Source organism: Apodemus sylvaticus, chromosome 14, assembly GCF_947179515.1.
Source record: "Apodemus sylvaticus chromosome 14, mApoSyl1.1, whole genome shotgun sequence".
Lineage (NCBI taxonomy): Eukaryota > Metazoa > Chordata > Mammalia > Rodentia > Muridae > Apodemus > Apodemus sylvaticus.
The window spans coordinates 55,495,958-55,640,136 of record NC_067485.1 but is presented as its reverse complement, the minus strand read 5'-3'; the positions used below and the strand labels follow the sequence as shown (position 1 = coordinate 55,640,136).

Genomic DNA, 144,179 nt, shown 5'->3' with positions numbered 1-144,179 from the left:
CAGCCAATGGGATGATTCCACTCACTTTTAGAACTGGTCTTCTTACCTCAACCTTACCTTAATCTAATCTAACATAATCCCTACAGCTATGCCCAGAGATTTGTTCTCATAGTGGTTACCTCTTATCAAGCTGACAATATCAACCAACACAAGCCTGCAGCTTATCATACTGACAGACACATCACCTTTAAGCCATAGCTTCCAACCCTTGTCTCCATAGGCTCTTGACAATCCCATAATTCTAAATGTATTCAACCCAATTTCCCCAGAGCCTTCACAATTCCAACATTGTTTAAAAAGTTGAGAGTACTCTATAAGGCAAAGGACACTGTCAATAGGACAAAATGGCAACCAACAGATTGGGAAAAGATCTTTACCAATCCTGTATCTGATAGAGGGCTAATATCCAATCTATACAAAGAACTCAATAAGTTAGACTCCAGAGAACTAAATAACCCTATTAAAAAAGGGGTACAGAGCTAAACAGAGAATTGACAATAGAAGAATCACAAATGGCCAAAAAGCACTTAAAGAAATGTCTAAAGTCCTTAGTCATCAGGGAAAAGCAAATCAAAACAACCCTGAGATTCCACCTCACACCAGTCAGAATGGTTAAGAACAAAAACTCAGGGGACAGCAGATGCTGGAGAAGATGTGGAGAAAGAGGAACACTCCTCTATTGCTGGTGTAATTGCAAGCTGGTAAAACCACTTTGGAAATCAGTTTGGTGGTCCATTGGACATAGTACTACCTGCTGTACCACTCCTAGGCACATACTCAGAAGATGCTCCAACATGTAATAAGGACACATACTCTATTATGTTCATTGCTGCCTTATTTATAATAGCCAGAAGCTAGAAAGAACCCAGATGTCCCTCAACAGAGGAATGGATACAGAAAATGTGGTACATCTACACAATGGAGTACTACTCAGCTATTAAAAACAATGAATTCATGAAATTCTTAGGCAAATGAATGGAACTAGAAAATATCATTCTGAGTGAGGTAACCCAATCACCAAAGAACACACACGGCATGCACTTGTTGATAAGTGGATATTAGCCCAAAAGCTTGGAATACCCAAGATACAACGCACAGACAACATGAAACTCAAGAAGAAGGAAAACCAAAGTGTAGATACTTTGATCCTTCTTAGAAGGTGGATAAAAATACCCATGGCTTACAGCCAACCAATAGAGCATAAGGTCCCCAATGGAGGAGCTAGAAAGAAGACCCAAGGAGCTGAAGAGGTTTGCAGCCCCATAGGAGGAACAATAATATGAACCAACAAGTACTCCCAGAGCTCCCAGGGACTAAACCACTAACCAAAGAGTGTGCATGGAGGGACCCATGGCTCCAGCTTTATATGTAGCAGAGGATGGCCTTTTCAGACATCAATGAGAGGAGAGGCCATTGGTCCTGAGGCTTGACGTCCCAGGATAGGGGAATGCCAGGACAGGAAAGTGGAAGGGGGTGGAGGTAAGCAGAGGGAGGGAAAGTGTCTTCTGATAAAAAAGTTAAAACAAAACAACAAAAACAAATTGAATAGTTTAAATATTCAATAGTACAAGGTAAACATTTCCACTCTAAAAGCCATATAGATCCAGTATGCAATGCTACATAATGAATAATCCCACTCCTAAGGGAGAAGTAGAACCTAGCAATGAAATAGAACAAAGCAAAATCTACAACTTCAGGTTTGGCATCTGCCCCGCTTTGACAGCTCTCCTGCCTGAATCACGGGCCATCTCCCTCCTGAACAAGCTCAGCTCCATGCCTGTAGCCTTCCTTGGCATATGCTCTGCAGTTCTGGCGTTCTGTATCTCCAACGTTGTTCAGTCTTCACTAAAATTTAGGCTTAATCTTTAGAGCTTCAAACACAGCCTCACAGGGCCTTCTTGCAGGGACCCTGTGATGGTTGATCTGTTGTCAACTTGAGAACTTTTAACAGAATGAGCTGGGAGACAAGACTCTAGGCACGACTTTATCCTAGATGGGTTAAATGATATGAGAAAAACTCACCCACCATGGGTAGCACCATTTAGTGGACTGAGATCTTGGCCTTGAAGAAAAGGAGACACTGAGCTGAGCACAATGCTCTCCTCTGCTTGCCGACTGTACATGCAGTGTGACTAGCTGCCCAAGTTGCAGCCACCATGATCTCCTCATTGCAATGGACTATCTCCTCAAAATTATGATAGTGCACCCTTTAATTCCAGCATTCAGGAGGCATAGGCAGGAGGCTCTGAGTACAAGACCAGTTTGGTCTACAGAGCAAGTTCTGGGAGAACCAAGACTACACAGAGAAATCATGTCTTTAAAAAAACAAACAAAAGCCCCCAAAAGACACCCCCCAAAAAAACAAGCAAACATAAGAGCCAAAGTGAACTCTTTCACCTTTTAGTTTCTTTTGTCAGGATATTTTTGCCATAGAAACAGGAAACATAATCAAGATAGCAACTGTGGTGGTTTGAGAGAATGGCGTTGATAGGCTCACATATTTGAATGCCTAGCCACCAGTTAGTGGAACTGTTTGAGAAGGATTAGGAGGTTTGGACTTATAGGAAGGGATGTGTCACTGAGGGTGGGCTTTGGGGTTTCAAAAGCCCAGGCTAGGCATAATCTATCTTTGTCTCTGTCTCTCTGTCTCTCTGCTTCTCTGTCTGTCTGTCTGTCTGTCTGTCTCTCTCTCTCTCTCTCTCTCTCTCTCTCTCTCTTTCTCTCTCTCTCTGTATGTGTGTGTGTGTGTATCCTGATGTAAAGTTTTCAGCTATTGCTCCAGTACCATGCATATCTGTTTCCTGTCACGATGATCATGGACTAACCCTCTAAAACAGTAAGCAAGTCCCTAATTAAAATTCCTCTCTCATAGGAGTTGCATTGGTAGTGATGTCTCTTCACAGCAATAGAGCAGCAAGGAAGATGGCAGCCTTACCAGAATGCCTGGCTTCAACAGCTCTCTGGATCTGAGATGCAAGACTCCATGACATCCTCAGTTTTACAGCTTTTATACTTGACAAACAGTAACCATGGATGACAAGTTCCATCCATCTTGGGGTGTAGTCCCCTTGGACCACAGTTGCAGCAGCCTCTGTGTGCTGAACACAGGGAAACACCTTCCTAGGCAGCTGCTCTCCGGGAGCAGGGAACTTCTTCGGTGTTCTCTCTCTAGATTTTCTCTTTTCACATAAACTTGGATTTTATAAGAGCCTTCAATGAATGGGGTCTCGCCTTTAAAGCCCCTTTCTTATATTGTCCCCACACAGAGCAGGTGGATTCTCTACTTAGAGCTTCTCGTAGTGTATGTCTCTGCTGCAACTTTAAACTTGCTTGAGCTCCTTTCCTAAGGAAACTGTACAGATTTTATATTTTGATGTTTTATTTATTTATCCATCTGGTTGTTTATTAGTTTGTTAGTTCATTTAATGTCTGAATGTTCTGCTGCATGTATACCCACATGCCAGAAGAGGGCAACAGGTACCCTTTTAGATGGTCATGAGATAACATGTTGGTTGCTGGGAATTGAACTCAGGACCTCTGGAGAAGCAGTCAGCGCTCTTAACAATAAGCCATCTCACCAGTCTCCAAATTTTATATTAATATGCCTATGGTAGTTTATATGACAAATGTTTTCCTTAACTTGTGTATTTGAACACTTGGCCCCTGGTAGGTGCACCGTTTGGGAAAGTTGTAGAACCTTTAGGAAGTGAAGCCTTGCAAAGGAAATATGTCTCTGAAGGAGAGCTTTAAGAATAAAAAAAAAAAAAAAAAGAGCCGGGCAGTGGTAGCACACACCTTTAATCCCAGTACTCTGGGAAGCAGAGGCAGGCAGATTTCTGAGTTTGAGGCCAGCCTGGTCTACAGAGTGAGTTCCAGGACAGCCAGGGCTATACAGAGAGACCCTGTCTCGAAAAACCAAAACAAACAAACAAACAAAAAAACCACCACCAACAACAACAAAAATCACTCTCTGTTTTATGTCAGAAGTTGAAGACATGGTTTCTTGGCTTCCTGTTCCAAGTACCTTTCTACCATTCTGAACCACTCCTCTGGAATAAACTCTTTCTTCTATAAGTGTCTTTTGGTCATGGCATTTTATCCTAACAACAGAAAAGCAACTAGTACAGGTCCTTCTCCTCCTTTTTTCACTGTAGACCTGGCTAAGAGTGGCAGTCAACAACCATGCCACAGAATGAATGCTGTCCTGACCTGATATTTTTTCTGCTGAATATATTAGTCTATTACCTAAAAACGTAGCTTTTATTTAGTATCATGTGGAGAGTGGATCAGGATACAGATGTAGGTGCTCATGTGTCACAGTGTGCAGATCAGGTGACAGCTTGAGGTACTCTTCTTCCACCATGTGAGCCCCAGAGATGGAACTCAGGCCATCAGGACTGGGGCCAGCGTTTTCACCCACGGAGCCATCTTGAAGGGCCAGCCCATCATTCTTTTAAATTCAGCCTCACTCACCTTCTCAGGACACAGGCAGAATGTAGCCAGATTTTTTGCCAGAACACCATATGAATTGTCTCTAACCTACTTCCTGACAAAGTCTGAGTTCCCCTCTGAAACTTCATGAATCTATCCTCCATATTTATCTGAGAATTTTTGTCCTCCAAACTCCCCTGGAATGTGCCAAGTCCTACATGACCATGCAAGGGAGGGTGTGACATGGTTCCTGTCCCTAGAATAGAGCTGGCAGGGTGTGGGCCTCCAGGAGAGTTGAGAGCTGCTATGGGTGGGCATAAGGCTTGTTTGTATGATAACGTATATGTTTTCATGTTCCTCCTTTGAGAAATATTCTCCCTGCCAAGATAATTAGAAGCATCATAACCAGGTGGTGGTGGCGCACGTCTGTAATCCCAGCACTCTGGGAGGCAGAGGCAGGCGGATTTCTGAGTTCGAGGCCACCCTGGTCTTCAGAGTGAGTTCCAGGACAGCCAGGGCTATACAGAGAAACCCTGTCTCGAAAAACCAAATCCAAAAAGCCAAAAAAAAAAAAAAAAAAAAAAAAAAAAAAAAAGAAGAAGAAGCATCATGAGTCTGGGAGACAAGGGTATGTCTAATGTATCAACAAAGTGGTAAATGCTAAGACCTTCAGGACAGCCCTTAAGGGCTTTTTCTTAAGTCTAAAAAACAACAACAACAACAAAAAAAACCCAAAAACCAAAAACAACAAAAAAAACCTCTGAAAACATAAGTTCAAGAATATATAACTTATAAATTATGCAAAATGTAAGGATGCAATATAAATTATATGAGGGGCTTCATGGACCTAACAGAGGCAGCTGTACTATGAGCCAGCTTGTCAGAAAGATATTAAGGAAGGAGATAAAGAGATTTGGGGCGTGGTGATTTCAGGATAGGATCCCACCCAGCTAAGTTTATTGTTTGTGCCTTTAAAGGCAGGCAGATTCATTAGTCCAAGGTCATCCTGGGACAGAGGGAGTTTAGGTCCAGGTCCAGGCATGGCAGGAATGGCAATCTCAGGATGGGATCCCACCCAGCTAAACTTGTTGTTTGTGCTTACAAAGGCAAGCAGATCTCTGAATTCATTTGCAATGTTAAGAAAAAAAGAAAAAGAAAAAAAGAATGTCCTTGTTGTCCTTTTCTAAAAGTCAAGGGGCTGGGGTCAGGGGACGCTGATTCAAGGGAAAATCAAAAAGTCAGTAGTAAAGACTGTAATGGTATGTAAATAAATCTTTACAAGCTTTTGGTCTGTAGGAAATGAGCTATCCAGAGAGTTTTTAGATTATTTTTTTTCTATCAAGACAGAGCTGTCCCCGGGTGGTGGTGGCACACGCCTGTAATCCCAGCCCTCTGGGAGGCAGAGGCAGGCAGATTTCTGAGTTCGAGGCCAGCTTGGTCTACAGAGTGAGTTCCAGGACAGCCTGGGCTATATAGAGAAACCCTGTCTCAAAAAAAACCAAATCCAAAAAACAAAAACAAAAACAAAAATAAAAAAGACAGAGCTATCTCCAGCAGAGAGCAGTCTGGAAAGCTGTCTTGAGCAGATCATAGGCCATCAGCTTGTACCCCACAATTGACATCGAGTCATTTTTTTCACCACACTTAAACACCCCTTCTCTCAGGAACCCCTCTGCAAACCAAGGCTAGTCTTTGGCAGGAATCCACTAAGCTCTGCTTACAATCTTCAAGGGCTTTTCTAGCCCAAAGTACCAAAGTCTTCCACACTCCTTCTGCTTACTAATTCCAAAAGCCTAAGGAGCACATGGCAAGGTTGGTCAAGACATCAGACAGCCCTCTTAGCATCAGTCTGGGCAGTGACACTATCTGCTAGGCTGTCATCTCAGGGATGTTTACAACGTGAACAGCTTGAGAGGATAGAGCAACATTTCTCTCTGCTGCACAGGACAGACTTCTTTTCTGTGAGGTACTGCAGAAGGGCTATCTCACTTCCCATTGTAGATTAGAACCTTCTTTTTTAAATTAGATATATTCTTTATTTACATTTCAAATGATTTCCCCTTTCTGGGTTCTCCCCTCCCTGAAAGTCCCATAAGCCCTCTTTCCTCCCCCTGTTCCCCAATCAACCCCCTCCTACTTCTCTGGCCTGGTATTCCCCTACACTCCTGCATCGAGCCTTTCCAGGACCAGGGGCCTCTCCTTCTATCTTCTTGGGCATCATTTGGACTGTGAATTGTGTCTTGGGTATTCCGAGCTTCTGGGCTAATATCCACTTATCAGTGAGTGTGTACCATGTGTGTTCTTTTGTGATTAGGTTACCTCACTTAGGATGATACCTTCTAACCTCAAAGTTGCTCTGCTGTAATGCAACCTACTGCCCTAGACAGCTGCTACCTGCTCCACCTGACATCACCCTGTGGACTCTGAAGCCCAAGGTGTATGTTGATATAATATTAATGCCCTAAGTCCTAACACTGATGTGCACATATGAAGTCTTTTGTTTCCCACCTGAGCCCTGTGTTGTGTATTAGCATCCATGACACTGTGCGTGGCTAACTCCTAGCTTGCAAGGAGGATACATTTTATACCCTTTCATCTTAACCTTGCAGCAGTGATGGGATTCAGCTCACTGGGAGGGTGCTTGCCTGGTACACACAATGCTCTGGGTTCAGTCTCCAATATTAAACATAAAAACATTACAAAAGAAACATAACACACAGCTGGGCAGTGGTGGCACACGCCTGTAATCCCAGCACTCTTAGAGGCAGAGGCAGGCAGATTTCTGAGTTCAAGGCCAGCCTGGTCTACAGAGTAAGTTCCAGGACAGCCAGGGATATACAGAGAAACCCTGTCTTGAAAAAACCAAATCTAAAAAACAAAAAACAAAAAACAAAACAAAACAAAAAACCCATAACACACATTTTCCCATATTCTTTGTTTTATGATTTTTTTTGGTTCTCATGTACTCTCTATAGCTGAGGCTGCCTTGAACTCTTAACCTTCCTGCCTGTCTATCTCAAGTGCTGGAATTCTAGGAGTATACCACCATGTCTGCCTCTCCCATAACTTAACCACTTATTTATTTTTTTTCTATGTACTTTAGAATACAACCTTTTTTTTTGTTAGAACAACTCAGCAAAATAAAATTCCTGCTTATTGTTGGACATTGTTTCACACATACATCAAACAGGCCAAAATAATAGATAGATAGATAGATAGATAGATAGATAGATAGATAGATAGATAGATAGCAACTTCATAGACCAGAGAGAGAGAGAGAGAGAGAGAGAGAGAGAGAGAGAGAGAGAGAGAGAAACCCTTTTTATCATTGGTCTTTTTAACAATCTCATACAAACCAACCACTTAAAGTACAGCTAAGTACATACACAAAAGTTACTGGAATGGTCAGAATAAGATTGTTTAGTTGTTGTTGTTTTTGGCTTTTATACAAGTTTTTGTTCTCCTTTGAGATTATAATGAATATGGTCACACCACAAGTTAAGTCTGACGTTAGGACAGAAAATGCTCTGAAGGCTGGTTTGGTCACCTGCTATCATTAAAAATGGCTGACCCCTAAACATATGTTCAAAAATATAAAATGTGAAAAATACAAACCATTTTCCTTTTAAAGTATTTTTAAGAAAAAGAAGCAGGGCCTGGGAAGTTCTGGTTCTTTTTCCCTCCGGTGTTGCCAGTTCATGTTGCAGTTTTGGTGTGGTGGAGAGCACATGTCATCTGTGGGTGGCACTGCCCTCAGTGGGCAGGGCCTGCTTCTCTACTCGAAGGTGACCATGTTTAAATTCTGAGATGAGCGAGGGTAGAGGTCACTCTGCCTAAGGTTAGCTTTTCCTTTTGCTGTCTAGTCATCCTCGGCAGTCTTTTTCTTTTTCTTTTTTTTTTTTTTTAAGTATAGAAATGAGTTTATTCAGGGCATGGGGAGGGGAGTTAGGAGGGCAATAGAGGCAGAGAAACGCAGAGAGGAGGAGAGAGTAGAGAAGCAGAGGCCGGCCATGACCATGTGGAGAGAGTGATCCTCAGTCTTCTGCTTCTTGGTGTCAGCATCCTCATCCTCATCATCCTCTGCTACCTGCTTGCCCATCGGAGGAGCTTCAGCTTCCTCAGCTTCCTCTCCATCCTCTTCCTCACTGTTACCTTCCTCCTCCTCTTCTTCACCACCTTCTTCCTCTTCTTCGTCTACCTCATTGTCAGCCTCCTGCTCCCCATTTCCCTCATTTTGAGCGTTCCCATGGGCAGGTGTCTCTCTTCCATTCTCTGCCTCCTCCACAACTTCCTTCTTCTCCTTCGAGTCCTTGGTGGTGACCGTGGAGCCGGTGGCCACTGCCGCGTCTGACATGGTGGGGCACGCCGGTGGTCCGATGCAGCGAGTGAGAAATGAGTGGAGTTCGAGGACTCTGGTGAGAAAGCTTCCAGAGCCTGCGTTGGAGGAGGCTGTGGGCAGTGAAGGCGGCTGCAGTAAGCGCGGAGCACGACCCGGGAACAATGCAAAGATGGCTTCTCGGAGCAGCCAGTGGGCAGAATACAATTTCTTAAACTGTGGATTGTGACCCCACATGGGGTCTCACAACTGAATGTGGAGTTGCTGTTGTGAAGAGGAAGCCTGTAGTGGCTGGAGAGGTAAGTCTGTGGAGAAAGCTTCTGCTGTGTAAGAGTGGAGACAGATGCTCAGTCTCCCAAAACCCATGTAAAAAGCTGGATGTCTGGGCTGGCAGCCTGAATTCACGGCACCTGGGACGCAGACACGGGGTGTGGAGCAGGCTAGTGAGCTCTGGTTTCTGAGAGATACCCTGCCTCAGTACATAGAGAATGACCGAGGAAGACACAAGGATCAACCTCTGGCTTGCACGTGCACATACACACATGCACACACAGACCCATGCACACATACAAAGGTGAGCACGCATGCGCACCACACACTCACAGAAATAGTTTCTGAACATTACAAGGTCTTTGCCCTCTTAAGTTCCTAGCAGCAGTTGCTGCTGGGCATGGTGGCCATCTTTAATACCAGCACTCAGGAGGCAGAGGCAGAGGCAGAGGCAGAGGCAGAGGCAGAGGCAGAGGCAGAGGCAGAGGCAGAGGCAGGCAGGCAAATCTCTTGGTTCGAGGCCAGACAGGTATATAAGGCAAGTTCCAGGTCTGCCAAGGCTGGAAACTCTCAGAAAAAAAACAGAGAAACTCAAGAGAAAGAAACTCTCTCAAAAAACCAAAAACAGAAAACAAAAACAAAGACAAAAACCAAAACAAAATAACAACACACACAAAACTTTCAGCAGCTGTAATTAACATTAATCACGAACTGTTATTTATAATTCATAATATTTATAATACACTATTCAGTAACTGTGACTAATATAACATTGGGCCCATTAACATTCCATTATGGAGTGTGTGTGTGTGTGTGTGTGTGGTGTGGGAGTGGAGAGTGTTATGAGGCCCTACCTCACTTTAGGGATATATGAACAATCAGTTGTTAATGGAAGAAAGGACATTTTCTTCACTGGTGTACCATTCATAAATGATCCTGTGAATAACTCTTCACCTGTACCCCTGTAAGTGAACCCAGTTCAATTCATTGGTTCACCAAACTAAATTTGGGGTGAATCCTTTGTTTTGGCCTGTCACTGCTGCTCTATCTGGGGTGAATAGACATTTGTTCCTCTCCCCAGGATAAACTGACCCAAAGGTTAAAAACAAATGTGGCAGCTAGAGTGGGGCACTGAGCCTCTTCAATCCTAGCACCCAGGAGGCAGAGGTGCTTAGGTGGATCTCTGTGAGTTTGAGGCCAGCCTGGTCTACAGAGTGAGCTCTGGGACAGCCTGGGCTACACAGAGAAACCCTGCCTTGAAAATTAAAAAACTGCGTGAGAGAGATGGCTCAGCAGGGAGAGATGGCTCAGCAGGGAGAGATGGCTCAGCAGTTAGGAGCACTGACTGTTCTTCCAGAGGTGCTGAGTTCAATTCCCAACAGTCACACGGTGGCTCACAGCCATCTGTAATGGGATCTGATGCCCTCTTCTGGCGTGTCTGAAGACAGCTACAGTGTACTTATATACATAAAAATAAGTTTTTTTTTTAAAGAACTTAAAAAAGAAAAATAAAAAACCAAAATAATGTAGCAACATAAATCTTTTCTGAACATGCAGTTACCAAAAAGCAATTTAAAACCAAGCATGTAACAGCTCTGAGGTGTTTCCTGAAGTGTCTCCCGTGTTGCCCCACAGGGCGACTGTGTTTCAGCCTTGGTTTTGGATTCTCAGAGAATAACCCTGAATTATGCTCATTACTCTGGTCTTTATAAAGGGTAAACTCACAATGTTTGAACTTCCTGCCTTCATTCAGTTGGAGCAAGCAAACATCCTGATGTCCTTCCTGCCTCTGCACCTCCCATCTACAAATGGTCAAGCACATACTGGGCCAAGCTTGCTTACAGAAGTGAAAATACAAGGCTTGTTATCTTACGTGAACAACTGCAGCAGCATTCCAGGAAGTTACCTGTCCTCGAGCAAGTGAGGCTTACAAGTTAGAGGCATTTTTATTTTAAAAGCACAGCAATTGAAACTTAAAATGCAACTTTAGCCCTCACAGACCTTGGTTCCCTTCTTTTAAAAGAAAATTTAGACTATTGTTTTATGTAAATGAGGTGTGGGCATTGCCTTGACAGTCACACGGCCATCAGAGGACAGCTTTTGGGAGTCTGTTCTCTCCAGGAACTGAAGGATATCATTCCTACCATCCAAGGACCACCCCCAGGTCCCAGGCCAGTTCCCTCAGCTCCTTTCCTTTCCTCCCATTCTGGTTTTTATATTTATTTGTTTGTTTCATTTTTTAGTCCCAGCTATCCTGGAATTCACTTTGTAGACCAGGATGGTCTCAAATTGCATTTGCCTCTAGAGTTCTGGGATCAAAGGTGTGTGCCACCTCTGCCCGGTTCCATCCTGGATTTTAGGACCACTGATTTCAAGGACTAAATACTTCCCTTTAAAATGTAGCATCTTGGTAAATACCCATTTAAAGCAGCTGCGTTCCATTTCTGTTTTGGTTAAACAAGACAAAACTTCATTTTGCAAGCATTTAGACAGCTGTTGTGCAGCGGGCGGGAAGTATAGGCAGCTGTGGGTGCTGCTGGACAGCTCTGAAAATCTACCCTGCCCTCCTTCTCCCCCACGCTGTACACTTCTGCAGACACCATGAATCTGGTATCTATAACAGGAAAATGTGGAGGACCAGGGTAGAAAGATTAAAGGTACAAAGGAAGGACTGGGGTCTTGCAAATTAAACAAATAAAAACCCACTAGTCTATGGTTAACCAAAAGGTGGAGCAACCCAGGACTTATTAAATTACAGGGTCTCAGGGGAGTCCTAGAGCCTGCTTTGTTTGCATTGTATGTTTATTTATTCATCTGTTAATTTTGAGATGGAGTCATGGGCAGCCCATGCTGGCCAAGAATGACCTTGAACTTCTGATCCTCCTACCTCCCCAGTGCTGTGCCAAACGATGCTGTTTTATGGGTTGATGGAAGCGCATCACCACACTATATGCAGCTCTTCCAAAAGAGCGACAGCCAGGCCCAGGCGAGCTGGCAGGGTTTAGTAAGTGCTCTCAATCGGTTGGTCCAAGGACCACAGCCATGGTGCTGGATTGCATATGGCTAGGGTTAGGTTGCCCTCTAGTGATAACCACATAGAAACAAACCCAAGGTGTTTGTGAGTTAAGACCTTCTCAAACTTTAAAATTGTTAAGACAATTAATGAGGAATTTACAGAGGGGCTGGAGCTATGGCTCTGTGGTCAAGAGTTTTTCTGGAGGACCTGGGGTTTGTTTCTCAGCACCAACCCGGAGGCTCACAGCAGTTTCTAACTCCAGTCTCAGGGCATCTAACACCATCTTCTGGCCTCAAAGACAAGTACATATGTGCAGGCAAAACATCCATACCCATAAAATAAAATCAAAAACATTTACAGAAAAAGAATAAATAGTAATTTTGTTGTTATTTGTATCACTTCCAAGTCTTTCATTATGTAAATTTTTATTTATTTATTTTCAGCACTGGGCTGCAACCAGAGGTCTTACCTGTGGTAAGAGCACCATCTTCACTAGGCGGTGTCCTCAGACCTTTCACATCTGAACTCTGTCAGACTCCGAAACAAGCAAAATCAAAGTCATCTTTTTCTCCCCTCCCCAAAGTGTTGTCCAAACAACCCCAGCTTTCCTGCAGTAACAGCACTGGTGGCTGAACCCAGCCTGCTGGCGCTCAGTGCTCTACGGCTCAGCTGGATCCCCACCCTCTTCTTACTTTTTGATTTGAGATCGAGTCTCGGTAAGTTTCCCAGGACAGTCTTGGACTCACTCTATGGCCTCGGAGACCCTGAAGCTGCGATCTATCGTTGTTGCCCCCGTCAACCTCTGGAATAGTTGAAGGATTATCAGCCTCGGCTACCTGACCTGGATAGTTTCTATTTTAATTCTTGAGGAGTGTTTTGGGGCTCTTCTTTGCTAGAGTGTGGAGTTCTACAGCCTGGCATCCAAGAACTTCCACAGCACAGCTCTAACCCTTCCTGTTGGAACTACGGCATTACACATGTGTGATAATTCTACTGTGTGGAAAGGAAAGTGAATTGGTTCCGCTGTGTACTGGGCACCAAGTCGGCCATGTCCTGGGGTGGGTGGGAGGCTGAAGTGTTTTCGTGTTGAGACAGGGGCTTGCTATATAGCCCTCTCTATCTTAGAACTTCCTATGTATACATAGGCTGTTCTTCAGCTTACAGAGATCCACCTGCCTCTGCATCCCAAGTGCTGGGCCACAATGCCTGGTTCATGCTCTTTAAAAATCAACCAAGCAACCAAAAAACCCACATAATATTAGCTTACAGAAACATTTCAGGTTAGCTGTGGTAGCATACTCCTGTAATCTCTGCTGGTTGGAAATCTGAGGAGAGGGCATTGAGGCAAATAGGTCCAATTTAGAGACATGCTGCTAAAACAAGACAAAACAAAACAAAACAAAACAAAAAAAAAAAAAACAAATGAAAAAAAAAAAACCCAGTCTGGTGGGAAATAGCTGGAGCTATAGCTTGACAGTGGTGCTTTTGCCAGCATGTGTGAGCTCCTGGGCTCAATTTTCAGTACTATGGAATGTTGGGTTTCAGACTGGGGACAAGTGTCTAATATAACAAAGTGGGCCTGGCCTCCAGGTTCTCCCAGCATCCCTCAATCCCTCCCTGTTACAGAGTGTCTTACTCAGGGTTTCTATTTCTGCACAAAGCATCATGACCAAGAAGCAAGTTGGGGAGGAAAGGGTTTATTCAGCTTACACTTCCACATTGCTGTTCATCACCAAAGGCACTCAGGACAGGAACTCACACAGGGTAGGAACTTGGATGCAGAAGCTATGGAGGAATGCTGCTTCCTGGTTTGCTTCCCCTGGCTTGCTCAGCTTCTAAGTACCCAAGTCTACCAGCCCAGAGATGGCACTGCCCACAATGCCCCTTCCACCCTTGATCACTAATTGAGAAAATGCCTTACAGCTGGATCTTATAGAGACATTTCCTCAAGAGAGTCTCCTTTCTCTGTGATAACTCCAGCTTATGTCAAGTTTACACACTGTAAAGAACAAGATACAGAAATGTAAGGAAAGATACTATGAATCATTGAGACCAAGCCTAGAGTGTGTGCACGCACAGGTATGATTAAGATGAAGTAAGCTAAATGTTTGAACGCCTTAACTATGATTGGCTAAAATGTAACCATGGAAACTAACCTAGAGCGTTATGCCTGAATGTGACAACCGAATGCCTGGAGAAGTAATGTGTGAATGCCTAATTATGATTGGCTGAATGTAGCTGCCGCAGCGCCACCGAACCAGATGAGCCCTCTCCCATAGACCCAGATCCACCAGAGAGCCAGGCTAGGACATGGGGCCAGGCCATTGAGTGTGTGTGTGTGTGTGTGTGTGTGTGTGTGTGTGTGTGTGTGTGTGAACGAATGCAATCCCATTTCTCCATTTAGTGGTTTACTGTGAATAAACGAGCTGTTTTAACCTGACCTCCGAGTCTGGGGTTCCCTTCTCGCCTCAATCCCCAATCACGACAGTTCTCAAAGTTCTTGGCAGTTCATGACAGTTCACAACAGATTCTCAACAGTTGGCATAGTCAGCTAGCTGGACCCTGCTGAGAAGCAGCTGCTTAGCAGCCCCGTTTAGCAGCTGCTTAGGGTCCGCACTTTACATTATGAACCATTTACTAGGCGGTACAATTCAGATATACTCCTAGTCTGAGCCTAAGCACCCTTCAACCAGCATTGGCCTCCCTTGAAGTCAAATGTCTATGACCCCTCGAAGCCAACTCTGAGCCGACCAGGCGAGGAGGAAGAGCGGGGAAATGTAGCACAGACAATTAGACCAAAGCAGCCAGGGAAAATCAAACATCTAAGATGCCTCGGAGCCAACTCTGGGCCAAAGTCCCTAAGGGGACCAGGCTAGGAGGAAGAGTGGGTTATAGGTGCAGACAAGTAGATAGCCAAACCCGATGAGAGAGTGGTTGGCAAAAAGACTAGTGGGACAGGCGGATAAATTATTTAATGAATTATTAAAAAATCCACCAGGAAGTAATATCGCCTGGTATTTTAAAAAGAAAACAATAAAGACACTGTGTCACATAGCCTATAAATTAACACCATGAGCAGACTAAAAAGGCTCATCAAGGGTGTGAAAAAGATACAATTAGAGGATGAAGAGACCTCTGACTGTAGAAAGAGCTTGGCAGGATAGTTAAGAATAAAGCTAAGTGCAAGGAAGTTAAAATTGATGTCCCATTGACCACAGTAGGTGGAACCTATAATAGAGAGCATCACAGAAAGAAGTTACCTAGTATACTCATGAAAACTAGAGTCGATTTGGATAAGGATAGACTAATGGGCAAAAGGCTAGCTGTGAATATCATGAAATGATGGAAGGACTCCAATCCTTTCAAAAATGCCCTGGAGTCAGGAGTGGTCAGTCACTACCAGGGACCCCCCTCCCAGCTTCAGACACTGGTAAGTGGTTCCAGTCATGCCAGCCCCTCGGGGGTGATAATGGAAACCAAGAGAGTATACCCCACAGGAACTTAACTGAACTTAGAAAGGGTTATGCTCAAAATGTCATGAAGGATGCATCCTACATAGTAAAACTATGGGAGAAGGGAGCCGATGCAATAATGTTGTCAGACCAGAGATGTGCAAAATTGGAAACGTGGTGGAAAATCCCACCGTGTTCGATGCTCTAGAGCACGTCTTAGACAGCTCCCGAGGAGACACGCACTCACTGCTTGACTGGAAAACTGCAGCTTGGAGACATGCATTCCCCTTCTTAGATTGAACTCAGTTTGAGGCCTCAGCAAATTGGAATGATCTACAAGAAGCAGTTCAGTTAGCAAGAAAATTAGGAGTCCTCTACTTCATCTACAACCAGGTACCCACCCCACAGGCAGCACCAATCTGGCCCAGTTTAGGAAAATCCTGTTAAACAGAGCTCAAAAGCAGATGTGTTGTCTTATAGTGATGCTATGTAGACCAATAGATGACTTAAATTTTAATGATGATCCTATAAGAATTCCTAAAATTATATCTGTGATTATTAAGCTCTTTTATAGTAGAACTGCTGTTAGGTCCTTTTCTGAAAGCCAAAACCGCAAGGAAAACTCCGCCAGTCTCCCAAGTGTCACCAGTTAATTGCTCTTAGCTGGTAACCAGGCTTTCTCCTACTCAGAGCACATTCCAAGAGGTTGTAAAACAATTAACCAAAGGCCATAAAAAGGGAACTAACAAATTACAGGTGCTAGGACAGAAGATAAAATATTGACTGGGTTTATGCACACAAAACTTCACTTATAAGCTAGTTATGGTTTTAAACCTTCGGTGAACCTATGGAGCTGAGACAGGTGATGGATGTTTAGCCAGATAATTACTCCTAATGGATATGCATGTAAACATTCTCTGTTGTAAACTTTTATTTCAATTTACGATTTGATTTTTTTGTGTGTGAGCTTGTGATGAACTTTGTAACATGTGATCATGTATTCTGAAAGATGTTTAAGGGCTGAGGACAAAGAGAAGAGTCAGAACTGAGGTGAGAGGAACTGAGGTGAGAGAGGAACTGAACTGAGGAGAAGTTTTTAGTCAGAACACCTTTTAGACAGAACTGAACTCAAAAAGAACTTAGAAGTATAGGCAGAGCTTTCAGAGAAAAGGCATTGAGAGTAAGAGCATCATTGTGTCATCAGAGCAGGAGGAGAGAACAAGATTGGAAGGAGAATGCAGAGTGGAATAACTTAGAAACAATAGGTAACCCAAAACTGAGAGAGAAATGTACAGAATGCAGAGGGAAAGAGGAAAAAAGAAGACCCTGCAGAGAGCAGAGGAGCAGGCCGACTTCTCCTCACCACGGGAAGGAACGGGTCCCATAGCAAGAACAATGCAGGCTTAGTTTTATTAAAAGGAACAAAGCTTTTTTCTTACAAACATGGTTTTAATTCATTTAGCATTAAAAGGGTGGAAGCCTTTTCTTTCTCTATGCAATAAAGATTGGAGCTCATTTTCCATCCAGAATGAGTGAGTTCTTTCTGCACCTGTGCTTGGTCTTTTGCTCTATATGCATATGTAAGTATGGATGTGTGCGTAAGTATATAATTGTGAGAATGCATGCAAGCTGGGCCCATCTGAATTTATATTACCGCAGCTAATTTTCCAGAAAGGAACGTATCCACAAAGTCTGGGGCAGCACCCAAGTCAGGCACTCTATGGATGCACAGCATAACAACCTTAGTTTTAACTGCACAGGATTTACCAACATTAGATACATTAACAGCAACAGATATACCAGTAGGTGACTGCTATTATAACCTTAGCAACCTAACACCCAAATACCACATCAAGGCACCAGAAAGGACTATACAATCATGGAAAACCTAGGAAATCAAACAAAGCAATGCAAGAACCATATATCATTCAGGCTTACCATATTATTTTAGCTACATATTACCACACCCCCAATATCAAGACTGGCAAATGTCAGATTGGACAGCACATAAGCCAAAAGCAAGCCCTATGCTGACAGGTGCAGATGACTGGGACAAGATTTTATACTTACCCATGTCACTAAAGACTGCCACAAATCAGACTACTCACACAATAATCCTTGCTTGGTAGACAGAGGAGGATTCAACATTACAACAGGTTATGCAGGTATTAATACAACCAGCATAAGATTTATGACAGCACATTACCCACCAGGATGGTTAAATCCACCACCTGGACCACCTTCAGTCAAAGAAGCCCCATTTGTAGTACCGGATATAACCTTACCATTAGAAATAATATTGGCCGCTAGAATCAGGAAGACCCAGATTTCCATCTCATCACAAGCCTTTAAACATCCTAAACTATATTGTGGAGAAATAGACAGCATATCATATCAATACAGCAGCCCAGATAAGTTCTGCAGAAGACCCTAGAGGTACTGGCTGTAGGAGCCTTCATGGCCAGAGCATTATTAGGAGGCTTGATGGCAGGAGGAGGGGCAGAAGCAGTAGTCGCACCCATCAAGGCAGAAAATCTATAATATTTAGAAAACTAACTAGAAAACAGCCCAGGCACTCCATGCACTCTCAAGAAGCATAGATTCACTCCGCATTATGGTAAACACCATGAATACAGAAGTGCAAGTATTTAGGGAACAGTATAAATAGGAATATAATAGAACAAGGAATCATATAACTCAGAACCATAACTTAATTATGTGTCAAATGTATAAAAGTAATCTAGCAGAAGTAGGGAGAGGATTAGATACCTTTTTACCACAGGACTAGGAAGAAGGACCCCAGACTTCCAATCATTGTTAGAAAACAAAAAAGGATCACATTGCACAGAAGGCATATGCGAGATACACCTAATACAGGTATTTCTAGGCAACTCATACCCAGGATATCACACTAAAGCTGTACCACAGAAACTAGGCAATGAATTTATAATACTGGTCGATCACTTCCTGTAGTCATCAGTTGACACCACAAATAGCTCTCTGTATATACCACTCAAAGACACCGTTAAATTAGGAGCAAGCACATGTGTCTACCCACACCTACCAGACACAAAGATGCAACACACATCATTCTCGATGTCGAGATTAACAACCGTAATACAAGACATGTGAAACTATAACTTTATATTATACACACCTACACCAAAATGCAGATGGCCAAATGAATCATTCATGAACACTTCCGAAGCATATTCTAATTTAACAGATGGATGTTACCTAATGATGAACCGCTCACAGGCCACAATGGATGACACAACAATCGTGAGTATGTTGACCCTGGAGGAAAAACATTACTTTGACTCCGATGGTCTATTCGATTTTGAACTAGAACAAGATCACTTTGTTCAAAAAATGGATGAGATCTTAGAAATCATGACATACAATGAAAAACAATTAGCATCTTTAGATGCCAAAATTAGGAAAGAGAGCATAATACTGGGTAATACTCAGAGTGAAATACACAACTTGGTTGGCCTATTAGAAGCCAACACCATAGTCAATAAAAATTGGAACAAGCAGATAACAAAATGTGTCCTTTGGATACCATCAGCATACTGGCATGCCTAGTCTTTGGTTAAAGAAGCACTCTGGTTCCTCATATTTCTCATCATCTTCTTTATGCTATTAAAAGTGTCTTTGATATGTCTTAGAAGCAACTATAGAAAATATGCCAAAAAGAAGGTCCTCGCTTGGGAGGTCAAGAGGCAACTCCTGATAGAGATATGACCTCAGCAGCATGGTGAGAGCTAATAGAGTTTTCAGAAAAATATTCTTTGATAATGCATCATCATTTAGAATTTTGTTTGGTGGATTAACTAGAAATAAGCTATTTGAACCAGAAAATTGCATGTTTTGTTTAAGACCCTATGCTATATGCTATTTGTGGCCCAATATGGATGATAAATTACTACCTATGTTTTGCTATTGTTGTTATCATAACCCTGCATCCTAGAACATGCACTCAGAACTCAGACCCCATAAGGGCCATCCAAAGTTTTTTGAGCAGCCTCATGGCCTGCTGTATTAGCAAAGGAAGCCACTTCTGGTACCACACATGTTACAACATGTTGGAACATGCACTCGACTCCACATACAAAGTGTTGGAAGGAGATTGGTATGGGAATGAACCCACACAATCACCCAACCTGGAACTCCTACAGGCTTACTGCCTAAGAACAGTACTGAAACCGATATTAAAAGAGTGCATCTTCCAAGGGAATGCATACCATACATGGAAACGTTACCATAAAAATAGAGTACACACTGTATATGAACCCTGCTTTGCAAGCCTTGTGGAGCCTTTGGGAATACCCAGACCTGTAGTTCTGGTTTCCCTGAGGCTCCAAGGGATGGAATGTAAGGAACAAGATATAAAAATGTAAGGGAAGATACCATGAATGTAACCATGGAGACCAAGCCTAGAGCATGTGTGTGTGCAGGTATGATAAGGTAAGCTAAACACCTGAATGCCTTTACTATGATTGGCTAAAATGTAACCATGGAAACCAGGCCTAGAGTGTGTGCCTGAATATGATAAACTGAATGCCTTGTGAAGTGATGTGTGAATGCCTAATTATGATTGGCTGAAAGTAACTTAAAAACTCCAGTCTGGCCACCGCACTCACTCTCTCCCAGAGTCCTACAGAGATGGCTTCCTTCTGAGAGTCTGACCTGGCCTCCCGCGCCACCGAACCAGATGAGCCTGCCTGATGCGGACCCAGATCCAGCAGGGACCGGAGAAGCAGAAGGACACACTGTGGACCTTACCTGACGCATCCACCATAGAGCCAGGCTATGACATCGGGCCAGACCTGAGGTTAGTGAGTGTGTGTGTGTGTGTGTGTGTGTGAACGAATGTGATCCCATTTCTCCTTGTAGTGGTTTACTCTGAATAAACGAGCTGTTTTAACCTGACCTCCGAGTCTGAGGTTCCCTTCTCGCCTCAATCCCCAATTGTGACAGTTCGTGACAGTAAACAGTGATTCAAGACACACACAAACCAGCCAGTACACTGGGCATGGCTGGCACACCCGGCCGGCACTCTACCCTGAACTTTTCCAGGGGCAGACTTACTCCCTGCCAGAGGCTCTTCCCTGCATAATGCAGCGTTTTGGTTCTCTCCCTTCTCTCCCCACCCCCTGTCTCTCTCTGCATTCATTCATTCTTTCTCTTCCCCCTCCCCTCTGTCTCCTTCTTCACTGACCCTCTTCTGTGTGGCCAATGAACTCGCCTGAGATCTGCGCCCAAGGAACCTGCCTTTGTACTTTACTTTGGCTTGAATTGGTTCATCTCATCAGCGAAGATAACTTATCATGGAAAAATCAAAGTAATGGAGAGGGGAAGTAAGAGATGGAGAGAAGGACGGAGGGAAGGAGGAGGGAAGAGAGACAGAAACAGAAAGACACAGAGACTGCATGACAGAAAGAGAAAAAGTAGGGTTCCCTGTTTGTGAGTTCATTAATAAAAGAATTCAGAAACAGACTTGGCAATAAGTCTGAGAACAGTCTTACTTTTCTAGTAACAATAATGTCTTTGTCTGTTCATTTGTTTGTAGAGACAGGGTTTCTCTGTATAGCCCTGGCTGTCCTGGACCCTGAGCTGTAGACCAGGCTGGCCTTGAACGTAGAGATCCACTCTACTCTGCCTGCCTCCAAATGCCAGGATTAGAGGTGTGTGCCACCACCACCCAGCTTTTCTCTTTTTCCTTTATTTTTCTTGTTTTTATGTATGAAGTGTTCTGTCTTCAGGCACACCAGAAGAAGGAATCAGATTCCATTACAGAAGGTTGTGAGCCACCATACTAGGAACTGAACTCACGACCTCTGGAAGAACAGACAAGTGCTCTTTAGTTCTCCAGTCTCCAACAATAGTATTTTAATCTGGGGTAGGTTTTTTTGTTTTTGTTTTTTTATTTTTGTTTTTTGATATAAAGAGACAGTATGATGAAGATAACTCTTATAAGAGAAAGTATTTAAGTGGCTTGCTTTCAGCTTCAGAGGATCGGTCTGTGATCATTATGCTGGGAGCCTGGAAACACTGGTGATGCTGGAGCAGCAGCTGGGCGGGAATCTCTGTCTCCAGCCAGAGACACTGGGCCCAGCACGGGCCTTTGACCGCTCAAAGCCCTCCCCCAGGGACACGGTTCCTTCAGTACACCTCCTGATCCTTTTCAAGCAGTGCCACTCCGTGATAATATCCAAACCTCGGAGCCTACTGAGACTGTTCTTACTCAAACCACCACACAGTAGTTGCTCAACAAATGATATTATTTTAAAATACCCATGAGAGTGAAGAAATGGAGACCGACGGCAGAGGACGGATCAGTTGTGTATCTTTAGGGAACTGAGGATGTTTATGGCCTTCAGGAAATCAGGGAAACCGGTAAGAATTGTAACTGGGGAGCTGGAAATTAACATATGAAAGAGGCCGGTTGTCTGATAGACAAAAACCCCTTCCCACCTGGGCTTCACACAACCTGTCCTCGAGCATGCTCTAGAAACAAATGGCCTTTCATAACAAACTGGGCATTGTCAGAACCAAAGGAAACGCCAGACCCACTTTGACTTCCAGGTTCCCTCAGTATCCCAAGTACCTGTGCCTCGATCAGTTCTTCTCACCACACCCCTGCCCTAAACTTCTCCAACTCACCGGGCCCCTTCGCAGCTTCTTATTCCCTGCTAACCCCGGAGATTTTGGTGATTTGTACCTCTAGGTTATTTTCCTCAGTCCCCGCCCCCCCCCCCCACCCCCCCCCCCCCGCCCCTTCCTCTCCCTGCGCTCCTCACAACCAAGTTCGGTCCTTTTGGTTTGGACTCTGGGACAAAGGACTGAGGTGCATATTTACCAGGTCAAAGCAGACTTGGTCTCCAGGTTCTCCCAGCATCCCTCAGTCCCTGCCTGGCGTACGCCAAGCCCAGCCCCCGAACCTTTGCAGCCCAGGGGCTGGGGCTGCCTTCCCCAGAGGCTCTTCCCTATAGAATGCAGACATTTTGGTCTCCCCCTCTCTCTTCTCTCCTTCTCCTTCTCTCCTCCCTCCCTCTCCCCCCTCTGTCTCTTCCTTTTCTCTCTGCACATGCCCTTTCTTTTCTTTCTTTCTTTCTTCTTTCTTTCTTTCTTTCTTTCTTTCTTTCTTTCTTTCTTTCTTTCTTTCTTTCTTTCTTTCTTTCTCTTTCTTCTTCTTTCTTTCTTTCTTTCTTTCTTTCTCTCTCTCTGTCTTTCTTTCTTTCTTCCTCCTTCCTTCCTTCCTTTCTTCCCTCCCTTCCTCCCCTTCCTTCCTTTCTTCCTTTCTTTCTTTCTTTCTTTCTTTCTTTCTTTCTTTCTTTCTTTCTTTCTTTCTTTCTTTCTTTCTTTCTTTTCTTTCTTTCTTTCTTTCTTTCTTTCCTCTCTCTCCCCCACCCTCCACCCCCCCCCACCCCACCCCGACTCCCTATGGTGACTTCTCTGGCCTTGGTTCTTGGGCCAGTGAACTCACTGGAGAAAGCAGCTTCCTAATAAACCAGCATTTAATATAATCTAACTTGAATTGGCTCATTTCACCTGTGGTGAGATAACTTATCACAGCCTACTTCTTTCTCTCTCCGTTTTGAACTCTTCCAGATGGCCTCTAGCTGGAGCAACAATCGCCCTCGTACAACAATCTTCCCTTCAACCATACCTTGGTCATGTTGTCAGTCTATACAGGTGTGTGCTGTGCCAATATCCACGGCTTCCCTTTTCTAATAAGTAGTCTCAGTTCCTGACCCCTGTCACTGGTCTAATTCTTTGCCCTGGGACACAAGAGCCTAGGATCTTCAGTGAGGGCCCTGGACTCAGACCCATGCCGATTATACTTGATCTTGAGCTGATAACGTCGTGGTCCTTTGTGTGGTTTTTGTGAGAAGTGCAGACAAGGCTGATCCATGGTTAGGGAAGAATAACCAGAGCCACCTGGGGAGTCTGCCTTGGAGACAGAGAGACAAGGCGGAGGATGGAGCAGACTGGTAATTGCCAGGGATATGGAGGGCAGACAAGACCGCCAAAATGGCGGCTGAGTCCTGCTAGGTATAGGGGCTGTGCTGAGGTGCAGGAGATAGGTGGGTTAGCTGGATCAGCCTGGGAACGAGGGTGGGGCTCTGATCTGTTGGAGGCTTTTTAAGTTAATAGAGAACTAGATTTTCTCTCTGGAGGTTGTGGACTGCGGAAGCAGATAAGGAAGAAATGGCTGTTCCTGGCAAACAGAAACCCACTTTATAGGGTTTCTGAGGAATGCTGAGTGTTTACTAGGGCAGAGTCCTGCCTGAGCTGATCCCAAACTGCCACCTTGGGGTGGGGGGTGGGGTGGGGTTGAAACCTAAGGTCCTATTGTTATGTGTATAGTTAGAGAGTTTTGCTTCACAGTGCACACTTAGGAAAACTTTATTTTAATCTGAATTATCTTGTCCAAGAAAGAGAGGAAATGTATCTGGCCACTTGTCCCAAGATTAAGCTGTTTTTATTCTTCGTGAGCAGAGAGAGCCGCTGCGTGTGTCTTTCATTACTCACACCAGGGTTCTTCGTGAACGATACCTCACTTACGGCAGTTCTCATAATTCCATGTCTCTTTAGCTATAGGAGGAAGAGCTACAGCCCATGATTCAAACAGTTTCAGTCAGTGAGGAGGCAGGTGCAGGGTGGGAGAAAATAGGAGTGGGAAACTCTAACCTCTCCCCAGAGCATCCTAACTGCTTTGCAGAGTGCGCTCTCTCTGCATCTGCTCCAGTCTCCTCATTAGCAGGCATTTGCAGTGTTGTGAATGGAATACTGATTTCCAAACCGGGCCAATCAACAGTTGCTTGATTTGGAAACCAAATGGTTCCTGTCAATTTGCATGACAGTGTAACACTGTAGCTGCCGAGAATGATGTTCTGGATGAAGTTGAGGAGGCTAGCTTCCAAGACAAGCTTCAAGTTGACAGCTTAGGAAACTAGGCCTAAGAAATGGGCAAGCCCAGGCTAGCCCAAGTCCAGGCAAGTCACTTACTAGAAAAAAAAATCCCAGGCTCCAGCCCCCTTCCCCTGCTCCCGAACCCCCTCACCCTCACCCCATAATGGTTCTGGAATGCCTAGAGATAGTGTAAGATAAAGCTTGCCTAACTTAGAATTCCTCTAACTTGCTTTAAATCAGGCCTGTGAGCTCACTTTGGGGTCTCTCTGTCTTGGTAATGGGTGACCCCACCGTGCTGGACTTCTGCAGAATTAAACACTGCATTTACATACCATTTGAGTCTGTGGTACCATTCTTCTGCGAATCACGGACCCTTACAAAGTGACAGGAAGTGGAATCCTGGGGAAGCCTCTAGAAGTCTGGGAGTAGGGATGGTGAGGACCTTTCCCCCTCCTCGTCCCATCATGCACTGCTCTGCCCTGCAGCCTGCTGCACAGCTGTTACTTTTCTCTGTCTAAGCTCTCTATCAACTCTGCCCCAGCTGCCACACAACTGGCTGTGTCACAGCCGCTTGCTGTTCTGTCTTTGGCTTCAGTCACTCCAATGCTCCCAGGACAAGGCTTCCATCTGCAAGACTGCAGTGATGTGCTGGTGTCTTACTTACTTTAGGAGGATTCCCAGTGGCAGGGGTCAGCTCTCCCCTTGCATCATGTACAAACTTAAGTCATCAGTGTGGACAGTGAAAGCCTTTCCTGGACCTAATGACTCCTGAGCCTGAGTCTCCTACAGACTCCCAGGACAGCCATTTTTTTTCTTCCTGTTGCCTGGGCCAAGCTCTGTCCTCCAGAGTATGAGCCTCTGGGAGGTTTCCTTGCTCACCGTCTATCTCTACACATCCTCTCCGGTGGCAAACCTCACTCTCTGTTAACGTGGCAATCTTTTAAAGATATAGCCTACTTGGCCATCCTGATTTTGAATTCTTAGAGACTGGCCTTCAGAGGAGGCTGTTGGGTGAATTAAAACCTTTAAATTAAAAATTTCACAATAATTTAACTTAAAAAAAGCACAACACACATAAAAAGTGTTATCTTTCATATTGTTTTTACTGTTTGTCAGACCCCTGCATTTTATGTTTCCTAAATTTCAATGTATTTTCTGCAACTTTATACATTTTACTTTTATAAAAAGATTTTAGAGCTCAGCCGTTAAGAACATTGGCTGATCTTTCTGAGGATCAGGGTTTGATTCCCAGCCCTTACATGGTAGCTCACAACCATCTGTAACTCCAGTTCTAGAGGATCTGATGCCCTCTTCTGGCTTTTGAGGGCACTGCACTGATGTGTTACACAGACAATAGATGCAGGTAAAACACCCACACATAATATTAAAAGAATAAGTAAAACCCGGTATTTTAAAGTAAAATATATCTCACTGCTACTTGTGGGATGCCAATAGCACCTGCTTTAAATAGAAATAAAATAAATTGTGCATAAATAAGTGATCAAGTATTTCATAAATTTACCAGACTTCTCCAACAAAAAGGAAAACTGATAGTCAGGAGATAAAGCTTTCAGTGTAATCTCTCAGAGTCAAAAAAGGCTGCAAGTGTGTGCCTGAAGGAGGAGGGGCTGTTCTCTGTAAACTTACCAATAGTTCTGATCATTCACTTCAGTGACAACTACAGATAATTTATTCTTGACATTTGTCTAAGTTAGGGTTTTACTGATGTGGACAGACACCATGACCAAGGCAAGCCTTACAAGGACAACATTTAATTGGGGCTGGCTTACAGGTTCAGGGGTTCAGTCCATTATCATCCATGCAGGAACATGGCGGCATCCAGGTAGGCATGGTGCAGGAGGAGCTGAGAGTTCAACATAAACTAGCAGAATATTCTCTTCCAGGAAGCTAGGGCGAAGGTCTTAAAGCCCACACCCACAATGACACACCTACTCCAACAGCATCACACCTTCTAATAGTGCCACTCCCTAAACCGAGCATATACAAACCATCACAGCATTTATTAACAAAAGTGACTGCAAAGACTTTTGTTCAATAAATTCCAGTTAAGAAAGATGTCTGAATTGATTACTAGAACCTGGGCTTCTGTCAAACTAATAATAGCAAGATGATGAAAAATACGCCAGGGGGTGGGGGGTAGGGTGGGGTGGGGTGGGGTGGGGGGTGGGGGGGCACACACCTGTAATCCCAGCACTCTGGGAAGCAGAGGCAGGCAGATTTCTGAGTTCGAGACCAGTCTGGTCTAAAGAGTAAGTTCCAGGACAGCCAGGGCTACACAGAGAAACCCTGTCTCGACAAATCAAAAAAAAAAAAAAAAAAAAAAAAGACCAAAACAAAAAACAAAAACAAACAAACAAAAAAGAATAAAGATGATGAAAAATTTTCCTAACTTATTACCAAGTCTTCCAACAGGGTTGGAAACATGGATTTCTTCCTTCCTTTCTTTCTTTCTTTCTTTCTTTCTTTCTTTCTTTCTTTCTTTCTTTCTTTCTTTCCTTCCTTCTTTCTTTCTTTCTTTTGTTCTTTCTTTCTTTCTTTCTTTCTTTCTTTCTTTCTTTCTTTCTTTCTTTCTTTCAACAGTGATCAAACCAGCTCAGTCAGTCAACAGGATCTCCAGCACAGCAGTGAGGATTCAAAAGAAAAATACAATTAGTTAACATTGCAGCATGACCCCAGTCAATTTTGAGGCTGAGGGCAGGTTTATTTTTTCCAGTCCACTTTTATACCATTTTAATTACATGCAGGTATTAAGGGCGAGTAGTACAATGAGGGATTAAGACAATAAACACTAATAGTGAAGGAATAGGTAACACAATGAACACAAAGTCCCATGATCACTCTTTCTAAGGATGATCAAGTTATCTGAGCCTACTTCTTTGTTCTACCCTAAAATCAGATTCTTACTTCCTAGTCTTTGGCCAATGTCAGGTTCCTGCCTGAACTACTTCTTTGTCATGGCTTAATGTCAGATTCCTGCCAAGTGGCCCATTTCCTTGTCCTTAGCCAATGTCATATTCCTGCCAAGTGGCACCCCAAAAGGCTCTCCACAAGACAGGGTCTCTCTATGTAGCTCTGACCTATGTAACTCTGAACTTACTGTGTAAATGAGGCTGACCTCAAACTGACAGAGGCCCCCTTTCTTGAATGCTAGGGTTTAAGGTGTGGGCCATCAGATACATATATACAATGCATTTTAAAAATTAAGCTTGCCGGGCGGTGGTGGCACACCCCTGTAATCCCAGCACTCTGGGAGGCAGAGGCAGGTGGATTTCTGAGTTTGAGGCCAGCCTGGTCTACAGAGGTAGTTCCAGGACAGCCAGGGCTACACAGAGAAACCCTGTCTCCAAAAAACCAAATCCAAAAAACCAAATCCAAAAAAACCAAAAAAAAAAAAAAAAAAAAAAAAAAAAAAAAAAAAAAAAAAGCTCTTTGAGTTAGTTTTCTTTTAACTTAAAATTTTCTCAGTAAGGCTTTTGGCCGAGATTTCCAAATCAAGTTGTTCATCTTTCAAAAGAACTGAGCACAGTGCAGATAAGAAGTGTGTGTCTCTTTGTCTGTGTTAGAATTGGTGTTCCCTCTGCCTCAGCTGGGAAATGCTGCTTTGTGGGAGTGCAATCCAAAGGTTAACACGTGTGTGTGAGGGTATTCTAATTTATGTACTCACCCAGGTGTGAGAAAATGGTGGCTCTGGGGGAAGGGCTTTCTCCTGATTTGGGTGAGTACTGGGAAACCAACTGTGCCAGGAGTTAAGACATAAGAGTTCTATTTAAACCATCAGATTTGGTCATTTACTCCATTTTACTAAATACACACCTGTGCCTTCAGGTATGTGAGGTCTCTCTGTTCCTAACCATGTGTACAGACTGCACCTGGGATAAAATTTGGACAGACAAACCCTTGTGGCCCAGGCCTCTGACCTATCAGATCAATTCACTGGTTTCCTGGAGTCACTGTGTCACACTCTCCTGCTGGTAACGAACTGCAGGATAGACTTGGTTAAGGAGGGTTTACAGTGTAGGGATGGAGGTGGAGGGGACAGAATCATTGTGCTAGGAGATGGAAAAGTAACTTCTTGGGAAGATCCCATCTTCTCTGTGAAAGAAGGCAGTGTTAGGACAGATGCAAAACTAATTATAGGAGATACTGGTTATTTTTCTCAGGGCTGTGTCAAACTGTGAAAGAAACAGCCTAAGAAGGGAAAGGCTTGTTTGGGTAACAGGTTTGGTCTGTTGTGTGTAAGTTTATATTTTTTCAAAACCTACTTTTAACAAAGTTTTTAGATGCTTTAACCTTCCTTGTATCCCATCACCCACCAGAGGTAGTAGAAAAGAGGTCAGTAGGGCAAAGGAGGAGGTGGGCCTGTTTAGGAAGAGTTCTTTGGAGCAAATCCAGTCTGCGTTGTCAGGATCTTAGCAGGTCAATTCACACAAATCAACAGCAGCAGCTCAATCCACTCACAAACGCCATTTATGTATCAGCAATGGAAGTTCAATGCAGAAGAAACCCTGAGGCTCTGACTGAGTCTGCGGAAGTGGTAAGAAGCCTTCGGGACACCACTACACGTTCTTTGGTACATTTCTCTCTATGAAGTCATGACAAACAATGACCAGCAAAGAACGGCAAGGTGAACCAATACCACACAACACTCTCCACTGTCTGTTGGGTTATATTTATACCTTTTCCAAACATCACATGCTCTCTTTAGCATCTGTTCTCGCAAAATATCACATGCCCCTTTTCCAGCTGTTTCCAGAAAAAGACACCATGTGTCTGTTCTCAGCAAAACATCTTCCCATGAATCTGCTTCAGCAAAAACATCCTCTTATAAGACAGTTTACAGAAAAAACATCACATGACACAATTGAGTCTCCAAAGAAACCAGAAATTTCCACTTCAGTTCATGGTGAAGCAGTCTGTGGGTCCACTGCTGCAAGAATGTGGGGTAGCGCCTGCCCAGATGGTGCAGCCCAGGAGACAAAACACAAGGCAGGACCTAGAGGCAGATAGAACATTGGGAATCCAGCCCTCACTGACCTACCTCCACCATCCCGGTCCCACCTAATAAAGGTGAAATATTGTGAATATTTTAACACAACTTAAAAATTGACATAAAGCCCACTGGAGATGACCTTTCACCTGGCACCTCATGGAAGACACCCGGTGGCCCTGGGTTCCACTAAGATGAGCTGGTAAGTGATGGAGAGGTGGAGCTGGAGACCAAGAGATCATGAGGAATGGCCCGATGTGAGGGCCATAGTAAGTCCCAGCCTGTGCTGCCACAGTGGGCCATGTCTGCCCTTGTCAGCCATGGGGTGGGAGGAAAGATTGCCCCCTCCCTGTCCTTCCTTGCCTGCAGCAGGAGACCTGGCCCCATCCCTCACGGGCTTCAGCCCTGGGGAAGAGTGCCTGGCTCTTCCCAAAGCTGTCAGGTTGACCAACATGGCTAGCTATCTTGTAAGCCCAGAGTTTGAGTTTGTCCACCCCAGCACCTATCTACCTCAACTATGAATTGATCGAGCTAGTAAAGGGGCAGGTCCTGCAAATCCAAAGCTGAAAGAGCCCCATGATACAGAATATGTGAGAGGAACCCCAGTGAGGATCCAGGATTGATGGAGTAGCAGAAGGCAGAGCTCCATCCAGACTTACTGCAATCGGCATTTGCAAGAAAAGCTGCATGGGCAAAAGGCATATTGTGTCGCATACTATGACATACTACAGCATCCGTGGCAAGTTTGTTGTTTGTTTTCTTTTGGGGGAGGTTGCAAGGGCAGAGGGCAGATATGGAGGAATGGGGAGATGAAAGGGATTACGGTGCCTCACGTGAAATGCACAAAGAATGTGCCCTTCCCCCAGCCTTGAGCGATCTGAATAGACCTTAAGTGTTTGCCACAGTTGGTCTTCCTCAGACCTAGCTGACCCAGGGTGCAGTCTTCCACCTTGTTGCACCTGCAATTTCCCACAGGAGCAGGCTGCCTGCTAACCTTGCTTTGCAACATAACCCAGCTGAAACAAAGCAACATAATCCGGCTGAAACAGGGAATGGGTCTGTGGGCTCTCTCTCTATACATACGGTGCTAAATTATTAAACTTCGAGCCTTGATCAGAAACCTTTGTCTTGGCCTCATCCTTCTCTCAACCCCCACCACACCCCTGCCCATCCTTGTTCATTTCCAGCCTCCCCCCTTTCAGGTATTCCCAGTTCTCCATGGCTGCTGGACAGCTACGAAAGAATCAATAAGAAGTTAAAAAAAAAAAAGACTCTCCCCAGGTGATTCTAAGCACAAACTAAGCAAAAGGTTATTTTCAAATATAAAAAAAAGTATTAAAATAAAACCCAAAAGAACATGCAAAGGTCTTTCTAACAACCCTGGACCCGTGTGACCATCAGACCAAGACACCACTCTGCCCATCTCCTGGTCACAGCCATGATGGTGATGTCCCTCTGGCCCTGGTTTATCTGCACACAGTTTAGCAGATAAAAATTTGAAGGCATTTTAGTTTATATTAAATGAAGTCTTCATTTCTGCTGTCTTTGAGCTTAAATCTCTTTCCCAAGAAGGGGGAAAAAAAAGATAAGGAAAAAAAAAAAGTGCTCACAGCTGGAGTCTGAATCTGCAGTTTTGTCTTACGAGACCGGAAAACACCTGGTCCCAGCAGATTTCTATTGAATTTTATGTGGCTTTCAAAAATAGACAAATTCTTGGCTGACTGCAAGGTTGGGATATGTGTGTTGGTCCCTCCCCCAGCATATCCAGGCACAACCAGTCACAGGAGATTTTATTCTTGTTTTTATCAGTAGTGGGGAGGAATACACAGAATTTGCCTCCATCTTCGCTAGAGAAAGTCGTCATTTTGCCATCTTACGTGGCAGCCCTGGGCTCCGAGAGTTCACATTCTCAGCAGGCACCCGCCTGGAACCCGCAATACATAAGTGGAGGTGAGAGGACTGGGAGTTCACCAACAGCTTCCATTATAAAGTCAGGCTGAGGCCGGGACTCCATGAAATGTTGTTTCCTAACAAAATCAACACCTACAACCTTTATCTGACCAGAAGCCGAATTTTCACACGCCCCTGTTGGTCCTTATGCTGAGAGGTGAATGGATCCTGAGAATGGGAACTTCCTCAATGGACTCATTCTCTGAGGAGTTCCTGATGAATTGGCCATTGAGAGGTGACCTTAGTTGGAGGAAGCAGGCACAGGAGACATGCCTGGGAAAGTGGATCTTGTCACCATCTGTCCCCTCCTGTCCTGTTCTGTTTCGTGGCCATCATGAACTAAGCATTGTCTGTTCCACACTCCCACAGTGTCCTACCTTATATTAGACCCAAAGCAAAGGGTCCAGCCTGCTTCAGTGCTGGACAGCTAATGCACCAGGAGCACTCAGTGAAGGTTGAGAAGAGTTCCAGAAACTGTTTAGATGAGATTCTCATCTGATTATTTAAACTGCTTACTTTTTGGATCTTGCCCAGATCTGTAAAACTCACCCTGTATGGTTGGTTTATTTTGCTCTGAAGTTGCTGAGGAGTTGAACCCAGGCAAGGGTTCTGCTACTGAGCTAACCTCAGCACTTCTCTGACACGGCTCTGGGATGCTAACCTGAATCCAGACTCTTTGAGACAGTAAGATGTCTACGGTGGTTTTGACTCATTTTGTTTCCCGGGGAGACCTTGAACTTGGGATCCTACTATCTCAACCTCACAAACAGCTGGAATTCTAGCCATGTGCCACCAGTCTCGGCTCCCCACTATGATTTTAATATGCGAGCTTTGCCACACACTGCGAGATAGAGGGCTAAGAGCAGCCAAGCTCTGCTCTAGCGAGGATCGAGGCCCATGGCTCCCCACGTCAGGCAGAATGGATCTTCAAGGATGTGTCTGGGGCTGGAGAGATGGACCAGGGCTTAAGAGCACTGACTGCTCTTCCCGAGGCCCTGAGTTCAATTCCCAGCAACCACATAGTGACTCATAACCATCTGGAACGGGAACTGGTGCCCTCTTCTGGTGTGTCTGAAAAGAGCAACAGTGTACTCACTTAGATAAAATAAATCTTTTTTTTTTTTTAAAGGATGTGTCTGTCATTCTCTGTCTCTCAATCTCAACCTCCCGCTCCTGCCCCCATGCAGATACAGTGGAGCTTGAGATACAAAAGAACTCAGGAGAAGACAGTCTGTTCCCAATCAATCTTCTAAGAATCAACTCCAGGGTTACCCAAAGCTCAGCCAGGGGCTTTTCTTGAAGGGCAGGTGTGTAGGGTACCAGGGTCCAGAAGTCCTCAGCCATGAAGCCCCCCCCCCCCCAACAAACACACACTTTTTAAGCAATAGTGTGAATGAACTGTCAGCTCCATCTTCCCAGAGTTGGTTTCAAATATCAGCAAGCATGGAAGCCCGTGATCTCAGAGGAGGACGCAGAGGCTTCCGAACAGTCCCGCACAGGATTATAGTCCTGGGACACAGGGAGGGACGGACAAGGGAAAGGAGATTCCTAAAACACATTTCCTTCCTCAGGGCCCAAGACAGATTCCAGTAAACTGAGGAAAATAAAGGCACACAATGGACACTCCGCGTCTCCACTCCAGACAGTCAACTACCTGGCCGAGGTGACCGGAAGTAAACCGGATGCAGGTGCTGTGCACTCACTCTCTCCCGTCCTGCCTCAACCGGCTGTACTGTCATGTGCAAGCTCGGGAGGCCGTGCAAATGCCCTAGGAAAGCTCTGGAGGGAGGCTGGCATCTCACAAGACTTTCCTGGCTCTGTAGCCCCTCCCCCATCAGGAGTGTTTTTCTCCTTCTTAATTAGCTTCCTCTGTTTCTGTTCCTAACTGCTAATCCAATCTGCAGGGCGGTATGACTGGAACTCTACCCCCTCAATAGACTCACGCAGTTGAACTGTACCAGGCTGAGCACGGCCAAGGACAGCCACCTGTCAAAGGAGGTTGGCCTTGGGACTACAGCTTTACTCATCCATTTATGACATATTGATTTTTGCTGCTAATGTGCTTTTTCTGGACTTTGAACTATCCAAATCATTGCACACAGTATTTAGTAGTCTTGTGTCCTTGTCTCCTGTGAGGTGAGAGATTTTATATAATGCATTCAGTAGAGGCAGCTGTGGCCAGGGCAACCCCTGGAATTGGCTTGCACTTTTTTTGAGTTCCAGTGGTTCTTGGTGCTCACAAGATTCACCAGAGGGTCTCTTTTAGCATCTACTCCCCCAACTTATTCGGTATGGTGTGGCCATGTTAGAGAGCATGCACTTGACCCATGATGGGTGATTTGATATATCACATTAGGGAACATCTGTAACAAAACCAAGAACACCTTGTGCAGAGACAGACTGCCTCGGATTTGTCTCCTTTTCTTTTTACAAAGCAGGTCTTGTCATGTGTCCCGGGCTGACCACACACTTGCTCTGTAGTCTAAGTTGGCATTCTGCTCTTGACCCTCCTGCCTGAGCTTCCCAAGAGTTGGGGTTCCAGGTATGTGCAGCTATTTCAGCTTCTAGTCCTTAAAAACACGTTTTAAAGCATCGTGTTCACAAGATAATGTTCCTAGAGATGGAGTGAAGCCTCCACACAGGCTCCGCCCACTTCATAACACCTGGCAGCTGGCGCCTGATTGTCCGATGCAACCCTTTCTCTGCAACCGTGTGGTTTTGATTTATCCCCATGATTGCCGCCAGGGGGCACCCATGGCTACCCGCCACTGACAGCTGGTTGAATAGGCTGAATTGGCCAGCAGTTGGCTGGTGGCTTACAGCTAGCTATAGGGCAGAGTATCATATCAACCAGCCTCCGCTGAGTGGTTTCGGAGATCTGAATCTTGTTGCCTCTGATTGGAATGGATTCCAGAAATTCTGGCTTTGGGTTATCTTTGTACTGCTAATAATTAAAGAGGCATGTTTGCTTCTGATGTGGGCGTGTGCAAGGACAGGACCAGACGTTTGCCTGAGGGCTTACACAGAGGTGATCAGGCAGAAAGCATTAATTTTAAGAGATTTATCTTACTTTATTTTAATTTACAAGATTTGTTTATTTTACTTTGTGTGTATGAATGTTTTGTCTGAGCTCATATATATACACCACGTGATTACCTGTTGGATCCCTGGATCTAGAGTCGTGATGGTTATAAGTCACCATGTGGATTGTTAGGAACTGAACCTGAGTTTTCTGTAAGATAAATACGTACTTTAATGGCTGAACTGTCTCTCCAGCCTTATTTTATTTTTGGAGATTTATTTTTGCTTATTTTAAATTGTGTGTGCGTGTGTGCGTGTCCGTGTGCGCGTGTGCATGTGTGTGTGTGTGTGTGTGTGTGTGTGTGTGTGATTATGGGATATAACACATGCAGAATTTTAATTGTGAGCTGTGAGCCACAGGACACATATGACAAAGTTTACCAACTTAAATATTTTTAATTGCTTAATTTAGTAACATTAAGTTTATTGCACGTTGGCCAGAACTCACAAAACTGAAATCTCTTTGTCTGTAATGGCTCTTGCTTCCCCGCCATCACCCTGTGGTGATGCCCACTTTACATTCTGTGAGACGACTACTCAGATAATCTTCTGTTTCACCCAGTGTAACATCTTCAAGGTTGCTCCAGGCTACAGTCGCAGGATCACCTTTAGTTTCATGGCTGAGTCATAGTCCTGGCTGTGTACGTAACTGCTACCTTTGCTTGTGGCTGAACACCTACCTGTTTATACCTTTTGGCCGTAATGAATGGTGCTGCTATAAACACGTGTGAACAAGTATCGTTTTGAAATTCTGCCTCCGGTTCTTTTAGACAGATATCCATTTAGAATGGATGATATTTATTACAAGATTATTGATTGCTGTTCTATTGCATTGGCTGCAGAGTATGGGCTTCTATGTTTCTAGCCTGAATGGCAGTCCTGAGGGGTTATTCTCCATCCTCACAGAACTGTACTGCTTGGTCTATACCCACTCAGGAACAGCCCTGAGGGCTCTGATGTCTCCCTTATGGGGGCAAGTTCAGGAGAAAGACCAACTGCGTCAATATAATAAAACTGGCCAAATCCATTTCATTGTCATGAAAACAAGACTTTTTAGTCTTGTGGCCTAGCTGTGTGCTATGGGTTCTCAACATTTACATAGCTTAGGTATTTCCTATAGTTTTATGGTTCCCACAGGGCTGGATGGATTTCTCTCTGTCTCTGCGGTGCATGCACATGAGCGTGTGGGTGCATGGGTGTGTGTGTGGGTGCATGGGCGTGTGGGTGCATGGGTGTGTGTGGGTGCATGGGTGTGTGTGGGTGCATGGGTGTGTGTGTGGGTGCATGGGTGTGTGTTTGTGCTTGGGCCAGCACTTGCTGAGGCCAGAGAAGAGCAAGGCTGTGTGTGTGATCTTTTGTTACTCTCCAGCTTATTGTTTTGAAACAAGGTCTCTCACTGAACTGGAAGCTGTCCATTTCAACTAAGCTGGCAAGCCAACAAACTCTTGAAATCCGTCTACCTTTCCCCTCCAATTCTGGGGTTACAAGAAGCCATGCTCAGCCTTTTGCATGGTATGGGAATTCGAACTCAGTTCTTCATGCTTAAGAGCAAGAGTTCTTACCAAGTCACTTCCCAGCCATGAGGTTTTCCTAATAAAAGAAAGAAATGACGTTACTCCAAGAGAGTCTGACCAGTGGCTAGGTGAGACCCTCAGCCTGAGTGAGCTGTACTCCTGGTGCTGGAAGAGACTGTACAATGTCCTCACTCTGAGAGGAGTAAAAAGTAGTAACTATGGAAACAGAACATTGTAATGTAAGTTAGTAGCATGCCACTGAGGAGGTTGTTTAATATGTAGCTGTTCCAAATCAGGAAAGTGAACCTATTTCTTCTCTAAATATTGCCATGCTGGGATGTTTACAGCCAGACTTCCTGCTTCAAGAAGGTGCCCACCAGTCTGGGAGCTCCTGGGCCACCAAAGAAAGGTCCCCTAGATCATCAGATCCTCCTAACTCCTCCCAAGAACGTTGGACAGACAATTTCTGTTTCCGACTTTTTGGATAAAGTTCTTGCCTCTCATCTCCACATTCGGACTGGCTTATTTTGGAGCAAGCAGTCAGACCGGGATTCTGATAACACTCTATGTTTGTATTTTAATTAGCATAGGGCAAGATAAAACAGATGCTAGATAATATAGGGATTTTTTGTTTTTTTGGTTTTTTTTTTTTTTTTTTTTTTTTTTTTTTTTTTTTTTGGTTTGGTTTGGTTTTGGTGTTTTTGTTGGTTTTGTTGTTGTTGTTTGTATTTTAAGCCAGCACTAAAGGGCAATGAGTTGAGAAAATTCTAGGATGCTAGGAGCTTGGTACCACTGAGGGTGGGGGGTGCTCATTCCAGAAGTAATGGATTGACACTGACACTGAAACCCTGGTGAGCAATTCACATTTCATCCTCCGCAGGGGGTGCAGAGGCCAGAAGACACCCACACACACCCCGCGCGCACGCGCGTGTGCGTGCACACACACACACACACACAAAGCTGGAACTGTAGGCCTCAGCTTACTAGTGTGTGGTTCATCCGGTCTGAAAGGATGGAGCGATGCAGTCTGCCACCAGACGTGACACAACGGTCACAATGGTCACAACAAGGCCGTTTGTGCAGCCAGGAGCTTAGGTCAGCTGGAACACTGCAGTGTGGCAACTTGCCTGCACGCAATAGCTGTATAGATGGCGTTCACGTAGTTTTTACCGACAACTTTTACATTCACCTGATCTACAGCAGCCCGTGTAGGGCTTTTTACAGAGGTTCTGCTGAGTACATAAGAACAATTAAGTCATTGGCCCTTGGTGACTAACGCCAGTCTCCCTCACCAATCCCCTCTGTAAGGTCTCGAGCTGAAGAATCTGCTCTGATTCCAGCTTGGGCTGGAAATTCCAACTGCTTAACCACATGGTTAGTAACTAGCCTCCTTTGTGTATGCTGTTACATGAATTTGTTAAAACTTCTCATGTTGAATGTGTGTATGTGTGTGTGCGTACACAAAAGCTGATATTTATGGACACACTGTTCTGTCATTCTTTTCCTCTTCATTTTTGTTTGCTTGTTTGTTTGAGACAGCGTCTCTGTACTGTGTAGCCCTGGCTATCCTGGAGCTTACTAACTAGATCAGGCTGGCTTCTATCACACAGAGATCCATTTCCCTCTGCCTCCTGAGTGTTGATTAAAGGCATGAGTCCCACATCCAGTGGTTTCTTTTCTTTGTTGTAATCATAGTTTTGTTTAGTACCACTTCTTGCTATATTGTCCAGATTGGCTTTGAACTCTGCATCCTTTTGCCTCCTGCACCCAAGCACTGGGCTTCTGAGCATATATAACAAGGCCTGGCTGATCCTTCCTTCTTTCCTGCCTTCCTTTTATCCTTCACACTCTGTGTGTGTGTGTCAGGATACATGGGTGTTGTGGTGGCTATTCCTGGTTGTCAACTTGACTATATCTGGAATGAACTACAGTCTAGAATTGGAAGGCTCACCTAGGATCCTAATTTGGAGGCTCAGAGATATAAGTTTTTGACCTGGATCTTGGCATGGAGACCTTGAAGCATAGTGGCTAAGACAAGGAGATCTCCGAGTTCAAGATCATTTGGGATTAAAGGCGTGGATGCACACGCCAATAATCTGGGCCACACCCTCTGCTGGAGATATATAAAGACATTGGAAGAAGGAAGACGTTCTCACCCTACCTTGCCTGCTTGCTTCGTGGGACTGAGAAACTGCTAGATCCTTGGACTTCCATCCACAGCTGCTGCTGATCATTGTTGGGGAGTTGGACTATAGACTGTAAGTCATTGACAAATTCCCTAACTATATAAAGACTATCCATACACTGTGACTCTAGAGAACCCAAACTAATACAGGTGTCTTATCCTCTCCTTCCGCCTTGTCTGAGGCAGGGGCTTGTCTGCCACTGCACAGGCCAAGTTACATGCTCCAGAAGCTTGCTGGGATTCTTCTGTCTCCAGAGAGCTCTGGAGTGTGGGACCATGGAAAACAAGCCAGTGAGAGCACCCTCCTTGGCCTCTGCACCAGTCCTGCTCCAGGGCCCTGCTCTGCCTGAGTTCCTGTCCTGACTTCCTTCAATGATGGACAGGGATATGGAAGTATAAACTAAATAAACCCTTTCCTCCCTAATTATTTTTTTGGTCCTGGCGTTTTACCACAGGAATAGAACCCCTAAGTAAGACAAATTGGTACTAGGATAGTGAGGTATTGCTGTGACAGACCTGAACATGTTGTTTTGGGGGGATTGTAGAAGGACTTGGAACTTTGGGTTAGAAAAGTGTTGAGCCGGACAGTGGTGGTGCATGCCTTTAGTCCCAGCATTTGGGAGGCAGAGGCAGGTGGATTTCTGAGTTCAAGGCCAGCCTGGTCTACAGAGTGAGTTCCAGGACAGCCAGGGCTACACAGAGAAACCCTGTCTCGAAAAAAACAAAAAACAAAAGGCAACAACAACAACAACAAAAAAAAAAAAAAAAAAAAAAAGAAAGGAAGGAAGGAAGGAAGGAAGGAAGGAAGGAAGGAAGGAAGGAAGGAAAAAGAACCATGTTGAGTGCACAGTGGGCTCTTCTACAGGAGCTTGGGAGACAGCGATGTCGAGAGCAGCACAGATGATGGAGCCCTGACTTGTGAAGTTTTAGAGGGAAGCAAAGATTCTTCCAGGTCCTTTGAAGAGTCTGTGGTCAGCTGGGGCTGAAGAATCTGCCATGACTAACAAGAGACCAGAACCTCTAAAGCAAAACCTTTGCTCTGGCGGGACAATGATGAAGACACAGCTGTGATTCAGAAGAGACTAGCATCGTTGAGGTGAAATCTTCCCGGACAGTGTTTCCCCAGGGTCAGCACAGAAAAGCTGTGTTCCAGAAACAGCCAAGGTTGTATACCTCATGCTGGCCGCAAACGTTCTCCTGTGCAAGAGTCTCACAGGCGGTGCTGGCTTTGAAGGCACAGAGGGTCATGGAGAGTGGCTGAGGCTCGACACCATGAATGGAACGCAGGAGAGGCTATTGACAAAGTACAGTCCAGTAGCAGCAGCAGATCCCAGCATGCTGGTGACGCCAACACCATGTGCTAAACACTGACAGCAGCAGCTGTGGAGTGGAGCCCTCTTTTTTTTGTTTTTGTTTTTTGAGACAAGGTTTCTCTGTGTAGCCCTGGCTGTCCTGGAACTCATTCTGTAGACCAGGCTGATCTCGAACTCAGAAATCCATCTGCCTCTGCCTCCCAGAGTGCTGGGATTAAAGGCGTGTGCCACACTGCCCGGCGAGTGGAGCCCTCTTCAGCCTAGAAGCCACACTGTGCATGCTGCAGAAGGCAGAGCCAGGGAAGTGATCCTTGGAGGAATGCAGATCATAAGTGGAATTGAGATACTGGACATTTTATGTACACTGTTGGAGTACTTATGCTTTGATCTGACTGTGACTGTGCCCTGAGTCAGTCTATCCATCTATCCATCTATTTATCTATCTATCTATCTATCTATCAATCAATCTATCTACTTTTGTTTTTTTGGTTATGTAGGATTTCTCTATGTAGCCCTGGCTGTCCTGAACTTGCTCTATAGACCAGCCTGACTTTGAATTCAGAGATTGTGATGGTTTGTATATGCTCGTCCAATGGAGTGGCACTATTAGAAGGTGTGGCCTTAGGCTGGGAGGTGGTGGCGCACGCCTGTGATCCCAGCACTCTGGGAGGCAGAGGCAGACAGATTTCTGAGTTTGAGGCCAGCCTGGTCTACAGAGTGAGTTCCAGGACAGCCAGGACTACGACTACACAGAGACCCCCCCCCCCCAAAAAAGGTGTGGCCTCGTTGGAGAAAGTGTGTCATTGTGGAGTTGGGCCTACAGATCTTCCTCCTAGATGCCTGAGGATGCCCAGTTTGTTCCTGGATTCCATTGGATAAAGATGTAGAACCCTCGGATCCTCCTGCACCATGCCTGCCTGGATGCTGCCATGCTTCTGCCTTGATGACAATGGATTGAACCCCTGAACCTATAAGCCAGCCCCAAGTAAATGCTGTCTTTTATAAAACCTGCATTGGTCATGGTGTCTGTTCATAGCAGTAAAACCCTAACTAATATAGAAACTGGTACCAGGGACTGGGGTATTGCTGGGATAAGCCTGACCATGCTTTTGTTTGGAAGAATGTGGATTTGGGGACTTTGGATTTGGGAAGCCATAGAATGCTTTAAGTGGGGCTTAATGGGCCAGCCTAGTAGGAATATGGAAGACAGTGGTGCTGAGGGTCATTTGATCTGCATAGGCCTGATGGCCCAAGAGGCTTCAGTGGAGAAGAACTTTAATGTGTGGCTGAGAGACTGTTTTTGTGATGTTTTGGTGAAGAACATGGCTGCCTTTTGCCATTGTCTAAAGAGACTGCCTGAGGGTAAGTAAGGGAAGGAGATTTTATTAATTGCATGGACAAAGGAAGTCTCAAAAAGCCCAACAGAGACCTTGTTCTCTGGTTATGTCTGATGGCGAACATTTTGAACAAGCATATCAAGCTGAAAAGGAAAAAAAATACAAAATATATAGTCTGAGTATTAAAGGGGCTCAAGGAAGTGAAATGGAGCTGAGTTCAAGGATATTAAGTTGAATTAAGGGAGTGGTGACCTTGGGACAAGATTTCACCCGGCTAAATTTGGGTCCAGGTAGGTAGTCCAAGCCTTTAATCCCAGGAGGCAAAGATAAGCAGATCTCTGAGTTCAAAGTCAGTCTATGGAGCAAGATTCAGGACAGCCAAGCTTAGGCAGTGAAGGAGCTGGGAAAAAGGAAGCTAGTGATAATGTAATAGAGCAAGAGGGCCATGTTCCAGCTCCTGCAAGCAGCAGAACTCAGCAGCTTCAGCCAGATGTCTCTGGCTTTATATTTAAGAGGAGGAGACTTCTGGGACAATGGATGCTGGTTAGCAGGAGCTAAAAAGTCAGCGGTGATTAAGAGACCAGCATCATTGAGGTGAAATCTTCTGGGAAGTGTTTTCTGAGAGCACAAAGAAGCTGTGTTCCAGAGATAGCCAAGGTTGTACCTCATGCTGCAGCTGTACTTGGTAACATGTAAGAATCACCCAGGTGGTACTGATTTTGAAGGCCTCATGAAGAACAGCTGAGGCTTGGCACTGTGAGAGGCCATGGAAGGCCATTGGTGAAAGTGCAGCCTCAGTTGTAGTTGACAGCCCAGGACTGAAGGGGTCATGCAAAGGAGTTGAGGCTTGGTACCATGAAGAGAGCCTATGAGAGGCTTTGGTGAAGCCTGGTTGCAGTGGAAGACCCCAGCATATTGCAGATGCCAGTACCATGGGATGACCACCAAGAACAGCAGTGGCAGCGGAGTGGATCAACCTGAACTTAGAGTGCTACAGAGGGCAGAGCAGGAGAAGCGACACCAGCCCTTTGGAGATGCACAGAAGATCATGTGTGGATCTCAGACATTGGAACAAGAAGCTGTGAAGCTGAAGTCGACTTGGGGATCCCAAGATGTTATGTGTGTCACATTGACAATGAGTCAATTGTACTGGTTACTTTTATGTTAACTTGACACAAGATAAAGTCATCTGAGAGGAGGAACCTCAGTTAAGGAAAAGTTTCCATAAGACCAGATTGCAGGCAAGCTCCAGAAATGTGAAAGCAAATTTTCTATAAAAATTGCCCAGTTTCAGGTATTTTGGAATAGTAGTAGTAAATGGACCAGGCAGCCTTCTCTATGCCGAGACAGCAGGCTGACATGTGGGCAGTTGTGCTGGCTAGTTTCATGTCAACTTGACACAAGCTAAAGTCAACAAGTCTGGAGTACGGGATGTATTAGTATTAGACAAAGTAAAGAACATTGCTTGGGAGAGAGAACAGTTTGTAACAGCAAAAGATGGTTCCATCACGAACATTGTCTTAGTTTGCTTTCTACTGCTGCAAGCTGGAGAGAGAATCTCTTATGAACTGTATGGAAGATCACCTGTCAAAGCCTGTGGCCAATGAGCTGAGGCAGGAAATAGGAGGTAGGAGTTCCAGGAGGGAGGGGGAGAGGGGAGAGAGAGAGGGAGGGAGGGGAGAGGGGGGGAGAGAGAGGGAGGGAGGGAGGGAGGGAGAGAGAGAGACAGAGAGAGAGATACTGATAATCTGGGAAAAAGTCAGGTGTGGGAGATTCGCCCTAAAGTCTGGAGGAGACAGTCTCATAAATTTAAGAGGCAACTAGCTGTGTGGAAGAGATACAATAGAATAAATGGGTTTAATAAGTTACTAGTTAGTTGAGGGACAAGCCAAAGCTTATGGCTTGAGCATTTGTTCATATATAATATAGTCTCAGAGTCATTATTTCTGGGAACAAAGAGGCCGGGTGGAAGAGCTCATGGCTACAATAAACGCACAACAAAAACAACTTTGGCGGAGGAAGGGTTCATTCGGCTTACACTCCACACTGTAACCCATCACTGAAGGCAGGCAGGACAGAAATTCAAACGGCAGGAATCTGGAAGCAGGAGCTATGCAGAGGCTACTGAGTTCTGCTACTGGCTTGCTCTGTATAGCTTGTGTGTGTATGTGTGCAGGGTGGATGTGGGTGTGTGCCTGTGAGAGGAGGTGCTGCTGAAGCCCAGAAGAGGATACCGGGTCCCCTGGAGGTTGAGTTCAGGCGTTTGTGAGACACCTGACACAGGCACTGAGCTGGTTAACTTATAAGAACAGCAAGCAATCTAAACCGCTGGCTGAGCCCCTTCCTGGATCATTTACATTATAAACGTATACTTTTATGAGCACGAAAGCACTAACATGAAGTAGATTTACATCTGTTTTATATATTGGAGTCCTAGATAGAAATGATTTCGATAAAGTTTTATCATGTCTGGCCAGTAAGCCAGCTAGGCAGGCACGGTGCCTGAGGCCAAGGCTGCTGGCCTAAGTCCCGTCACCCACGCGGGAGAGACTTGTCCTGATTTCCACATCCACGCTGTGGCTTGCAGTCACATACAAACAAATACAAATTTGTAACAAAAAATAAGTTTTACTGTTAAAAAGTTTGAAAATGACAGGAATGGACAAACAGCATATTCACATATTACAAGGTCATGAGTATCTGTGTGTGCCCTTCATGTAGGACCCCAGGGGTGGCAGCCTATCACTACAGACAGAATCATGCCCAGTAGCCTTGATATTGTGAATTTTGAGAGGTGACATGCAGATTGTTGACAACACTTTCAAAGTGTTCAGTTAACACTTGACAGGGTTGGGGCTGAGAGGTAGGGGTGGGCAGTGGGGTAGAGGCGTGTGTCCGTCCGTGTGTGTCCGTGCGTGCGTGCGTGCGTGCGTGCGTGTGTGTGTGTGTGTGTGGTGGAGCTTCGCCTGCTCCACCCCAGCATCTGCTGTAGCACCTGACAGACAATACACATTTCTTAGTGTGATGGGCTGTTTGTCTATTCCCACAATGCTGTTATTTTCAAATTAAAATACAAAACCAAAATCCAACCAACCAACCAACCAATCATAAACCAAAACCACAACCCTTATAATTTGGAGTTCAGAAGAGAACATTAAAAAAAAAAATCTAGGTAAAAAGGCAGTGTCTGTACAGTACCTGGGGGTTTTGTACCACTGAACTGGGCAATGGTGACCTCAAAACTTACCTTGGTAACCATCCCCATGCCATCGCCACTGCATCACTCTATCCCTTGCTCTGTAACCTCGCGTCTCCAGCTCAACCCCTGGTCGGATGAATGTGCTCAGGTAAAACATTTTGAACTGAGTTCTGTCTGCATGTCCACTGGAGGCCAGAGGGCCTCCTCATGGTGTTCTTCAGAAGGCTCCCTAGAAGCTTGGCTTTCCGGTCTCTCCTTGCTTGCAGTGTTCAGAGCAGGCTGGTCTGGCTGACCAGTGAGCCCAGAGCCTGCACACTCCTCCTCCTCCCTTCAGTCCTGGGGTGACAAGCAACCGTCACCACTTGGCCTTTACTGAGTTCTAGGAATTGAACTCCTGTCCTCATCGCCCCTTTGAAGCCTTTCTTAACCCTTTCGTCTCATGTGCCTTACTAAACAGATTAACTTTTTTGTTTTTTTAGAAACAGGGTTTCTGTACATAACCCAGGCTGTTCTAGAACTCACTACAGACCAGGCTGGCCTTGAACTCAGAGATCCACCTGTCTCTGCTGGGATTATTTCCTTGGGCCTGGCCAGTAAGCAACTTTTAATGGCCCTTTAAACACAGAAACAGAGTCAAGCAAATCATGCTATCCCTGGGGTCACTGTGGTCAACTACTGGGAAGACTAGTCTGGATACCGAGGCAGAGTGGAACTCTTCTGTCCAGAAGGCCCAGTCCCCACAGTCCTCTGTGTCGCTCTGCTCCCTGGTCTCCGGATCCATGCTCCTCTGCCCACCGGCTTCTGCTGCTCGTCTCTGAGCCAGGCTGGCTGTGAGCGTCCTGAGCTGGCGCTGGCTCACCGACTGCCCTTTCCCTTTCCATTAGTCATGCTACAGTTTACATCTTATTTACCCTCACCTCCGTGAGCTTATAAACCAAGTGCAGGGATTTTTCACTGTTGTAGACAGACATGTCAACATAATCACTGAGAACATGAACTTCTGAAGTTCTCCTTCCCGTTTCTAACCAAGCCCCTTGACTGAAACAACAAAGTCACACAAAGTTCTGGGGTTGAAAACAAAAGGCAAAGACCACTGCATGTTAGTTTGTCAACATGTAATGCCCTGGGTTTATTTTGTGAGAATTCTATCACAATGTTTCCAGGTGGGATTAAAAACCTTAAGGATAACTCTGCCATCGGACTGGGCATTCAGACTTCGGTACTAGCAAAGCAGTAGTAGTCTGGTAAGTACCATTCTCTTCACAGAAGAGAGGTCAAATATTTCCAAAGGAAGGCACCCGATATTTGTGGTTCTGGCCTCGCAGCCTTCTGGAGAATCTTAAAAGGAAAAGAGCTGGCTGGCTGTTTTACAAACTGGAATGACGATACACGGACAGCAATTACCGCATTCTTCTCCCCTATATCCTTTCTGTAAGAACAAGTAAAGAATGAAGTCTTTAAACAATTCCACAATATAAAAGTACATCTTTTTGTGCTAAAAAAAGGGCAAGACAACATAAACTCCAGTTGTAAGGACTCCGTTTGTGTACTTGATTTAACACTTTTTGGTGTGGAAGGAAATGGGACGACTGGGGCTGTTTGTAGGGCAGCAACATAACATTAGTGCTTTAAGTACCAGGGCCGCCCATGCTGCAGGCAGGCGGGGACGGGAGAATTCAAGAGACTTCATTTTTAGCTTGTTGCGCGTCCTAATGCTAGTAGACCAGGAAGATCCCACTGAGCAGTACAGTCCCCGTTTTAAAAAACTGATGCCTTTTTTTTTTTTTGTAAAATTCTGTATGTATGTCACCATTTTTTTTTTCACATGATACACAGAAAACTCAAGGACCCAGAGGGAACCAAGTTATGTTCTACCATTTACAAAATACCAAGGAGTCCACAGCTACCTAACACATTTACTACAGCACAGGAACCAATGAGGGTACAGTGTACAAAACCTGTAAACACGGCACAATAAATAGAGACAGCAGGTTCCGCACCATGCACATGATGTGATGACACCAGCTACACAATCTCACAGCTCACACTCTTGTAGCAGTTACCCCCACCCCCCCCCCCCAAGTGCAAAGCATCACAAATGAACAGTTCTGTATTCAAGTAACATATATACAAGGGTATCACAAATATGCAGTACTGTACAGATAATCGCTGTATTCTTAATTTACAGATGTTGATTTTTTCCTATTAACAATAAGAAAAGAAAGGTTGAAGCACGAGAGATGCGCAGTGCTGCCGAGTCCCCACAGCTGCCACGGAAACGCACGTGTGCGCTCCATCCTCCCTGCGTTCCAACGCTCTGATGCATAGCACCTGACCATGTCCCCAGGACGCAGTCCTGCTCCCAGGAAGCTACGTCACCTCCATTGCTACTGTGTTGTCTGCTATGTTGTTCAGGGCTGGCTTTTCCGATTCATGATTTTCCCTGTTGGGATAAAAGTTTCGTTAGTCAACAGTCATGTACAAACTAAGCAAACAAAGGCCGTCCTTCCTTTAAAAGCCTTAGTTATCTTTAACAACAGGAAGAAACATCACTTATGGGGCAATGGGATGAATTATGAATTTTTGTAATTATGAAAAACAGGCAAGCAGAAATCAGGTAAATCAGAGGTCAACAGTGGACTCCATGCCACCTGCAGTGCCAAAACCCTGCCCAGGGGCCCCAGTGACCCGGAGACACAGACTCAACACCGAAGCCTCAAGCTCTGACAGCTGCAGCTGCTTCCCGCAGCGACTTCTCTTCTTGCACTTTAGTTACTTCTTATTTAGCATGCATGTTCACGCAGACGTGTGCTCGTGTGAGTATCTCGGCTCAACTCTTGGGGAGTCAGTTCTTTTCTTCCACCACGTAGGTTGTTATGGGATCAAACTTAGCTTGTTGGGCTTGGTGGCAAGAGCCTTTACCCATGGGGCAATCGTGGTGGCCCGAACCTTTATCATTGTTTTGGGATGAGTATGCGCGTGCGCGCATATGTGTGGGTGTGTGCGCGTGCGCGCGTATGCACATGAAGGCCAGAGGTGGACGGCGGGCGCCTTTCTTCTATCCATCTTCACCTTAGTTTTTGAGAAACCTGAAGTTCATGGAGTTGGCTGGGCTGGCAGGGAACTTTAGAGCTCTGTGTGTCCACCCTTTCCTGTACGCTCCAGGATGTAGGCGATGCAGGCACGCCGCACTACATGGCGCTTCTGTAAAAATGCGGTCATGAGCTCAGCTACTCATGCCTGTACTGGCAAGCACTAGTCATTTCCTCAGGCTCTGAATGCCTTTTTTTTTTTAAGATTTATTTATTATATTTAAGTATACTGTAGCTGTCTTCAGACACTGCAGAAGAGGGTATCAGATCCCATTACTGATGGTTATGAGCCACCAGCTGGCTGCTGGGATTTGAACTCAGGACCTTCAGAAGAGCAGTCGGTGCTCTTTTTTTTTTGTTTTGTTTTTTGGATTTGGTTTTTGAGACAGGGATTCTCTGTGTAGCTCTGGCTATCCTGGAACTCACTCTGTAGACCAGGCTGGCCTCAAACTCAGAAATCCATCTGCCTCTGCCTCCCAGAGTGCTGGGATTACAGGTGTGCGCCGCCACCACCCGGCTGTAGTTGCTGCTCTTAACTGCTAAGCCATCTCTCCAGCCCCAGGCTCGGAACTCCTTTTCAGCCTTTACATAATTACGTTGTGTAGTCAGAAGGCAGCTTGCAGGATTTGGTCCTCTTGTTCCTTCACATGGATACAGCGAATCAAACTCAGACTGGCAGGCTTGACCGCAAGCACCTTGACCCCGGAGCCATCTTCTCCTCCCAACCCTAAGTGTTTCTTAGTAATCTAACACAAACAAGCATGTCTAAAATTCATGTCAGGACTTTAAGTCTAGGTCCTAATGGATGTCACTAAGTGAGACAGACACAGAACTAGTAACCAGAACACTAGGTTCTAGAGGTATCCTTTGAAAAGTCCACTGGCTTCTAGGAATTTGTTTCCTACTTTTAAATAGAGACAGGGAAAAGAGATGTTCCATCTACTGTAAATGCCCCCATATTTGTCCAGTTCTACAGCAATTAAAGTCATGATGGGTGATGGGGAAGAGGAATTAATCCACTGATCAGCCATGAACAGACTAAAAACACATTCCTGGTACTGCCCCGATAAAGGCAGACAGGGACCTGTGTGTGTGCAAAGCAAAGGCTATCTACCAATAGCCTACCACATGGCCGCTCTCGCACACTCTGCTGCAAAGTCTGAATGCTGGCCCAGCTCAGGCCTGGCCTCCTGCCACTAAGCCCCCCAGGGAAACCCAGCTACTTATTAACCACTGAGCACTCTCTTTTTCAACTTTTATTTCTGCTTTGCCTATTTGATATACACCCTCCTTTCCCACTCAAGTGGGATCTGATATTTTGTAGAACACACTCACAATTCCCTTGCTGTGAAAATATTTCTCTTCGTTTTCAAACGATAGCGAACTGAGCACTGCTCTAAGACCCACCTAGAAGGGCTTCTGTCTATTACCTGCACTGTTTTAACATTCACATCAATGTTTTAAGCTTATTTCTCGCTAATATGAATAATGCAGGTCTTTGTTTCTTTTTCTCCTAGTATTTTGTAGCAGCAGAATTTTAATTAGTTAATACAAGTTAAATTAACAGTTATAGTTAAAATGGAGCCTTGACAAAAACCCTAACCTACTGAACTTCAAGAAGGTGAGTGAGCAGAGAAAGCAATGGCTCGATTAGGTGTGGCCAGGCCTGCCAGCATTGCCACTACTAGGAGTAGCTAGCCGACTGGAGAAGAAAAGTTTGCCAATTCCAGTCCCACAGTTCACTATGGATAAAACCAACAGCACAACAACACACGCTAAAGAGGACTCCTTGCACCCATCACTGGAGAAGAGTGACAACATTCTAGATTACTACTGAAATTAGGAGACGGCCACGTCACAGACCAACACTGACTGTCCCAGTGAGTCTCAAGACTAAATTCAACACTGAACTATACATCCATTTGCTTAGTTAATTCTTCAATAAATGAAGGTTTTATATATATATTCAATACGCAGAAGGAAAAGAAGAGAAAACTTAGGTGGACAGCCACTTCAGGAGCAGGGTTAGGTGCTTACATTCCCGACATTTAAGTTTACAACGACTTACCTTGGAACTGAATCTACAGAGGCTGAGGAGGGGACCTTGGAAACTTGACAGTTTGCTGCAGCGGCCAGCTTTAAGGCAGATGGCGGGACAGCACTTAAAGTCCTAGGTATATGCCGTGCGTTTATTGGGGTGACAGAGTTGACAGTGGGGACAGATGAGGGGACAGTTAATCGGATGTTGTTCCCAAACAGAACCTGAGTTGTCGCAGAGTTGGCAGCAGTTACTTGGTGACTCAGTGCGCTGTGGGAACCCGAAGTCTGTGTAATATTTGAAGTCTGTAACAAAGTTGAACCTGCTGTCGAAGGACTCGTATGTACAAGTGCCGTTGGTGTAGTGCTACTGAGGTGTAAGCCCTTGTATACTCCTAGGAAGAAAAAGAAAGTATGTAAACACTGCATTCTGTGGCTAAATCACAACGTGTACATTTACATATGCATGGAAACAGAACTGGGCCATGCAGGTGCCTTTATCCTCACCCGAGGCAGGAAGGACGCCATTCACCCCAATCCCGAGCACCACATCTTCCTTCATCTTGAATCCCATCAGCTGTTCTGACGTCATTAAAGCAGAAGCAGCAAACTGTGCACTAGCAGAATCCAAAGTCTTAGAAACAAAACCCTGAAAGGAAAACACCAAAGTCATCAGTGTAGAGGCCTTGAGGCATGAGTCAGAGTAACACAGGTCACCAGAGTCAGTCGGCCTCACTACACAGGTCCCCTCAGTCAGTCAGCCTCACTACCCTGGTCCCCTCAGTCAGTCAGCCTCACTACACAGGTCCCCTTAGTCAGTCAGCCTCACTACCCTGGTCCCCTCAGTCAGTCAGCCTCACTACACAGGTCCCCCCAGTCAGTCAGCCTCACTACCCTGGTCCCCTCAGTCAGTCAGCCTCACTACCCTGGTCCCCTCAGTCAGTCGGCCTCACTACACGGGTCCCCCTCAGTCAGTCGGCCTCACTACACGGGTCCCCTCAGTCAGTCAGCCTCACTACACAGGTCCCCCCAGTCAGTCAGCCTCACTACCCTGGTCCCCTCAGTCAGTCAGCCTCACTACCCTGGTCCCCTCAGTCAGTCAGCCTCACTACCCTGGTCCCCTCAGTCAGTCAGCCTCACTACCCTGGTCCCCTCAGTCAGTCGGCCTCACTACATGGGTCCCCTCAGTCAGTTGGCCTCACTACACGGGTCCCTTCAGTCAGTTGGCCTCACTACACGGGTCCCCTCAGTCAGTCGGTTCCACTACCCAGGTCCCTTCAGTCACCCTCACAACACAGGCCGCCTCAGTCAGCTTCACAGCTCTAAAAGTAGCAAACTAATGAGATTTATTTTATTTTCATAGCCATAAATTTGAAGGTTGAAAAGTTAGCTAGCTAACTGAAGGGTTTATACATTTTGATCTTCCTATGAGAATACAGAATATTTACAAAGCAATTACTAAAATAAACCTATTAATTCAGAATGCAACAACAGCAAAAAGTTCCAACTGAAAGGTTAAAACACATTTCTCAGGTAGTTCAGTGCTGGATAAATCCATTAAGGCGATATGTAAACTTCTTCCATTTAATCTCTATAAACACCTACTCTACCTACCCTCACTGCTAATATCACCCACTATACACCCAAAGGCATCTTTCAACAGTAAGACAACCATCCCTTAATTAAGAAAAGATCTGACATCATAATTTAATTTAAAAAAAATGAAAAGGTCTCTCAAATCTTCAAAAATGAAATTTCCTTTAAGTTGCTTGGAAGACTCAATTCTCTCAGCCTTTCAGCCCCAAATCTGTCTATACAGCCAATATTTTCCATGCTTTAAGAGGGGCCTTGCTTTGGTTTAACTCCGGAACTGGAACGTCCCCTGCCAGGGGTTTTATGACGGGGACCGTCATTATAGGCATGAGTCAGAACTAAGCAACATCACAACCAGAACAGTGGTCCTAGGCTACTGTAAGAGGCAGCCGAGCGGCAGCGCCCATACTCACCTGGAATGTTCTTTCTAAACCCTGTACATTCAGGCCAGAGCCACTTTCTGCTGGTTAGATGCAAGGTTCTATGACAACACTTGGTAATTAGAGATGAGCTCTGGTGGGAAACAATGAGGGATAGTCATAAGACCCCAGCCCCTCCCTCACCTGTGGCGCGGCTGCGGAGGAGTTCCTGCTGGCTTGCTGCTGCTGGGTCTGGGCGAGCTGCTGCTGCTGCATGAGCGCCAGCTGCTGCTGGTGCTGCTGGTACTGTTCTGCTGTGAATGCTGCACATAAAACAAGGAGCCATGTCACAGAGATGCACAGACGCCACAGACACCTTACAACAATAAAACAGTCCAGCATAAGAAAAAGATGCTTTTGTGCAAAATGGAGGCATTTGGGTAGAAAGGATGCTGCCAGAGAGAACCCAGCATCTTCTGCCACACTTAACCAAAGTGGCTTCAAGTTAAAGAAAAGGCCACCACTTTTTTCAGCTGTGACACTGCTGGACAGCACAGAAAGTGTTCTTGGGCTCCGAGTCTACACGCTTGGAGACAGATGCACTTTGCACTGAGCACGAGTGGAAAGAAACCTGGTAAACAGCATTCCGCTTCTGTTTTGTCCGGATTGCCATGCCAAGGCCCGGGCCTTCCCAACAGCTGTGTACAAACACTAAAGTCTGCATAGCTTCTTATGCTAATCATTATAAAACGTTCCTCTACATAAAAAGTAAATCTGACAGTTTAATACTTAGGCAGGAGAACTAACTCATCTTTCAAGTTTAACAGGAAGAAAAGAAGTCCCAGGGTTAAGGTTAATGAACTTTCCCCACCCAGTTAACCCACCTGGACAAAATCCAGTCAATAAGAACGGAGTTATGCGGATTACTGTACAGAGTGAAGCCTGGGGACAGACACTGTGTTATGCTACTTATGTGTGTCTATGGAGAGCTCAGTTCTAAAAAAGACAAACAAAAAAATGTTCATTTATTACCCCCCAAAAGTGTGTGCAACTTTAAAAAGGAAACCTGTTTCTTTATTCTTTTCCTTTGCCAGTTTAAAAAGAAAGGGGGAGGGGAAGAAAAAAGGAAAGCAAATAATATCACAACCCCTGACAGTAGAGATGTCTTAAAGAAACCTTTCCGAGTAGAAGTTATTTAAACCAAACCAAACCAAACCAAACCACCCCCTAAACCCAAAACAAACAAAAAACCAAACCAAACCAAACCAAACCAACCAAACAAACAACAAAACAAAACAAAACAAAAAAAACCCCAAACCACCAAAACTCCAAACAACAGAGTTTAGCTACATCCCCGTACCAGGGCATCTATTATCCACCGTTCCCTGAGCTCAGTCCTGCTGTTTTCAAACTACCCTGCTAGCTGGAATGTCACCATCCCATCAAGTTTTCTGAATTTCACCTGTAACTGGGGAGGGATCTTTACTAACCCCCAGGATCCCGGCTCTGCCTGGTACCACTAGACAATAGCAACAATTCCACCACACTCTACCCAGAAGACCGTTAGGCCATCGGCACCGTCACATGTTCCTGAACTGAATTCAATTCATGGCCCACACTTCTCCCTAGAAAATCCTATTGATTCTCTTATTTTTTGTGTGTTACAGCTCTATTTAATTGGTATCTGATTTGTAATCTACAGACTGCATTCTATGGGGAGACTTACTAATATTAGGATATTCGCTAAGTACTGACAGAAGTAATTTCCTACCATTAAGACACTGACATTTAACAGAAGTGAGGTGGGTCAAAACGATGAAAAATCTACACAAATGAATGCTATCTGGAATGAAGGCTCACAGCTAACATAATAATTATTTCCATAAAACAATTGTTTAAACTTTAAGATATTTTTCAGTGTGTTTGAAAATTATACGTTAATTTCCTAAAACCAACCGTGCTGCCTTTGGCTTTTACTTTTTCAGTAGGCAATATTCAGTAATTTTTTTTTTTTTTTTTTAAAGAAAAAGACTATTTCTGGAAGGGTCAGGCAGTTTATTCCTAGGAGAATAATGCCCTAGCCACTGCTCATGACCTTATGAGTGAAGGTAAACAGGTACTCATGAATAGCAATGGTTTTCCCTGCAAAAGTCTTGTGTGTGTCTGATGGTATTTGTGCTTCAGTTAAACATTAAGTGGTAAATTAACTGGGAATCAACTTTGAATAAACTTTCAAATACTTTTGCCCTAGTTAAACTTCACCCTAGTTTCTGCAGGTGTGCCAACCTCACTTAAAAAAAAAAAGATTTATTATTATTTTATGTACACTGTCACTGTCTTCAGACACACCAGAAGAGGGCATTGGATTCCATCACTGATGGTGTTAGCCACCATGCGGTTGCTGGGACTTGAACTCATGACCACTGGGAAAGTAGTCAGTGCTCTTAACCGCTGAGCTGAGTGAGTGTCCAGTCCAGCCACCTACTTTTTAACATCTGTCTCCTGCCAGTGCAGATGCAGAGATAAAGACACGACACTTAACCCCAGCTAAGTCAGCTCAGTATCTGAGATCACTGTTTCTTAGATGATGCTATTCTACCTAGAGTCTAGTTGTAAAATCTGGCCTGGATGTCTCTGGTAAATGTATGTAATTAAAACAACAACAAAGAGGCTGGCAGTGGGAAACACAAACCCAGCACACAGTCCTCAACAGAGCGTGCCGCCTGTCAAGGTTCAGCATCTCCATGCAAATGTGACAAGGATCAAACTTGGGCGGCTACCAGAGTCCTCTTAGCTCCCTCTCAGGAATAAAACTGCAACCCGAGAGGATGTGACTTTGTACGAAGGTAAGGTAGTAAATGTGGATAATTAAATGGGAACTGGACTTTATATTCTTATTTTATCACAGAGATTTAGAAGCATTCAAGGTCCCTGATTCATTCTAACTCTAACCAAATGCTCCATGAAATAAATGAAAGCAACCATATTTTCTCAAACTTCTCCTAATGAACTGGGGCATCAAGGCACAAAGTTTTCAGCTATACATCTACTTCAGATAAAATGGAAGTCAAATTTAATTCACAAACTGTGGGCAGAGCCAACTAAAGCAGACCTAGAATCACAACTGCTTTGCAGAACCAATAGAGCTGTGGTCAACAAGGCCCTCAGACCTGATGCTCTCCTGTACCCTCACACCGCACACGAGGCTGAGTTCCTGGGGAAAAAACACGTAAGGAGAAAGCAAGTGCCACCAATAGTGAGACTTCAAAGTTAAAACAGAAAAACAGCTCTGGATCGGTATTTGTAAGATAGAAAGCTAAGAGCGTTGAACCGGGGGAAGGAAATGGTGAACAGTGTGACAGTGGACAGTGAACACACTTAACACGAACGACCCCAGGAGAAAACACAACTTTGAGCTGAAGGAGGCTGTCTTTGGTAGCATATAGATAAGCTTTCTGAGCAAGCTCCTTCAGTGTAGAATGATTTCATCTGTTCTATTTCCTCTCATCAGAAACATACATCAGGAAACCACCAGGTTTTTAGAAGTCTCTAATTCTCTGTGAGACAAGTCAACTCCAAGAATGGGGAAATATTGTATTCCAGCACCCAGAACTGTCTAAGGCCCTACAGGTACACCCGACACTGCAGCAAACTACCTAAACGGGAAGGGAGACATGTACCAGCAAAAAATAAACCATTTCAAATGGAAGACATGTATATTTCAATAAAAAGAAACAAAAACCACAAACTTGTTGTAAAATGCCTTTGAATCAGGTCTTTTCTAACCTGCTGACCCAAAAAGGCACTGAAAACAAAAGCTGGGGCGTGGCTCAGTGGTGCAGCACTCACCAGTGTGCAGGACACCCTAGACCCAATCCTCAGACCCACAAAACCAAAAAAAACCCAAGCCAAAGAACTGTGATATGAAATGGTCTAGTTACCAAAGTAGGATCTCTGCATTAGGGAACTGAAATCAAAAGGCTTCCCAAGACCTTATCAGCGCACCTAAAAACCCAACTTGAAAACCATGGTGTGCTGCAATCAACTGATGGCAAGCTGTGTCAGAGCTTGAGTGTGCCTGGCCATGGCGTCAATGTGACATTTCACTAGCCCAGTGCTACTCTGTCCATGATGCCCCTGTAACATTTACATACACTTGCTAAACTCACAGTGTACCACATACAAATGCCATGGAGGAAGGCCACCTTCTAGAAGATTCTGGATTAAAAAGCCCCTGAAGTAAGCTTAGGGTCCTATAGACTTACATCAGGACAAAGAACAACTTGTGGGAGTCGATTTGCTCCCTCTACCCCGTGGGTTCGAGGGCTAGACTGGGCCGGCAGGCTTGGTGGCCTGCAGCCTTCACCTTCTGAGCCCGGTGCTTGCTAGTTCTTGTACGTGGGTCTCCTCTAGTTATGGCAATTTGATATGCCTCCAATTTCAAATGCACAAGGATGCTCAGCCCCTGAGCCAACACTGAAAAGGTACTATTATAGCTTAATAAAAGTTTAGAAAACTACTTGAAAACAGTCCAAATCATGTATTAACTAATGATCATTAAAAACAATTTATCCTATCCCTAAGTAGATCTAGTCCTAGAAACTCTAAATCCTTATCACTAAGTCTTCCCAAGCTCCCCCTCCTGATACACAGATCAAAGGGGACACGGCACTTGCTGACACCTTCTCGGAAGCTAGCCAACACGGTACTCAGGATCCCCCATGGGTGCGCAGGCCAACCGGGCACTCTTCAAGGACATGAGAACACTCCTGGTATCTTCAGTTGGAATTTCCTATTCAAAAATGTGTCTACAGCTCACTAATAGCTATTTATAAAAGGAGCCTGGTGGGGTGTGCATCACCTTAAGTATCAATTTCAATAACTGAGTCAGTAACTGAATAATCACAAGTGGTTAAATTTGGAGCTGGCTCCTGTCCATGTGACAGATGGCTGAGTCGGCACAGCTAAGGTCTAGCCTGCGGATGCTTTTGGAGAGGACCTGGCTGACACTCAGAGGCCCTCAGCAGATCTGGGCTGTCTCTGGAGACAGACCCCTTTCTGGAGGAGAGTGCTTTGATCCCCATGTAAAGCATAAATAGCTGGATTGTCTTTTCTTTTTTCTTTTTTTTTTTAAAAATATTTTTAAAGACTTATTTATTTATTTTATGTACATGAGTACACTATAGCAGTATACATGGTTGTGAATCATCATGTGGTTGATGGAACTTGAACTTAGGACCTCTGCTCTCTTCAGCCCCACTCACTCTGGCCCAAAGATTTATTTATTTGTCAGATCTCATTACGGATGGTTGTGAGCCACCATGTGGTTGCTGGGATTTGAACTCAGGACCTTCGGAAGAGCAGTCAGTGCTCATAACCGCTGAGCCATCTCTCCAGCCCTGGATTGTCTTTTCTGTCTGCAGGGACTGTTAGCAGACCTCACTTATGTTAACTGCACACATGACATAGTCTATAGAGCCACAGAGAGAGCCTCATTGTCTCATGAATATTCCCAAGCATGACAACAGAATGTAACTCTATGGTAGTCTGTGGGCATTTATTCTCTAAGTGTATATGAAAATAAATACAGCATTTAAAAAGGCCCTATTGTCAAAAAAATGATAAAGAAGAAAAGTTACATAATTATGAAAGGCTTTTTTCAACTAACTTTTGCTAATGTCTACCTTTTAATGATGTTTGAGAAACAAATCAGGAAAACTGGCAACTGGCACTGACAGGCCTAGCCTCTGTAGGTCACGCCAGTGCAGCAGTTCTGTAAACTGAAATGCAGTCTGGAGGTCTGTCATGCTCTTCAGTGTCTCCACTACAGGAGTGACATGATGTGGGTTGATAGAACATGGCTATTTTCTCCATAAAAATCTCAGAAGAGTCACACTTCTTCAAAAATATTTCTGGGGAACCGATTAGGAGTGTCCCTTTTGAACTCCCCGCAGCTGTGTTTAGTTAAGCCTCCAATTGGCCATCTCTTCGGCCTGACTTTAAGGACTATCTCCCACAGAAAAACAGTAGTAAACTTTGTGCAATTTTGACAGCTGACCGCCACCTTTGATCAGTTCATAAGAGTTACTCTTTTTCTAACCAGCAAGTGAATTAGTATATGGAGCATTTTTTGTTTGCTTGTTTGTTTTTGTTTTCCAAGATAAGGTTTCTCTGTGTAGCCCTGGCTGTCCTAGAACTCACTTTGTAGACCAGGATGGCCTTGAAATCAGAAATTTGCCTGCCTCTGCCTCCCAAGTGCTGGGATTAAAGGTGTGTGCCACCACTGCCTGGTTAAAATTAATTACATTTCTTTTTTTCTGTTTGTTTGTTTATTTTTGTTTTTTGTGGATGGAACATTTTCTGAAGGTCTTTAAAGATGATAGCAAATTCTCAGGCTTAGAAAACACTTTAATTGTAACCTAATTAGGAAACAACCTCTTTTTAGAAACATCTGTATTAAAATCATCCTAAAAGAACTTTAATGAGATAATTTAAAAATATTTTCGGGGTTGGAGAGAAGAAGGCTCAGTGGTTAAGAGCACCGACTGCTCTTCTGAGAATCCTAAGTTCAAATCCCAGTAACCACATGGTGGTTCACAACCATCAGTAACAAGATCTGACACCCTCTTCTGGAGTGTGTGAAGACAACTACAGTGTACTTACATATAATAAATAAATAAATCTTTAAAATAAATATTTTAAGCATAAGCCAGGCAAGGTGGTGCCTGCTTTAATCTCAGTACTCTGGAGGCAGAGCCAGGCAGATCTTTGAGTGCAAGGCCAGTCTGACCTACAAAGTGGTTTCAGGACAGCCAGAACTATAGTGAAACCCTATTTCAGAATAACTACCAAAACAACTACCACAACCAAAAAACAAACACCCGCAAACTATGTCTTCATTTATCGTCTGCATGTATTTGAGTGTGTACATGCACGCACGCCACAGGACAAACTGAAGGAGTGGGATCCTTCCCTTCTGCCGTGCACATCTGGGGGCTGAACTTGGGCTGTCAGGCTTGGTGCTCAGAATGTTAACCCGCTGCGCAATGTTGACAGTAAGCTTTTATAATTTATACAACTCAGATAATGTGGACTCAAGTGGTTTAAAAAAGAAAGTCACAGGGCATGGCACTGTCTCCAGTGTTTTAGTCATACTGCACAATAAAATAGGAATTAATAAAAATTTCTCCAAAATATTAAAAGTCAGCCTCTCTGGTATTTATTCTGAAAGACTGTCAGTGTAAGTTTATGTGTAACTACTGATTACTGACCTCTAAATTTAAGCAGATCAGATTAGATGTTCAAGTACCATACCACTAACAACATGGGGTCCCTTATATTTAATTACTTGAAAATTAATGAATCTTGTGGTTCATGGGCTGCCTCAAGGTAACAAATTAACATTAAATATAGAGTAACACACCACCTCTTTTTGGCTGTGGTTAAGGAAAGATACATACACACAAACTCACATAGCAACAGCACTACTGAGCAGAATTCAAAGAAATACTTAAGCATCTCACTCTGGGAATAAACCCCCACATCCTCAACAAGATAAGTCCACCCTGGTGTAGCAACGGGCACCACATGAACGTACCACAGTGTGCTGAGCCACTGCTACTTCTGCTCTGCGCGGAGGCGCTGCCCGTATGGGCCCCAGGCTGTGCTGTTCCTGCTCGACTGATACTCCTGTGTAACTTTCTATTGGAGAGTTCACCACTGTCACTGTCAGGCAGGGATGGTGTCCGAGGCCTAAAGTGCCGCCATCTACATGATTTGATATCGACTAGTATCTGACTGAGGTCTTTAGAGGAAGATCTGTCCGAGGTATTGGTTTCTGAGGTATTGGCAAACTGATTGACTGGAGAAGGTTGTGGTGAGGAAAGCGTGTCCAAATCCAGGTGGTGAAGCGTGCTGTCATAGTCTGAATGTGCTCTGTCCAGCAAGACCCTGCACAAGGAGGGAGCAGACAGCAGAGATTACATTATACTGTTCCTTTCCTTCCCGAAAGCCTTCCCCCAAAGCTGAGTAACAGTACACGGAACATTTAAAAGTTAGCAAGTGCATCAGTGCAGCACTTGGCTCTTTCACATGGTGTGCGCATGGCACAGGGCGCAGAGCACAGCATGCGTGCAGCAGCCAGAGGACAATTCCCAAGAGCTGCTTCTCTCCTTCCATCACGTGAGGCCTGGGGACAGGACTCCGGCTGTCACCTTGGTGGCAAATGCTTCTTCCCACTGAGTCATCTTGCTGCCTCTGGTTCTTTTAGCCTCAAATCTCCATGTTGGATAAGAGTTTTTTTTTCAAATTGTCTGTCAACCAGCATTTTCTGTGCTTTGCAGTCCCTTCTTTCCTCCTCTCCATGCATGAAGTGTTTTATTTCAGACCCCAGAACCACATCCTGACAAACTGAGACCATGGACAGCAAAGTTAAGTGGGTGGTCACTGCAGCTGTTAATGTAAGGTTTCCCCCAGAACTCAGCGACTTTGGTTGTAGCTTCCTGAACCAATCCTGAGTGTGTAAACACAAGTCACACTTGTCCTTTCTTGGGAGTCTACCCTGGGATAACTCTGCGGCTGAGGAGCTTGGGGAGATAAGAACCCACACGGGCCCCGAGAGAACTAGGCAGACATGCAGACAGCTCTGCAGAGCACAGCAAACTGGAGCTCCTAGAGTCTGTTCACAAGGAGGGCCTCAGTTTAAACTGACTCCAATGTCTAAAGCATGCTGGTGCAAGGAAAGCAGAAGCGTGTTACCTTCCACCGCGCCCGATCCGTCTTCGTGCAAATCCAAGACACCTCTGGGGTACAGTGAGAGTAGTTAAGCAATATCTATATCGCACATCCCCCAGGCCTCCATCTTTAGGACTAGTCCAGGGCCAGTTGCCAGTTTGGTCTAAATGAGGCTAAAAAAAAAAAAAAATCCAAATTATTGTATTTTGTCAGTCTGCCTGTTGTTTGCTGTTTATAGAGAAAGTTGGACACTTACAGCATAGTACTGACAGCCTGCTTTCCTACGGAAAGCAAAAGGGCCATCAGGGTCATTCTCTTCCTCAGCTTCTGAAGAGCCAGACAAAACCTTGAAATAAAGCAACGAGAGGTAAACACGTGGTTCCTACATTCCTCTTGAATGTGCAGAGAGCTGGTCTTCTGCTTACCTGTGACAGAGGCTCTTCATCGGAGCTGGGGAAGTCGTACTGGTTTAAGTCTTTAGCACTGAAGCCGGGCATGGCAGCAGGACTCGGCTGCTGAGGGGCAGCAGCAGATGGGGGGAAGACTTTGGGCTTCTTTTCATACTTGCGCTTCGGCCGGATAAGATCAGCCTTATCTTGCTGCAACATAGACACGAATGAGTCAGTCGCACAGCAGAAGCACATCTCACAACTGCAACTTCTATAACAACCTGAGTTAATTCTTACTTAGGGAGCCAAGCGCTTAAACTATTAAAACAGGCTTGGGTATCCCTCCTGGCAGCCCTCCTACCCTCAGAGGTTCAGTCTCAGTTTCCCCTAATAATCTATATTTGCTCTGTTCAAAACAGACATTTGCTTAAAAGACTTAAAATTTTATGTGTATGCGCAGGTGCCTTCCAAAGCCAGAGACGATCAGCTCCCCGGGAAGCAGACTTAGGCAGTTGTCTACCCTCTGCTATGGGTGCTGGCGACTCTAGCCAGGCCCTCTACAGGAACAATGGCTGCTGCCAACCACTCACCTGTCTCTCCAGCCAGACCACAGAAAAATTTGAATGAAAATTTAAATAAGAAAATGTTCAAAATAACAGAACTATTCCATTAATGACTCTGTCTTAATTTAGAAAGATTTAAAGTAAACCAGATTCAAGTGCATGGTTCGTGTTTCTGGAACATATAGATGAAAATGATGTTGTATAATTAGAATTGTAGCAAAGCCCCCAAGTATAAAAATCAAAGTAAGACTTCTAAAGGGACCTGTAAGACCATATATTTAAGACAGGCAGACAACAGACTTCAATATAAAAACAAGGAAAACTTGTACATATGTAGGACTAGAAATTATCAGCAAAGAAATATTTTGGGGCATGACCTTTAACATATTTTTGGCAGGGGTAGCTGGGTGGAGGTGTTTCACTAAGTAGCCTTGGCTAGCCTGAAACTCACTATGTAGACCAGGCTGTGCCTCAAACTCAGAGATCTGCCAGGCATGGCCACCTCTGCTGGGATTAACAACCACATTTGTGATTATCAAAGAGAATACTTCTAGTCATCTGATCAACATCCCAATACTTCAAATCAACAGTCTCTGTCAGTGCTGACAGGAAAAAGTCTAGGCAGCAGAAACCATCATTCTAAATGATACAGTACATTATACACCAAATTAAAAAAATACAGAAACAAGATATTAAACAGAACAGATTAGATAGCAAAATGATCAGCAGATTTCCTCAATTGAAATGGAACGTTAAGTCTGAGTTAAATGACACACATTAGGTCACTAACACTTCTCTGCTGAGGCGCATATCAAAAGGGCACACTGCCTGCCCTCTCTTATTCCCTTGGGTCTCCCCCTCACCAATTTTATTCTTCACAAATTATGAGGTATCAACTTGTCAAAGTATTTCCACTCACCAGCTGTTAACAAGACTGGCCTGTCACTCACACATAGATGTGTCCCGGAAAGTTACACTGGGTGGGAAGGCTTCATGTTCTCGCCAGGCCTTCATACCACTAATCACACCAACATTTCATATCCCCTCTCAGCAAATCCCTCTTTTTATCAGACACAGAACAAAGCCTTCCCTTGTAAGGAAGCAAGAGAAGTAGAAATTAAATTGTCACGAAAAGCTCCCCAGCCCCTTTACTCCAGAACACCTTGGTGGGACTCTGACTTTCCCTGTTTACTGGACGCTACTGTCACAAAGCTCTTCCTACCTTGTTCACTTTGAACTCCTTCGAGTCTGTGCCATCTTGGTGTTTGAACTGGCTGCTGTTGGTAATCGGGATGATAGGGATGGCATAAGTAGGCTTCGCTGGCTGTCTCTGTGCCATGACCTCAGACATGATCTCTCCACTGTAGTCACCCAAATTATACCTGAAATCACACAAAGGAAACTTTAAGTTATACACAGTACAATGAGATGCTTCCACCAACATTGTGAAATGATCTACATTCTGGCTAATTCAATAGTCACATCCTCAGTTACCTGTGTGCCCACTGTAGGGGATAAAATCACTTAGGAAGCCTTTCAGTGTACTAGATTCTCAACAGTGCCCCTGAACGCTTCTGGGTACTTGGCCTACTTGTCTACCTGCCATCATGTGTATGCCTTTGTGCCTATGAGGCCAGAGAGGACACTGGACCCCTGGACCTAACCTTAACAGGAAGGGGTTAGATATCACAAAGGTGCTGAGAGTCAAACCCTGGTTCATTGAAAGTGTAACCTTGGGGCTGGAGAGATGGCTCAGTGGGTAAGAACACTGACTGTTCTTCCAAAGGTCATGAGTTCAAATCCTAGCACCCACATGGTGGCTCACAGCCATCCATAGAGATCTGATATCTAAAGACAGCTAAGGTATACTTGCATATAATAAATAAAAGAAGAAGAAGAGGAGGAAGAGGAGGAGGAGGAGAAAGAGAAGGAGGAAGAGGAGAAGGAGGAAGAGGAGAAGAAGAAGAAAGTGTAGCCTCTGAGCCATCGCTAAGGCCCGCACCTTGAACTCTTGGTCCTTTTCTTTCTACTACGTCTTACAGGCATAAGGGCCCGCTATACCTGGGCCATCTGGCTCAAACCCAGAGCTTGCATGCCTCACATGCGTGCTCTCTACTGGCGGAGCTAAATCCTGAGCCTTTCAGTCTTATCTCCGCACACAGTGGCTGTGGGGGAAAATCCCAAGGCTGAAATGCCTCAAGTAGTGCCCCAAAACACCCTGCCAATTACATTTGTCTTTTTTTCCTGAAAGAATCACATGAAATTTAAGTGGTTTTCCTGGGGGATGGGGTGGGGCGGGGCGGGGTGAGTAGGAGCTGAGAAGCAGGGTTTTGAGAACTAACTTGTATATGCATGTCATGTGCACCATCACTAAGTGCTCATCTGAATGTCTTGCTGATAGCTCAGGGAAATGTTTGCCTGGGCTGTGAGAGGCCCTGGGTTTTGTCTCTAGTACTAAAAATCCCCAATAAACCCACAAAACACCTCAAATAAACTACTAGTATTCAACACACACTCTCACCCTGCCTCATAGCCACACACAACTCAAAAAGAATAAAGGTATCTCTCAATAGAAACCTCTGTTAGTGAACCCAATCACCTTTTGAGAAAATTAAGACAGAATTGTGTATAAAATTCACAAAGTTTAACCCCATGGTCTCTATTAGAGAAAATATTTCTAACCCTTCAGCTAATTAGGAAACACACGCGACGCCCGTGCCTCGGGCCCTGCGCTCTGCACACGAGCCTCACCTCTTTTCCATAATTTCCAGTGTTAGGTGCAGCAGCTCCCGTTTACTCTTCTCCCGCCTCTTGATCATTTCCAGGATGGTGACGGCCCGGCTGAGGTCCCGCCGCAGCTTCAGCATCTTCTCATACGAGGCCTCGTCGTTCTTGCGGTTCTGGAAATGGAAGGCTTGCTCAGCATCAAGAAGCACTTTGACTGGCTGCAGGGAGCGCAGCTGTTGGCACGTAAGTGCAGGGACTTGTAGAGTTATGGTTTAAAGACACAGGAAGGGAATACAGACCCCAAAGATACCAATTCTGAACCTAATTTTTAAGTGAATCAATATTAATATGTATTAAGACCCCCATAAAAAGTCTAAAGGTCAACTTATTGTACTGTTTTCTAGTATAATTTAAAAAATGTGTGTGTGTGTGTGTGTGTATGTGTGTGTGTGTGTGTGTCTAAGTGTCCACAGGTCCCAACTGGGGCACTGGATTCTTTGGAGCAGGAGTCACAGGTGTCAGTTGCCTGACATGGGTACAGGAATTGCAATGCTGTCCTCTGATAGAGAAATAAGAGCTCTGAACCACTGGACAACCCCTCTAGTATAATTTTAAGGAATATTATATAAAGCACAGAATTAAGTCACAAAATTAAGGTATTAATAACTATCATTTTTCTTAAAAATTAAAAAATTCACTTACTTTTCGCGTTTGCATTTTCTCAGTCCGTCTTCTGAAAGCCACATACGGATCACTGGTGCTGGAGCCGTCTCGCTTTTCCTGCTTTACCGATGGGATGAGTGATGGCCCCCGGCAGGTTTTCCTCTTTTTAATCCAGTATTCATAAACTTCTCTAATTAATTCATCATCTTCTTTTAGAAGTAGTTTGGCTTCCTGCAGACTGACTGGCTAAATGTAAAACCATTTCGTCACTTTCATAAAACACATATGCAAGGACTCAAAGACATTCATCATGGCTTCCTTTCACGAAAACAAGACAAAAGTACTGACAGCATCCTTTCTTAGACAGGGTCCGAGCTGGGTGGTAATCCCAGCACTCTGGGAGGCAGAGTCAGGCGGATTTCTGAGTTCGAGGCCAGCCTGGTCTACAGAGTGAGTTCCAGGACAGCCAGGGCTACACAGAGAAACCCTGACTCAACAAAACCAAAAAAATCCAAAAAAAAAAAAAAAAAAAAAAAAAAAAAAAACCCAGGGTCCCACGCACCTCAGGTTAGTCCTGACTTGCTGTATAGTTGAGGATGACTTTGAACTTCTGAGCCTCCTGCCCCCTTCCCCACTAGGACCTAGACAGGTGCAAACACCACACTTGATTTCATTGGGTGCTGGGGAGCACGCCCAACGTGCATGCTAGGCAGGCACTGTACTTAACTAAGCTGCATCTCCAGCCCATGTGTGTTCAGTCTTTACAATAATCCTAAACCAATTTCCTAGGTCACATAGCTTGCCGTGTTTTATGACTTTAGGACTTGATATCAATCACTTTCTACTTGTTCACCAAATACACAAATGACAGGTGACGATATTTGATTCTTTTTGTTTAAGAGATAGGTCTTACTATGTAGCCCTGGCTAGCCTGGAACTTACAATGTAGAGCAGGCTGGTCCATCCATCTGCCTCTGCCTTCCAAGTGCTGGGATTAAAGGTGTGTGACACTATATCCCTTAGTTTATTATTTTTATCTCTATATATGGCTGGGGTAAGTGAGGCACAAAAAATTTAAACATAATGCTCAAAATTACACAGGTTAATAATACTAGGCAGATGTGAAACTATGCTTTTAATCGCAGAGTGTGAGGGCTCAGCCCTCCTCCATATTGCACCGTTCCACATAAGATAGGAGTTTATAGTAACAAACATCCAACATGAAGTTGTACCTGCTGACCACTGCCTTTTTCTAGCCGGTCAATCATCTCCTCAAACTGCAATGGGCAGATGTCCATTTTCTTCTTCAGTTTATTCACAAATACTTCATCTTCAGAATCCAGATCGTAATCAGGCTGCTCAGCGTCCAAGCTAAAAGCTGGTGGGGGAACCATAAACAATCATTTACCGCGTGACTCCACCAACAGAGGCTGCACACAGACGGCATAAAGCAAACCTGGGCTTCCTAAAGAATGAAGGGATCACCAGAGTTCACAGAGACTCTAGCTTAGTGCTGTGTCTTCTACACGGAACTGAATGTAGATAAAAGCTATAAAGCAACAAACGGGACTCCCCACCCTTTATGTAGATTCTTTGTCTACATTATTTAAGTCCTATTATAAATCACTTAGCTATTTACCCCCAAAGTTTAAGGAAACCATTACCACTAACAGTGACAGTTCCTATGGTTCAACTCAGGAGACTCTTATGTCACTGTGTTAGACGTGTGGGGCTTGGTACACACACAGGAATCAAAACTTATTCAGTAGCTTACAAAAACGGAGGGAGCAGGATATTAAAGAAAATGAAATATTCTGATAGCAAACATCTTCTATTTCTTCTTTCCTTTGGGTTATTAGTTTCTAACTCTGGAAATCTAATGCATAGAATGGCGAGGCCTTTTTTATTTATTTTTCTGATCCAGTCTCCCTAAGGCCAGCAATATATCAAGTCTCATATCACATGATATGCTACAGTTTAGGACTTCAGGCCTTTCTTTGTATTAAGCACTTTTTGTCTAAGCAGGTGAATTCCAGCTTAATCTTTTCAAACTCCAGATGATATTCTCCTTCAAAGTCCTCTGCCTATCACTCACTCAAGTAAGTGGTTCTGAAGCTCTTCAGTCTCAGAAACTAAATCCTCAATAGGAAAATGGGCTGAGAAGATATATAACATTCTGCATAAATTAGAGGCATTTCAATCAATCATAAAATCGCAAGGTACATAGCTTTAAAATAAAAACCCTAACCCAATCATTCCCTCCTCTCTTCCCACCCCATTTCTGCACGGTTTTACACTTTAGCTGTTAATAAGCATGGTTTGCCCTCTATTAAGAAGAGATTGATCATAAAGAAAGGCCTATGTCTTGTCTTTATATTTCTAAGTGTTCTGACAAGGAGGAACTTGCCCCCTTCTGTGCCACCCCTGTCTGAAGCAGTCAACTGAGAAGTATTTTAGCAGTATGTAAATCTACTTAAATGGGGGGGGGATTATCACAGAAACAGTCATTTGTGACATAAGGGGACACTCAGTGGGTGCAAGTAGCTGTTACCCTTCTTATAGGTCACCGTCAGTACCTGCAGAATTAAACGCACTACTCTGCTGTCTGTCTTCTTCATTGACTTATCTAATTAAAAGTGTGCTGGAGTGCTAACTGGATGTCTCTAGGTGCCAGCATCTCTCAACCCAGACCTTGCAGCAATCCGCTTTTCCCTTGTGTCTCCATTTCCTGTCACTGCTCCAGAAGCAAGATTTGAGAAAGTCTTTAATGGTGGAACAGAGGCAGAGAGCATTGGATTCTGCTTCCAATCAAATTAATCAAGATTTATGTTTGTCCACTAGCTATTTTGATTAAATTTATATTAATCAAGCAAAATTTAAAATTCAGCCTCTGCCACATTAGCTGCATTCCAAGTGCCAACAACTGATATGTGCCTGATGGTAAGGGCTTTTCCAGGAAATTACAAATTAGACAACATAGCCATCACTCTAGAAAGTTCTATTAAATACCACGGCTGACCCAGACCATCCTGAAAGCCACACTGACAGGGACCAGCACCGATGCTGCCTTCTGAAGCCTCATCTGCACAACAGTCACCAAAAAGCTCTACTGTGAAATGTGGTTGTTCGTTCGGGCAAATCCCATGAGAAATCATCATCACAATGTTTAATCATTCCTAAGATGAGGCCAGCTTGCCCGATACCACCTTTCTACCAATGCGCTCCACGTGCTGCAGGTAGATACTGGAATCATCTTTAAGCCCCGAGGAAACTACAGAGGGACTAGACAGGAAGACTGCCTTCGGGTCACCAGAGTGCAGTGCCACTCCCCCCCTCCCCCCAGGGTCCTTTTGATAGTGGCAAAATAGGTCCCACTGAACAGTTCAGCTGGCCTAGAACCTGTGGCTTCTCCTTTTTACTTGGGATTACAGGTGTGCCATACCTTCCTCTAATGAATTCCATCAGCCACACAAACTTGGTGGCTTGCACCTATGATCCCGGAACCCCAGGACTCAGGAGGCTGAGCCAGTTTGCTTCAAGTTTGAGGTCAGCTTGATCTATACAGTAAGCAGCTGCAGCAACATCAACATCATCATCATCAACATCATTATCAACAACAACAACAACAACAACAACAACATTTGACAATTAAAATGAAATCCAGCTAGCCAACTGTTCCTAAATAACTCCCACACTGTGGATTTTAATTCCTTCAAAAAGGTCAACCCAGGCACATGCACAATTGAAAAACAAGGCAGCTCAGGAAAGTAAGATCTCAGGCAGCTCCTACAGAATTTGGAGCTCCTACAAGGCAGTTTAGAACCATTCACACTTAATTCTGGGAGATTGAGAATCTCCTTTTGGCCCCTGTGGGTCCCAGCCATACATACTATGCACATACATACATACAAACAAACATATATACATACATGCAGATGAAACACTTATACACATAAAACAAGTAAATATATCTTTCAACAAAACAAAACAAAACACACCATCAACATGTTGCAGGTATAGTTCAGTGGTCCAATCCTTGCCTCATATGTGTATGAAAGACTGGGTTTGATCTTTAAAACCACAAAAACAGAAAAATCAACCCTTAGCATTGTATGTTACATACAGGAACACTGTTACAACATGAATCTAAGTGCATGGAGCACAATCCCACATAAAAGTTGATTTGGTTACTTTAAAAGAGAAATAGAAAGCAGTATGAGGCAGTAGTTTCCTCCCACGCCTGCGGGTTCGGACTCCAGAGGATGCGATCCCAGCCAGATTACTTAGCGTCGTCCTCATTCATCTTCACATACCATTCTTACTCTACACTTCAGCAACTTAAAGCTCAAAGTCTTCAGAGCTCAGCTGATCACAGGCAAGTGGGTGAGAACAGGACAAGGACAATTTCCGCACTTACTATCTAGTACAGAGATGAAATCCATATGAATGCTTACGTTAACAAAGTGCGATTTATGGCTCAACACGAGCAGGCTTGCCCACAACTCCCAACAGTGCTGTGTGACCAAGGAACAGAGCATAATTTCTGGAGAAAAGCACACTTTCCAGGGTCAAGGAGAAAATTCTCACTCTGGTTCGGACATAAGCACTAACTTGCAATAAATTATCTCCTAAAACAACCGAGTATCAAGGAAAATGTGTCATTTGTTATTCGCTGTGGGCAGAGGGATTGGCAGTCTCGCCTTAGATCTCAGGCAACAGCATCACTGGATTCCTCAGCCAGGTGAACCAGGTGAAAGCCTTGGTTCTTAGAGTCACTTTCAAATGTGCTCAAGTAGAGCAGATGGAGAATCCTATACCTGGAATCCCTATGAATTCTTCACTTGTACAGCTCTGTGGTTGATGTTATGGGCTTTATCAGTCATACAGCAGAACCCTGACCATGTTTTAGGTAGATATGGAGCCTGCATTCTTTCAGAATCTGGGCATAAAGACAGAGCATCAGTTCTAGGAAGTAATGACAACTGAAGTCTGATTGTGTTTTAGAGTCTATTGGGGACACAGCCTTTTACATTTACTTCTTGTGTTTGTGCCCCAGGTCAGAGGAACTTTCAAGGCACAGTGTCCTTTCAGCATGTGGGCCCTCGGGGTCAAACACAGGACATGAGGTTAGAGACAAGTATCTTAATTCAAAGGGCCATTTTGCTGGCTACCACCTTCCTTCTTTTCAAAGACAGGACTTCATTCTGTAACTTACTGCTCAGCCCAGGCCGACACCCTTCCTGCCTGAGCCCCCCAGGTACTAGGACAACAGGTATGAGCTATCGGTGCTCAGGAAAGGCCAAGTCCCAACTCCCACCCTGACCAAAAACTCCCTTTCTTTAGTCTAAACTATTGCACATTGCAAAATAAAAACCCCTGGGGAATACCGGTACACACTACTGGCACACACGTACACACATTTGCTTTTTCATTTTCTATGACAGCAGAGACAGTGAGTCACAATAATAGCTCTGGCCAAGACAGTGGCTTAATCTGCAGCCTGTATTCCAGTTTTGTACCCCCATCTCCATCTACTATAGGACACAAACATACACGTGCACATGCACACACACACATGCATGGCTCAGTACACACATGGATGTCAGAGGACAACTTTCAGGAGTTGGTTCTCTCCTTTACAGCCTGGGCCTGGGGAATGAGCTCTGCTTGGTGGCAGGAGCCTCTAAACTGCCTCTTGGGCTCCATCTGGTAATTTTGATTTATGAAGTCAAGATATTGCCCGATGACTCCAGTCTAATGTTGATTTCTTTGCCCTCGTGGTGTAGTAAGCAGCGTAGGGAAGAGCTTAAAGCTCTTACATATGGTGCTCCTCACCAACTCTCTCATTCAATAGAAACTGGTGAGCTCTATGCTGTCATTGTGATTGTGGTAACTGTCCACATGGTGTCACAAGCTCTGACATTCAACCGGAACATGAGATCCTCGTCAAGGTTCCTTGTCAGCATGCTGAGTTTATAATCTCACCTTCCTTCCCTACAGTTTCCTACTCACTACTACACTCAAGATGTGCCTGGGTCAGCATGTGCCTTTCCGGCTCACGCTGGGATCAGCTGCTCTCCTAACGGCACAGGCCCGTTGCTAGGCAGTACCACTGCTTTTTGATCCCTTGGATCAGGAGAAATTGAACAAGTTGAATAGTTTAGAAACTCCAGAGAAGGGAGCTGAAGAGAGTAATGGTTTTAATGTTCTTTTTGCCGAACTCTTACAAGACTAAAGAGAAAGTCTGTGTTCCTAAGCCAAGTAAAGAAAAAAATTAGTTAGAATTTCCCATTTGCTGAAATGAAATAACAATCAGTGATAAATTTCTGCAGTACACAGTAGTAGCATGCACTACCATTTAGGGGGCAGGGAGAGGTATACATTCTCAAAGACATTTGATCACTTCCTTATGGCATATTAATTTCACCCTAAAAAACACCAAAGAAATAGTCAAAGCGCTAGCACCCCTGATGTCATGGCAGCTGGAGCACTGAGGCACTGGCAAACAAACAGACCTTTAGATCAGTGCCACAGAATGGAGCATACACAACTAAATCCATGCTAGTGCAAACACAGGACTTTAAACGACTCCTAAGTTACACACTGATGGGGGGGGGGGGGGAAAGCCTCTTCTGCAGAGCATGAGCGTTCACCTTGTAAAAGACATATTCTAAATAAATTAATTAGGCCCGATACTCTGAAACTGTTAGAAGAAAACACTCCAAGGTACAGCACAAAGATTTTTTTCAATAGAACTCTAGCTGTAGTGGCCATTCTTAGTTGTCAATTTGACTACATCTGGAATTAGGTAAAACCCAAATGTCTGTGCACATCTATGAGGGATCTTTTTTTCTTAATTAAATCACATGAAATGGGAAGACCCACTTCTCATCTGGGTCTCTGAGGTGGGGAAATCTTTAGTTACCTTTAATCTGGGCCACACCTTCTGCTGGAAGCCTACACTCAAGAAGGACACTCAAGAAGGAAGCTCTGTCTTTGCCTGCTTGCTCCTGACAGTATTAGAGCCTACACTGCACACCAGTGTTAACTCACAACAGCCAGCCTAGGCATCCGGCAGCAGGATAAACAAACACAGTGCGACCAACAGAGTTAGGGCCTCTGTGGTAAAATGGACTCCACTGGAGGTGACTACATTCAGCAAACTCAGCCAGTGGAGAACAGCGAATGCTCGTGTTTTTTCATTCGTGGGCACTAGCCTTTAGACATATAAAATCACGTATTTACAGATGGCATGACAGGAAAAGCAAGATGGCTAGGGACCAAAGGGGAGCAAGAAGAAGGGTAAGAAGGGGAGTAAACAGGATGGGGGTGTAATATGCTTAAAACACATTTTATTTACATGAAAATGGCCCCATATAATTCTGAATAATAAAACTAAAACAAAACCAGAAATTCCAAAGAAAAAGTAGTGTAATTTAGGAACTTCCCCCTTTAAAATTATTTTATTATTGTATGTCCGTATGATGTGTGTGAGTGTGGACACACACACACCACTGATAGTGCAGGTATGGGGTAAGGACAGAGGACTCTACTGTGGAAGTCAGTTCTCTCTTCCACTGAGGGATCCCAGTGATCCGCCCAGGCTTACATGGCACAACTGCAAGCACTTTTACCAGTGAGTGCCCACCCTGTTCCTAGATAACCACATACACACTAGGTATAAACGTAACTGAAATATATTATATGTACGTATGTACATATAAACCATTGAGTAGGTTCCTAAGAATTCAAGATAATGTAATCTTCACAAACAAGTTATTAAGCCATCTACCAGAGTTAAGAGTTCATTTTTCATCTGAAAAATTTATACGGTATGTTATGACCACTCTTAGTTGCCAACCTGACTACATGTGGAATTAACTAAAACCCAAGCAGGCGGGTACTTCGGTGAGGGATTTTTCTTAAAAGATCATTTGATTAGGAAGACCCACCTTTAATCTGACCCACCCCTTCTGCTGGAAGGCTATATAAAAGGCATGGAGGAAGAAAGATCATTTTTTTTTCTCCACTTGCCCTCAACTCTCACTGGCAAGTTCATTCCTTCACCAGCATTAGAGCCTATCCTTCAGGATTTCGGTGCACACCGTAAACTAGCTGAGATGCCCAGCCTCAGGAACTGAACAACTATTTGATCCTTAAATATTCCATTGGTAGACAACTACTGTTGGACTTGCTGGACTATAGCCTATAAGTCACTCTAAGAAACACACACACACACACACACACACACACACACACACACACTCCATTCTATCAGTTCTGTTCCTTTAGAAGACCTTAGAGAACCCTGACTTTTTTTTTTTAATTTGTTTTATTTGTTTTTCTTTTAGATTTATTTATTTATTATATGTAAGTACACTATAGCTATCTTCAGACACTCCAGAAGAGGGCATCAGATCTCATTACAGATGGTTATAAGCCACCATGTGGTTGCTGGGATTTGAGTCAGGACCTTTGGAAGAACAGTCAGTGCTCTTAACCGCTGAGACATCTCTCCAGCCCAAACCCTGACTTATTAAACAATTAAGTTTTCTTTATTTATCACAGTATACTAAAAGTCATTAACAATTCTTTAAGAATTAATATCAATGTTATTCAATCTCTTCCACAAAACACAAAAAGAGGGAACATTCCCTAAGATGTTTTATCGCACCAATACTAAAGATACATAAGTCAGGGAAGACAGATGACTAGTAAAAGATATTACTGATACCACTCATGAACATAGAAGCCAAAGTCCTACATAAACTCTTAGAGCAAACCACACCTCACAGTGTTCTGAAAGGCATACTACACCACAGCTAAGTGAGGTGTAAGGGGGAAGGCTAGTGTCTGACAGTCAGCTAGAACAACCAACCACATCAGCCACTGTGTTGGTTAGACATTTCTCTACCCATCTTGGAAGAGGAACCTCAATTGAGAAAAATACTTTTATCAAACTGGCCAGATGGCAGGTTTGTTGGATGTTATTTTGATTAATGATTGATATGGGAAGGTTCAGACAACTGTGGGTGGTGCCGCTCCTGAACAGGCAGGACTGGGTGCTATAAGAAAGCAGGGTGTTATGGGCTTGATCCCACAGTTTGCTCAGCCTCTTTTCTTTTCTTTTTTTTTTTTAACCACCCAAAACTTATTCCTAGATGTTAAGGGTTATATTTAGCTATAATACGCAAGACAGTGGTGTTCTACTGAGTTAAATAGAAAGATCAAGGGAACTGAGAATCCAAGAATAGACCTGGCAGGCTAAGGTAGTACCTACCCTGTAATCCCAGCACACACAAGACAAGTAGGAGAACTCCAAGTGTGAGGTCACTCTGATACATGTAAACTGCCACAAACAAAGCAGCACCCCAAAATAGGTTCAGTTAGTTTTTGACAATGGAGCAATACAATAGGTAACCCAGTGGGAGAGAGCTCCTGTAATAATGGCAGCAAAAAAACCAATGACTTTATGATTCCTATAAAAATTAACTCAAAATGGACCAGAAAATTACATATAAAACTGCCAAATTTCCAGAACAGAATAAAGAATGATCTGAAGGCCAGGTGTGGCCCTCATGTCACCGGAGGCTACAGAACAGGTAGAAGGTTTGACCGTACTCACGCTGTATGTGAATGAGCTGCTTTGGCATCTTGAACTCCCCGGGGTATATGGACTCATAGTAGGCGATGTTACTCTCTGCTTCAGGAACTGGGATGACCATGTTATCCCGCTTCTCGCCGTACACCTGCTGTGCAGAGATAGCCCGCTGAAGATGGTGTTCCTAAACACAAGGGAAAATACAAAGGGTGAGCTTTAAGATGTTGGCATCAGTATTTACAGCCTCACAGAAATCTCTGCTTGTCTGTTTTCAAATGAAGGAATTCTGGGAGACCCAACAGACCAGCCAACCTAAAGTTTTTTTTTTTTTGATATAGGTAGGGGCTCATTATATAGACCAGACTGGCCTCAAACTCATAAATATCCATCTGCCTCTGCATGCTGGGATCAAAGGCATGCATATAAGAATACTACTTCCTCAAAAGTTAGTATTTGCCAAAGATGAGAATTCGACTAATAGCATGAAAGTTTAGTTAACAGATGAGAAGACTTATTTTTTAAAATTTAACTCTATTTGTTCACATTTAGGATAATGTGGAATACGTATCAACTAGGAAGAAAATCAGCATAAAATGCTAATGGCATTTTATTTACAGGAAGGAATCAGAAAACAGAACCTAGAATGAGTAGGGAATCGTTCTAGGTCCACCTCAGAGTAGCACCATGTCACACAATTCCAGCACTCAGGTATCTAATTAAGCACTACCCACTAAACTTCAATCGGAAAGACAACCGAAAGCTTCTGTTTGGTGTAAGAATTGAGTGGTGACTCGTTTTTCACGTAACTTTACAATTCTCTCTCATGCGATGACTGAAACTCCTGAATGCAATTAACCAGCCATGCTTTACTAGTAAGCCATTCTGACTGAACAAGGGACATAAGTTTAACACAGAGCTGGTGTTAGGGGTTTGAGACCGGTAGCAGTAACTGTGGTTTGGTTTTTATTTCTAGGTGTTTTATTCTAGATGTTAAGGCAACAGCTGAAACACAGGAAGTGAAGGCAGTTACACTGTAGTGAGAATCACGGCAGTCTTTTATAGCCTACATATAGAGTACAGTGTCTACATGAAAGACTGTTGGTTGAGGCACTTTACACAGGCACATAAGTAGCCAACACAGGCAGTTATCCTATAGATGTACCACACTAATGTATTAAAACACAAAAGCTTTGCGGAGCTAAGAGCACAGCCAGCAATGTGTTTTATCCAGGAGAAAGGTGACTGGCTCTCACCCACAGCTAAGCCCCTGCCAGCTGTCTTAATTACGTGCCACCAGCATCAAGAAAAGTGATTCTAGGAAAGCCAGTACATCTTTTGAAAACTGTCACTCACATCTGTAAAACCAGAAGAAAGCTACACCTATCTGGAGAGCTATGGGTGTGCCAGCCCTGAAGAAGACAGAAAGGTGTCTAGGTGCTCCCCCAACTCTGTGAAAAGCGTCATGCAGGCAACAGAAATTGTTGAAGGGACCTGGAGGGTTCACCCACACTACATTATGAATGGAATCTAAGTCTCAGGTTAGAAGTGACCCCTCTGGCTTTTCATAAATGTTGGGCACCATCTGTTTAATGTATGTGAGGGTAGGTAGGGCTGCAATGCTGACTACATCTTCAATTTGATGGACCATCTCTGGCAGCAGAATTTTCTTTCACTGTAGATGTTCTTTTTCTAAAAGCAACAGCCTGTCTGTGTACCTAGTATGGCTCTACACCACAGCCCTGAACTAAGTTTCCACCATGGGTTTGCAGCATGTGCTTCCCAGATCTCAGACTAACCAATAAGGTGCAGGAGGAGCCTGGACTAGATCCACAAATACTATTACCTACAGATTTAAGCCTGAGGCCAGTCCTTCCATCTTGATTCTTACACAAAATGACTCCACAAATCCATTGCTTATTTACTGCTCTATGAATCCTGTGGCAGATGATGCCACCGTACTAGAAGTTCTCCCTACTAAGCCCTGAGCGGGTACTCAAAAGACAATAGGCATATCTGCACCCATTTCTTCCTTTGAAGTCAGTTCCACATTCTGAGGGAGAGCTGCAGATAGTTTAGGACAGACAGATATTACCGTCTGGAGCAACTGGAGCAGAAGCTTCTGTCTAAACTGCTTGGCTGGTAGAAGACAGCATGAGCCTCAATTACTTTGTCTATCTTCAAATCTTCAAGTGATGGATAGAGATGTCATTGCAGGGGTTTTCTGGACTACAGCACTATACACTATCGCCACCTGTTACTGGGACGATTTCAGAGATCCAGGATGGAATCAGGGCTCAACTTACCATATATGAAGATAGCACACTATGTATAAAAAATACATTTTATGGTTCAAATCTCCTGTTCATATAGTTTTATGAATTTAAAAGGCTTTCATGGGAACCAATTAGAGGATCCTTCCCCAGAAAAGCAGGAGTTATCTTCTTCATAATGAACCCATACTCAAAAAGCCTAACTTTTTGTCTCAAGTAATAATTTTTTTTTCTAAATTTCCAAAGCCCTTTCTTGGACACAAAGTACAAACTGGGCTGGAAGCATGTGTCCCAGACTCAGGCTGTTTGGACTAGAGCCAACCCCAATATCCAACAGTTAGTGATTCCTGGCAAGTTTTCCAATCAGCTGGGGGAGGTGCAGGGGAACACCAAGAGCACCTTTACAACATTGGTTAGAATTTAAGATAAAAGTGAGGGTGAAAGGCTTGGCAAAACAGGTATGCAAAATAAGCTTTGGTTTAGTTATTACCCAGAAAGCTTTTACCAGTCTAAAAGAACACCAGCCACTATAAAAGCATTGCAAATGCACATGTGAGCATGCACACGCACACTCCCCGCCCCCTCTGCAAGTGAAAAGCATTTTGTATGAAAAGCTCATTAAGAATGTATATATTCTCTCAAATACTTTTCTGTACATATAAATACAACCAGAATATAATACAAAATAATAAACAGAGAGCTGTATTGTACAACAGAATTCTATTATGTGCTTTGGGTCACCTGATATATGCTGGAAAGCTTTCCACACTGAGACTTTATTCTCTTCAATACTCTAGGTTTCGTTGTGTAAGTCAAGCTCATAATAGCTTCACAACACAAACTGACAGTAGAGAAGAAAAAAACCATGTGGAAACAACCTACACACACATGCTGTCTTCTTAGATGATTCAAACCAAATTCACTGCCTCTGTACTATGTAGAAGCCATTTTTTTGGCACGGGAAAGGATCTGCAGACAATTACAATGTGTTCAAACACTTTGGACAGCCATTCCAACGTTCCCTGGAGTGAGAGCACGCAGGCGCCCCGGCCCTTTAGATTTGTTGAGACAGGGTCTCACTATGTAGCCCAAGCTGACCTGGGGCCCACTGTGTAGCCCAGGAGACCTCAAACTCAAAGAACTGCTCCTGCCTCAGACTTCCAAGTACTGTCTTAACACCCCCCACCCCCTTAGTCCCTCATTTTTATTATTTTTCTCACAAGGCTCCCTCAGCTGTTGCTTTTCTTTGCCCAGATCTGAAAGCACGTGCTTCCTTTTTTACATTAAAGAATGAATCTTGTGGAATAATCTTACAAACTTTTGCTATCTGGACATTTTTATGTATAGAAAATACTTACGGGCCACTTTATAGTTTTTCACCTTTGATCCCAGAAAAGTTGCATAGTTAAGAACTATGGTGTATAAATAAATGCTTTGTTTATAAAGTTTGTGTTAAAACTTTCAGATTCCTACTGGTTCCCAAGAGGCTGTAGGAACTGTTTGAGGGGGGGAAGGAGGCAAGGAGGTGCTAAGCTCTAGCCCTGTCTTCTTCCCTAAGCCCAGAAACAGGGCTTTGGGGAAACCCTCAGCTGGGAAGGCAGGTACATGAACACACTTCTACTTTCTGATAACCTTGATGTCACATGGAGGATGCAAGGGCACTTTATCCTCAGTTTGCAATCTTGTTCCCAGCTCAGAACCCTTCAGCTATCTTTCAGTGCCTAGATGAACATGTCAGGTAGAGCTTATCTTTTGGATCCTCCTGCAAGTCCATCCTGCACTCTGAGACACATTTGAAATGCAGAATGTTGTAAGCACAGCTGTAATCCCAGTGTCCCAACAATGAGACTGGGAACGGTTAGGAGACCCTGAAGCCCAAGGGCCAGCTAGTGTGTACATAGCAGGTCATGATGAGATCTTGTCTCACACAGGTATAAGGTGAGGGAGGACTGACATCCACAGCTGTTCTGACTCCCATACTCTGCTATGCCTGTGACTAAGCTCTGCTACCTGACTCAAGTAAGGCTCTAAGCAGGGCACACCATTAATTTTTAAAATGTCAGAAAGTTCTAAAAAGAGGGTCCCAAAATTCTGTTAGCTCATAGGAGACTGGGCTTTGTCAATATCATGAGCTCATATCATGGGGTGCAGCGTCTACTCCAGGTACCCTGGACTGTCATCCACGGGAAGCCCCACGGGTTCTGCACTTTCCTCCTCACAGTACACAAACTGTCCCCTCAAGCATGCGCCTACAGAAACACGCCTTACACTTAGGATAGACAGCAGGTCGTAATCATGTTTACATACCATTCCCCAAGTTTAAGTTCTTCCAGAGTAGGTGTCTAAATTACCCTTTAAACATTTTCTTCATAAGATGTATTCTCACATGGTGTATGAGGATTAAGACATTTTAGCCTCTAGGACTAGACAAGAATATCTTTGCAAGTACCGAGATTCTGGTTTGACAGTCTTGCTTATTCTGTAGTATTTTATAAGCTGTCACTGAGGAAAGCTGGGAAAGACCAAGCTCATGGAAGCACGAGGAAGTATTTCTTCCTGCTTTATAACAGACTGGGGTAAATGCCACAGACCAAAAAGACGGACTATGCACGCTTTTTTGTAGACTATTTGAACTGAATTAGAGGCAGTTTGTTCTAAGTAGCAATAATATCTAGGTGATGGCTGATTTTGTTAAAAGCCCCCTGAAGGTCAATCTAGCTTATTACACCAGAGTCCTTGCTGTTGGTCAAACTTCCAATAACACTTCTTTCCACATCTTCACGTTTGTCCAGATGTCTCTTCCTACACAGATCATTGTCTGTGGGCTCCTCTACTATATTCTCACTAGGATGGCAAAAGTGGAGAAGGCCAACATCAAAAGGTAGCAAGGATTTAGAATGACAGTGTTTATATCCTGTCACTGAGAAAAAAGTCAGCAGTTTTTAAAACCCAACATTCAGGCCATATTGCCTGGCAAATCTACTTATAAGTGCTGATTCAAGGTAAACTGGATACACACTCACAAAAGCCCTAACTAAGAATGCTGAAACCATTTTAACAAAGGCTCCAGACCGACACACCCGTTGTCTACAGGTGGACACGCTACACTGTCAGCTCAGCACTACAGCATGTGCACAGCATCAGAGAGTCCAGTTTGCACCCCACTAATGAAACAACCAGCCTCCCTGGGCCCCAAACAGGGAAAACTATAGTACAGTAAAAGAGTAGACTATCAGTAACAAAAGGAACTTGTTACTTATATACACAATATCACATCAAAATCAGCTTTAGCCACAAGAACACGCTGGAGTCCACTCTGTGTAGTTCTTATGCAAAGTTCATCTATGGTTCAGGAGCCCCAGCTGGCATTTGTTGTCTTGCTCCTAAAACATCTTGTCTTTTGACTTAACTGGCAAATGTTTTTCCCAACACAACCAGGGCTTAAGTTACTGACATTTTAATTCTAACCCTTGTCCCTTAGACACGGCCTGTTTGTGCTTTACTTCTCAGGCCCTGCACGCCCAATGTGATTCTCAGAATCTAGGACAGGAGAACGATATAATGAGAACAAGCCCAGAGTCTCTTTCTTCGCTTTTCTGGTTAGAAAGATCACAGTGATAATACCTACATCTTAAATCAGTGTCTCCTTTTAAGCCACTTAACAAATAGCCACATTAAGGCATTCCGCCCCACGTCTGTATGCACTCATCACAGCCCGAGTCCTGTACATGCTGAGCCTCAATACTGAGCCCCCGACTACTTCTATGCTAGGGGTTAGTCTACATGGTAATTTCCTCTCTGATTTCCAAAGAGCTCCAGATGCACCTCTGGCCATGCACACTACCCCTCCCCGACTGCTCTCTCTCACCTTACTTATGCAGGCCTGAAGCCTCCCTTTCCTTCCCCTTCTCCAAATCAGACCCAATTCTTATGAGATTTTTGTTGTTGGTGGTGTTATTTTATCTAGAAGCTATTCAATATTTATTTGCCACCTCAGAGTTAGAGCTGTCAGCCAGCAGAACACACTTCTCTTCTGGAGCTAGTGCCAGTGGTCTTTCTGAAGAGACTGAACACAACACTAATGCAATCTGTGGTCTCTGCTGTTAGCTGCTTACCATGTGGATCTCACCAGTTCTTCCAATTGACAGACACCCCAGCACTTCACACCCAGAGTCAGCGTCTTACAGAACTTTCTAGCAACACTTGAATGTATGGTTCCCCATCTTTAACCCACATCTACCTCTGCATTTTACATGACTATACTAGGATGTCTGCCTCTCCTTTGGAGGTCTCCCACCATTTTCATGTGACACTATACTATCTATTACTAAAGTAACAGAGAAGACAGGCAGAGGTGACTTTAAAGTGTCCACCTCCTGAGAAGCACTGGGTGGAGGATGGCTTACAACAGGAAGTTTGATGCCAGTCTGGGCAAAATAATCAGGAGAAAACTTCTTTATAATGAACTGATATCCCCAAACTATCTATACGTCAGAAGGAGCAGGGCAAAACAAGCAAGAAGCAGCACAGCGAGTGCCTGTGATGCCACCATTTTGGAAAAAGAACAGGAAGACCAGGAGTTCAAGCCAGCCCTTGCCACTTGAGACCTCGCCTCAGATACACATATGCACATGCTGCCAAAAAACAAAGACAAAGTAATAATAGTAATAAAAACCAAGAAAGGACTGACATACTTAAGAGCAAAGTGCCATGATGTGATTACTCCATGATTTGTGAAGGAGGAGGAGGCGGAGAAGAGGGTAGCAGAGAAGACAAGAAAGCAAGAGGAACAAATACAAACAATCCCATCTGGGCCCAGGGCCCACAGTTCTGCGCACTGTTCCTCTGTGTGACACACGCATGAATGTGCAAGTGTGCGTGCCCAGTGAGCTCCTGTGCCAGGCTTCCTTCTTACTTTCCACCTTGTTCTTCTGAGACAAGGCTACTCACTGAAATGGATCTCATAAGCCTGCGAAGACTGGCTAGCCAGCAAGCTCTGGGAAGTCCTCCTGCCACCTCTGCACCCTCAGTGCTGGGCTTACCTAGCTTTTTATATGAATGTTGGCAATTTGCTAGAAGCAAGCCTCAGGTCTCTGTTTCTACCTCCTCGGTGCTGGATTACAGACCTGGGCCATCACTAGTGGCTTCTTCCTTCTTATGTGGGAATTGAAGGCAGGGCGTCACAATCATGTTATTGACTGAGCTGTCTCCTCAGTCGCTGTACTACCCCTTTCTAAAAACTTTTCTCCAAATAACAGACTTACAGTAGAAAAGGATATTTACCTCTTGTCTTCTCAGCAGGACAGTTTGTGAACACTTTTCTGTCAGCCAACTCTATAGCCACATAGCTTACATGGAAGATACGTAGCAGAACGATAGTATATAGTTTTGAACAGAGGAAGAAAACTTCAGGGTTGACGAAATTAGCCACTTAGTCATTGAATACACTGGTTGTACTGACCCACCTAGAAAAGTGATCTTTAAAAGTTCTCTAAGAGGGGGTGGTGGTTCATTCACCGCCGGATTCCTGTGCACTGCCAATTTCAGCAAATGCTGAAAAGGATGGAGAGTCCTCACAGGTGCCATGCTCTGCCCAAACATATTTTGCCCAGCCCATAAGCACCTAATATGCCTTCCTTATTTATGTGATGATCACTGTTAGTTTGATGTACTGAGAAGTTTGATAAGGCCCAATTCATAGGAGTAAATGTATAAGCTTCAAAAACAAAAAGTAATGCTAAGCCGTGATAGATGAAATCATTCTCTTCTACAATGGATTCACCTATTGAGGAAACTCCTGCAGTTCCTGCCACTGCTGAATTTTAAATGAGCCATTTTCCACAAAATTTTTATTGTTTTCATTTTTTAAATGGGGGCTCTATTTTGACTATAGATGCTCTAAGCTTGAATGGAGTTTTAATGGGAAAAAAATTAGAGGTTAGCAAACTACAGCGGAGGCAGGGGAACAAGTGCAGCCCATGGCTGTCTGTACACCCCGGGAGCAGCCTTAGCCTTGGGTCACCGGAGACTACCCAGGCTGCTTTTGCCTCATAGCAGGCTAAGCAGTTCTGAAGAACTAGAAGGCCTACAAAGCCAAGTCTTTACTGTCCAAGGCTTTACAAACAAGTTCCAGACTGCGGACACACATCTGAATCTTGGCATACAGTGACTTGGAACAGAAAGACCTCTTATTACACAGAAGAAATGACGGAAAAGCAAATCACAGCTCAGTAAGTAAAAGTGTTGTCTTTAGACCACGTAACACATATTTCATCTTTACTTCTCGGTCTGTTACAGTGTACACCCATTGTATAGGAAAGGTGATACTCGGTAAGATTATGTCACTTTCCCTCAGTGGGAGAAGAGGAGTTTGGGCTGTAGTCTGGCTCTAAAACCCCAGTCTTTCAAGGAGAAATTCCTTCATGTCTCTTTCTCTTTCCCCAGAAATGGCTGAGTACAGGTTGGTTGCTAATATTAGGAGGAGCCACAAAAGCTTTAAGATGAAGAATAACACTGGCTTCAAGGATCACAGGAAATCAGAGTCAATTTAGGTAAGCACTGCATTGCCTACCTTCTTTTACTTGACTGGAAAGCCGTCAATGTGTATCTATGCTTCCAGATGACTAATTAGCCTATCACCCAGTTATGAAGTACTCAACATAGTGAGGTAATCACACTTAGTAAGCACTGTTTTATCTTGCTGAGTCTAAAAGCAGAATTTTTAATACTAGCTTTTCCAGCACTTCATACATATGTGTGTGTGTGTGTATATATATATATATATATATATATATATATACACATGCATATATATACACACGCATATATATACACGCATATATATATACACACACACACACATATATATATATATGGATGTATGTATGTACACACACACACACATATACAGGTACTATACTTACCATTACTATTACCTGGCCAGTGTTTGTGTTTTGGGGATGGCGGTGGTGTCAGAGGTGAACACTGACTAGCTTCTTTCATGGATGCCTCCCTACCTGTTCAGAGTCTTTCACTGAAACTCCAACTCACAGCTGACTGAGCTAGACAGGCCGGCTACTGAGATTTGGAATCTGTCCCCAGCTCCCCTGTGCTAGACGCATGCATGTGTGTGCCATCACGCCTGACTTACAGGGCTGCTAGGGTGGGATCTGAACTACTCCTCACACTTGTCCAGCAAGCACTGTACCCATTGAGCTACCTCGTCAGCCTGTGACTTATTACTTATGGAATGTACTCAGGAATAGGAATTTCCTTATAGGAAGAAAATCAGCTTTTAATTAAAATAAAATTATGAAGAAATTCACTTGCTTTTAGAATTAAGTATAAGATCAATTTTACTGTTATAAAAGAAACAAATTATTCACCAGAGAAAAGAGTTATGCTATGAAAATATTTGGTTGAAACCAAGTGTCAAGTTGGACTAACTTTGACCTATAAAGTAGCAGTTTCATCTATTTTGTCCTCCCGCTGGCACAGTACTCAGCTACTGTGCCTGCCTTTACACTCTGGGTGAGCCATCTGACGCTCAAACTCTCGCTTGTGCATGAATCCTGACCTAAAGAGACTGGGGCAGTGGAGCATAGCCTGGATGAGAAAGCGACAGTTCTGTGGCATTACTATTTTTTTTCAGACTAAAAAAGGAAAAAAAAAAGGCATATAATTTTCTTCCTTCAGTAAAAACCATAACCCCTCAGAGTCCCCCATTATATCTGTAAATATTATCTTCTCTTAGCATTTTTAAAAGTTGACCATCTCAAAAATCCTGTTTTCTTCATTTGCTCAAACTTACTTTCTTTATTCATTCTTACTAAACACAGAAGAAAATATCTGATAATTTCAAATTACTAATTAGCTTAATATGTGATATGACAATTTTTTTTTTGTTTTTAATAGAATTTGAAAATAATTGATTCTTGTAGAATTTTTTTCAACAGTCAAGATGAAAGGCATTTAAAAGGTCACATCAGCAATGTGGGCTAAACTTCCAGTTGACCATTGTCTAATTTTGTGTTGCATTCTTTAAACCTTAGTTTCCATGTGTCTACGCATTATAGAGCACGTAAATACATGAGGCAGGGGGTGGGAGGAACAGGGTGCCCCTGTGGTTTCTGCCTTATTTCTTGAGATATGGCACCTCACTCAATGAGAAGCCTGCCCATCAGCGAGGCTGGCCTTCCGGCATCTGCCCATCTCAACCCTACAACACTCGGGTTACAGGCCGCACAGTTGGGCTTGGCTTTGGGGCAGGCACTCACTCTGGACTCGGGTGCCCGTGTGCAGACACTCCGTTCACCCTCACCCTTTAGTTACCATTCCCTTATACGGGCAAAAATGAAACAGAAGAGAGAAACCAGAAACCTCTTAGTATAATACCTAGCACTTCAAAAAATCAATTTAATGACCGTTTTTCTTACTAGTAAAGGGCTTACAACAACACCTAACTTACAGGGTTATAATGAGAATCGAGGAAGTTGTGTCTATAAAGTAAGCTTGCTCTGTATATGATTCCGAAGATGAAATTATAATATACAACGAACTGTCTAATTAATGAAATGCTTACTCTAACTATAAATGAAGCACACAGACCCTTAGGTTTACTAACCAGCACTATAGTAATAAAAATATACAAGCCCCTCCAAACAAACAATAAAACAAAACCCAGCAACTTGTACATGTTTTTTGGAGAAATATTTATTCAAGTTCACTGTTTCTGCTTCCTTGTTATTGGCTGGCTGTCACTGTCAGCAGTTAATCATCAGAGCTCAATGCCAGATTAAGGCTTTCTATGGAAGCTTCAGGTACCGTAAAGCAGACTTCAGTCAGCCATATCAGCTTTTCCAAAACAACAAGGTCTCTCCTCACTTTGGAACACACACACACACACACACACACACACACACACACACAAATGTATATTTGAGTCACATGGGGTTCTCTTCTCACAGCTTCCAATCAAAATCACAATTCATTCCAAACACTACCTATTTACGTCACATACAATGTACGTGATAACTCACAGGAATATTTTCCAACTCTGCATGCTACCTGCAATGAATCTTGTCAACTCCTTCCATGAAATCAGACAAAAACGCATTAACCACCTTACTATGGGGAGGAAGGGGCAAAGAGCTTGCAAACTTAGCATAACTGCAGTGGCTGCCAGGCCTGCTCTAACACCATCATCTCCGTAGTCCCTGCACAGCCACTTCCTCTTGTAAGTCTCTGCTTCATATAAAGACTAAACACAGCTCAGATAGCATTTACCTCTTACAAAGACATTAAGTAAACCATGCTAAATTTGGAAAGTAGGAATTCCATTATATTTGTTGAGAATGATAGCATAATTCTATTTTTAAAGACAACAGAACAGTAGCCACGATCTCATTGCAAAGACAGACTGTAACAGACGGTGCCAGTCAGTCTATTTATTTCCTCAAGTCTAAAATGGTGTTAACACTGCAGTAATAGATGCTGGCACAGGGCTGGTGTTGAAACATTTGTTCAATTAGGGAATTTCTTCACTCTATAATTTTCAATTACAAAACATCTTCAAGTAAGGAAATGACATTCTCTGTTTTAAAATCTAATCAAATCATGGCCAGACTGCAAATTCTCTTTTTGACAAAAGGGAGGCTGAATTAACTGTAAAGAGCTATAAGATACAGCCAATCTTATGGTACACCTCTAATCTGCTGAGCTGGGTGTGGCGGTGCACACTATTAATCTCTGTTCAAGGTCAGCCTGGTTGACACAGGCTTACAGGACAGCCAAGAACACACAGAGTCCAGACCCTATTTCAAAATGAAACGAGCAAATGGTTCTCTGACAACAGGAGGCAGTTAGCAGACACCTCAATGGCGATGTGCTAGTGGACACAACTTCATCTTCCCCAGCCAATAAAAAGGGGCAAATCAAAGTGTCTTTCCTCAGATGCTTCTGGGAGGACTAAACTTTCTGGCAGTAAATTCTCAGTCAAAGTGACCTCCGTCTGGACCACAGCATAAGCACTCTTTCCACAATATCATGATTGAAATAATGGTTACTGTAGCAATCTGGATCTCCAGCTGACCTATGGTGATTCAAAATGTGACAAGAATCAGAAATAACTTCTGATATTATTATATCCTAAGACTTTGAGGCAGTTTTCACAGACATTGCATAGCCTGACCTATGCCTATCCTAACATATAAATGGAGGGTGGGGTGGTACAAATAAAATCTGAAATACCGAAGAAAACTAAAATAGATGCCAAGTGAGAACAATGACAATCCACAGCGTGCATGGGAATAACTTATAACAACCTGAAAAGACTGACACTGCACTGTAACCAAAACCGCAGCCCCAGCCGAGTTTTTAAACACTGAGAAAAAAAACAAACAGTACATTGGTTGTTCTGTTTGGCATTACATAAAAGATCACACACACACACACACACACACACACACACACACACACACACACACACAGTGGGGAGAAATAACGGGCAGATAAGACACAAACAAACCAGTAGGAAGCAGTTTTAGAAGAGTCACATCTGGACAGAAACCCTGACTGGCATAACAAGCAGAAAGGAAACACAGTGGAAGCCAACCAAGAGGCACAAAGCTTACATGCTCACAAAGAAACGAACAGACGTCAACAGCATCAGAGGCATGCTGTCTCTGCTCTGCCAGAGGCGAAAGGTGGCCACTGCTTGTTCCAGCTCTCAGAGCCAGAGCACACATCAGATGAAGCTGAGAAAAGAAACTAGGAAACCTCTCACAGACAACAGAAGCCACAAAGATTTATGGAGCAGGGAGCCTCTTGCCGTGGCAGACTAGTGCCGGAAGGACAGGCACAGCCTGTGGGTTTCTGCGGCATTTCTCCCAACCTTCCTTCATCGGTATGGCGTGTCTATCATCTGCATCCAGTCTCTGTCACTCCCACTGACTCTTGGAGGAGGAGGAGGAGGAGGAGGAGGAGGAGGAGGAAGAGAGGGTATTGTGTGGCAGTTTTTATTCATATCAGGGGTAAGAGGCAACACACCCAGACCTATACAGTCAAAAAGGAACCAAACCTTTGGTTAGCCAAAAGTGAAGATTACCTCCCAAATATTTACACTTCTTTAAGACTGTAATTAATGGTTCCTCTATGGCTAGGTTTGGTATGTTATTTTTACTGGTCCAATTCTGACCACAGCAATTAACAGCTGATTGATCTTCTAAAGCTCTTTCTTCCACTAAAGTCACATTTAGGATTGAGGCCACTCTGCCACAGTCTACACCCTGGAATGAAAGTTCCAAGTCAACCAAAAAAGCAAAGCAATGACATAAATAACTCGTTGCTGCAAAGCCACTAGGATGGGGGAAAGGTTCCATGCTTACAGTCCCTATCCTATCTGATAACAGAAAGAAACAGGCATGTCAGTCATTCTTATAAATCTATATTATAAGGGACAGAAATGTGGCAATGAAGTCTAGTGGTTAAGAAACTTGCCTCATAGCAACCACATGGTAAAACCAGTGTCTTGATAGAACTAGCTAGAAATGCACAAACAAGTCAACCTACCTAGTAATGAATAAGAGGCATTAAAACCCAATGCTAATGGTACTTAGAGCTCAGAATCCTATAGTAAAAGACTGTACCAACGAATTTATAAAATAGAAGCTTCAGCAGCAATTGTGGCAGCCTCTAGAGGGCTTCTCAGTCTGTTAACGGACAACTCAGTAGGGGAATAGTAGGGAAATGCTTTAATAATGGAAATAAAGAAGAGCTGTTAAAAGACTCTGAGGGCTTCAGAAGTGAGAAGAAACAGGCCAGATGACAAGAGCCCAGAGCATCTGCCTAGTTAGCGTCTCTCTTGCTGTGACGAAACACCACAAGCAAGCTGGGGAGCAAAGAGTTTCTTTGGCTTACACTTTCACATCATATAATCTATCACTGAAGGAAGTCAGGGCAGGACACCTGAGGCAAAAGCCGGGGCAGAGGCCTGACAGAGCGCTGCTTACTGGCTTCCTCCTCTTGGCTGGATCAGCTAGCCTCCTCCCAGGACCATCAAGCCATGAACAGTCCCGCCCACAGTGGTCTGGGCCCTCTCCTGCTAAGAAAGTGCCTTACAGCTAGATCTTACTTTTTTTTTTTTTTTTTTTTTTGATTTGGTTTTTTTCAAGACAGGGTTTCTCTGTGTAGCCCTGGCTGTCCTGGAGCTCACTCTGTAGACGAGGCTGGCCTTGAACTCAGAAATCCGCCTGCCTCTGTCTCCCAGAGTGCTGGGATTACAGATGTGCACCACCACCACCAGGCTTTTTTTTTTTTTTTTTTTTTTTAATGGCTAGATCTTAAGGAGGCATTTTCTCAACTGAGGTCCCTCCTTTCAAACATCTCTAGCTTGTATCAAGTTGATATAAAACTAGCTAGCACAGCATCAAATACCACTTCAAAACCAGCAGCAAGTTTTTTCTGTTTTAAAGAAAGCAAGTTTTAAAGAACAACTGATTTCTGAATAAAGGAGGCAGCAACTAGAATTTTGGAAGGCTTTGTTAGGAACTGTCAATCAGACTAAGACGGTCTCCTCAACCAGGGAAGCAGCGCAGCAATGGGACTGACGACATTAACACCCCTTAAAGTGTAGCATTGTTCGTATGCTGTGCGTGCAAGGGTGGCACATGGATGCCACAGGCAGCCTGGTGAAGCAGGCAGTTCCTTCCATTTTCCTATGGGTTCTGGTGATTGACGCAGGGCCTCTGGCACTCACGGCAAGCACTTGTACCTGCTAGAACATTAGAAATTTTAGGAAGTTACTTTAGACACAGGATATTTTCTTTCTTTCTCTTTCTTTCTTTCTTTCTTTCTTTCTTTCTTTCTTTCTTTCTTTCTTTCTTTCTTTCTTTCTTTCTTTCTTTCTTTCTTTCTTTCTTTCTTTTCTTTCCCTCCCTCCCTCCCTCCCTCCCTCCCTCCCTCCCTTCCTTCAAAGATTTCTTTTTTGCATATGAGTACACTGTAGGATATTTTCTTTCTTTCTTTCTTTCTTTCTTTCTTTCTTTCTTTCTTTCTTTCTTTCTTTCTTTCTTTCTTTCTTTCTTTCTTTCTTTCTTTCTTTCTTTCTTTCTTTCCTTCCTTCCTTCCTTCCTTCCTTCCTTCCTTCCTTTCCTTCCTTCCTTTCCTTTCCTTTCCTTCCTTCCTTCCTTCCTTCCTTCAAAGATTTCTTTTTTGCATATGAGTACACTGTAGCTGTATTGATGCTTGTGAACCATCACATGGTTGCTGGGAATTTGAAATCAGGACCTCTGCTTGCTCTGGTCAGCCCTACCTTAAAGATTTATTTTCAGCCCCGCCTTAAAGATTTATTTATTGTTATATCTAAGTACACTGTAGCTGTCTTTCAGACAGAACCAGAAGAGGCAGTCAGATCTCATTACCAGTAGGTGTGAGTCACCATGTGGTTGCTGGGATTTGAACTCAGGACCTTTGGAAGAGCAGTCAGTGCTCTTAACCACTGAACCATCTCTCCAGCCCCAGGGTATTTTCAATATCAGCCTTAATATTGGCACTTGTCCAACTAAATTCTCAACTTCTTGCCAGACTAACCTTTCCACTGGGATTTAGCAAAGCTAAGCATGTAAACTCAATGAAAGAGCAGTTTAACACCAGTCTGTTTAGCTGGATAAGAAAAAGAATTCATGTCAGAACATCTCTAACAAGGTCTAGTAATTCTTTTATAAAACTGGGTATGTCGTAATGTACCTATAATCCCAACACTTAGGAAGGCGACGCTAGGAAGACCAAAGAGCTCATGGCCGGCCAGAGTTGCGCAGTCAGACTGTGTACAAACAACCAAATAGAGGCTGCAGGATAAACACAGCAATGAAAATGTATTTACGAAGCTGAGTCTTTAATATTTCCTGATATTCAGAAGGAAAAAACTGTTTTGATTTAGTGCAAATGTATTACAAGGAAAAATTCACAAAATAAAAGAACATTATACACATTTCTCAGGTGTGCTCCACTGCCAGGTGGTAGGTGGGAACTGTACTGCAGGAAATAAGAATGCATTTGCCATCAATCCTTACTTTCAGATCAAAGAGATGGAAATTAATGCAAAAATTCTAATTCAAGTAGGAAATTAATTTTGAGAGTTTATGATTTATTCTACTTCTCTTTGCTTTAAATGGTAAGCAAGGTGACTTTTCAGGAACTTCAACTTGACTTATTTTCATTATGCTGAGTAGCAACATAACTGTTATAAATTACAATAATTACTTCTCATCTTTAGAAGTGGGGGTTTATGAGTAGACCTCTGTCTAATCCGTCACCTGAGCTGACAGCCCATGAGGGAAAAGCTGTGTGTGCAGACAGCATACAATTGGCACCACATTCTGACAACAAGGCTCTCACCGTGCAAGCTGGTGCACACTGAACCAGGGCGCCACACTCCAGGTCACACTTCAAGAGAGTTATGACACTCTCATGGCTTCCGTATCTTAAAATCAACTTCATTGGTTTTACTCTAAAAACATCAATGATGAGTGCCATTTAGACTATGATGTTATTGAATGCCTAAGTTCCCTAGAACTATTTTGTTTTTGAGACAGGGTAGAAACCCTATGAAGTTTTGGTTGTCCTAGAATTCACTTTGTAGACCAGGCTAGTCTTGAACTCACAGAGCTCTACCTGCCTCTGTCTCCTGAGTGCTGGGACTAGAGGCATGAGCTGCCACACCTGACTCCCAGAACTATTTAAACATTCATTTAAGAAACATTTACCTTAATATTAAGTTCTTAAAGATGATGCTTTCTGCCATCAAAGGGCTTAGACTGGTGAGAAATGATATGTGTTTTGTTGTCCACTGGAAAGGGGGTAGTGCTGTCCAATAGGAAGGGTGCTTGTGGCAACTAGTCTTCAGACTAACCAGAGACACACCTCCCTGGTATTCAGAATCCTGGCTCATGTGTGAGCTGGAGGCAAAGGTAACCCTATGGCAAGGTGACTCTGGGCCATTTATACGATTAGGTAACCAAAGAGTTATGGTAAATATAGTAATAAATGAGAATAATTTAATCAAGAAGTTATGGTAAATATAGTAATAAATGAGAATAATTTAATCAAGAGCTTCCCCCCCACCCCCAACAGGGTTTCTCTGTGTAGCCCTGGCTGTCCTAGAACTCACTCTGTAGACCAGGCTGGCCTCAAACTCAGAAATTCGCCTGCCTCTGCCTCCCAAATGCTGGGATTAAGGGTGTGCGCCACCACCACCCGGCAAATTCAAGAGCTCTTAAAACAAGAGCCAGGCTGATGGTCTTGAGAAAGTGCAGTGTTTCTTTGGGTGTGTGCTTAGTATCACATAGGCCCTATGCTCTGGAGGAAGGCGGATGCTATGCTAAGTCATGTAGGGAGTCAATAGAGAGGCCTGGCGGATGACGAACAGAGGCCATGGGCTGAGAATGAGTCCGGAAGCAGTTTGCAAGCAAGCAGTGTTGACAACCCTAAAGGACTCTTCTTAAACTGGAGTCAGAACTGCCAGTAATGTGGTTCCTGGACCCTCTGAAACAGCGAGATTTTAACTAGTTGATATTCTGAGCTGCTAACTTTGGGGTAATTGCATGGTAACAGATTAACACAGACGTTGATACTGATTCTTTGCTGCCCTAACAAAAAGTTAAAATAGAATAGAACTAGTCCACTGACCACAGAGAACCCATTAGTGAAGAGGACACTGGTGATGCCTGGCAGTGTGTCACATGGCTGTGCAGGTGAGATGTGCACAAGCAGAGGGTAAGACACTGGACACTAGAAGGCATATATCATCAAGCAAGGGGAAGGAAGTTTATGCTTTTGCCTTTAGATAGATGAAAAGGAGAAAACTTACCTAGTGAACTAGGTGCTGGAACTAGGGACTAGGGAGATGTTCTGAACTCAAGTTAGAAATGCTTTTTTTCCCATTTGAAATAGCGTAATAAATGAGAATAATTAAATCAAGAGCTCTTAAAACAAGAGCCAGGCTGATGATCTTGAAAGAAGTGCAGTGTCTCTTTGCAAATGAAACATATATTTGGAAATGGATGCTGAGCCAAGACCAAAGCCTAGGCATTGCCAGAAATGATGGCCCGCATGGCCTGCTCAAAGTTCATTCCATCTTTCCTGTGACACGGTCTCACTATGCAGCCCACCCCAGCTTCAGCTGCGAGCACCCTTCCTTAGGCCCCACACATTGGGATTACAGGCAAGTGCTGAGACTACAGGCTCAGGCCTCAACCCGTTCTATAAAATCTCTGACCACAGAAGATGCTGAGAGTCCTGTTTCACAGATTAGCTCATAGAGCTTCTCAGAAATATAAGACTGCTGTCTTTTAGTAGGACCAATGAAGGGATGAGGCAGAGTTTATTCTTATGAGTTAGGTGTTAGGCACAGGTAGCTCACGCTTGTGACACCAGCAATTGGCAGACGGAAGGAAGGACTGAGAAGCCACGGTCATCCTTGACTATACAGCCAGTTCAAGGCTAGACTGGGCTAAAGGACATTTTATGTATTTTTTTTAATTTCTTTTTTAAAGAATTATTTTATGTAAATGAGTACACTGTTGCTGTCTTCAGACACACCAGAAGAAGGCATCAAATCCTATTACAAATGATTGTGAGTCACCGTGTGGTTGCTGGGAATTGAACTCAGGACCTCGGAAGAATAGTCAGTGCTCTTAATTGCTGAGCTATCGCTCCAGCTTTTGTATTTTTTATATGTAAAATATATATTCATTAATTAAACAAGCGGTTTCAACTAACAGAACTCCATACAATTTGAAGAAGACTCAAAACATTTTAAAAGAATTATACATGTAGAAACAAACACTGGTCTCTCGCATTGTAAGAGACAAGAGATAGTAGAACACAGACTCTTAGAAGCTCACATGTTGGCAGAAAGCAAACAATGGGACTTAGTTGAAAACTCGACTCAACATTACATGTTGGAGGTTATTTTTAGCTGCCCAGGTCAAGAAGAATTATGCTCATGAAACTGAACACCAAAACTATACCCAACAACTGTCAATTGTAGTAAAACTGACTTAGGTAAGATAGCTGCTTCTGAGTTCAGACAGTAGTTGATGAGCCTTGGGGGGCTCTGGGCTGAGATAAGTAAGAATAATCTGCACATGGAAGGTATGCAAAGACTGGAAATGCCTCTCAGTGCTGGCCTGTGTAAGACCCTCTTATATTTTGCCTAGGTAGATCTATGCGATCAAAAGCATATTAACAGTATATAAATTCTGAATCAAATTACAGAAGACTGTGGCCCTTTTCCAATACTTTTAGTCTGGAGGAAGTGAGGTGCTATGTTGGAAGGACAGCTGCTCTAAGACAGCATAATGAAGATAAACCACATCTAGATTCTCAGCTCTCAGTATCATAAAGTATTGGTTCAAACTACCAAACTTGGGAATAATAATTTGTTGTGGAGCAAGAAACTGCTAATACAGATTTAAAGTGTTTTCCCCCTTGGAGCTCCTCCTAATCTTAAGAGTTCTTTTTCGCCTTTCCTTAATAAAGAAATCGAGTCTTGCTCTAAAACAAAATGAAAGAAAACAACAACAACAGAAAAGAAAGGCAGGAAAGGGAAAGGAGCCAAGTGAAAGACAAGTGGAGACACTAGCCAGAGATCAGGTCGGCCCCATTTATCATAAAAAGAGGGCTCTGCATCTTCTGTGAGAACGAGAGTGATTCGAAGCCTTCCCAGAATGTGCTCTGACCTCTGCATAGTGATTCTTAGATTTAACTGTATCCAGTGGCAGAGCAGCTACAAAAGCTTAAGAGGTCGCTAATCTGGCTGGTTACGGTGGCACACATCTTCAATCCCAGCACCTGGGGGGGGGGGGGGCAGAGATGGGTAGATCTCTGCAAATTGGAAGCTAGCCCAGTCTACATAGCGAATTCCACACCAGTTAATGCAACACAGAAATACCTTGTCTCAAAACAAAAAAGCATGAAAAGTCACAGAACTTGTTAAAAGGGCAAAGACTGCCCTTGCCTCCCCATCATCTCAACTCTCTTTAGACAGCTAATAACTTTGCTGTGTGAGATACCCATGGGAAACAACTGATCTGAATTGACTTTCTTGTCCAGTAAGCAATGCTTCTGAATAAATTATGACATAATAAATCATAAATAAAATTAGATCCCACTGATAAAGCACTCTACAGCCAATAATATACTCTTTGTAACTTAAAGTTGTTGACATTTTAAACCTACTGAACACTTCTGTCCTTCAAGGACTGATCATGCCTACAGAGTTTCTGAGCAAATAAAAAACTATACATTATAGAGCACTTTACATATTAGCTGCATTTCTGGAAAAGGCAGTTATGTCTCAAGACTAATGTACGCAGGCACGCACTCATGGGAAAAAGAGACAGGGAAGGAGAGAAAGAAAGAAAGAAAAATTTCACAGAGAAACATGGAATCAGGGCCTAGATGTAGATAATTCACATACAAATTTTATCTAACGGAATGTTCTATGGGACTATTTTTATACTGTGAAATGTATACAGGCAACCTGTTAATAACTGCAATGATATCCTAATAACTATGACAACTGAAAAGAAGCCTCCAAAATTTCCAGAAAGGCTCATGGTAGGAAATTAGTTAAGCCTCTGTTAAGAACCAATACAGAGAATGAAGGAGAGGTCTCAGATATCCCATAACGACCCCAAAAGGCCCACTTCCTGATTATTAAAACATCTGTAATCACAACATTCAGGAGGCAGTGGCAAGAGGATTGTACACCTCTGAGGACAGTCTACACAGCAAGACCCAGAGTCTTCCCTCCTCTCAAAAGAATATTTATGTAACTCTCCACGAGGAGTGATAAGCAGCCCTTTTGCAGGCTTCCACCATCTCTGATTACAGCATGGTTATCCTTTTATAGCTTAGCCTCTAGTGGGGGTTTATAAACCATTACTAAAGAGTGTGAAGAACAACTGTTTCTCTGGCTCTTCCCTGCATTCTGATCGCAACAGCAACTAATGTGACCCAATTCCTCCACTCTTCCTGACTTCTCTCTCGAGCTCTATTCTCAGTTTCCACGCCTTGCTGTAAGTGGTTCTGCAGTATCCTCCAAGCAGGGCCCATGGCTGTCTGTTTACACACACACACACACACACACACACACACACACACGGCCCTTCCTTGGTTTCCAGCTAGCCCTCACCGTGCTTGTTCTTGGCCTTTCCTACTCCCATGCTTTTCTGGAAGCCGCCATGTGCTTTGGTCTGCTAGAGCTCAGCTCATTCCCGATACTGCACTGTAATCATTGCTAAGAGTATGCACACCTGGAGTATGCACACCTGGAATCACTGGACATCAGGGCTCTCAGCCACTTCTACTACCACCCCTAAGGTTCTGTCCTAGAGAGCTTCATTCACAAATAGTTGTACGTATAAAACCTAAACTCAAGCACTTCCTTCTCTTTCCTCTCCTCTCCTGACTCAGTTCCTTTCCCTAACCATGCACTCCCATTCTTGAAACAGTCACCTCCAGAGCCTTTCATTCCAGTGAACTCCATGTCAACTTTCTCTATTCGTTAGATTCCCTGTATCTTCTTTCTTTGCTTACAGTTTACACCCCATGGTTGAGATCATAACCTGCTTCACAAACACTCGTGACTTCACTACTCCCCTCATTTTCTGTACCTCTCCTAGGCAAACATCAACTTTAGATGAACCCCACTGTCTACATTTTATGCTAAAGATCAAGCTGGAAGCTTCCTTTTCACTGAGTTGTGCAAATGATCACTTTAGAATGATCACAATCCTGGCTTTCAGCAAATCCATCAACCCGATCACATTTCCCAGTAAGTTTAATCATCCCTGAGACTCCTGGTTCCCTCTTCACAGGGAAATCATGATCTCATCTCATAGGTCACACAGAAACACAAGTTTATGTTGGCTCATCCTCATTATCAATTCAACTAATTATCCCCCAACCCCCACATAGCTGCTGTCCCTTCCTTAAAAGCGGGTATTCCTTCGCTAGCTAGTAACCAACTCCCCAGGCAAATGGATCCTGGGAAGACGGGGAAGGGTTATCAAGAGCAGAGCCACTGATTTAGAGAAGATAGGATCATCTCGTCTTTTTAAATGAAATCATTGTTATATTAACGGGAGTAACTTACTGTTATTTATACCTTTAATGATTTATCTATTTTTGTGATTACCAAATGGGCCACATTTTTTCTGTTCTTTGAATGTCTGGTAATTTTTTTTCTTTTCCTTTCTGAAACAGGGCTTTGCTATGTGGTCATAGTGGCCTACACTATGTAGTTCAGGCTGATCTCAAACTCAAAGCAGTCCTCCTGCCTCAGCTTCAGTGTGTTAAAATTATAGGTGAGCCTTATCATGCATAGCCTCATCCTGGTGATGTGAAGTGCCAAATGCGGAATTTTGTGCCATAGGATTAGTTTCCAACATAGGATGCTTTAACCTCAGAGCCACTGAGCCTTGTGTTCAATCTTTCAAGCCCAGTACAGTCATTAGCCTAGAACAAAACTGGTAATAAGTTTCCAGTGTTTTTCTAGGTTGATGTCTCTTCTGGCCAGACTGGGTAACATTCCAAACTCCACATTTCTAGACACATCCCTCCTCCCACAGCCTGGAAGTTCATTTGTACAACTGTGTCACTGAAAGTCTAAACTCTGTCTCTTCAACACGCTGTGCTACCAGCCTGTACTTGAGACTTTTTCTTTGTGCTTCGACTAGAATCCTCCAAACAAGCTGAGGCTCACCTTTCTTATCTCCCTTTTCTGAGTTAGGACTTTGAAACAGTTTTAGAAATCATCTGCAGACTCAGTCCCTTCCAGCTTCTACGGATTGTTCCTGCCTTTCCTAGCAAAGGTTTCCAAAGCTTCTCCTGCACTTGCTGTGCCGGCATGCAGTCTTTCTAGCTTCTCCTAACAATGAGCATTCCTCCCTATCTCTTCACTGGAACCAGCGGATAGCACAGTCAACCTCCCTGAATGTTTCCACTCTCCATGGCACCTCTAACACAACAGTTCTTCCTGAGTTGCAGACCATAAGCTACAGTCTATCAAATGAAAGAGTGCTACTTGTAACAATTTCCACTGCTTTTACAAAACATGAAACAAATGTAACTTAGAGTAGAAAGGCTCATTTTGTCTCACAGTTTCAAAGGATATAGACTCCCATGGGGGTGGGGGCGTGGGGTGTCTAGAAGATCTTGCCATGGTTGCTTGTTATAAGATGTTGACCAATAAAGACATGTCCACCGGAAGCGAGACAAGAAGGGCTATGTCAAGGCTGGATTCCCAGTGACCCCCTTCCTCCAGCTAGGCCTTACCTCCCAAAGGTTCCATGCACCCCCAAACAGCTTCATTCACTCGGGCTTCCAGAGTCTAAATATACACGCCTGCAGGGCCATTTCCCACCCAGCCTATAACAAACCAAGCCACGGCTTTCAAACTGTCCACACTCTCAGTTGCTCACTGAACTGTATTTTCCTATGCCTAATTACATTTGGATCAAGAGGCTTTCCAAACCCTGTTTCTATGCTCTCCTTCCTAATTTCCCCATCTGAGTTTACTGTCCCCATCATCTATCCAGCTGCTCAAGCAAAACTCGGGCTATTCGCCTTCTTTTCTTTGCTGATTCAATCAAATCCTGTTGGTTCCACCTCAAAATGTATCTCAAATTCATTGAGTTCTCTTCATTTCCAAACAAATAAACTCCCTCCCACTCTTGCCCCAAAGCCCTCCTCCCCACACGGTATTTCAGAATGATACTGGGGGAAAGGTAGACTATGTTCCTTTTTATATAAACGCTATTTCAAAGCACTTGCGACTTCTCACCCCGAGCATCCCCCAGGCCAGGCCTCCCTGTGCTCTGATCACATAGGTCTTCTTGTGCTTCCATCCTGAGGCTTTCTGCCTGGAAGGTTCTCTACCTCCAGATTCTTCCAAGGTTTATTCTCAGCCCTCAAGTCTCAGGTAAGTGTGCCTCAACCACTACTTAAAGAAAACTTGTGTTCCTATCTGCAATTCTGTGTTTTTATCTTACTGCCAAGTAAGAATCTTGATAAAGTTTACTTTTTTATACCTCCCTCTCATGAAGTCATTTAATTTTAAATACTGACCATAATAGATACCATTTTAGACTCTAGAAACATTCAATGTGCAACTGAAGCACACAGAATTCCCATCCTCACAAAGCCAACAGGCTGGAGTATAAGACGCACAGAACACACCCTTATGTGGCCACTGCTGTACCCATGAGACTATAGTTTCCCAGAAAATGCAACATTTACTACTTAAGTGGACAAAATGGACTTTTAAATGTCTGCATAAATGCCTTTCACTTCAAGTATCTTTAAAACAATGACCAAATTTTTGCTTTACACTTCAATATTAGTATATTTATATTGTTTTAACTTCAGACCACGTTTATCAATAAACATTAATTTGTAACTAATTACAGAATTCTGGCTCTAACCCCAAATTCTTACAACAACCAAAGTACTCTGTGATTACTTCACCCATTTATTTCCTATATATCTTTCAGAACTTGGCTTTAAATTTGAGCCTGCCAAGACTAAACCAGAACCAATTACCCATGAATTTTAACCACCTTCTTTGTAAATGATAGGTAAATGATGCCATTAATTAATTCAAGATTTAAGGCACAATGCCACTTTTTTCAAAATAGGAAACTAGTATAGGTCAGGACCTTGTCTTTCTCAGCTAAGAAAAGATAGTCTGTGTATAACCACTCAAGCAACATCACAGATTAGACTAGACTTAGATCTAACTAATACTCAGTTTTAATAATCACCTAAAACTTAAAGACAGTTTTTACAACTAACTGTATTGTGGAACTCTTTAGGGAGGAGAACATGTTTTATACCAGATAATCAAAGATTTCGGATTACATAAACATTAAATTACTTTTGAGTACCAATAAAAAGGGCATCCTAACCCTGCCTCGCACTCGGCAATAGCATTTGCATGTCTCACAGGTGTCTTCTTTCCTCCTCGAAGTCACCCTGTGAGGCAGGACCAGACTAAAGTCCATTTAGTAAGGTTAAGTAACTTGTGAAAGGACTCAGTCCAGATGCATTTTCTTAGCATATTAAGTGTTATTTGGGGTTCTAAATTATTAACCTATTTCTAACAAGACTGGAACTGAAAAAAAAAAACCAAAACACCCACATGACATTTTAAATTATGTTTCTACTTGGTAATACTGCGGGGAATCTGTTTCAAAATTCAGCAGGCTATGTCACAATGCCTATTCAAAACTGAAGCAAGCTTCTTAAAGTTAGCATCATATTGTTCAAGAGTTGAGTTCTGCACTCCTCAGGGCTGTAACCCTGAGGACAGAGTGTCACCACCTTCTCAAGGCCAGCAAGTTCGCTATTTATTTAAAAGACAGTAACAGGTTGCCAACTGTTAGATGACAATTACACTACTGAGTTAAAGATGCAGAGTTGGGTATCCACTAAGTTTAAATGACTTCAACAGCCTAGTTTCTATCACCACGAGCCATTTAGAGGTTAGCAAAGACTCCAGTCTATGAACATGCAGAAGACTACAGCATCAAGGATCCTACTGACAGTAGTTAGACCAGTGGGTTCCTATCTCACAGAAAGTCATTGCCACTTTTTTCAGTTGGCGACAGTCTCACACTCTTCACAAGGTAGTTTCTACTCCATCCCCACCCACTGCCAGACTGTAGGCATGAACCACCATGCCTAGCTTTAGAAGTAACATTTTAAAGGTCCAAAACTTACTTCAGAAGTTAAAGACATTTTCCTGTCTCTAAAAGTTCTATTACACTTTCCTTTCACTTGTATACTCAGAAACAACTTGTTTTACTACTTAACTGTAATATAAAATCTCATTTCCTTGTGTGTTATCTAATCGTTAAGAAGTAGAATCATAGATGTAGTCAGAACCAGTGGTTTCCTATGTGTATAACACTTATTAAGAACGCTTAAGAAAACCACCTAGTGCTTAGACTGCTGGGCAGGCAGGGGTAGTGGGGGACCCCTATGATCCCAGGAGAGAGAAGCAGAGACAGGCCTATACCTATGAGGTCAAGGCCAGCAGGATCTATAGAGAGAAACTGTGCTTCTAAAAATGAAAACAAACTTTAAAAGAGGCAGCCAAGGTTGTTACAGAGAGAAACCAAACCCCAAAACAAACAAACCCAAAAAGAACAAAAAACCCCAAAGCATAAAAAGTAACAAACAAAACAAAACAACAACAACAGAAACAAAGCCCATTCTGTTTTTAATAGAACACTGTTTGGTATAATATTTAATCCTTCCTGAGACTTATAAGTTTTTAGAAAGTCTATCCCTTGTTTGTACTATATTTAAATAGTGCTTTTAATTAAGTTCTAGTAATAAAAAAAATTTGGTAAAAAAATTGTTAATCACAACCTACAGAAATTCCTTTAGATACATAAGCCATCCATTTTTATTGTAATTTCTTTAGGAAATAAGGTTAAGATATAAACCAATCCCAAATATCAAACTGAATAATAAAAGGGGAGCTAAACTCAGACCGAGGAGGCACTACCAGCCTCACTGCCTCTGGCTGATGTCAGTGGAAGCTTTCCATAGGCCCCTGCTGTATGTTTTCTTCAGTCTCTTTCTGGATTGCCTATTCATGTTTTTTTAATTATTATTCTGTTATCACACTTACTTTACAAATTACTGCCATATTGGGACAAAGAGTCTCCATTGGAAATTTTAAGGTTTGAGCCTTCTCCTTTCCTAAACAAAACAATAACAACAACAAAAAAACTTCCCAAAATTGTATATGCTTCTGGAGGCATTTCCAACTTCCAGAAGGTGTATAATCTCTGAATTCCAACTTCTACAATTCAGGTGTGATACCACAGTCCTTTAATATCAGCAGTCAGAAAGTAGAGTTGAGTGCCAGGAGTTCAAAATAAGCCTCAGCAACCTGACAGCTTATCCCGAGTAATCCAAAAATCATCAACAACAATAAAGCTTTCACTGAAAAGTAAACTTTATTTTCCTAAATATCTTTGTGTCCAGACCCTTTGCTATCTAATGCAGAATGCCCAGATCTTCTCAATTTCTTCCTAATCCAAACTATCTGAAGTTTCTTTAATTCTGCTTCTGTGACAATTGATAGTTTACTTCACTTGCAAGACTGTCAACAGAATGGAAAAATGGGCCGAATTTTGCAGCTTTAGACACAGAGATAAACTTAGCTTAACATATTAAAGGGGAAAAAAAGCTTGCTTTCAAAAGAAAATCAGTTTTGAGCTTATCACTGAAACTGTCAAGTTATTTCTATGAATCCAAACTAGATCTCTTAAAAATTTTAAATGTAGAGCCTTTATATTGGGAATATGCACATATTTCCAATTTTTCCTCCCCTAAATTTTATTTTTATAAGAAAACCAAAACTGTTTATAAATCCTTCACCTGCGTGTGATAACTCCTGAATGAGGTGAGACAAGGCAGAACTACAAGACTGCTGTGTCTAATTCTTTAAATCTAAAGCTGAATTATGATAACTGGACTCTATTTAATCAGTCTTAAGAGACTGAATGGCTAATATCAATGTGGTATCATTTATAATCCAGTGCCTTCAAATATCCCACCCAATCCAGACTCCTTATAAATGATGTCCCACCATAAAAAGTAGGTACAATTTGCCAAACGCCACTCTAAAAACTATTAAAAGCCTGCAAATGTTTCCATACAATAAAACTATAAAGTCCCAATTTTAGTCATTCAGGTCAACTGTAACAGACCCATCTAATGGGGCTCATCTCTCTGGAAAGATACCCCGCCCCCAGTGGTAAGTAAAATTGTGGCAGTACTGTTAAGTTCTAATAAAGAAACTTGAAATTACATATTTAAGTGATGCTAAGAGACAATGGGCATCCTCACTCATTTTCTTTATTCCTCCCAGTCCCAGGACACTCTTTTTTTCATGGACTTCTTTTTTGTTGTTGTTGTTGAGCTTTAAAATTTACATGTGACTCTACAAAAATTTCCACCCTTAGTTTTTGACTTAGCAAGTTGTTATTACACTCTACTAATTGAAACATTGAATCCCTAACATTTTTAGTTAGTTCAAGCACTACAAGCCAGTTTTCAATTCTACAATAAGTTTTTAAACAGAGTAGCCTTTTACTTCCAAAGGGGGGGGGGGGGATGTGTGTTTTTATGTGCTATCGTTTACTTAAACTTCTTAAAAAAAATAAGCATGCCTAATTAGGCCAGTATCTTCATCTTTCCTAAGGTGCCAGGAATGGACAGAGGCTTCCTCGCTGAAATGGGCCTATCCTTTGCTTGCGGATTCACTCGCATGGTCTTGATACATTTCCTGGACTGGCCTCAGCCTCTGATTACAGATTTGTCCTACCAGGTTTAAGCTTTGTTCAGTTTTTACTCCTAAGGCTGGCAGAACAGGACTATATGAGAAGTCATCCTCCCGGTACTAAAACGTTTCTAAACTGGCTGTGGTGCCTTAAGCCCAATCCCAGGACCCAGGAGGCCAAGTGGGGACGGGGTTGGGAGTGTATTTGAGATAGGCCTAGGCTATACAACCAGATCAAAACCTACATTTCTTTAAACACAAAAAAATATAATAAAGGGAACAATTATACTCTTAGGTATAAATGCTGTACTTTTTTTTAAATCATGAAATGCTTTCTTATAAAGCAGTGGATAAGAAACTATCCTCATCTCAATCTGTGTTGTTTAAGTAGAATCCTATAACCCATAAAGTTGGATCATGATAACTAGATCCTATTTCTAACTGTTTCAAGACTGAGAATAAGTTAATGTATGTTTTCTAAACTAGACAATCAATTCAGGTTCCAGGTTACAGGACCCTGCAGGAGGCATAGTACATGCCCACGGATGAGCTTGGCTTTAACGCTTCTTTTTAGTAAAAAGGTTAACTCCAAATTAGACTATGTTTAGGGCTTTTCAACTCTGTACAACATACTACTTTCCCTGCCCTGACTCAGTCTGTCACTAGTGTGGCCTGACACACAGGACTGTGAAGCAGTTTATTTCCTGAGGATTTTAAGTTCTTCTATTAAGAGATCTATGACTCACAATTCAGTTTTGTCTGGTTGTGACATGAAGAATTCTAAACAGATGATTGAAAAAACTAATCCCCATACCTAATAAAAGTTGGAACTTCACCTACCAAAACCCAGTGACAACCACTACACAATACCAAAATTCAGTAAACAAAAATTATCTGTAAATGTTAATACGCACGGACAGACCCTTCAGTTGAGCTCGGCTTTCATTTTAGGTTGTAGTTCTCAGGACTGTCCAAAAGAGTCAGAAAGCAAGACTTAACTCGGTTTCTAAAGTGTACTGTTGTGGGTCTTGCTTAATGATTTCTACCTTAGATGCACAAGATGCAACAAATTCCTCAAGCAGGGTAACACCAGCACCCCAACTTGAAAGTAGTATCTGTATAACTTACATAGAGAAACAAAAATAAAACAAAAAGACAAGATTCTGCAATCACAAGTACTTTAATTAAAAAAAAAACAAATCACTTATTTTAAAAATAAACAAATGTCACCATCTAATCTAAGTTGATACAAGTCAGAATAAGGAGCACTGCTCTCCCTGACAGACAGGGAGCTGCTGACAGTCACCCACCTCCCCACACAACTCAGCTACACTCAGCACTCAGCTGTGAAGTGAGATTCAAGACCCTCCACCCCAAAGTAACATCATTCGACTGTCAAAACTATTTTACTTTAAAAGGTTAAATAACCCAAGCAGTTTGAAGAGTTTTATTTTGAAAAACATTACAGAGAATAGAAATTCTTACAGTACCAACAGAAGTATTACAGTACAATTTTCCACAACAAAATTGGAGCACACAGTCCATGGGAATCCTTGACTTCCTTCAACTGTCAACACACTGCACCCTGTATAAGTGGCTGTACCTGGAAACCAACGTATGCAAGTCCTTAGAATTAGAAGTCATTCAAGTTATAATGTTAACATCTGGGGGAAATGTGTGGAAGACATCTACATTATCTCTACATCTTGACCCAACTTCCACAGCAAGGTAAAGGCTACAGAAATATTAATTCACCTATTAGCTGTATACATAATGTAACTACTGCAGCCCACCCAGTTTGGATATCTTAATGTTAGGATGTCTGTGAAGAATTCACACAACTTTAGCTACACTATTAATACAAAAGGACCTTAGAGCTTTAACATTCATTGAAAAGTTTATTCTCTACCCTTTCTTCTAAAAACAGGCGAACCTAAATTTACAAAGAACTAAAAAGTTGCAGACTTTAGAGAAGAGTTACATACTGTAAACAAATCTGCAACATTGTCTCAAAGATCGAAAAAGTAGGAGACAGTTTTTTTTCTCTTCCCGCCAGCACTGCGGGTGAAAGCAAGTGTATACCCGGAGTTTCATCTTCTATACATGTAATGGCGTCTGGGAAGACCCGGAGCACCCTCGCCATTTCCTTTCAGGAAGGGGAGAGAAATCAGCCTGAGCCCTGAAGTCGGCATGACAGGCTCCACGTGGGGACTGCACCGAGCCCACGAGCAAGTGCGCTCAGACCTGCGCCCGCAGCCGAAGCCAGGCCCGACGGCCCCAGAGCGCCACCTAGCGGCCCTTCGAGGGGCCTGCAGGCGCGGCCCACTCCCGGCTCGCTGCACCCCCACCGCCGCCCAGCCCGCTTCCCTCTCCGGATATGCACAAGGCCCAACCCAAGAACTGAGACCACAAAATGGCTGCCGGCGGCTTCGTCACGTGACCCCTTTGTGCCTTTCGGGCCCCCGAACTCCGCGGGACCCGGGTACCAGTGGCCGAGGACGGCGGGAGGCCTTCGAGGGGGCTCCGCCGGGCCTTAGCGGCCCGGGACCGAGCACCCGGGGAGACGGGGGGACCGGCCCGGCCGGCGACCGAGAGTCGGCGGCGGAGAGAAGATGGCGGCCATTTTGTGTGGGTCTGGTGCTCCGCCGCCGCCGCGGGCAGCGGAGGGCGCGGGCCTGGCGGCGGGTCGGACAGGGGAGTTAACACGTACCGACTCCTCTTCCTTCTCCATTCCGGTGGGCATCTGCGGCACGGCCCGGTTTATCGAGGCGTATTCGTGCAGGTCGGGCAGATCCTCACAGCGGAAGACCGGCAGCGGCTTCGAGGCGTCCAGCGCCCGCGCCCGAAACGACAGTTTACTCATCTCAGGCGCAGCAGATACCTCTCCGCTCTGGGGAAACGGCCCCGGCCAGCGGGATCATGGAGAACCGGAGTTTCGGTCTCCACTCGCCTGCCGCTGCCGGGGACTTGGGGGCGGAGCGCAAAGCCCGCCGTCCGGACCCTGACACCAGCCTGGAGGGTGGGAGGCTGTGCCGCTCCGCGCCTCGCTCACTCGCTCTCTTCAATACGCCATGGCCAACATGGCGGACATTAAAACTCCACTGTGCGCTCTTCAGCCAACCCCAGCCATTCCCCACACTGCATCGCGCAGCGGCGCGGGCACGCGCGGGGGGAGCGCGGGCTCGAGCGGGCGCCGGCGCGGCGCGGCATGGAGCGCGCGTCCCGCCAACCCCCGGCCCGCCGGCCGCCGGCCTCGCCCGCTCCGCTCGGCCGCCTCGCGCCCGCCCTGCGCGGTGCTCGAGCGAAGGAGCGACGAGCTCGGCGCCCGCGCGGGCCCTGGAAAGGCCGGCGCTTAGAGCGGCCGGGATGCTTCGGCCTGCGTCTCGGGCGCGGGCACCTGTCACCGCCGGGCGGCCGCGCAGAGCGAGCGCAGCGCAGTGCGGGAGGTCCAGGGACTTAGAAATGAAAACGCACGCGAAATCACAGGCCAACTCTCTAAGTCGAACGAAACTTTTGATGTCATTCTTAACAGGTTCAGCATCAAGTCAGTGGTCAGTCTCCAACCCTGGGCTCTCTATAACCACTACCTATATATTCAGCTTCAAAGTAGTTTTCCCCTTTCCAATCCCACGTTTTATTTATCCATTTTAGTATAATTGAAGCAAGCAGAATAATTACCGCAAATTGTAACAATCTTAAGTGAAACATTTCAGACACAGTTTCCAAATCCCACAGCCAGTCCTGTAGTGCTAGCTAGCTCATGAATTTCTGTTATATTTAGAAGAAACGCTATTTCAACGTAGTTACAGGTTCACACTCTTGCCATCTGTTCTCTGGAAAACTTTATAAAATCGAATCAAAGACCTGTGGTGGTTCCGTGGCCACATCAGAAATGGGAGGTTAAGCGCTAATTTATTTAACAAAGAATAGATATTGATAAGACTCCTAATAGCTGGCTTGTATTATACATGAAAATAAGTACCCAAATATATCTTCAGTAAAATATTTTATAAACTGGGAAGACTGCTAGGATGGATTTTAAAGGTTTGGCGGCAAATTTTCAAACGTTCAAGATTTTAAAAACACGTTATAAGTCTGATTTCCTCAAGGGCTACATAGTAAAAATAATCACTACTCTTAAATACAGGGTTTGATAGAAGCTCTTAGTGCACAGACAAACTATCTCTTAGGTTTGTTTCTATGTAACATTAATTCTGACCTTAGTCCCACAAGAGCACACTTGACTTCACTAGAGCAGGGGAGAGCAGACAAACAGGAGACAGACTGCAGTTCTTCAGGATCACCCTAAACCGCCAATGCTGGCAGCCAGCTTGACTCTGGGAGGCAGTGGGACTTTGACCTGCCTTTCCTCCAGCATCTGGGCTCAGGAGTTAGGACGAAAGCTAGTGCGGATTGTTGGAATGGGCAGAAGTGGTGAGGCGCTACTGAAGTATTCACAGAAGTTTTGGGAGAGGATACTCAAGTGAGATTATGCAGATAAGCATGGGTTATGAAAGGGGAGGAGAAAAGGGGGAGGAAAAGAGGGAAAGATAAATCTCAGGGGTATGGAAGACAGATCATATTCTAGGAATCAGAAAACCTGTGAGATCCACCATGGGACATGCCTTTATCTAGTCAGGTTCAACAGTTAGGGGACACTGGCCGCTCTGGGAACCAGTGGCAGTCCCTCAGCCTGTAATACCAGGTGACTGAAAATCCTAGTAGGAGAAATTATAGTTAGGGAACTGAAGATTTTAGAGGACAAAGTAGTGTCTACAGCTAATGAGTGAGCTGAGGAAATTACTTATTTTTATCTTCATTGAAAGGACAGCCTAAGGCCCCCCAGGCAGGGGACCGGTAGCATGCACAAAGTCCTGGGCTCCAATCCCAGCGAGACAAAAGAGACTGGCAAGCAGCAGCCTATTGGTATGTTTCTCCATCCTATAGCAGCAGTCACTCTGCAGCCTATGATATGCGTCTATACCCTACGGCAGCATGGACTAACTGCAGCCTACGGACACATTTCTACATTCTGCAGTAGATCTGAGGGGCTGGAGAGAGGCTTAGCGGTTAAGAGCACTGACTGCTCTTCCAAATGTCCTGAGTTCAAATCTCAGCAACCACATGGTGGCTCACAACCATCTGTAATGAGATATGACATCCTCTTCTGGTGTGTCTGAAGACAGCTACAGTGTACTCACATATAATAATAAATAATGGCACATTATTGACAGTAATGACATTGCAGAAATAAACTGTGTTTTCTGGAAATGTTCATTACACTCAGCATGTAGATCATACATACAATATGCCTGCTAAGAAGCAGACATGAAGTTTTCAAAGCAAGTTCTCCATTCATGTCCTTGTACCCTGGAGTTCAACTCTCAGGCCCTTCTAGGTTTCTCAGGACCCAAAGGAGTTCCACTTCTCTGCACTTCATAACTCATCATTCTGAGAGGCAGGACACAGTAATGAAAGCTCAGATCTAGTTTGTTTGTTTGTTTGTTTTAGATTTATTTATTAGCCGTCTTCAGACACACCAGAAAAGGGTGTCATATCTCATTACAGATGGTTGTGAGCCATCATGTGATTGCTGGGATTTGAACTCAGGACCTTCGGAAAAGCAGTCAGTGCTCTTAACCACTGAGCCTCTCTCTAGCCCCTCAGATCTAGTTTTTCTCAGTTCTCCTACTCAAAGTTTCCTTAGGAGGAAAAAGCACTAGTCTTGCACTGCCTTTAACTTTCTATTTAAGCCTCTCACTTTTTGTAAGTGTTCCCAACAATAGCTGCATAAAATTCTCAATGCTGCCAAAATGTATGCTATACATATGTGGAATGCACTTACTTTTTCTCAAACAGAAACATATTTGGGAAAAGATTTGTAGTTTAAAATGGCTATAAGTCATATCACAAACACATGCTGAACAGAGGTGCTAACAGGCTGTCTCTGTACGGAACACACATGAGAGAGTGGGGAAGCACACGTGGCAGCCCAGGGAAATGCTGGAGATGTGGGGATGCAGATCTGGGATCCAGCTTCAGAAGGCTGAAGAAGAGCAGGACTGCAGCCATCTCAGACTATAAGGAAGCCGCTGCCCCAAGAAACCAAGCAAGCAACACACACTCACACACATATACTTATATACACACTCACATACTCATACACACACATACTTACAATCTCACACTCATACACACGTTCATACACACACTCACACACATATAGACATATGCGCACTCACATACTTAGTTTCATACACACTTATACATAAACACATACACACGTACTTACAGTCTCACACATATACATACATACTCAGAAACACATATACATAAACACTCAGTCTCACACACACAGTCACATTCTCTCTCTCCATCTCTCTCCCTCCCTCTCTCCCTCTCTCTCTCTTTCACACACAAACACACACACACAAACAGTGAGTGCGGGTGGCAACAGATGAGTTGAGCAAATATCACATGATGGCAGCACAAGATGTGGATCTGAAAGATGCTGTGCTGGCTGGTTTTGTGTGTCAACTTGACACAAGCTGGAGTTTATCACAGAGAAAGGAGTCTCCCTTGAGGAAATGCCTCCATGAGATCCAGCTGTAAGGCATTTTATCAGTTAGTGATCAAGGGTGGGAGGGCCCACTGTGGGAGGTGCCAACCCTGGGCTGGTAGACTTGTGTCACAGTCTTTCAAGTTATTGCTGAGAACTGAACTGGGCCTCACACTCTAGGCCCAGTTCTACACTCTCTTTCATATCTCGCAACCCTTGGTTTTTGAGGAATGTGTTCGCTGTGTACCTCAGGCAGCTATGAACTCTCTATCCTTCTGTCTCTGCCTCCCGAGTGCTGGTACCTCTCACAAGATCAATCTAAGATGAATTCTACTCTCCTTCAGAATCCAACTCAATATCAACCCCTCCATGAAACTTAATTCAGCTAAGTGCTACATTTATAATCTGAAAAACAAACAAGAAATTAGACGAACTCAACAATCCTTAAGACTACATGAACTGTTCTTTCTCTGAAGTGAACTCCACTTTCAAACAGCAAGAATAATTGTCTTTCACTCCATGCTTTCTATATCACCTCCCTGATAGCCTTATTTGATGTGTCTGTCAGGTTAGAGAAGGTATATGAGCTGTCTCTGGTCATGAAGCTGGCGAGAATATGGAGGTTAGAATAGAATCTCTGTGTCTGATTTTAAAGTCTCAGAAATAAGATTAACTCAAGAAGAGAGGACATGAAATGGGGAAGAAGGGATGACAGAGAAAAACATGATGGGACAAGGGTTTTGTTCTTTGGGAAGGTGGGAGAGATGTTTATACTAAAGCAAAGATGGATTAACTTCAGGACAATCTTCCTACTCATAAGAAGGAAGACATGAAGCCAAGTATGAAGAGTAATACAAAGAGTTAAATTCCTTGATAAAACAATAGGATTAAATATTATAATACCATAATACATAATAGCAGATGTCCGGCTTCCTCATTCCTGAAAGCATTTAATAAATATTTACCAACAGTTTATTCAGAGTTAGTGTGAAGCAGTCAATGCTAGAGAAATGAGAAAACACAATGCATATGACCTCTCAAGGGGAGATGCTATTACTGTATATATTTGGGAAATAAAAAATTAACTTTTTTTTTTTTTTTGAGACAGGGTCTCTGTGTAGCTTTGGCTGTCTTGAAATTTGCTCTTTAGACCAGGCTGGCCTCAAACTGGGAAATCTGCCTGCCTCTGCCTCCTGAGTGCTGGCATTAAAGGCATATGCCACCACTGTCTGGCTGGATGGTAACACCTTTACATAGGAATGCACTAAATGAGAATACTGGTTCTGAGCACTGTGCAAAAGCAGCAGTGCTGAGCAAATATGGTTTTGCTTAAGACAATGATTTCCCTTAACTTGCTGTCCCTCTTATTTTCATAATAAGGCACATAAGAAATGTCAATAAATAATTCTTCCAACATAACACTTAAAATACAGACCGGGAACCTTTAAGATGTTAGGTTGTTTTTGTTTTGTTTTGTTTTTTTTAACCTAGAAAATTCTAGAAAGGAAATGCGACAGTTTGTATTGCAATGCTTTTAATAGAGTATCCCAGAAATCATAACTTCATGCTAGATTCTCTACATTGTGACTTATGCCTACAATTTAAAAACGGCATGAAGTAGATTCACCAATATGAACATTAAAAAAACAAAAACCTCAGCCAAGTGGTGGTAGCACACAAAAGGCAGAGGAATTCACAGAGGATTTCTGTGAATTCGAGGCTATCCTGGTCTATGAAGTGAGTCTAGGACAGCCAGGACTACACAGAGAAACTGTCTCAAAAACAAACAAAAAACAAACAAAGACAAGTCATCTAGGATATCTTACTGTGTAAAGTATATTCTAAAGTTATACAAACCTTACTTACTACCACACTGATTTTGACAAAATTGAGAATTCCCATCCCACGAAGGGTGGCTGGGTCAGTTTGATACAGCTCCTTCAAGCCATGAGGTTTTTGCCCACCCTGTAGGCAGGCGGTTAAGACCCTGATAGCATTTCGAGGTGGAGCCTGTCCAGCCTAGCTGGAGAAGTGGTAGAAAGTCAGAGTTGGAAACCATGGAAACCTGAGCTTGAGTTTTAGTGACTTAGTATTTAACAGAGAGACCAGAATTCTGATCTAAGTCATGAACAACTAGGTGTCTAGAAGAATAAAATTCAATACTGGAAAAATGTAAAAAGATTAAGAATGAAACCGTCTGTGTTCAAAACATTTGGCAGAGTGTATCTCAAATGAGTTGTGCCAACTATGCTGACACACTCAGCCCACTCAGGTGCTCCCACGAAGGGCAGACTCCACGAAGGATGTAAGTCAGAGCAGGAGAAAGATCCTGAACTCCAGAGGATAAGCCTCGGTTGGGCTCCTTACAGTCTTGAGATGGGACCCACAACCTGTGCGCCGTTTCCAAAGGAACACATGTGCATCAGGAAGGTGGATGTGGCACAGGAGGGGAAGGGAGTAAAATCTGAAGGAAGAAACAAGCTGCCCGTGAGCAAGGACCAAGGCAATGACCGATCTGGGGGACTGCTGGGAGCCGAGAGGGTATTCGTGTAGGCGGGGTTACAGCGAACAGCTACAGGCTCCTACAACAGCACGCGGATGCTTTCTGGTTTCTTTCTATCCCTGGGTACAGAATTACCTTTCTTGTCATCACGTGAGCTAGCTTTAGTGAAATGGAGTGTCGCTTGCTTGTCAGTTTTCACTGACGATTGAGGGCCGTCACCTGCATATGCACTCTGCATCCAGCTCCTGGCCCTGTCCACAGGACGGAAGAGAAAGTGAGGATTCTAAACCCAAGGAGTGAGACTGCAGGTGTCAGAAGTGAGCCGTGGAGAGGCAGGACAGGAGCAGAGCGAGGAGGACAGAGGCCCAGGAAGCACCATCCAGAGTCCAGACAGCAGAGTGAGAGGGCCAGGGGTGGGGGAGAGGCTGGGGCGGGGGAGGGGCTCAAAGGGGGATGTAGGGTTAAGCCTGGAGCGGAGCTGAGCTCACCAGAACAAAGGAAGGGGCGGGTCACCTAGGTGCACTGAATCCTTTCTGTAGGGTGCTTTGTGCAAACAGGCTGGTGGGTTGGCAGCTGAGATGGAGGAACGGCGGCCTGTGGTACCTGGACCATGCTGCTCTTTCTTCTGGAGGGCCAGAGCCAAGCAAGACTTCAAGCCATTTCCAAGTGCCCTCCTATGTGATTTTCTTAAACGTTTCTTTCTTTCTTTAATATTGGCGGGGAGGCAATGCATGGCCCATGTATAAAGGTCTGAGGAAAACCTGTTTCAGTACTCTATCCACCATGTGGATCTTGGGCACCTGGGCACCGAACTCCGGCTATCAGGCTGGGCAGTAAGCGCTCCACCCACTGGGCCATCTCCCTGGCTCTGCTCTCCAGCAAGGCTTTGTAGTTTCTTGCTGTTATGGTTTGAATGGGAAATGTCCTTCACAGACTCATTTATTTAAATACCTGGGCTCAGGCAGTGTGGTGCTATTTTGGGAAACTGTAGAACCTTTAGACATGGGGTGGAGCTGGCAGACCTAAGGCCTTAGGGCTAGACATTGAGGATTCTACACTAGCCTGGCTCCCACTGGGGCTCCCTGCTTCCTGAAGGTACCAAAGCTCCCACTACCATAAACTCAGCTGTTACCATCAAATTGCTGCCAAGACTGACCTTTTCCCTTTAATTGTTCTTCCCCTAAGAGCCTCTGTCTGCTATTTTGTCATGGCAACAAGAAAAGTAATTCATCCACCAGTCAAAGGAGTAACACCACCTTGGGCTAAGTTTTAGCTTAGGCCAGGCCTTAGCCTGAGGACCCCAGTCTTCACCATCCTGATGTACCTTACATTTTGAGGAAGCATTCCATTCATGCACGCCTCTCCAGTACATCCCTTTTTCTGGCTCAGGCTACCGCACCAAATGCCTGTTGGCCTTCGGGAATTACTGAGAGGTAGAATTCACATTCAGATCTGATTTCCTGAGGACTGAGTTTCCCAAACTCAGAGAACTCAGTAAGCTCAAACCCAGGACAAGCGGTGCTGAGCTGACAGCCTGAGATGTGGCAACAGGTTGGTTTAATTGATCTAGTCACAAGGTTAACATGCTGATGCTTTCATGTCTGCCAATCGTTTTGGGCTGGCTTTGTTCAGTTTTGGTTTGACTTTTTTCTTTGCTTGTTTTACAGTGATCCTACGCCATTGACAACACTACCTCTGTTCATGGTCTTTGTCTCTCCACACAATTTGAGCGTGCTCTCTTGTCACTAAATAGTCTTTTTAAAATATTTGATTATTTTTCAGACAGGGTCTCAATGTGTAACCCAAGCTGGTCTCAAACTTGCCACCTCCTGCCTGTGTCCTACGTATGTGCCTAATAGTATGTGCCTTAGTTTTTTTTAAAGCATTATTCCCTTAAGGCACTCTACATACACTGACTCAGTTGTTTACTATAAAGAACACACATAAGACAAGGTGTGGTGGTACACACCATTAATCTCAGCATTTAGGAAGCAGAGGCAGGAAGATCTTTGTGAGTCTGAGGCCAGCCTGGGCTACACAGTGAGTTTCAGGACACCCATGACTATATTGAGAGACTCTGTCTCAACAAACAGACATATATAATCTTAATAGAGCACTTATGATAGAAAATGATTTTAACTACCATGGTTTAAGACAGCAGAGAATAAATGTCTATAGTTCTTTGAATAAAGATGATTCTGTGTCTGTAAACATTCAAATGGACAAGCTGTTCTTTATCTGAGTAGTCTCAAAAAACCTTGATCTTAAATAGTATCATTTCTTTCCACATATTAATTTGACATTTTCCAAAAGTATGCTTTATAATACATGAGTCCAGATACTAAAATAAAAGTTACATAGGTATATAAAATACCAGTAGGGACTGGATGTGTGGTTCCACGGTTCAACACCTGCCTAGCATGCTACAGACCTTGGGTTCCACCCTTGGTGCTGAAGAAATAAATGAATGAATACATAAGCTAATAAGCCTGGAAAATACTACAAATTATACCTTGCCCTTTACAAAAACTGTGAGTTCCTGATGGGCCTAGAGGCAACCTGCAGTAAGAAACGGGATGCTGCATACAGTGTCTCAGATGTGTCTGAATGTATCTATAGCACACTTCAGCAAATTCCAGTCACAACAACTCAAAGACATAGAACATTTTCAACCACATTTTGCACCTTATTGTCTAAGATGCCTGACACACAAACTGAAAATGCTTGAGGGTCTATATAGCTATAAAGTATTATATTTGTTTCCATTGGCTGTAGGTATGTGGACATGCACACGGGTGCCTGAAGGTTCGGAGAATCTGGAGACCCTCTAACGTTGGAGATAGAGGTGGTTATGAGCCACTCCACATGGGAAGTGGGGACTGAATTAGGGTCCTCTGAAGGAGTAGCAGGTGTTCATAATCACTGAGCACCTCTCCAGCACCTGATAAAGATTTTTATCCTGATAATAAAAAAATGCTAAGCAAGTCATTTAAACAAAGAATTGGTCAGAATTCCTATAGAAACTAGAGCTGAGCAGATTGGTATACTCCACAATTTTTTTTGTTTGTTTTTTTTTTGTTTTTTTTGGGGGGGGGGGTTGATTTGTTTTTTTCGAGACAGGGTTTCTCTGTGTAGCTCTAGCTGTCCTGGAACTCACTCTGTAGACCAGGCTGGCCTTGAACTCAGAAATCCGCCTGCCTCTGCCTCCCAGAGTGCTGGGAATACAGGTGTGTGCCACCACCACCCGGCTATTCCACAAATTTTTTGATTCTTAAAACCCTGCATCTAAAAAAAAGTTCACTTTATTTAATCCTCAAACTTCTCAAGGTGAACTCTGATAAGCCCTTGGAACTGTTCCTTCCCATTTTAAAACTTTAGAATCATAAACCTATCAGTGAGGTTCTCCAAGGATATGATGAAATATTTCATGGGAAAAGAATGCCCAAGCCAGTCAGTTCCCCTCCCAGCCTCTGTTTCTCTCCTCGGAGACAAGGTCTCACTATGTAGAATTCTCCAGCTCAGGCTGGCTTCAAACTTGTGGTCCTCCTTCCTCATCTTTCTGGGATTGTGTGTGTGTGTGTGTGTGTGTGTGTGTGTCTCACAGTGCCTACTTTTACAGGACCCATTTTTAAAGAAATCTGCATCGTAACTATTTTACTTTCCATGCTTTATTTCTTGTTACTGTCAGGGAACAGAGCCTGAGCCTCAACATGCCAGGTAAGCATCAGTCACCACAGCTCTCTCTCTCTCTCTCTCTCTCTCTCTCTCTCTCTCTCTCACACACACACACACACACACACACACACAGCTCTACAATTTACTTTCTGTATGCTTGGTATGAAACAGAATTAGTGTCTGTAAGGGACTCACCTCCTTTAACTAAAGAAACAACAGAAATTCTCCAACCAAACACCTACATGATATTTACAGGACCAGTCTACGGAAGCATAGTGGAGGTTGAGCCTTTTGATTTCTTTCCATTTAACAGCTATGCACCATGCAGGCAAGTAGGGTCTGCAGAAGGCACGCCCCATGTTCTTTTCACCTCATTACCAGGTGATTAACCATCAAAGGTTATTCAATGACCACTCAAGCTCCCTACCCGAGGCTTCCACAGTTACTCAGGGTATCACTCCCAAGTGTACCAGCTTCCTGACACAGCTACCTACTGTTTGCCTCTGGGACAGTGCAAATGGTTAGCACGGTAAGAAATCATTTACATTTAAGACATCAACAGGCACTGGAAAGGAAAACTAGCTTCCTGGGTTGAAGATCTGAATCCCATTCACATATCTATTACTTAGCATGACTGTTTCAGTCTCAACACTAAATGTCCCTGAAAAGCTTCTGGGTAGAAACCTCGGTCCCCAAGACAGCACTATTCAGAGGTACATGATGGAATAAGGGGTCCAACCTCACTGACTGATACTACATTACCGGTTTGTGAGCGCAGGAGATTTGTTGTAAAAGTGAATTCTTTGCCTCTTCCCCTCTGATTCCTGGCAGCTGGAAGCAAGCACCCAAACCCAATCAGGACGCGAGATGGCACAGGCCTGGCACCAACGGAGGGAGGCAGGTCACCATGGGCTGCCTCCTTGAGAATGTCTTTCCTGTTGACCTTCTCGGTGATCTGCTCTGGCCGTCACTTGACTCACACAACTGCCCTACAGAAAGGGTTAACTTCTGAGCAGGATGGTCTCATGAGAATGGTGGTTAACCAGAGCAAATGAATAGTACAGTGGGAACAATCTCTAAAAATTCCAAAGTGCCACCCCAATGCGAGGAAGAGTACTCAGTTCAACACAGCAGCTGGGAAGGAAGGGTATGCAGGCCTCAGAGGACGCCACGAGAGGCATTTTGCGTACAAAGGAGCCTGACTTAACACAGTCCAATGATGAACCAAGGCAAAAGAAATGAAATAGGGGAGTGGGGAATCCTGAAATTAGTGAAATTGCTTAAAAGATTTCTCATGAAAGTGGACGAAGGTCTTCTCTAGCAACTAAGTCTTCCGTGATTAGCAGCAATCAGGAAAGGACGCGGCACTCCCGCTGGCCTGTTACCCGGAGGGCTACGCAGCCTTCCTTCCCAGCTGCTAGGACAGCACAGGTCTGGCGACCACTGAGTCAAGCCCCGCTCTCACCTCCAGTGTGAGGGTTCAAGACTACCAATCAAGGGACCTGACGCCCTCTTCTGGCCTCTGTTATTACTGCATTCATGTGGTGCACAGGCCTGTGCAGGCAAAACTTCCACACAAATATAAATATAGAAAAAAATTTAGAGAGCTTTTCATAATGCTGCCACCTCCTGCTGTGTTTCAAGAGCTCGTTTTAAAAAGCAAAAAGCATTTCAGACACATGATATTTTTAGAACTGACTCATGGATAAGCTAAAGTCTAATCCATGATGATCCAGCAGAATTCCTGGTTTCTAATGGTTACTCGTGAGCACCTTATTTTAAAGGCGCTGGGCTTCAGTGCTCGGCCGACAGCCGGCACGTGGGGTCTCCTCTCTCTGCTTGTGCTGCTGGGAAACAAACCTGAAGCCCTGTTCACGCTGCACTAGTGCTCTGAGCTACAAACCACCCCCAGGCTGGGTTAGACCTCGGTCTCCTGGGTCCCCACGTCCTCTGAAAAGGAAGAATTCTTCATGCTTCTTCAATTATACGATTATCTCTATTCCTCACAATTGACAGAAAAAACGATAGAACAAAAAACTTTAAATATAGAGAAAGCTAAGCAAAGACAGACTACTCTCTGAGAAGACAGGCCTATGCATGTTCTCAAGTGTGCCTGACTTTCTTTGAGTACATTTGTCTTCTAAGCTTGTGTTTATACCTCTATTAAAATACTTTAACAAAATATTCAACTCTGGCTCATTTAAAAGATAAAAAAAAAAAAAACCAAAAAAATGGTAATCAAAGATGTTTAGGGGCTAGGCAGTGGTAGTGTTTGTCTTTAATCCCAGCATTCAGGAGGCAGAGGCAGGCAGATATCTGTGAGTTCGAGGCCAGCCTAGTGTAGTGTGAGTTCTAGGATAGGCAGGGAGGGCTACACAGTGAATCCCTGTCTCACTCCCCACCCCCCAAACCCCAAAAGATGCCAGTGAACAGTATTTGCCAAGACAGCCTGCTGACCTGGGAACCTACATAAAGGTGAAGGAGAGAACAAACCCACAAGTTTGTTCTTTGACCTCTGCACATGGGTCAGGCTTTGCCACCCCCAGCGCACGCACATACACACAGACACACAGACACACACACACACACACACACACACACACACACACACAGACACTAATAATGAGTAAAATATTTAAAAAGTTTTTGAGATGTGATTGGTAATGAAACTATGTCTTCTGTATTTCCTGATAGTATGTATATCTACATGGTAGACAATGACTAGTTAGAGCCTTAAGAATAAAATATGTGTGTGCACTTTGAAACTATTGTGTGACGCTCTGGCTTCCTCTATAGATTTGAGAGGAACCAATGCAGAGAGTAGTTTCTGTCCTCTAAGATAAACAGCAGCGCTACCAGCCTGTCACAGGTAAACTATTCTTCTGCTGCCTGTTAATTCTATTCATTCTGGGGAAAAGAATAATGGTAGTGATATAAGTTGTTAGAAATGTAAACTCACAGTTGGCAGGAAATGTTATAGAAACAACCTACAAATTCTACCAAATTTTCAGTGCCCCCTTGCTGCTCCTTGCTGCCCTGTGCCCGTGTTTACTGAAACCTCTCAAACCTTCCAACCTCGAGTCTCCCATCAAAACTGATCAGAGATGGAAGCTGCTGAAATTTTCCTTCCCCTGGCAAGTGGTGAAAAAAAAAAAATCAACAGACACAGGCAGTTGCTTCCTCGCTGTCTCTACCATTTTGTGGGTTGACCTTTGGACTGTTCTGGGGGCACTGAGTTCTAGAGGCCCAGCTTGAAAGATTCCAAGCGCCAGCCCTACCATAGTCTAGCTTTTCCTAGAGGCCTTGTTCTGCCTTACCTATGTTCATGTGGCTTGCTCTGCCTGGCCTGTCTGTCCTCGTGTCACCTTCTTCAGGAGCAAAGTCCACCCGCAACACAAGGCTCTAGGCAAAACTGCCTTCTCTGTAAGGTGAACCCATTCCTAAACCTGCCCTTTCTGCTTTCTCTGTAATCCTCAGCAGGTTTTGTTGTTGTTCTTGTTTTGTTTTTAATGTGGTAGAAGTTCAATAAATATTTGCTTAAAAGGTGAAAAGGAGGTAATATCGAATCTCTTGGAAAGTCTGTTTCATTCACGGATCGTGTGTATGTGTGTGTGTGTGTGTGTGTGTGTGTGTGTTGGGCACTAAGTCTGAACACGTGAACATCCAAGTGTGCGCATGCAGAGGCTGGAACAATATGTTGGATGTCTTCCTCTATAAGTCTCCATCCTACTGATCCGAGACGGGGTGTCTAAATGAATAAGAAACTTGTCATTTGAGCTAGGCTGGGTGGCTAGCATGCCTCTATATCAGGTTTTGTTGTGTGAGTAGTGGGGATTAAACCCAGTCCTCATGCTGGCAGAGCAGATGTTCTTACCCACTGGGCCATCTTTCCAGTCCCCCACTGACTTTTTAATAAAGTACCTGGAGAAGACAGCACTCCACCCCAGAAGCTCTTCTAATACTGACAATCTGTGTTTGAATGAGGCAATGCGGGTGAGGGTGGGGACTGGGCTTGAACCCAGGCCCTCAAACAAGGCAAGCAAGTTTTCTACCACTGAGCTAGGGTCTTAGACATGGGTGATCTTCCAATGCCCACCCTATCTCCTAGAGTTTGGAGCGTAAGTTTCCTACAGTTATTAAACATTTGGTCTCATGGTGGTGCAATGGGTAGAGATGGTGGGGCCTTTGGGAGCTTGGACCAAGTGGGAGGATTTAAATCACTGGGGGCAGTCTCATGAAGGGAAAGGTGGGGCCTATTCCCTAATTCTCTTTTGCTCCCTGGCCATGAAGTGAGTGGATCTGCTCTGTCCCAAGATCCTCACTGCTACTCCTGGCACCTCAACAGTGACAGGTCTCCAGTCACAGATCAGAACTTGTAAAACTGTGAGCCGAGAGCTCTCTGCTATCTCTATAAGCTAATTCTCTGATACTGTTACGGTGCTTCTGGAGAGCATGAGGAGGCATTTTTGACTCTGCCATCAGAGAGTGAGTTGAAAGTATGTACCTAGAGCTTCAGCAGGTCAGGAACACACCACAGGCACTCCGAACTCATGAGTTCACTGGAATCACATGGTAATGTGCGGTTAGCAATACCACCTGTCTCGGGAAACTGAGGCTCTGGGTGATGATCTAACTGGCCTAACCTAATCCAGGAGTAAAGGGTGCATTTCAGAACTCAGGAGAGAACACTTGAAGGAACACCATCCTCAACTGGAATGGTCTAGTCAGTTTTTTCTGTATTACCTTGTTGTACAGGCTGGTTTTTTGTGTCAACTTGACACAAGATGGAGTTATCACAGAGAAGGGACCTTCCCTTGAGGCAATGCCTCCATGAGATCCAGCTGTAAGGCATTGTCTCAATTAGTGATCAAGGGTGGGAGGGCCCATTGTGGGCGGTACCATCCCTGGGCTGGTAGTCTTGGGTTCTATAAAAAAGCAGGCGAGCAAGCCAGGGGAAGCAAGCCAGTAAGTAAAGTCCCTCCGTGGCCTCTGTATCAGCTCCTGCTTCCTGGCCTGCTTGAGTTCCAGTCTTGACTTCCTTTGGTGATGAACAGCTATGAGGAAGTGTAAGCTAAATAAACCCTTTCCTCCCCAACTTGCTTCTTGGTCATGATGTTTGTGCAGGAATAGAAACCCTGACACTTGTTAACAGAGGCACTCTGGAAATATGGCCATACGGTCAGACAAGACCCCAAAGTCCAGAGACTACCAGTTAATGTATCACATCTGTAAGACCTGACTATTCACTAGACAGAAGGTAAACCCATATGGCTTCCTGCCACGTTTAAAGATCTCGGAAGCTTAGATATAAACGACTGTCATATATTTCTAAAGATTAAGAAATCTGTGCTGGAGAGGTGGTTCATCACTTAAGAGCACTGACTGCTCTTCCAAAGGTCTTGAGTTCAATTCCCAGCAACCACGTAGTGGCTCTATCTGTAATGGGATCTGATGCCCTCTTCTGGTGATTCTGAAGACAGAGACAGCATGCTCACATATATAAAATAAATAAATCTTTTTAAAAAAGAAAGTCTGTTGAAAAAGAAAGAAAAAGGAAGAAAGAAAAAGAAAGGCAAAATCCAAATATCTGTTAATTGATTGGAGCTACTTGTGTGAGGACCATAAAATTCTAATCCAAACCAAATGTGGTGGCACACGGCTGAGATTGGAACTTGGCAGGTTTGAGGTCAGTCTGGGCTACACAATGAGAATATGTCTCTTAATAGTCAAAGTAAAATTTAAGAGCAATTTTAATCTCCTTTAAAAATAGGTAAAGGAAGGTCAATATTTAACTCCAAAAGGGTCCTGGAATGTCTTTTAAATTAAAAAACACAATGGGAACTGGGAAGGCTCAGCACGGCCCAGAAAGCCCCAGACAAGGATATAGCTGCCTTGTAATTAAAAATTCTGCTTATCAAACCCCAGCGAGCTTGGAGATCACGGAGTAGGCACCTTCCAAGACCATACGTAAGGCTGTAACTGTTTCTGTAATAGCTAAGCACACCACAAACCAGGAAGACAGAAAGCACGGTACAAAGTGCAGCAAGCCCTTTACTCTTTGAAACAAGATCTGATGTGGTTAGCCTTGAACTCACTACAAAGCCGAGGTAGTCCTCGAACACCTGATGTCCCTGTTCCCACCTCCCACAAGCTAGGATTATAGGCGAGTGCCCCACAACTGGCTCCTAAGTACTTGCATGGAAAGGAATTGAACTGGTTAACAATGGACCGAGTGGAGGTCTGTCCCCTACGCTTTTAAGCAGAATACCTACTAAGTTTATAAGTAGCACTGACATATTAAGGGGAACTGGAGACGTGCCATATTTATAAGTTACATTTCTTAAATATGTAAGGCTTTCTTAAGGTTTCTAAAGTGCTCCCTGGGAAAGAAAGAGGACGATTGTCAGCGTCTCTTTCCTAGCTAAAGTCTGGGCAGCAAGGGCTATTAGCTTACTGTTTCCCTCGACGCAACTGTGCGGTTATGATCTATTTACTTTAGATCTCCTTCACCTCCTAGGATTCTAGGTTTTGGAAAATGGCGATAAGGATAGCAATACTAGTCCACCCACAGCCCTCCAGAGTTCCGGCTCCATCGCTGGCTTCACTAGCTCTTTGGGTTTTGTTTTGTTGTTGCTTTGTTTTTTGAGACAGGCTTTCTCTGTGTGGCCTTGGCTATCCTGGAACTCACTGTGTAGAGCAGGCTGGCCTTGAACTCACAGGGACCCACCTGCCTCTGTCTCACAAATGCTGGGATTAAAAGTGTGCCCCCTTACCCTTCAGTAGTTGTTAACTTACTGATCTAACTCAGAGATCCTCAGCTCTAGCTGCATATTAAGGATTGAGAATAACTGTGGAAGACCCTATGCCCAGCTCCAGTGCAGATCAATTAACTCAGAATTTCCTGAGTTTGCAAAGTTCCAGGTGAAGCAATGTGTAGACAGAGGCTGGGAGTGTAGCCACAGGTAAAGTGCCTACTTAGCAAGCACGAGGCAGTTCCGTCCCGCCTCTGTCCTCAGCACCACAGTACACAGGTGGATAAACACAGGCACATACACAGGCAACGGTGAGAAGTTCTAGGGTAGGAGAATGAGCCTGCCACAGTAGTTAGAGCATCCACGGATGTTCTGGACCAGGGTTACCCAATAGAATCTTCTAGAACATCAGAAATGTTTCATAGTCTGTGCTGCCCAATATAGAAGCTACTACTAAGAAATGCAGATAGTCTGATTGAGAAAATAAAGCTTCCAAGTTTAATTACTTCAAATTTAAGCATACAGATTTAACCAGGTAGCAAGTGGACTAGTTCACCGGGCAGCACAGCGCATGAGTTTTATACCATTTGAGATGAGACGAATCTATGACTAAATGAACTGAATGATTCTTTTTTTTTTTTTTAAATCTTTATATATATTTGTGTGTGTGTGTGTCTCTGTGTATCAATAGGCACCATGTCCCTACATGTGGAGGTCAGAGGAGATTTTGGGGGAGTTGGTTCTCTCCTTCTACCATGTAGGTCCCAGGAATTGTCCTCAGAGTATCGACTCAGCGTCTCCCTAGCTGCTGAGCCATCTCACTGTCCCCGGCCACCCTACTCACAGGTTCTTCACGCCATTTTCCTAACAAGTCCTCTGGCTGAATGGAAGGACAGACAAAGATTATACTGGCTTCTGAGGAGAGTAAGGACTGTGAATTAGCTTTTTCTTCCTCCATTCAGGTAGAAAAAAGAAGCAAAGGTCTTCAGAACTAAATGTTCTTTAGTCTTGTACATAATAATGGAGGAGAGATCCGATTAAAGTCCGGGGAAAGTCCTCCTCTATCCTTGGCATAATACCGGGCTTCAGTTCCTGCCCCGACCCCCAAACCATGTCCCAGCTGGTTGATGCCAAGGTAAAAAGACATCCTTCAATGGCTAGAGGATCAGTCGCCTAAAGGCACTCAGTGTTGTATTTATGATTTTTACAATAAACCAACCTTTAGGAAAAAGAAAATACAAAGTTTTCCAACTGTGCTCTGTGACCTCTGCCTTGGAAGATGAGAGTTTCCAGTGATCTGTGGTGACAGCCTGAGTTCCAGGACTAAATATAGGTCACTGGCAATGACCGCTTTCCTTTCTCAGGCGCTTGGAAACCAAGTCCTACCCGTGAATGGGGCTATTCATGGTTGGTGGGATACAAGACTGAGAACAGCCAGGAACATGGCCCAGATAGGAGTCTTTCCACTGCAACTTCCTACTGAATAAAACCGAACTAACTGTGTTTACCTGATTTCCAAATGACTTGTAAATTGTGGGTAGCTCTTGGGAAATTCTAAAAATTTCATGCTGTTTAATTTAACAAAGTTTGAAAGAACAAGAATGAATTATTTCTTCTTCTTCTTCTTCTTCTTCTTCTTCTTCTTCTTCTTCTTCTTCTTCTTCTTTTTCTTTTTTGCTTTTTTTCTAGAGACAGGGTTTCTCTGTGTAGCCCTGGCTGTCCTGGAACTCACTCTGTAGACCAGGCTGGCCTTGAACTCAGTAATCTGTCTGCCTCTGCTTCCCAGAGTGCTGGGATTTCAGGCGTGTGGCACTACCGCCAGGCAAGAATGAATTTCTAAAGCTTAGTATCAACCTAGACCAGGATACTTGCCCAAGGCCACATTTTCAAATACTGGCAACACAGCATGTGAATCGCCATCGAATTTAATTGTTGAATTTACACCCACTAAGTCCTTGTGTATCAGTGAGACCACCCTGCCCACCCATGTAGGCATTCATCATATCTGCCAGTTTTGAATGGCAATTTGTGACCCAGCTTTTAAGGCCCAATTAAGTATCATGGCATATAGCCTGACAGAACTGGACAGTGTTCTCAAGGGTGTACCCCTGAGGAGAGCATTCAGGTCATTTGGGTCTGGCTTAAAAAGCATATTCTCATAGGACACCCCCAGACTTCCTGCAGCCAAGACCTGAGAGGAGTAGCCCAGCACTCTGTGTTCTAATAAGCCATCCAGGTGATTCTGGTGCTAAAATTTGACACCTCCTGACCCAAAGTATTGTAAATCCTTCCAAAAATGTCCCCCAAGAAAAAGCTTCCTAATGACCTGAAGCTGAAAATGTCTAAAAAGTTTGATTATTTTTCTTTTCTTTTTATTATACTGTTAGGATGCTGCTGCTGCTGCTGCTGCTGATGATGATGATGGGTGTGTGTGTGTGTGTGTGTGTGTGTGTGCGCGCGCGCGCGCACACACACACGTGTGCGAGCACAGGACAGGGAGTGTGGACAAGTGAGGGTCAGAGAATAGATTTCTTCTTCCACCATGCAGATTCTGGGGCTTAAATTCAGGTCATCAGACTTGTGTATCAAGTACCTCTATGTGATGAGCCATTTTAGAGCCTAATCAGGCCTTGTATGCTATAAAATAGAAGCCATTATTCTATGTGCACTTAATTTCATAAGTGGTTAAATTCCCTACTTCAACAAGGCTTCTTTGCTTTTTGAATGTAAGTCAATTTCATAAGTTTAAAATTTGTAAAAAAAAAAATCAACTTCTGACAGAGTCTCATCACATACAATTGATAGTGAGGGTACCTTAGGCAAACTCAACATGAAAAACCTCAGAAGTAGGGCTGCTAAGGGTCACGCTGCGTATAAGAGGCCTGTGCCATAGCCTGAGGACTGAATCTGAATCCAAAACCCTGGTAGGGAGAGAGACAGATCCCAAAAGTTGTCCGACTCCTGTGCATACATGCTGAAAGCCATGCATGCACACAACGACAGTAATAAATAAATAACAGGTAAATAAATACATAATAAGTAAATAAATAAAGTTTTAAAGAAAAATTCAGATGTATATCACTGCCAAATGAGGATCATTCCTCCTATGAAATGACTACTGGTTATAAAATAATGAATATTATGCAGCTATACTATACTGTGCATTTAAAATATGTCAATTCACAAAGTGCAAATTTACAGATGATCTAATGTGGCAGTAATGAAGAGGTGAGTCTATAATATAAGCTCTGATCTCAGACCTACAAGTTCCAGCTCTATTCTTTGATTCACTCGGAATATGGGTCATGTTTAAGGTGTGCCAATTTCTCTGTTTCTTCCATAAAAATGAGTTTAACTTCCCTACTCCGTGTGAAGATTCAGAGACAGTACTGGCTGCAGAACAACACAAGCCCTAGTTGAGCGCAGCTACACTCCTATTGCCTTCTAAAAATAATTGTGTATTTATTTATTTGTCTGTGTCTGCATGTGTTTACGTGTACCAGATGTGTAGGTGACCATGGAAGCCAACGTCAAATCTCCTGCAATGGGAGTTACAGGTGGCTGTGAGCTGCCACCTAAGTGCAGAGAATCAGATGTGGCTCTTCTGGAAAAGCAACATGTACTCTTAACCGCTGAGCCAGCTCTGCAGCCCCGGTTGTCCCTTTGTAATTTAGCTGACTGGTCTGGTCACCATGGAGATAGATGATGTTAACGCTTCACCCCTCCGGAATGTGCATGTAGAAGCTCACAAAGCAATCTAAGCTCACAGCACTGAGTTTTGGACACGCAGCGAGTGCTCACCCTTCTAAGCATGTCTCTAGCCACACCCTCTGAGATCACTGCAACCTTGCAACTGACTGAGTGAAGTAAGGCATGCCCAATGTTTCTGGGAAAGGACATCTGCCTTTGTAAAAACGGAGTCTTCTCATTTTGAAAACTGTGTTCCTAGACTCTGATGTCTGTGTCTCGGCAGCCATCTTGATAACACTGACAGTGTCAAAGGAAAAAGAAACCAAGAAAGTTCATAAAAACCAATCAGCTAGTACATCAAACCTAGAGCTTCCCTCCTGATTACTTAAATAATAAATACTGTTAGTTTTAACATTGTTCTCAGCAGACTTCTATGTTAGCACAAAAACAAATTAGATGATTAACATACCCAGCCAGTATGAGTTAACTGTTTCTATAACAAAATAATTTAGTTATCTTAAATCATCTACAGCAACTCCTTGTTCTTCAATTTGTCTGTGTAGAAATAACATTAATTTGACTTTCTTGCTCTATACTTGCTTAGTAGATTAAACATTAGCTAGATGTTTAATGTATTAACTTCATAAAGTATTTGTTTTGCTTTTAAATTTTTCTGTTTTGTAGCATTAGAAATGGCTACAGAAGATTTAAAAATAAGAATATATATTAAAAGGAGCTTCTGCGCGAGCCCTCAGTTCAGATAACTGGCACAATCTGAAAAGCCAGGCATGGTGCCATGTGCCTGTAATCTCAGCGATGGGGGTGGGGGGTTGGTGACAGGTGCATCCCCAGACTCCTCACCAGCCAGCCTAGCACAGCTGGTGAACCCCAGGTCCCAATACGAGAGCCCGACTCAACAATTTTAAATTGCTTCTAATAGTCTTTGGTTACTCCTTTTATTTGTCTGTACTACTGTAAAGGTTGATTCTGAACATGGTAATGTTTAAATTAGGGCTATGTGAGTAAAATGTACAAAGTCCATTTATGATAAATTATGATTCTTGAGACAGAATCTCCTGTAACACAGGCTGACCTTGAAGTCCTGAGTCTTTGAGTTGCCATAGCTTAACAGTTTGTTGTTGTTGTTGTTGTTGTTGTTTTTAAGTAAACATGTTGGGTGCTGGGGTGCTGGAGAGATGGCTCAGCAGTTAAGAGCAGTGGCTGCTCTTCTGGGGTATTCGGGTTCAATTCCCAGCACCCACATGGCAGCTCACAGCTCTTTGTAACTCTAGTTCCAGAGGATCCTACACCTTCCCACAGACATGTATGCAGGCAAAACACCAATGCACATAAAAAAGTTATATTAAAAAGTAAACATTTTGGACTCTGGGTTGAATTCTAACCATCGATACAAGCAGGCAAGCACATAAACTAATAAACAAACAGCTCAGAGACACGCCCCAAACTCATCCTACAGGATGCCCTCTCAAGTGCTTTCTTATAGACATAAGCCAAAATTGCATTTCTTGCTTTGTAATGGGAATAGGCATCAGGTGGCTGTCTAGTTATGTACCATATGTTTAAATTATAGCTGAAACATGAAGGCCAACCACCACTTCCCCAAGCCTGCTGTGAGTATTCGGTGTCCAAATTATGGTCCTTTAATAAAAAGACGACTGTCAGATCCATATTAACAGGTTAAAATTTAAACATTTTTCTTCCTCCAGAGATTGTACATGGTCAATGGCTCCAAATGGTAACATCCCACACCTAAAGCCTCTGATTTAAAACACTGTTAGAACTTGGAGCCATGTTGAACTTCTGGGTGGATAAGAGAAGGACTCTTTTATTCTCTCTCACTACCATGATCCAGCATCTTGAACTACTGATGGAGATGAACAATGAGAACCCCTGGTAAAATCAGCCCTGCACACGGCAAGTATAAAGCATGCGTGTATGTGTTCAGGAATGAAATTTCTATCTCTGCCTTACTTTCTGTTTGGAGTCTTCATTTCAGGGTCATCGTGGAAAGATTAAAAAATAAGTCAGATCACAATACACCCATTTTGTGTGTTATTTTTCTTTTCTTGGTAAAATCATGCCAGAAACAGTAAGTGACCGTTGTGGAATATCTGCAGCATGTCCAAAAAAACAACAGAGAAGTGACAAATATGTGCAGGAAGGAAAAACTGTACCATTTAAAACATCCAGCTTCAGATCTGTATTGAAGTGGCATTCAAAGAGTATATACTCCTCTCTTTCAAGTTCTTCCCAAGTTAAGGGAGCCTGGCCCTGAGTGAGGTCGGCATCTTGCCTTTGTGCCTCTAAATGCCTCCTCCCTTTGCTGCCTCACCCTACCATTATCTATTACCTACTGGGTCTGGCTAATCTGAAATGTTCTCAGTACTTAGGAATACCAATGACATCATAGTAATGAATTAAGAAACTATACTGGCTCAGTACATTAGTCTGAATGTAATTTTCAGTTTATTCCTATTATTGAGGATTCAAAGTTCATTTTTCTGAGGTGTATTGTTCAGAATCTGACTTGCAGACTGTCCCTGTCTTCTGTGTCCTTCCTTCCTTCTACAACCTGTTTCCTGACCATATCACTATTCATTAACCTCTCCCTCCACAAGAGGGATGGGCAGTGTTTGTGTGTACATGCACATAGGCACACACACACTCACACACACACACAAAAGGCATCTCAATGAAGTCAATTTTGCTACTTGCTACTATTCCCTCTGATACAATGATATGCAAAAAGTGTCAATTAGAAATGACACAGCAAAATTGTGAAAAAATAATTTTTGACTATCTATGATCTAGCAATTTCTGCCATGAAAAAAATGAATTAGATCTTTATATATTACATTTTATAAAGGATTTTTTTAATGATTAAAAAAATGGCTTTATAATTCTAAGCATAACCACACCAAACTCATGAACTTAATGTCTATAAAATGTCAATTAAAAAGAATTAATTCCCAAAGAATCAAGAGCTAAGATGAAGCACCAGGTACATTTGAAAATGGAGACGAATATAAAATAGGGAATTATTTTTACCTCACAGATTTAAACCTCTTTACTTACACAGTGACGGCAAGGTCACATCTAGAAGAGTATGTGTGATAGAAATGTCTGAGTGATTTTCAAAAGTAACGATTGAACTCTAATGGTTACTTCATAATCAATGATGTAATAGTCAGGAGGAGAACAAAGAGGATTGCATAGCTACAGATGGACTTCCCAGCTCAGTTTGCTCTTAAAAGGGGTGACATTAGACAAACATAGCCAGTTTCAGAAATTAAATACAATGGAAAAATCACTACATTATGGAGAAGAGAATATTTTAGCAATAAATGTGCTGGAAGGAATATTTTATCCAGCTGATCAGCTTCAGAGAGCTAAAGCCTTCAGAGAACCAGGTTAGACAGTATTTATACCTGCAGTATTTCATTCCATACATAATCTATACCGTCAGAAGCCACGCTTGAATGCATTTGGACTTCACAAAGAGAGAAAGAATGAACTATACCAGTGAATACTTCCAAACCTTCTGAGCATGCTACAAACAAAATACAGGCTTTGGGCTTGTTTCTTCTGAAGTTCAAGGAAAGAGATAAACAGATTCTAGGAAATACTGGTTCTACTCCTGTTCACATATTCTCTTACTCCAGCCTGTCAGAGGATCGGTAGAAAGGGCATTTACACATGTCAAAGTAATAAAGACTCTTGACTCCTGACACCCTGCTCTCTCAAGACAGAACCTGTTAGTCAGATAATCCAAAAGCCGCTTCAGTTTTTACTTTACTTGGTAAACAATGCACTTCAAGGTAGAATTACTGATCCTTCCTACATCTTCACAAACAACCAAAATGTTTACAGAGACCAGTAAAGCCAATGTCATATTGTGACATATTTTTGTTCCTGGCAGGCTTTAGGCCTAAATCCCTTAGTCTCTAATCAGATAACTCTCAGGAACAAAGATGTAATGCCTCCTTAGAAATGTAAATATCAATTTTTAAGTTAAAAATATGCGTGCAATATTCTTTAAAAATTATCTTGTTCCAACATTAAAAATATTTGCTCATTTTAAAACAAGGCTGTCTATAAATTCAATCCAAGAGGCAGCTCAAAATAAAACAGACATGAGACGCTACTAGACCATTCTTAAGACAGAATCAGAATATGTATTTGAGAAATCCCTTGATTCAAAATGAAATTCAACTTTTACAATGTCCAAAGAACTAATACTCAAATGTTTTGTTACATTGAATGGGTGTTAATGGGCATGGTTTTGTAAAATAAGAAAAATACACACAGAATGCTAGAAAGGAAAGGGCAAAGGGCAGCTTATTATTAAAGAATCTGATAGAGATAATAAATCAGATGAGATCAAACACGACTGCCAACTGCATGCTTGTCCACAATGTCCCCTGGATTGGCTGTGACGACATGTCTGTTCTCACCGCGGTGTACAGTCCACAGCAAATGCTTAAATAATACAGCTGACCAAATTGAACTTTCTTTATGAAAATTAAAGGATAATAGATAAAATCTTGCCCCACCTTTTTTCTTCCTTTTTTCTTTTAGTAAAACTGACAAATTGTTGAGGAGCACTACAGCGCCACCAACACAGATCAGTGCAGAACAAAAAAAAAAAAAAAAAAAAAAAAAAAATCTCCCACCGTGTGCAAAAAGAAGAAAACTAGAAAAATGCCAAAAATTACAAAATGTCTCCCAAATGTACCTTTCTGGAGAAAAAATAAGATAGATCTGCAGAAATGAATCGACAAAGAGCTTGAAAGAAATCACATCCTAGACCACAAGTTAGATCCGCTCAGCAATAAAAGAGCCACTATTTAGCAACAGCCATAACTTAAACCCGGTTATGTCAATCTCCGCCTTCATTATACCAGAGCAGCTTTCTGAAGTACTCCATCAAGGGAATCACAATAGATCTATTTTATAAAACCAAAACAAAACTACAACGTTAGTTTGCTTGTTGGTAATTTACTCTGGACAAATTAGGCAATAGATAATTTTTATAAAGAGGATACGTACATATTTGGCAGTACCAACATTGCTGGCACACAAAAAAAGTCCATCTTGAAACATCTGAGTTCCCCTTTAGTTCACAGCAACTAAAGTATAATTTTCATTATACATGTTTATCTTTAACAATGGACAAGAAAACTCATTTTTTTTTCCTTTTGGTAAAAATTAACCAGACAAAATTAGGTGGAACGTGCAGACATCGAAGCTAAAGAAAAATACAAAGATCGGTTTTGTGAGAAGAAACACAATGAAAACCTCTCTTATCTGATGCTCCTTTCGAAGATGTAATGCCGAGAATGTTTAAAATTATAAACTTACCATCGGTGTAGGCAAAGCAGCAGCCAGCTCTCAAAAAAAAATTGTAACAATATAGGTTGGGGTCTGGGTTGTCCAGAAAAAACAGCCTCCGGGCAGCGTACGAATCTTCAAACATCCTGAAAATATTTGGTAAATCAAAAGTGAGACTTTCGTCCATGGAGGGCGGCGGAGCGGGGCGGGCAGCCGCAGGATCCGAGGGCGTCCGGGGGAATGGAGCAGGCTGGAGGCTGCGGAGCGGGCGGCGGCGGCAGGCGCGGGGTTAACAACTCTGCGCTGGCGGGCGAGAGGGCGGGCACGCACGCCCATTGGCTGGCGGCCTCCGGGCCCCGCCCTCGCTCCCGCCTCCCGCAGCTCGGAAAGAATGCACGACTGTGCCATTTTACACCAGGCTCGGGAGAGCGCCGCCGCCGCCCGGGCCTGGCTCTGGGTTGGGGAGTAAGTGACAAGCACAACAATGGCAGCGGCCGCGTCCTCGGAGCATCTGGGCACGCCCTTGCGCGTGGTGTGCTGTGCTCCACGCGAGACGGCGTCCGTGCGGGACGTGGATGTGGACGCGGCCTCTCGGGAAAGATGCCCATCCGAGGGTGCTCGTTGCGACGTCCCCGAGGGCCTCCTTCAGCCGCGAGCACCGCGGTCCCAGCTTTAGCATCGAATGAATCCTGACACAAATTGAAACCGTATTCAGCTCCCCCACCCCCTCCCCTTTCCACGCTGCTCCCAAACCCCTTCCTGGCCGGCCCAGTTCTACCGCTCCGCCTTACAAACAAAATGGCTGAGGTGTCCAGTTTTTTTGGATCCTTCCACCCGGCCTCCAGGAAGTGGTAGAAATTCAAAATAAATAAAGCCCTAAAGTACACCCCTGAGTCTGAACTCCTTACCAATCTTTGGTGCTGGTGCTAGCGGGATGTCTAGGAAATGCACTCTTTTTTTATTTTATTTTTTTTGTTCTTTTTTTCTTCTTTTAATCGTTTTGAAAAGAACATCAACCATTAGGGATTTACTTGATTGTAATGTGAACTTCTTGCTTTACATATTTATAAGGTCTTTCCCCTAACTTGGCAGACTTTCAATTAAGTGGGCTGGGAAACTTGATTATCTGTAGTTGGGGGGCTGAGTAGGGTTGTTGCAAACAGGCTTTTTAAAATAGAGTCTGAAAATTAAACATAAAAATGTTAGAGGAATCCAACACTTGTAATTGCAATTGTAAAGTCCCCAAAGTCAGCTAATATCAGAGTGTTTCAATAACTTAAATGTGTGAACTGAACTCATCGACTGTGCAATTAATTCCTTGCCAGAAAATTTCTAATAGGTCAAAGATGAAAGAAAATACCAGTAAGATCAGGACAGGAATTAATGAACTAGAAAGAAACAAATAAACAACAAAAACAATTAGAAGAATCATTAAAACAGAGTTGATCTTTGAAAGGATAAACCAGATTGGTAAAGTGTTAGTTAACAACACAGAAGAGAAGACCTAGATAAATAAAATTAGCACAGAGAAAGAAGCCATTAAAACAGCTGTCAATTCAGAACAATCTTTTAAAGGTCTTCTCTTAAAAACATACTAAATTGAGAATCTAAAAGAAATTGATGAATGTCTAGATTCACCAAGCTTTCAAATTAAACCAAGATGAGACATACACTAGTTAAACAGTGATAGCAAGGAGTGACGTTGAAGCAGTAATTTTAAAATCTCCCAATTAAGAAAAAAAAGTTCAGTCCCAGATACATTCACCAGTGGATTTTACTACAACTTTAAAGAAAAATTGACACCCAAGATTCTCAAGTATTCCATAAACTAGAAAATAGTTGACTTTAGACCATGAAGGCAGAAATAGCTTAATATACATAATTGAAAACTTGTAAACTACGTAAATGGACACAAGGACCAGAATCACATGATTATTGTGATAGATGAAAAACAAGCCTTTGACAAAAAACTCTTCATGCTAAAGTCATGGAGAGATGTAGAAGAGACAGAGCATGCCTCAACATGATAAAGTCTGTATATGACAAGCCTACATCCACCATAGTATTAGATGGGGAAAATCAGCATTTCCACTAAAATCAGGAACAAGGTACAGGGGTTTACTTTCTCCAATTTTTATTCAATATAGAACTGGAGAGGGAATCCACCCTGATGTCTACCAACTGATGTACAGTAAGAAAAGTGTTGGGCATGTACACGTGGAATTTTATTAGGCTGAAAGAAAAAGCAAAGTCATAAAATTTTTAGGAAAATGGATGAAACTGGAAAATAATTATACTGTTTTGAGGTAGCCCAGGCCCAAAAAGACAAACACACACGTTCTCTTTCATATGTAGAGCTCAGCTTCAAGTTTTTCTGTTTGTGTTTTAAATTTGGAATGTCCCTAGAGATCAGGAAAGGGATGGTGAGAGGGGGAGGGGAACTAAATAGGCAGGAGAGGGTAAAAGTCCAGAGTGGGAATACTGGGGTTAAAGCTTTAAGCTGGAATGGACAAGGTGTAAGTTAACCAAATCTAAGAATGTATGAACAAGCCTGAGTGAGAGGAGGTGCACACCCTTAGTCCCAGCGCTCAGGAGGCAGAGGCAGGCAGGTGGGCCTCTGAGTCTGAAGCCAGCCTGGCCTACAGGACAGGAGTTTCCCCCACTGGCAGCTCTGGCTAGGCTACACAGAGAAACCCTGTCTCAGAACAACACAGACAAACAAACAAACCAAAACACCCTATAGAAACCTACCAGATTTTGTGTGAGTGTGGGTTTCAAAGAGTTTGAATGTAGGCACTGTGTATGCGTGGGCAATATCCCAGAAGACAAGAGACATTTAATGAAAGTGCTAAGCTTGAAACACTATTGTTTGAAGACACACCATACTTTGGTTATAAGACAGTGACAAATCAGGTGGAAACTAACTTGGAAATTTCCCTGGCTCCTTTCAAAGAAGGTGCTCTGTAGGTTGTTAGGGTAGAAAAGTCGTGATCGTGGAGTCACTGAGATCAAGAGGAAAGAACATAGAATCAACCAAACAGGAAGCTGGCTCACTGAAAAAATAAGATTAACAAACCCCTACCAAAACCAAGCCAAAGAAAGAAAAGACACAAACTAATACAGTTACAGATGAAAAGGGGAGATAGCTACCGACTCTAGTGAAATAGAGTCATTAGGGGGTGGTTTAAAAAGTTATATTCCAAAAAACTAGAAAGTGTAGAAGAAATGGAAAAATTACTAGACATATATGACTTAGTAAAAGTAAGTCAAGAAAAATGAACAACTTAGGCAAATCTGTTACTATCAGTGACACTGAAGTGGTAAAGAGATGTCCAGGGCCAGACAGACTCACTCCTGAGTGCAGCCTAATCATTAAAAAGGGCTGGAGAGCCGGGCGGTGGTGGCACACGCCTGTAATCCCAGCACTCTGGGAGGCAGAGGCAGAGGCAGGTGGATTTCTGAGTTTGAGGCCAGCCTGGTCTACAGAGTGAGTTCCAGGATAGCCAGGGCTATACAGAGAAACCTTGTCTTGAAAAAACCAAATCCAAAAAATAAAATAAAATAAAATAAAAATAAAAAAAAATTAAAAAAGGGCTGGAGAGATGGCTCAGCTGCTAAGAGCACTGACTGCTCTTCTGAAGGTCCTGAGTTCAAATCCCAGCAACCACATGGTGGCTCACAACCATCTGTAAGGAGATCTGATGCTCTCTTCTGAAGTGTCTAAAGATAGCTACAGTGTACTCACATATAATAAATAAATAGATAGATAGATAGATAGATAGATAGATAGATAGATAAATCTTGAAAAAAAAAGCTCACATCAATGCTACACAAAAATCCATGGACTGACAGGGAAGGAGCACAACCACGCTCATTCTATGAAGCTAGTACCACCCTGGTTTCAAAACCAAAGACTCACTCACAGAGACAAACAAACAAACAAACAACAATAATGAATCATAGATTTCCCTAAATAATGATACAAAATCTTTTCAATAAAATTCTTGTAAACCAAATTCAAGTATATATTTATATCACACAGCATAACCAAGTTAGTTTCATTCCAGAGTTCAAGATAGTTCAATATCATTAAGTGTGATTCTAAGCATAGATAGACTTAAGGACAAAAGCTACAGACCATCTCAATTAATTCAGAAAAGGCCTCTGACAAAGATCATCATTCTTTCATTATAAAAGCCCTAAAGAAATTAGGAACAAAAAGAATGTACTTTAACATAGCAAAGGCTATATATGACATATATGACAATGTTACAGCAAACATAATATTTAAGAGAAAGAGACATTTCCTCTACAGTCTGGAATTTGACAAGGGAGTTCAGTCTCTTAAATTTTACTCCAGGTAGTGCTTGAAAGTCTTAGGTCAATGAGATGATTTAAATAGAAATGGTCCCCATAGATTCATGTGTTTGACTGCTTGGCCCATGGGAGTGGCACTATTAGGAGGTGTGTACTTATTGGAGGAGATGTAGTCTTGTTAGAGGAAGTGTGTCACTGCGGAGGTGGGGCTTTGAGGTATAATATATGCTCAAGCTCTGCTCAGTGTGAAGCATAGTAGGTCTCCTGGCTACCTTTGGATCAAGATGCAGAACTCTTGGCTCCTCCAGCACCAAGTCCTTTTTAAGAGTTGGCTTGGTCATGGTGCCTCTCTCAGCAATGAAATCCTAGTGAAGACAGGAGTTGGTACCAGAGTCTAGGGTATTGCTGGGATAAGCCTCACCATGGTTTTGTTTGGAGGAATGTGGATTTTGGGACTTTGGATTTGGAAAGCACTGAAATGCTTTGAAGTGGGACTTAATGGGCTATCCTAGTAGGAATATGGAAGATCTTGGTGCTGAGGATCATTTGAACTCTGGGGGCCTGGCTCAAGAGATTTAAGAGGAGAAGAATTTTAGTATGTTGTGTGGAGATCATTCTTAAGTTTTGGTGAAGAATGTGACTGCTTTTCACCCTTTTCTGGGAAGTCTACCTGAGGCTAAGATGTAGAGATTTAGATTGGTTGCATTGAGGAAGGAGGACTCAAAATAGCCTAGCATAGACTCTGCCCTGGGGTTCACTCTTATGAAGAGCATTTTAAATAAGTGTAGTAAACTGAGAAAGGAAAAATACAAAATATATGGTTCAAGGATTAAAAGGGCACCAGGAAGTGAAATGAAGCTAACTCCTGTGTTCAAGGATAAAATGGAATTAATGCAGTGGTGACCTCAGGGCAAGATCCCACCAAGCTAAGCTTAATTTTTTTTTTTTTTTTATGTATTTGCAGTTGGACAAGTTATATCATGTTAGGTGTTATTATTACCTGGTTATTATTTTCATTTGGATATATGATTATTTGGACATATGATTATGTGTCAAATTGATAAGAGATAGATTATGATGACTATTCTTGATTGTCAACTTGACTGTATCTGGAAAAACTCCAATCCAGAACTTTTAAAATTCTTGAGAAAACATCAACGAAGGTCCAGTCATGATGGTGCACACCTTTAATCCTAGCACTCAAGAGAGAGAAGCATGCAGATCTCTGAGTTCAAGGTCAAACTACAGAGAAAGTTCCTGGACAGCTAAGCTTAAGTAGTGAGGGAACCACTGAAACAGAAAGCTGGTGAAGGTTTAATGGAACGAGGGCCCATGTTCTGCCGGGGCCAGCCCTGGCAGGGTCTTCTTTCTTGTTGGTTCTTCTTGAGGCAGCAGAGGGGGAAGAATGTCGGCAGAGGGTAAGTCTTTGTCTTATGAGATATTTAGGGTTACTGCATAATAATTAAAAGTTTATTTATCTAAGCCTAAGTTATTTTGTTACTATAGCTGACCTGCTTTCTGTGTTCCTCTGAGGCAAGAAACTGTAGTCTCTGGCACTTAGCACCTCATCCTAAAACAGCAGGAGATTAAGTAAAGGATTAATTGTTAGAGGCTTTCCACTTCTGTCCAGATGCCTCTTGCTTGTCAGGCTAAGGGGAAGTTTGGAGTAATAAACTTCTATTGAACCAGGAGAAGAGAATAGCTCTCACAGAAGGAAAAACTTTTACATAGCAAATATGCATAAACACATAAGATCATAAACAAATTCATGCATATATGCATATATATATATTCAAATCAGTTGGGTCCAGCTTGCATACATTCTCACAATTACATACTTACACACACACATCCATACTTATGCATTTGGAGCAAAAGTCCAAGCATCAGTGCAGAAAGAACTCACTCATTCTAGATGAAAAATGAGCTCCAATCTTTACTGCAAAGAGAAAGAAAAAGCTTCTACCCTTTTAATGCTAAGTGAATTAAACCCAAATTTGTAAGAAGAAAGTTTTGTTCCTTTTAATAAGACTAAGCCTGCCTTGTTATTAAGAAAAGACCTGTTCTGTCCCATTGTAAGGAGAAGTCTTTCTGCTCTATCTTAAGTTCTGTTCAGATCTGACTAAAAAGTGTTCTAAGAAGTTCTCCACAGCTCAGTTCTGATTCTTCTCTTTGTCTTCAGCACTTATACATCTTTCAGAATACATGATCACATGGTAAAAGGTCATCACAAGTTCATACATAAAATTCAAATCATAAATGGAATAAGAAGCTTACAACAGTGAATGTTTACATGCATATCTATTAGGAATAATTATCTGGCTAAACGTTCATCACCTGTCACAGCTCCATAGGTTCATTGAAAGTTAAAAACCATAACTAAGTTATTAGTGAAGTTTTATATGGATAAACCCAGTCAATATTTTATCTTTTGTCCTAGCACCTATGTAATAATAAATCATTAATTTCCTTTTTATGATCATTGGTTAATGGTTTTACAACCTCTTGAAATGTGCTCTGAGTAGTAGAAAGTCTGGTTACTATCTAGAAGTAATTTACTGGTGACATATGGGAGACTGACAGAGTTCTCATTGCAGTTTTGAAAAGGATCTAATAGCAGTCCCACTATAAACGAGCTTAATACTGATATAATTTTTGGAATTCTTATAGGATCATCATCAAAACTAAGAAGTCATCTATTTGTCTGTAGATGTATAGCATCTCTACAAGACAGTACATCTTCATAGAGCTGCAGAGATCTGCTTAAAAGGGGTGGGCTAATACCTAGTGATTGTTATATATGTTTAACAGTAACAGGAAAATCATATTAATAGCAGGAATCTTTCCTAAAATGATTTTAGAGTTCTGTTGTAGATCTTAATCTAAGGTAGTCACCTCAGGAAGATCACCTGCTAGTTATTACCTTGTCCTATGATAGCTCCTGACAATGTTCCAGTTCAAGCAAACATCAGAACTTGGCAGCTTTGGCCATGTGGCTCTGGCTTTAGAGTCAAGAATAGAAGGGATTACTGGAACAATTGATGCTGGATAGCTGGAGCTAAGAAATTAGTGGTGAGTAAGAAGATACAGGCATCACTGTGGTGAAATCTTCTGGAAAGTGTTTTCTGTGAGCACAAAGAAGCTGTGTTTCCAGGGGAAGCCAAGGCTCTACCTTGTGGTGGTAGCCAGACTTGGTAATGGATAAGAGTCACCCAGGTGATACCTGTTTGGAAGGTATGAAGGTCTCATGGAGAGTAGCTGAGGCTTGGCATGGTGAGAGGCGAGAAAAGGTAAAGGTATGAGGTAAAGATACAGCCTCAGTGACAGTTGAAGGCCCAGGACTGAAGGGCTCATGAGAAGAAGCTGAGGTTTTGTGTCATGAAGAGAGCCTCTGAGAGACTATGGTGAGGCCTAGTTGTAGCAGAAGACCCCAACATATTGGAGATGTCAGTACCATGGGATCAGCAGTAGCAGTGGAGTGGAGTCAGCCAGAACTTAGAGTGTTTCAGAGGGCAAACCTGGAGAAGTGACACCCACCCTTTGGAAGAGCCCAAAAGATCATGGTTAGATCACAGATACTGGAACAAGAAACTATGAAGTTGAATTTGTTTTGGATGCCCTAAGATGCCAGAGCTGTGGGATACCTGTGGAGGAAAGATTAATAGGGAGTAGAACCAGTCCAAGAGAGAGAAGAGTGTTGCAGTCAACAAGGATGAAAGAAGTTGGAGATCTGAAGAGCATTTTGACATCAGACATGGAGATATATAGTTTTTGGTCTTGCTTTGGTCTAGTATTTTGTCACTATGCTCCATACCCTATATTTTAGAATAGTAATGTATACATAACTTCTGCCATAATATATTGGAAGTATGTAATCTGCTTTTTGATTTTATATGGAATTACAGTTAACAGATTGGATAAATCTCAAAGAGACTTTGAACTTTGGACTTTTAAACATTGTTGAAATTGTGATAGACTATGGGGACTTTTGAAGTTGGACTAAATATATTTTGTATTATGTTATAGCTAGACGTCTAAAGAGGCCTGGGAGTGGAATGTGCTAGTTTGAATAGGTATGACTCCCATAGAATCATGTGTTTGAATGTTTGGCCTATAGGAGTAGTACTATTAGGTGTGGCCTTATTCAAGGAGGTGTGGCTTTGTTAGAGGAAGTGTGTTACTGTAGAGATGAGGCTTTGAGGTAATATATACCCATACTCAAGCTCTGCCCAGTGTGAAACACAGCAGCCTCCTCCTGGATGCCTTTGGATCAAGATGTAGAACTCTCAGCCTCTCCAGCACCAAATCTGCCTGCATGATGCCATGCTTTCTACCATGATGATAAGGGACTGAACTCTGAAGCTGTAAGCCAGCCTTAATTATATGTTTGCCTTTATAAGAGTAAATCCCAGCAACCACATGGTGGCTTACAACCAGCCATAATGAGATCTGATGCCCTTTTCTGGAGTATCTGGAGACAGCTACTGTATACTTACAAATAGATAAATAAATCTTTTTAAAAAAAGAAATAAAAAATTGTCTTGGTCGAGGCACGAACTCCACAGACAGTCCTGTAATACCTAGAGGAAGCTCCACTCCCAGGCACTCTAACATGCCCAGGATAACAGGATCATAGGATCACAGAGACAGCTGGATTCTGTGGAGTTCTAACACAACCAGGATCAGAGGAAGGACAGGCTCCAGTCAGATACAGCAAGAACAGGTAGCACTAGAGATAACCAGATGGCAGGAGGCGAGCAAGAACATAAGCAACAGAAACCAAGGTAACTTGGCATCATCACAACCCAATTCTCTCACCGTAGCAAGTCCTAGATACACCATCACACGGGAAAAGCAAGATTCAGATCTAAAATCACTTCTCATGATGATGATAGAGCACTTTAAGAAGGACATAATTAACTCCTTAAATACAGGAGAACACAGGTAAACAGGTAAAAGCTCTCAAAGAGGAAACACAAAAATCCCTTAAAGAATTACAGGGAAACACAATCAAAAAGGTGAAGGAAATGAACAAAACCATCCAAGATCTAAAAATGGAAATAGAAATAAAAAAGAAATCACAAAGGGAGACAACCCTGGAGTTAGAAAACCCAGGAAATCGATCAGGGGTCATAGATGCAAGTATCACCAAGAGAATACAAGAGATATAAGACAGAATCTCAGGTGCAGAAGATACCATAAAAAAATTGACACAACAGTCTAAGAAAATGCAAAAGGCAAAAAGCTCCTAAGCTAAAACATCCAGGAAATCCAGGACACAATGAGAAGACTAAATCTAAGGATAACAGGTATAGAAAAGAGTGAAGATTCCCAACGTAAAGGGCCAGTACATATTTTCAACAAAATTATAGAAGAAAACTTCCTTAACCTAAAGAAAGAGATGCCCATAAACATACCAGAAGCCTACAGGACTCCAAATAGACTGGATCTATTTGCGCCACCACCGCCCAGCAAGAAACCCTGTCTTGAAAAACCAAAAACCAAAACAAACAAAAACAATTGAATAGTAAAAGCAGTAAGAGCCGAGCAGTGGTGGCATATGCCTGTAATCCCAGCACTCTGGGAGGCAGAGAAAGGTGGATTTCTGAGTTTGAGGCCAGCCTGGTCTAGAGAGTGAGTTCCAGGACAGCCAGGGCTACATAGAGAAACCCTGTCTTGAAAACAACAACAACAAAACAAAACAAAATATAAAAGCAGTAAGAGAAAAGGTCAAGTAACATATAAAGGCAGACCTATCAGAATTACACCAGACTTCTCACCAGAGACTGCGAAAGCAAGAAGATCCTGGGCAGATGTCAAACAGACCCTTACAGAACAAAAATGCCACCCCAGGCTACTATACCTGGAAAAACTCTCAATTACCGTAGGCAGAGAAAGCAAGATATTCCATGACAAAACCAAATTTATGCAATATCTTTCCACAAATCCAGCTCTACAGAGGATAATAGAAAACACCAACACAAGAAGGGAAACTACACCCTAGAAAAAGCAAGAAGGTAATCTTTCAAAAAACCCAAAAGAAGATTGCCATACAAACATAATTCCACATCTAACAACAAAAATAACAGGAAGTAACCATAATATCTCTTAACATCAATGAACTTAATTCCCCAATTAAAAAAAAAATCTACCAGGATGAACTCTCAATTCTGAGCATCTATGCTCCAAATTCAAGGACACTCACATTCATAAAACTTTACTAAAGCTCAAAGCACCCATTGTACCTCATACAATAATAGTGGGAGACTTCAACACCCTACTCTCAGCAATGGACAGATCACAGAAACATAAACTAAACAGAGACACAGTGAAACAACAGAAGTTATGAACCAAATGTATCTAACAGATATTTATAGAACATTTCATCCTAAAGCAAAAGAATATACCTTCTTGTCAGCACCTCATGGTACCTTCTCCAAAACTGACCATATCATTGGCCACAAAACAGGCCTTAACAGATACAAGAAGACTGAAATAATCTTATGTACCCTTTCAGATCTCCACAGTCTAAGGCTGGTCTTAAATTCCAACAAAAGCAACAGAAAACACACATACACATGGAAGCTGAACAATGCTTTACTCGATGATAAGTTGGTCAAGGAAGAAATAAAAAAAGAAATTAAAGACTTTTTAGAATTTAATGAAAATGAAGACACATCATACCAAAACTCATGAGACACAATGAAAGCAGTGCTTAGAGGAAAACTCATAGCTCTAAGTGCCTCCAAAAAGAAACTGGAGAGAGCTTACACTAGCAGCTTGACAGCACACCTGAAAGCTCTAGAACAAAAAGAAGCAAATACACCCAAGAGGAGTAGACAACAGGAAATAATCAAACTCAGGGCTGGAATCAACCAAATAGAAACAAAAAGAACTATACAAAGAATCAACAAAACCAGAAGCTGGTTCTTTGAAAAAATCAACAAGATAGATAGACCTTTAGTCAGACTAATCAGAGGGCACAGAGACTGTACCCAAATTAATAAAATCAGAAATAAAAAGGGAGACATAACACCAAAAACTGTGGAAACTCAAAAAAAAAAAATCATCAGATTCTACTACAAAAGCTTTTTCTCAACAAAATTGGAAAATCTGGATTAAATGGTTAATTTTCTAGACACATATAAGGTGCCAAAATTAAAACAGGATCAGATAAACCTTCTGAAGAGTCTCATAACTGCCATAGAAATAGAAGCAGTCATTAATAGTCTCCCAACCAAAAGAACCTGAGGACAAGATGGGGGTTAGTGGAGATTCTATCAGACCTTCAAAGAAGACCTAATACAAGTACTCTTCAAACTAATCCACAAAATAGAGTCAGAAGGAACACTACCCAATTCGTTCTATGAAGCCACAATTAAGCTTATACCTAAACCACACAAAGACTAAACAAAGAGAACTTCAGATCGATTTCCCTTATGAACACTGATGGAAAAATACGCAATAAAATTGTTGCCAACCGAATCCAAGAACACATCAAAATGATCATTCACCATGATCAAGTAGGCTTCATCCCAGGGATGCAGGGATTGTTCAATATACCAAAATCCACCAATGTAATCCACTACATAAACAAACTCAAAGAAAGAAACCGCATGGTCATTTCATTACATGCTGAAAAAGTATTTGACAAAATTCAGCATCCCTTCTTGTTAAAAGTCTTGGAAAGATTCAAGGCCCATACCTAAACACAGTAAAAACAATATACAGCAAACCAGTAACCAACATTAAACTAAATGGAGAGAAACTTGAAGCAATCACACTAAAATTGGGGACCAGACAAGGCTGCCCACTCTCTCTCTCTCTATTCAATAGGGTTGATGTTCTAGCTAGATTAATTAGACAACAAAAGGAGGTCAAAGGTATACAAATTGTAAAGAAAGAAGTCAAAATGTAGCTATTTACAGATGATATGATAGTATACTTAAGTGACCCCAAAAATTCCACCAGAGAACTCCTAAAGCGGATAAAACAACTTCAGCAAAGTGGCTGGTTATAAAATTAACTCAAACAAATCAGTAGCCTTCCTCTACTCAAAGGCTAAACAAGCTGAGAAAGAAATTAGGGAAATGATACCCTTCCCAATAGTCACAAATAATATTACATACAATGGTTTTATGACCTAGCCGAAGTCTCTGGCCTCGCTGCATTTTCAACTTCCTAGAGGAGCTTTGGGGAATTGACAGACCGCTGAGCTTGCTTTGCAACTCAATCCAGCTGAAACAAAGGATGGACTCTGTGGGATTTCCCTATATAAACACAATGCTGAGTATTAACCTTGAGCCTTGATCAGAAACTTTGTTTTGGCTTCATCCTTCTCTAGCACCCATTCCTTTTTCTTTTCCAGCCCCACTTACACCCAGTTCGTCCAAGGCCGCTGGATGGCTACAGGTGGCGCCCAAATGAGGGGCCTGAAAACGAAGAGTGGAGAGGCCCACTGAGAAACGCTGTCTTGGGTAGAGCTCCACAGAAAACAGAAGAAAAGCAACAGTATCCTGCATGGTGAGCAACGAACAGCATTCATGCTAGGACTAGGCGTAAATTTTATTTTTTTGGATGCTGTTGCTGCAGGAGGTGCATTAAGGGGGGGGGTGCAGCTAGGTTGAATAGGTGTTGACTTATGCCGAATCCACCTAGGAGTGGCAGCGCAATTGGACCAGGGGAATTCCATACAGGAATTTGTCTGTAGCCAAGAGTTGCATCAGGTGAGAGGAGCAGAGTTTAAAAAAACAGATGTTAGGTTTAGCATTTTTTTTTATGTCTACCACTTTACTCTTCAATTTTCCATGAAAATTGTTAATTTTAATGTGTTTTTCTATGTATCTCTTCTATTTTAGAAATATTTTCCATGTAAATCATCAGTTTCATCACAAAATGTTTTTACTTCCTTTTTCAATAAAAGAATGT

General features: G+C 43.2%; 1 protein-coding gene and 1 long non-coding RNA gene across 4 annotated transcripts; one reads left to right on the top strand and one right to left on the bottom strand.

Annotated features, from left to right (window-relative positions):
• Positions 1-45,114: 45,114 nt before the first annotated feature.
• Epc1 (enhancer of polycomb homolog 1) lies at positions 45,115-131,198 on the bottom strand. 3 transcript variants are annotated; one of them, XM_052157766.1, is made up of 14 exons: positions 130,965-131,198; positions 73,796-73,955; positions 65,403-65,548; positions 64,210-64,416; positions 63,532-63,680; positions 62,003-62,162; positions 60,254-60,427; positions 60,085-60,174; positions 59,853-60,001; positions 58,693-59,045; positions 51,300-51,418; positions 49,651-49,792; positions 49,175-49,538; positions 45,115-46,457 (listed from the first exon to the last, which is right to left on the bottom strand). In XM_052157766.1, the coding sequence occupies exons 1-14, from the start codon at positions 130,965-130,967 to the stop codon at positions 46,385-46,387; spliced, it is 2,289 nt and encodes a 762-aa protein (XP_052013726.1). In that variant the 5' UTR covers positions 130,968-131,198; the 3' UTR covers positions 45,115-46,384. The 3 variants fall into 3 exon arrangements, with proteins under 3 accessions (XP_052013726.1, XP_052013725.1, XP_052013727.1); XM_052157765.1 differs by lacking the exon at positions 130,965-131,198 and adding an exon at positions 105,114-105,525; XM_052157767.1 differs by lacking the exons at positions 45,115-46,457; positions 49,175-49,538; positions 49,651-49,792; ... (9 more) ...; positions 73,796-73,955; positions 130,965-131,198 and adding exons at positions 103,565-104,006; positions 105,114-105,549.
• LOC127665282 (uncharacterized) lies at positions 49,895-50,261 on the top strand. Its single transcript, XR_007973346.1, has 3 exons — positions 49,895-49,917; positions 50,011-50,072; positions 50,167-50,261. It is a non-coding gene; the product is annotated as an uncharacterized LOC127665282 (long non-coding RNA).
• Positions 131,199-144,179: the final 12,981 nt, after the last annotated feature.

Bases quoted from the DNA above. Each gene is read 5' to 3' on its own strand.
- Epc1 (XM_052157765.1), bottom strand. From the start codon at position 105,266: ATGAGTAAACTGTCGTTTCGGGCGCGGGCGCTGGACGCCTCGAAGCCG. The intron at 51,419-58,692 runs GTACGTTCATGT...TTTTATGTGCAG, and splicing joins CAGTGGCTCAGCACACTGTG to CATTCACAGCAGAACAGTAC. The intron at 49,793-51,299 runs GTGAGGGAGGGG...TTTTCCTTTCAG, and splicing joins CCTCCGCAGCCGCGCCACAG to GGTTTTGTTTCTAAGACTTT.